Genomic DNA, 144,179 nt, shown 5'->3' with positions numbered 1-144,179 from the left:
TCTCTGCTTCAGCCATACTGAATTATATTTTGTAATAATAAGCATAAAGACAGTCTTACCAGCCAACATGTAAAAAAGCTTTTTCTTATTTTAGACAGATTTTGATCCATTGACTTAATGCCCTTTAAACACTGAAAATTTCATTGGTTAATAGCAATGGAAATCCCGTTCTGGATTCTTCTTTTGGCTTTCAAATTTTGCCAGCCTAACACTCCACTTCTTTGCTAAATGTACGCTTCACTCTTGACTCAGCCCATGCAGTTTCACAGTCAAGAGAAAACCAGCTTTTTATGAATCATACCTGGTGCATAACTTTAATTTAATCCATGCAGGTTTAGGAATTTTCTCTGCTAATCCTTGTGTGTTAAGCAGTAGGTGGTCGATGGGCTGTTAACACAAGGCGTAAGTGGTTGTGACAGGTCTTTTCACAAGAGAGAATCTCAGACTTTCCCTCTCCCCTTGTGCATCACTGTGCCTCATGAGCGAGGCTCTGGGTGGGAAGAGCAGATCTCCTCACACACTGGTGTCTTTAATCTCTCTTCAGCTGCCACATATAGGAAAAAAATGTAGTTGTAGCACCGGTGTATGGTACAAACATGTGAGATAAAGAAAAGGCAGTTCCAGCTGGCCAGAGTCACCCCAAGCTCTCAGGCGAAGGCTACTTTGTCTCTGACTCTTTGCAGTCTGCTTCTCCCTCCCTGCATGCCTTTAACCAAAGGAAAGATAGTGTTTCTGTGCCAGGCAGGCAATTAGGGCTTTCAGCCACATGGCTTTCTCCCAGCTACCGACCACATTACCTTCAAAACAGGAGAGTGTCAGAAAGTTTTGTCCCCAGTTTAGGTTCAGTCTTCCGTTTGCAACACAAGCCACACCAACCAGAGAGCGTGTCTCAGGTTAATGACAAATGCTCCACTTAGAGCAATTGCTCAATATATGCTCCCCAGGACTTTATCTGACAGCCTATATCAACAATATTAGAGTATTTATCTTAATTGCTGCCTACAAAGAATGGTTCCCCATTGGAAATAAAAAGCATTTCCCTCTTTCTTCAAAGGAATTTGTGAATTGGTCCTCTCTTACCTCCATTCCTTCTGTAATCAATGTCACTATCTGAAGCAGACAAATTATATTAGTTTCCTTAATTTTCTCAACTGATTGTCCCAAAAAGATGTTCTCAGTTGGTGATGTAAGAAAAACATGACTGTATCTAGAAGACACAAAATGACCAGACAGCAGATGGAAGGTACTGCTTTTCAAAGGGGCCTGTTCCTCAAAAGACATGTCAAGAGTTTCACACTTTAAACATCTCAGCAATGCAGTGACGTCTGGCCTATGTGGTTCCCATTACTTGACATACCACAGTATAAAATATAACAGCAATGATGAAGTAGAGTACTGAGTTGAAAAGAGAGCCCATGTGCTATAGGAAGTCTGGAGCATTTTGGCTGACTCAGCCAAAACTCCATTCTAGTATAAGGTTTTTAATCAGGGACCAGTTGTTACAAAAGCAAAATGTGCATGGAGTCAGATGGACACTTTCTACTAACTGCCCAAAACTTGTAAGCTTCAAGTGTTCTAATATATTGTAAGTTCTCATATGGAAGCCAGTAGCTGTAATGCTGTCCATCCATACAGATTTTTTAAGAAAAATGTGGAATTTACTAGCATTACTGGTATAAATGTTCTAATTTCTGACTACCTTATTTTTTTAAATATTACTGCAGTATAGAAAAAACCTTCTGAAATGAGATTTTCAAGCAAATTTATCAAGTGACTTGCAACAAATCTGAACACAGTTTTTGATATCTGTAGTAATTGAGCTCTTGTTTAACTGCTGAAAATATGCAGTACTGAAAGCCCTGGTGGGCTACTCCCCACAAAAGCAAGAGTCTTCTAAGACTATTTCACCCAAAGTCTTACTTGAGATAGGCAACAAAGATCCTTTTTTTGTGTTTTATTTTTTGTGTTGGTTTGTATTACAGCTGATGGTGGGGTTTGAGGCTGCGACCCAGGAAGAGATGACCGGTCCGGGGAGATGGTCCCGAAAGGAATCGCCTGAACGAGGTCCGGTATCTTCCCTCAGCTGCTGGCAGAGGGGCCCTTGCAGAGGCTGTCAGCTCTTTAGTGATTGTCAGCTCCTGATTTCAGCTCAGCTCTGCAGGGCTGCCTCTAGGCCAAACCAGACCAGAGAGAGAGACAAGAAGGCCCGTGTGGCTGGTGCCGCATGAAGGGAGCTTTACTGTGGGTCCCCTCCAGCGAAGGGAAGCCAGGGATGAGCTCTCTCTCCTGAGGGGATTGAGGGAGCTTGCCTTTATAGGGATACAGGGGATCAGCAAGGGGACCAATGGATTACAGAGGGTCTGGGACAGATCAATGGGTTACAGATCGATCTGCATAGGGTATCCCAAAGGATTGTGGGTCTACCTTTCCTAGCCATGATCCAAAAGTAGTTGCCTTTTCAGGGAGTCCTGCTGGGAGAGTGCTCAATCTCCTTATCTCAGCAGACATCCCTCCAGGGCAGTGGCTGGGCATACCGCACAGGTTTGGTTTGGGGCTTTTTTGTTGGATGGTTGTTGGTTGGTTGGTTGGCTGGGTTTTGGTTTTTTTCTTTCATTAGGAAATAAACTTTAAACACTGCACTGTCCCAGAGAGGACATCAGACTTTAAACTATTGAATTTATGATGTCAAATCTTCTGAAATAACAGTTGGATCTGAGTTGAGGCAATGATTGAGAGTGACAGTTTCTACATCCCATCACCAAATCCCTTCAGGTCAGGGATGGGAGCTTACATCCTGAACCATCTGCTGCCAGAAAAGCCTGCTCACTTACAGGCCCCACTCTTTCTCCTGTTCAAAAGGAAAGGGGACAACTGAAGATGGGTCTTAACAGCCAGCACTGGACTATTCTGGAAAAGCTACAAAACCTCATTTTCACATAGAAGGTGATGAGAGAGTAAAGCTGCCTCTCCAGCTGTAGCAGCAGGAACTGGGTGCCACAGTTGTGCCCAGGCTTGAGTTTTTACTGCATACTTGCAGAGGACAGTTCAGCTCTGGTGCACTGCCTGCTCTTCCAGAAGGGAAGACTGTAATCTTATTACCCTGTGGAGCCAGCTACTTTCTGGCAAGAGTCATTACAGTGTTAGCTGTGATTAGCAATCTCCTCCTCCCCTGAGCCTACATACTCTCCCTAAGGCAAAACAAAAACTTTCTCTCTCAGGGTTTCTTGTGTCATACAAAATAGAGCTGCAGATATCATCCTCAGTCATTTTGTACATTTGGGTAGTATTGTGTGTGGTGTGTTTGGGCTCTTTGCACAATGCAATTTCAAACTCAGAGACATCTGTTCCTCAAGTAATGGATCTAATTTAAAACCACAAGTTTCTCTTTTAATCTTTACAAGGACATATGAGTACATTCCTCCTCTAGAAAATAAAAGTAAATGGTTCTCTCTTTCCAGAGCACATTTGATTATTCATTTTACATGTTTGAAAAGGGTTCTGTGCATAGACCAAGATGTAATATTTGATTTCTAGGCCCCTGTCAGAAACAGTAGTCAATACTATTAGACATTTTCATTCAATAAAGGAGGCTAAAAAGGAGTAGCCCTAATGGACACCCTGTCACATCTTATCCATCTTAAAAAACATGTCTCTCGTAGTAAACAAATACAACAGGATGCCTCACTGCCTTCAGCTTTCCTTTCAGATGAGCAAACCAAAGTCATTCAGATTCTACAGACACTATTCACAGTACCTTAAAAGTGAAATCCCAGCCTCAGAACACCTGCCAAGTGAAGAGAACAAAATAATACGAGGGAAGACTGAGTAAAGGGATTCAAAAGCCTCAAATCCCTGAGAGAGCTATTATTAACTGACAGATTTAGATTTCATTTCTGCTAGAAAAAATTCAGACATTAGGGAAGCTTCAGCATTAGCTACAGAGCAGAAAATAAAATGTAGTGAATTTTACCATATATCCCATTTGAAACAAGACAGATATTTTAACCAAAAACTGGAAGCACAAACCAATTTGGTCAAGACAGATTATCTGAGAGTTTGCCAATTCATGTCTCGGAAGAAAATTAAAATTTTATCCTTTCCTAATAATAGCAATTTCTCAGGAAGAAGCTGGCTGACCAAGCAAGTCTCCTGAAATTAAATGGGTTGAACCATGAGAGGAAACAGACCATAATGTGGCGACAGGTTCTTCTGTAAATGACTGGAACAGTTTTTGAGGGAAATGTTTCAATGGAAATGGCAGAAAGTACGACATTAACTTTGGGGTTTTTTTCTGTTTCTTTTCACCCTATTTATTTAAATCTTTCCCCTCATAGAAAAGAAGCATGAATAAAAAAAAAAGAAAATAGCTTTAGAATTGCCAAAAATGTTTCAGCTCTAAATAACTAACAACGGTTTGATGGAGATAAAAAATCAGCATTTGAGAAAAATTGTGACCCCTCTGTACTTCTACCTACATGGAATCCAGCAATGGTAGTGCTTACAGTGACTGCTCATGTGAAAAGCACTTGTTTTTTCTTTCTCCCTAGTAAGCCATCCAAATGAAGTTAACAGGAATAACAGGAGAAGGGTGAAGATAGGAGAGTAGGTCCTTGGATACCAGGAGTAGGAAAGCTTTATCCTGCAGTCCCTCCTTCAGCCAGAACACTAGCAGAATCTCCCCTCTCTGTCTACCCTGATATTTTTTTACTTCATCTGTAGAAATCTCATTTTCCTACAGTTTTTTTTTTTTTCAGTTCTCCCAAATGAGGATGAAATCAGACAACTGTTAAAAGGTGATTTGAGAGAGACAGCAATTGCAGGAAACAGACATAGACATGGACAGCACAGCAAGTTGTCTTTAGGAAAACAGACTATGAAAAACTAGGTGAACAGAGAATGACAGTACATTTTCTGCAAACCAGAAGGCCGTGAAACACCAGTAACTACTTCCATGTGGAGCTTGAAAATAAAAAGGCAGAAGGAAAAGTTTGAAGGCTAATGAAACATTTTCTGAAATACTTACAAAGAATTTTATAAGAGTTCACATTGTTCTGACACTCCATCTTTCTGGCAGTAGTTTTAAATTGAATATGTGGGAAAAAAAGCAATATCCTTGTTTAAGAGCAACTATCCAACGGCCAGAAGCAAGGAGGAGACACATGTAAGGGAAGGAGTTACAAGGGCCATAGGTTTGTGTTCTCTTCCTGGCCTTGACATTGTCCTGTAGCAAGATCTTCAGCAAATGAGACTTTTTATGGCTCTGTGTCCCCTTAACTTTCTTGACCATTTTGACTGTGAAGTATCAATATCACAGTTACAGACATAAATCCTACTAGCTGTCTCTCATACTTCCTTCTGATTAGGCAAGGTTTTTAACAGAGTTACATTTTGGTAAATCTCAAAGTCCTCCTTAAATTTCCATGTTTTAGTGAAAAAAAAAAAAAAAAAGACTTCAAGACTGCAAATAGTTATTTTACATGAAAGTAAAAATGATGAATAATTCAAAAGCAGAATTCAAGCAATGGTCATATTCTGGATGCACTCAGTAACTGCTAGAAATAACAGTAATTAGCAAGAGGCTTTGAAAATGCCTGTAGGGTTTTCCTCCTTCAGTCCTATAAAGCTTACATTCATATTTTATTTTCTATTTTCTGCATTCTACTCCTTTGCTTTTCACAGGCATCATTGTATAACAAAGAAATAAAAGTTTTCTTATTTAGTATTTTTCCTGTTCAGTGAAAAAATAAGACAAAATAAGGAGAAGAAAGGGGGTTTTATTTACTTTGGGTTTAGGCCAGAACATGTTTTTCTGGCCTTTTGCTTGCAGGCTGCACCTTAAGGAAGTAACAGGATTGCCTTGTTCCTTTTTTTCAGGTTTTCATTGTAAGGTGTTCCTCAGGCTTTATCTGCTATGCTTTTTTCGTGTCTAGAAAATTTTCTTCCATTTTCTTCCCTTCCCTTCTCACAGAGAGAGGGAAAGATGCTGATTTATTCCAGAACAGTTATCAAAGAGGACTAAACTTACACATCAGTATGGTGAAGCTGAATAAAAAAAGCTACAGTGTACTTTAAAAGGGAGACATGAGCTGAAACGTAATGAGGGATACTTCATTGGTAATAAGAAACTCACTCTTGGGACCTCATGCATATAACAAAAGACCAGCCAAAGCACAGAGTGCCCTATAACAGGTGCATATACAGGACAGGACTACAGCAGGAAGTGTCTCTGATGTGTCACTTTAATCAGATCTGAATTAAGGAAATAAAGTGCTTAAACACCTGCACAAATGTTGCCAGCATGGTAGAATAAAGAGAGGAGGGAGTCTGCAAATAGAGGCTGTGGAAGGACCTGGTTGTGTAGAACAGCCAGGTCACAGGAATTCATGGCAGGATGCCAAGCTGAGGTAGAGACCCTTCCCTCCTAAGCTTTATACCAGTCATGTCACCAGTTGTCAATGAAGAAAAAAAGAAAGGGGCAGTTTTTAAACTAAAGGCCACTTCTGTGGCTAAGATGCTCTGTAACACTTTTCCTCTCCATTTCAGCTTTATTTGATAAATAAATGAATAATTGGATTGTGAAACATGACAGAAGAATATTAAAGGCTATTAGCACATGAAATGAGCTGTCTGCTGGTGCAGTTCTAACCCCATGTAGTGCAAATCTACGTAATTCAGAGGGTTCTGATGGATAATTAGTCCTTCGCGCTGCCGGAAGTCTCTGATGTGTGAAGCATTAGACAAACTTCCAATAAGCTTTCTTCTGTCACTTCCTTCCCAGTCACACCAATATGTTCCAGTTATACATGTATAACTGAATATGTTGCAAGGTTGAAAGCTGGTTCAAAGACAGACACAAGTAAGGCAGCAACCCAAACACCTTCCTGCACTGCTGGCTATTAGCCTTGCTCTGGCCTGAGCTCCGCTTTCCACACTCTGCTGGGAAAAGCTCTGGAGACCCACCGACAGATTGTGCTGCATCAGCTTATCCAGATCAAACACAGAAAAGCTGAAGTCCTCCCTTTGTCTTTGAGGGGTCTTTGCTGCCTGGCATAAGTCTAGCAAAGCTTTCCCTTTCACACAACCACTGCAGCTGAGGACAGTTTGGAGATGAAGCCAAGACTCACATAACAGTGAAACAGGAGAAGAAACAATGGTAGAGCTCTGTGCTTATCCTTTCACAGCTCTGGATGTGGGAAAATATGGGAGCCATGCCTGGACCCAAGGGTATCCAGACTCAAAATCTCCACTTGAATGTGGTTCCTGGTTAAAAGGTTTCTCTTTTCTTCCTTTCGTACTGAGGCCAAGGCAGGCAGGAAGCCAGCACTTTACACTTCTGTGTAACAACTATTTTAGTGCTTCATAAACTTCTATGCAGATAAAAAAAGGAAATGTAAATTTGTTCGTGAACAAAATGTCTTTTTGTTTCTTTTTCTGTAGAAATATCTTTTTTCCTAGCTTCTTTAGACTAGGGAATCACTCTTTGCCAAAGGACACACACTCTTCAACTCTAGTTCTTTCTGTAAGAATAATACTTATTCAGACTAAAAGAAAAGTTTCCATTTTCTGTACTACGGCAAAATCTGTATGATGAATGTTCCTGCTGGTAGATTCCATAGCTATGCCAGCTGAGGAGGCCACACTACAGCTCTTCACATTCTGCCAGCTCCTAACAATACTTTTGACCAAGCCCTTAATGCAATACATAGAGCTCTTGGGTCTCTGCAGAGCTGATAAGAAGACGCCCAGATGTACGTGCTGCTCCAAAACTCCCCCTTTGCCCTGCAGTTAAGTACATAACCTAGTACTCCTGAATCCCCTTGGAATCCATACTCACTTTATAGACAGTGCTGTTTTACCTTTTTCTGGGTGGTATTTTGCATTCTACTTAAGTCTGCAAGAATTCAGTGTGTAAAAGCACTAAAACACAAATTGCTTACAGGGAACACAAGGTGATAAATTCAAACAGGTACAGATTACATGAACCAAAAGCATCTTACAAAATTCTAATTGAGCAAGAAGGAGACTATGGCAAATTACAAATGTTGTAGAAAGGCAGTTTAGTCAGTGAAGTCAGCTAAAGAACCAGCAGTACAGCTGGTTTCACACTGACCTCCCTGGCTTCCATTTCTCATTCTTCCTCTTGATGTATGTGTGTGTATATACACATATATACACATGCACACATTAGCAAAGCAGCTGAGATTTTCCAGATTCAGTTGGGCAATGTTTATTTATTTTATCATTCTGATCTCTTGTACTGTGCAAATATTTGCTGTTGGAATATCTGGAAGAAAAATCCCCAACAAGACAGTAATGTGTCAGAGCCATACAGAACTTTGTAATCCCTAACATTGTTATACTTTGTATGGTATACCTAAGGAATCTCTCTCATCTTACACAAACTTTTTACTTACATGAGCCTGAAGAAAATGAGAAGAAATAAGAGCACAACTGAGGAAAGAGGAAGCTTCCAGCTGCCTTAGCAGCCCATTGGGAGATCCTAATTGCCCTAAGGGCCGTTTGTCCCCTCCTCTTGGCATTGGTATTCAAATGGCTGCATGGATCAGGTCTTGCATTCTGTAATTTGTAACATGGTATATTTAATAGCTACCCAGCATTGTACTGCTGCCTCACTGTACGATTTATGGAGTCTGCCACCATCTACAAGTTGATTATCCCTTTTTATTTGGATGCACTGGGCTTTTTTTTCATTAGAGATGATGCATTTTAAATTTGTGATAGTAGTAGGTAGCTATATATTTCTTTATTTCTTCTTGGAATATGGCTGCTTTGGGAGTTGTTTCTTTGCCTGAAGTTGCAAGATTTAGTATGATTCACGTTCGCAACATTTTGTTGGGGATATAAACTGTGAATCTTACCCTGTACATTACAGAAATACAGATTTGCTGAGCCACAGAATCATCAGCGTAAATCAAAAGTTGCATCGTTCCCCAATATATCATATTGCTTCAGTTCCTTTACTTTGGTTGAAAGTTATTCTTTAACTTTTAATTTATAAGGCTGGTACACAGTCACTTACTGGAGAACACCTTAAGGGATGGATTAGCTAAAAGCATCCAATACTCTTGTGCTCGTGCCAGTCATCTTGTTCTACATTCCCTGCAGCTCATTTTCAAGCATTAAGCTTGTACTGCAGGTTAATGCACACATTCACCCAGCTAAGTTCTAGCCATGTAGCTGCTGCAGACAGATTCAGCTGGAAAACTTGCCCAGGAAGTTAAATAAATATTCCGGCAGCGAGCCCACACCGAGCTCCAGTCTGCCACAGCTCTGTTGATAGCTGTATTTCATTTGTGAAGTTTAAAGCTGGATGCTTCTTCTGTGTGTGAGGTGCAGGGATGGCAGGGCTGATAATGTTCTCAGGAGACAGAAGGACAGGACAGGAAGGCAGGCAGAGTGTGTGTCACCCACACCAGCACTCCCAGTTTCAGGTAACCATGTGGGAGATATCTACTTCAGGAAGAGTCGCACAACATCTATTCCTTGCCTGTGGCACAGGTCACAGGACAGCACCACAGTAAGGATGTCTTCATCATAATGTGCCTCAGGAGGGGAACAGGAGGGTTCCAGAGATATCACACCTGGAGCTTAATAAATAATACCTGTAAATGACCTTAGTTAGTGATTGGGCAGAGAGGAAGGTGGAAACCTACCACAAAACTTACCAGCCTGATCTAGCCCCCCCCCATCCCTCTCCCCCCCCCACCCCGTGATTGGAGAAAATTAGTTGAGATAAAGAGTGGGTTCTTACCTACAAATGAGAGTACAGGTTACTGTGAAAGAAATCTGAGTTTCTTAGTTCCTGTGGCTAAAAGTGTTTGACAATTTTCTGGGAAATTGCATCCACAGCTCTCTGCCAAGATGATCTGGAATGGAGCAAAATCTTGATGAGACCCAGGACCCCCATTTATTTCAGTTTTGACTGCAGTTATATTTAGCATAGATATGCTATCTTAAAAATAATAATAAAAAACCTCTAAACTACTTGCCAAAGAAAGTTTGTGCCCATATATGTGATTCTGTGTCATAACTACTCAGGCTCTGCTCCGTGTCTTAATGACGCTCATGTGATATCAGTTATAAATGGGAACTGTGAGAGCAAGTGACACAGTGTATCTGAGAAGGAGTTATAAAAAAATATGCTAATTCTTGGAAGATTCTTGGAAGGAAATTTGAATATGTTGATGGAACTCTAGAGAAAGTAACATATTCCTCCACAAAGACCTCTCCGTTGCCAAGAACCTCTTTTTACCCACCTTAAAGGATTACTTTATATAAATGCAGAACTGGTGTGTGTTTTCACAAAAGGAAGAAAATTCTGTTTTAGCTGTGGTCACATGCTCTTGCGGATGCAGAATCTTTAATCAGCCATTATGTTATACAGCTTTTCAGATGTCTCTTTATCTTCCACATTCTGATCACTGAAACATGTTTAGAACAAGAACAGCTATATCTGTAAAGACTTGTGCCTTTTTGAAAAGTCATGGCTAATGATAGTTTTTTAAAATGAGCTTCTCAGTACTCTGTATCCTCTAGAGGGCTGGTGGGAGGAAGGGATTACATGCGTTCATGGCTGCTCCTGCTAGCTCCTCATTCTACTTCTGAAAGCTCTTTAATGGCTTTCTGAAACTAGCTGCTGTGAAAAAGAAAAAATAAATGGAGAGCTAAAGCTCTTTGTGCATTCATCAGTTGTATCTTAACCCATTTGCAAAAATAGTTCCTTTGGAATCTGCCTATGTAAACAGTCCCTGTGTTCCCTACCTTGATTGAAAATAGAGTAATGGCCAAAATATTTCAGTTCAAACGATTTTGCTCAGGAGATGCTAACTAGTCAGTCACACAGAATATTTTTCAAGAATTCTGATTTTACACAGGTTGGTTTGGGTTTGTATGAAAATGCCTTTTATTATTAATTTTAATGTCTTTCTAAGGCATTGCTCTAGTGTTTCATACTGCCTGCAGTGTGTGTTCAACTTCTTTCCTCCCCCATGAGCTATGACTCCTCACTATGTGTCTATGCAGCGACCAAGGCTCCCTATCAAGAGGAGACTGTGCTGTGTGACTGCAGATTTAATTTATACAACACCAGCTGTACAATAACCACACCACTCCATTTCAAGATGGAAATAGAGCTGTTTTCATTCACAATATTATATGGATTATTTCCTGTGGCTTTCATTAACACTCACAATGTAAATTGATGATTGTTCATATAACAGTTGAGATGCAGTGTTAAAATATTCAGTATGGATGCTGTGATATGTAACCATGTATTCATGTGATATGATTTTGGTTCTTTCATAAACAAGTACAAACACTAAAGACCAATGACGATGAACTGAAGCACAGGTCTAATTGATTCCATTGGTAAAACTATTGTAGCAGCTTATATCTTTCTTTTTTACAGCTTCCAAATGTGCAGAATCAATCCAGGGTCAGTACTGTTGCCCCTAGACACCTTGCATTATGCAACACTGAGGAAGTGAAATATGAAATCATGAAAAAAATCCAGGAATCGATAAAAAAACCCCAACAACAATCTTGCTAATTTCTTTAGTTGCTTTAGCAGCTAACATATTTCTGCCAGAAATTAAGCCTCCCTCGCTTTTTCCCTATGAAGACACTGATAATTGATGTCAGAGAAACACAGAGAACATTCGTTTCTATTACCTAAAATATTTGACCAGAAACACTTCATGCTCCTTTTAAACTCACTAAACATCAAGAAAAAAAAGTGATTTTTTTCCTTTATGCTAGTCAAATGAGGATGAAAAATAACAAACTTCAAGTACAGAATGGGGAATAACACTACCATATCAATTAAATGGACAGTGTAAGGAAAAATGTTAGTGAATTCACTATTTATTTTACAACATTTCGGGAATGGTGTATCTGGGAAAGCTTCTTATGTCTACAAAGGTTTTTCCAGAAGAGAACATTTATTATAGTTGTCTTGGCAACATGAGCTCTGTGAAAATATAAATCAGACCTTACAAAGGCTTTGTTTTCAAACTTTGAAATAAAACAGAAGAAAAATAAGGCAACTAGGGGAACAGAATTTTCTGATCTTAAATGCATGAAAGGACCAGATCCATTACATGTTAAAGTATTCCACTTTGCTTTGTGCTGATGAAACCTTGACTGAGGACAAGTCTTAAACAGGAGCCAGGAGCAATGCACAGAGAAAGCTGTAACAAGCTGCAGTGAGCACACATTAAAACAGCTAACAGGATAATAAGCTTAGAGGAAGAGGACCCTTAACAAGGTCAGAAGGAATTCAGAGTACAATGTAGGAGACTGAAGGAAGTCATGATTGTGATTCTTCAAAACCTAAATGTTGTTATAAAAAGAACAGTTACAAAACAGTTATAATAGTTATAAAAAGAACCGTTCCACATGGCCATCAGGATCCCAGTCTTGAGAAGCACTGCAGGGAAAGACTAAAAAAATTCAGCTGAAATGGGGTGAAATTTTATGCTGTTAATTAATGTCATTAAACATGGTAAGAAGTTACTAGAAAACCTCTTAATCATTAGTAATTTATAAGTAGAGACCAGACAAGAGATTTGGATTATTTGTCCTTCTGCAGTCATAAATTGCTTCAAAGGTTTACAGAGCTGTAAAACATTTTATCCCATCACATTTATTTTACTGGGAAACCAGCAATCCCTTCCTCTTCTCCGCCGGGTGAGCCTGGCATGAAGCAGGATATTTACAGTGCTGCCACCCGTGTAACAGAAAAACAGCTCCCCCTGAGCGGGCACACAGCCTGTCCTTGAGAAGTGCTGCTGCTGTCATTGCCTTCATATTCACATTTATTGAGAACCATGAACTCCAAACTGGGAATCAAAGTCTCATAGCCTTTCTTCTCCTGTTGTTTTAACTACAAGGCTCATCCAGCAGCAGTTGAAAGGGAGAGCAGAGATGTGTGTGACCCTGAGGTAGCTGAGCCTTTAGGAGCTGCCCCAACTCCCTACTCCCACTGGTAGTTTTTGTCCAGTACCACAAAGAAAATATATTATGACATTTCAAAGAGGTAGTTGAAACATTTCTAGCTACTCAGCATGTAAACCTAATTTCAACAGGAGACAGAAGGTACTAAATAGATGAAAGACAAATTCACTGACCAGTGATTTCAGCCTGGATACAAATTTCAAGAAAATTTTTACTGCATTTTCCCAAGACCCCAGCCCTGCCATGTCATACAAAGATATTATTTCTTGTTCAACTTTCTGGACAACAGCAGTAATATGCTTCTAGCTTGGCACCAGCCTAACAAGCAGAAAGACAGTTCCTTCTTCAGACAGCAATCACTAGTAAAATGATAAAGGAAACAATCAACTAAAGCTCACATGACACAAAAAAGAAATCAATTTGACGAGAAAAATGCCATTTTTGTGATCGTATTGGTGTTGTTCTGTTTAAAACTCAACTGTGATGTAAAAGGAACAAAAACGGGTAGTCAGTGGCTAAAGTTACTCTAACTCAGTGAGAATTTCAAAAATTTCAGTAGCATTTTTTTTCAGAACTTTTGTCCTTCCTTGATCTCATAAACTGGTCTCATTATAGCTAATGTTCTCAAAACACTGTCAAGGACCTTGATAGATGAAACTTAACACAGAAGCAGCTATGTCTCAACAGAGAAATCGTCCAATGTCCCATTAGGACATTTCTGGTCTGTCTCAAAGAAAGGTTCAAAACCTTCTGATCTTCAGAAGGTCTAAACTTATTTCTGGAGACATTAAAAAAAAAAGCCAAAAAAATCTGTGTCTCCCTGCACTTTCCTTTATTGATCCTTCTCCTTTACCAGCTGTTAACCTAAGATGTAATAAATCATCTCTATGCAGTAGGGCAGACATGCAATGCACACCTGTGATCTTGAAACTTGCTCTTGTCTTCATCTCAGATGTAGGGAGGGACAGCAACAGCAGCTACAGGAAATGTTTTGAGTTTTTGCTGGTGCTCCACACCACACAGTCCTGATGTGCAAAGAGAAAACCGCTCCTGAGCACAACCCACTTGGCAGAACAAAGTCAAAGTATAAAGATGCAAAGGACATAAGGGCACCTACTGAAGCTCTTTAAGGAAGGAGAGGGTTCTCCTGCTTGAAAGTATTATTTAGGAAGCTGGTACACTTTGATATCATCCACCAACGCAGGTCAGACTGTTGTCTACTCACTGCTTAAGAGTTTGCCTTGGCTAAACTTGTTAAATTTAATCTTTCTTGAGGAAGCTGCTGTCTTTCATTCTTCTGTGTTGCCCATTACTAAAGTATCTATGAAACTTAAAATTTGAGATGTACTTTTCTTAAATGCATCACAGCGAAACAAATATAAAGTTCAATTTCCCCCATTTTATTGATGGGCAACAGAGATGAGCTATTTAAGATTGTACCTAGGATCTCAGGAAAACTGTCAGAATGAAGAAAAGAGCTCCACTCTCCCAAATTTCCATCTGACATGTGAAAGCTCACTCCATTTAATGCTTTTTCTCTCTTTACTCTCTTTTTACTATGCCAATTAACAGTCTATGAGTGATTCTTGATAGAAACAGTAAAAGTTCAGGGAAAATAAAACATAAGATACATTTAGAGCTTCTTGATATACAATAACATAGCTCCTTATTTGTATGGGGATGGTTAGCAGTGCCAACAAAGTTTTGTTATGTTAAAACAAATCAGACTGTGTTTGAAACAGGTGTTTTTACCAGCTTCAGTACCTTATCCTGTGTGATGGCTGGATCATTCAAATATTCTCAAAAAAGCCGCAAAATTTGGTTTTCTTTCTCATTTCCAAGGTGAAGAATGTACACTTACATGGTAAAAGTAAGAAGGAAAATGTTTAAGTTGGGGAAGAAAAATGCTGAATTTTCACAATTGCCTGCAATAATGTGTTTTCAAAAGACTCTAGTCTAAAAGCTGCTCTTTCACTTGCCATCTTGTCCTCAGAGACAGGTTTTGCTCATGTCAAGGTTGAGTGATCTCAATATCCGAAATGGCAGCATGATGACAAGCACAGAAGAGAACGAGAAATAGAAGCACTCACTCTCTATTTCAATCTCTTTTCATTTGATGCTTGCTGATGATGCCACTGTAGGTGAAATCATTATATTTCTGGTGCAGAACCTCTAGCTGGAGATTCAGAGCTGGTAGTTTTAAGGAAAAAAGTAAGTGATGTTGTTCACTATCTTTTGTGATTGTCAAGAGATACTTCTGCTTCATTGATGGAATCCAGTGGAAGCTTGTTGGAGGAATTACCAGGCATGGGAAGATATGGTAACTATCAAAAGAATTTTAACTTTCTTTCTCCAAACTTTAGCTGTTAAAAAGGTAGGCAGAATGTGTATGCATTCTGGGAAATCAAAACAGCTGCAGGCATAGGAGACCAAATCCTATACTGGCATTTAGGTTGTGAGCTAAGCATCAGCCAGTAGGCAATTATCTAGCAAGAAAGAGGTAGAAGAAGAAAATAGCTACTGTAATAAGAAGGAAACACTCTCTTTGACTGGCTGGGGTCCCTCTCCAATTATTATCCCTTGGAAACTTTAACTATCATTATTAATCTTTTTTTCTCTCAAAATCCATTTAAACATCATGCTATAGTACAGGATATAGCAACTTGGGTGTCACAGTAAAAAATGTCATCGGAAGGGCTGTTTTCATAATGCTTCTTACTGTCAGAAGCAGAACAAATACTAAAGCAGTTACTATTTGGGGTTAGTGGAAGAACACTAGTTTTGTGATTGAAGTAGTGTTTTCTAAATTTTTTGTGCTTTTACCAAATGGCAACTATTCTTGAAGGCATTTGCAAAGCATAATGTGGTGTGACAGTTATAATCCTGGAATGAAAATGTAAAAGTAAGAGGTTACACTCTAAGTGATCTCTCTATTGTTTCTTTTCCTGATTTTTCTGTATAAAACTCTGCCCCCTTAGATCTTAGAAATTCTATAAACCTCACTTAGAGCATTTCCAGGTGTAGGCATATTAAGTGACTTTTTTTAATCCTTTACATCTGCTGATTGACCTTCTGTCCAAGTGACTGTTTTAAAAACATGGGCTATTTTAATCTAGAATTCAACATATTGTAGTGTGAAGTTCAGATTTTATTTATCCTGTTAACTCATGAAATGCTACACAACATTAAGTGCTCTGAAAAAAACCCTGTTCCTGTGTGTATGAAAATAGATTGTCAGAACTAGGGAACAGCTTTAGAATAAATAACTGCTTTTCTCAGGTCTTCATCTGTAAGTTAGGAATGACAGCATTCATTTTATCTCATAGTGACAGCAGTAATGAAAATTAATGCTAACACATAGTTGAGATATTTTAAAGATGAGCCCAGAGAAAAGATCATGAGGGCAGGGGATATGTTGCTATTTTGCCATCACAATGAAGTAACAGGAAAGGTGCAGTAAATCTTACAAGGAAAAATATATCCTAAATAATTTTTCATTATTGCTTGTCTGTTGGGAAAGGTCACCATGAAATAAGCAATTTCTATGATAAACTGATTTTGGACAGATCTGTTGGTTGATCTGCCTCAAGACAAATAATAAGACCCCAGGATGCAAGTTCTTCCTGGCTTCTCTTTGTTCTTAAAACCCACACCATTCGCAAACTTCTAGCCAGAAGGAAGTCACGCTGAAATGGTACTCAAAAGGGCCAAAGGAGGAGGGAACTCCTGTGTATTTGTGGAGAATACATAGAATTAGTAAAGCAAGAACACACCATGATGAATCTAACATGAAACCTTGTTTCCCTGTCTGTCAAGTATTTTGTTAGCATAGGTTATGCTGTTTACAGGTCTGCTACACATTTCTGCCAGAGGGGATTTTAAGAAGTGTTCTGTCTGAGCCACATCAAACTAAGTTCTACAAAACTATTAAAGGTATTATTTCTCAGTGTGGCTAGTTAACAAAGGATGGGAGGAATCTAACATTTTACCCTAAGTTATTTTGGTTGCAAAGACAGTAATGAAAAAAACCAATAGAAATTATATTTAATGGTAGAGTACCCCTCTCCTCCTTCCTCCCTCCTTCCCTCCAAACCCAATCAAAATTAGTCTTGCTCCATGTAGTTTATGGAGTTAGTGCTCATATGGTCACTAGTCCTGGCAAAGAGCTTCATAATTACTATGGAAAGTTTAAAAACCTTACCTACCATTGTTCTGGATCCTTCAGTAGTAGCATCTAATGCCACAACAAAATATCCTCTCTTGACTTAAAAAAAATGCAGGACCAAACCTTCTGGGAATAATGTTTTCCTGCTAATTATACTATGTATTACCTAGCATGAAATGAATTAGAGGGCTTGTTAATGGTCCCTAAACAATGGCATCTTTGAATGGGAAATGAACTCAAAATTAAAAGCAACATATTAAAATCCTAGCAGCATTCCAAAATTCTAATATATTTGTAATATACTGTAAACTATGGAACATTTATTCCTTATGTTTCTAAAGGATACTATATTCTGATACATTCTAAATAAAATGAAGATATAACTACAGCTCGTAATGAGAAGTGTTGCTTATCAGGTATGATTCTGTCTTCATAAAAAAACCATACACTACTATGCATAAAAATCTCTTGTTAAAATACTTTTTGAGTAAAAACGTACACAGAGAAAAATACCCATTAGCTTTTCTCATTATAGCTAATGGCAAAACCTCATTGATTACAACAGGAGTTCTTTTCAGAGAGCATTTCTGTTTACTTTCACTGCAGGCCAAATTATACCTCTGTAATCTCTGGAACCCTCAGTATTTTCCATTGCCACATCAACAGCTGCTAGCAAGAGCTCAGCCTTTTTTCAAGTGCCTGAGTCTGCTGCTGTCCCCAGCCAGCTTGCTCCACAGGGTCACATCTGAAATGCACACATTCTGCTGCTGGAATTGTCATTTCCCTCCCATCTAATCTCAGCAAGGATTTATACCAATCAAATGAAAGATGTGCAGAACATGATTATTTGAGTGTATATCTCTGCATACACTCATTTTTGGGATAGTAAATCAATTTAGTGAAGGTCAGTGACAAGCCTATTTTAGCTAAACAAGATTAATTACTGAAATGCTAAATAATAATATAGTCACCAGCTGAACCCAGACAATGTTTTAAAACATGATTTCTGTTAATTTGATTCAAATCTGTTTTGGTTAGGTATCATGTATGGAAGGGAAGTGGATGACTTTTCTACATGCATATAAAAAACATGTTGTTTGCCATTTGTCACATGTTTTTAGTAAAGAGGCTTAAATTATGGCTCATTATTTTTGATTTCTATGAGCATGAAGAATGGGATTTTGAGTTTGTTCACATGAAGATACTGAATTCCAAAACTTCCTACCTGTCAGCATCAGTTGCTTTCAAAAAGTGCAATTTCCCTCCTTTTCATGGTCACTCACTCAGGAAAAATACCCAAAATATTATAGTTCATGTAACCAAATGCAGCTATACACAAAATAGCATGAATTTTAAAAATTGTAGTAGATCCTGGAGTAAAAAAAGTTAAAATATTTTTAAAAACCTCTCCCTGTAAGGGGTTCCTGAAATGCAAAGCTTCTAAAAAAACATACAGTAAAGATTTACACAAGCTCACAGGGAAATTGCCATTTGGGATCTCATCCAAAGTCCCATTTGATGGCTACAGATGTAAACACACATCCTGTTTCAGATGGGGGTCTGGGACCAGGGAGATGCAAGGAACTATCTAAATGTATGGGAAGTTGTGAAGAAAAAAATGCCTATAATGTGAATTATTTTTCTGGTTCTGACAAACTCTTAGCCACGGATTTTTTCTCACTTAGCCCTGTCAGAGAAAGGCACTGATTATGGCAAATTCCTCCTGTCTTCATGCTAATTATTTTCCCCAGTTCTGTGCTAAAATTTCTGTACACTTTTCATTTGTTATCCTGAGTGAAATAGACAATATTTTGCCTTTTTTTTTTTCCGCTGGAAATTCAGCTTCTTCTATTCCTCTGAAGATGACAATAAGTTTGTTATTACAATGAAGTGATAAAACATACAGTTCTCCTTCAGCCCAGGCCATTTGCCGCTACGGGCATCATTTATAATGATGCCAACTGCAAAACAACAGCAAGATACATTTACTGTTATTATTTTTCAGTCTCTTTTAATAAGATATGTTTTCAATGAGCCAAGCCAGAACAAATATTATGGCCAAACTTCAGCTACCTTGGAAAGAATCTGTTATCATCAAAAAGACAGTCACAGCATTACCACTGAAGTCTGTAATGACAATGCACCTTGTACAAAGATTTATTTTTTTTAAGTTGTAACCAGATAAAGAGTTGAAGCTATTATCAAATTGACAAGGCTGCTGACATACAGCGTGCAGACAGTTATTTTGGTACGTTGATGGCTGTATTTCTCACACACAGTATTTAAACATGATAGCTGCTCTTTTGCTGCTCATGTGGGATTTTTATGGACATTATTAACTATGCAGAGCAACATATAAGCTTGTTGGATTCACTTTGCAAAGGGCTGGGCTCACAGTGCTTTGTTATCATTATGGGATATACTCTGTACAAATTCGTATTTACCTGCCTTGCTTTCTCCAGTCCATTAGGTGTTTCTGCAGGGCCCAGAAAACTGTGCTCAGTTACCTGCTGCCTCACTGAAACAAGAGCAAGAAGCCTTGGGGATACATGATAAAGGAAGGCCACTAGTGGAGTTTGCTGGGTCTGCAGGGACAGCAGCGATGTGAGCAGACACCACCATGTGCAGGTATGGAACACACAGGCAGAGCTGAACGGTTAGCTACGAATCACATCAGCTACACTCATATATACTGCTTTTCTTTTTTAAATTGCTTTTCATTTGCCATCCTACAACTCCCTGTAGTTGGCTTTTGAGCTGATCACCTTGGAAAACTTAGGTCAACCCACTTTTTCTCTCCTTTATAGATAACATAGGAATAGGCTGCTGGAAACCTCCTTCTTATTGAAAACTAAGCACTTAGTTTTCCCCCCTTTGTTTTCCGTTATTTGGTTCTTAATTCAGAACTGGACTATTCCTCTCATGCCAGGGTTACTAACCTGCCCATACAGACCTCATGAAGAACCTTCTTTGCTGCTTTCCTAAAACCCTAATAATTTTGCAGTCATACCTCGTGAAGCCTTCGACAGTGTTAACGAACGCAGAGGTGTGAGATTGTGCCATCCCTTTTACAAAGGTTCTCTCACCTCTTCTCCAGTATATTACAGCTACCTCTGTGTCTACTAATTGTATTCTTTGTTACAGTTCTTCTAATTTGTCTAGCATGCAAATCAGACTTACAGTCAACCTGCAGTCATCCCTGGACCCAAGGAGGAGACATCCCAGGCTCTGCCTCTGGTAACATCTTGAGGAACAAGTAACATGCCATGTTGCTACATGAACAATTTCTATTTAACATATTTTTGAACATGAAGGTAAATAATCTCAAATCCTGGCACTCTTTACTAAGAGACTGGAAGATTTCTGTAAATAACACCTCTTTTATGGCATCTTCCAATTAATGCATGGTTTAAAGAAAAAGTACAGCTGGAAGAATTTCTTTGATCACCTTTTCCCTGAATAGTGATGCAGCCAATATATTTAGCTTCTCAGCAATGGCTTTTATCTTCCCTGACTGCTCCTTTTATACCCTAGATCAACAGTCTGTTCCAAACAACTCTCTCAAAATCTTCGTAAGTTCTGATGAGATAAAATCAGATTTTGATACAAGTTTTCATATCTCTAATAGAATACTCCAGTTTTAGCTTTAACTAGCAATATTCATTGTTGCTTACATGGAAACACTCTCTACCTGGAAAGACTGGGTTTCGGGATTTTTAAAAATTTCTTTAATTACTTCCTTTACATGGCTATGCAATCATGCTGACCCTTGAAGGTCATTAAAATAAATAAAATTCTACTGCACTGGGTTAGTTTCAACACTTCTCCTTAAAAGAAATGCTCTTCTTTATCAAATACATATGCTAGATCTTGAATACTTGAAAATGGCAAGTCACAGCACAGTATGGAATGCCATATCCCACATTATGCTCATCATGCCATTTATGTAAATGTCATTATATGCAATGAAACAGCACATTGTTTTATTTTTAATACATAAACCATTTTTTTTTAATGTGGTACATGTTGACATCTCCTTTCTGATTTATTGGATAGCTTGCAAATGGAAGTGAGCACCAAATTCAATGAAACCATTTAATACTAGGAAGAAGAAAAACAGATAAGCATTCAGCATAATAATTAGAGGAGCAGCTATTTTTTGGATATGTCTCAGCCTGGAATAATTTTTCTAGGATATTCAAAACAGATGCTCTTTTAATTAGAAGCAGAAAATCCGAGTTTCAGCTAGCAACACCCGAGAGTATGTTTGAGTATATTGGATATAAAACACCAAGTTTACGTAAGTTCTACCACCTTCTGTTATGTAAATGTCTGCTTATGTATACATCTGCTCAGTGGCACCAGCTCAGTCAGGATGTGTGCCTCTCCCTGTGGCTGTGACATCTCCCCTGCACAGAAGACAGACTACAAGTCAATAAAATAGCGGGAGCTGCTCTTCTTGAACAGCAGTGGTCAAGACTTGTAGCTTTTCAAAGAGAGGATCCTGGGTTCTAGTGCCTGCGTTGTGTATATGCAATTTAGTTGGCTGTGCTGTCTGTGGCTATACATAGAACCAGATTTATTACTATGGGTATGTTGCCAAGAGGGCAGATCCAGCCTGATAGGAGAAAAAAATATTAATTCCATTGAGTTAAAAAAATATCTCCTGTAGCCTGCTTATCCTTGTCTCTATTTTATAGTCATGACAGCAGTAATAGATGTATGAGAAATACCTAAGCCAGAATAAACCTCAGTAGAAAACCCAAAATGAAGTGTGACCTCTCAAAAATTTTAATTCTATGACAGCAAAAATACAATAGCACCTTATTGCTAATGACAACTTCATAGACATAAAGAAACCAAACCCATATTATCACCACAGATCACTCCATGTCTAAATGCGGACAAGAAGAATGAGAAGGGAAAAGCAGAGCCTTGTTTACAATACTGTCTTCTTGATGTTCAGGCAGCCATTCCAAAAATAATAGCCAGCAAGTCACAACAAAAAGCCTTGCCTGGACCTTAGCTCCTTTTGGCTCTACATAAGGTAAAAGTTTAGTATAGCAGTTTTATTCCTTCACATTCAAGTGCAGGGTTGTCCATGACAACACAGTTACCACAATTCTTATCTTCCACACTGTTTTGACTGCCTGAAGTTTGCATTCCAAAGGCAGAAATATCCTAACATTTTAACTTTCTCCTGCTTCAAGTCTAGGTTGGAAGGTGAGACGTGAGTGTGCAAGAGGCACCCTGGTGGTCTAATTTGACACAATCAATCATGAGATTTACCTAAGCTCAGCCAAGGGCCAGTACCAAATATTCTGAGAGCCCTAGAATGAGGGATGTCTATCAAAGACTGCTTACTTCTGGTAAAAGGGACAGACAACTTCTTGAGCTCTTTTAGTTACTTTACTGAATGAAAAGAGGAAAAAGATCTAATGGAATAGGGCTTTAAGTGGCTCACTAGTGCTGATGAGACCTGCGGTAATTCGCTTCCTCAATACTTTCTCACTGGATTCGATAAAAAAGGTTGGGCATTTAGATGATCCTGCCATATTGAACACATGTACCATACCCAGACTAGCTTGCAGACCCTGGCCCTAAGCAGACCACAATACATCTGAACACAGACTGTAGCTGCTTGTTACTATAGAGAGGACAGTGTGGGAGGCAAGCTGTAGAGTTTTAAATAGGTTTTTAAGACGTAGAAAAAAAAAGCCTGAGTCAACTGCAGAGAATAGGGAGAGTGAAGGAAGGAAAACTGATATAGTGAGATGCATAAGCAGATTGGCAAGACTTGTGACAGTTGGTGCTTTCCTTAGAGCTTCAGCTTTTAGAATTAAGGGACTAAGGAGAGAGATTGATTTAATTTAGTATTAGAACAGTTTTAGCTCTTGACCAGGTCATTTTGACATCAAATTTGTAACAGCCTCTCTGAAATTAAACATTAGTGAAAACAGTGAATCCTTTAGAAAGGGGAAAAAACTTCAGAGATGCATCATTTATACAACTTATCTACTGAGAAGTATAATGTCCTTATCATAAATATGGTCTTGTTTTAAATGTCAATACTTTGACAGAATTGCATGGAAGTATCAAAGGAACCAGCAAAGTTCTGGAGCACAGAAGGCTAAATGAGAAAAAGATAAGGAAATATGGTGTTTTCCTTCCATTGTAGCTGCCTTGCTATGCAGTATTTAAAAGCTAGCTTCAAACTGCATAGTGCTGTCCAAAGCAAATCTTGAAATCATGGTAGTTGGGGCTGGATATTGAAAGGTGCACCATAGATATCTTCTTCCCAAAGAATGACTTGAACTTTTCTGTTATAAAAACCTTTTTCTTTTAGAATTCAGGGAAATAAATAGTGATTATATCCATGGCTGGCTGCTGATCACTAGGACAGCTCTAAGGCCTCTGAAGCACTATGCAAATACAAATTCTTTCATTCACACGCAGGAGCTGCAAAACCAGCCTTATAGCTACGTTACAGAAGAATAAATGGTGGTTTGGGAACACCATATGACAAGCTCAAGGTCACACAGTTAAGGAGGAGCAGATCTTGGAATGAACCAGAACAAGCCTATAATTCCTGGTCCCCCTTGGTTGGCATTCTTTCCTATTCCTATGCTCGAGTCTGATGACTCCACAGAACTGTAAATACCAGCCAGTCCTTCAGTACAGAAGGACAGGGTTTGCTTTAATGCTATTTTTAGTTAAGCAGATCCCACTTTTAAATCTGCAACGCCTTCATTTTCAATATCGTGATTATGTTTAATGTTCCATAGGAAGATGAGGGGATTAGTATGAATCAGAAAGCACAATGCAGCGTAGGCAGTACCATGCTGCCTTCTGAAACACCAGCACAGAGCAAGTAGGAGCTTTGGAGGGGGCGTTACAGGGGGAAAAGGCATTAGGCAGCTGGACGTGTCAGCTGGGTGCCTCATCAGGCAGCTGGTGCGAGTGGAAGGTCAAGAGCACATTTACTGTTTACTGAATTTGTAAATTACTAATTATTCAGCTCACTAAGCAAGGCAGGCTCATTGCCTGCGCGTGATATTCCCCCTCCTGTCAAGCCTAAGCACATATGGAAGAGAAGGAATTCTCAACTATATTTTGATAGATGGAAGTCATTAAAGTACCAAAATAAAGGACATAAAGAGCAATAATAGGTGGGTCACTAGTAAGTATAAGCACACTTCCACGTTGGTCAGAGAACAAGTATAGAAGTCCAGCTGAGCACCGAAAACAGCAGCTCTCTGTCTCTGCAGAGAGCTCAGGGGCTGCCTTGCTTACCAGGAGATGGTAGGATTTGGTGTCAGTGTCCATGGGAAGCAGCAGCCTAGGAGTAAAAGAGGGGTGTTCACACACGTTGCACTGTCAGAGACAGAGGCAGTAGCCAGACAGACACTGTCTCAGAGCCAGGGAGATTTCAGAGGTACTGGCCAGCAGAAGCTGTGGGAGCTACACCACAAGGAAGGAGACTGCCAAGAAAGGAAATAAGGAAATAGTCTGCAACATAAGGGTCAGAAAAAAAATTGCATGGTGGGCCTTGAACCAAGAAAACAGATTTGCTCTTTCTGTCCTGTCTGTCAGCAAGAGAGATGATTTTGGAAATAAGCTATTCAAGAATTTGTAAGAAAGAGACCTGAGATGGAATATACCATCATCACAACTTGCAAAATGAATGAACTCTGATGCCTTTTAGTCTGCCTACACTGGGGCAGTCAAGGATGACTGACATAAGGATGCTTGTGGTAGCTTCAGCTGAATAAACCTAAATGAAAGGAAAACATGGGGAAACTATATCCAGTTCTTAGGTTAGCCAAGTGGCCAAATAGGCACATCTTCCTCTCCAAAAGTGTATCCTTGCACAGGGAAGTATTTGCTACAAGAAGAATCAAAATGTGACACTTCTGGATTGAACAGGTCTAAAGGACACCCTCTCTACCCTGTCTTTGGTTGCTGCCATATCTTCCAAGACCCTTTATGAAAAGGGGAAAAAAGATTTACCCCCTCCTGTACTTGACTGCTCAGACAAGACTAGGAGTGAAGATTAACAAGTTACCAGATCTTCCCAGGGTAAAGACAAGAAAGGTCAGGAAAAGAGGAATTATAGGTAAAGTCAGTGTTTGGCATGGAGGGATGGAAATAAGGGTCAACTATAGCAGACAAATGAGACAGTGCATTTCTCAGAATATTGGAAAAACAGAAGTAAATACTCCAGGTGGGAGGATGGACTTGAAAACAAACAAAATTAAAAAGCCCTGAAATGCTTATGTCAGTGGAAGAAAACAAACCAGCAATGAAAATCAGGCATTAAATCCAACAGAGAGACTATGAATAAACCACACTGTTTCAGAAGTTCTACAGCAAGGCCCAAGCATGCCACTCAATCTATACATATCACTAGGAGCCAGGCTTTTTAGGCAGTGTTCAGGCACCGGAAGCAGGGGAAATGAGGTAATGCATTGGTGAGAGGGCAGTGAAGAGTATTCTGCTATATATGCCAAAAAGAGCTGAGTTTTGTGATGGCAACTTTCATTTCTCAATTCTGGCTCAGATAATTCTGCATCAGAAAAGGGATATTCATCTGGGTTGACTTGGAAATAACAACACTATGTGGTTTTCTCTTTTATTTCTTTCCTTATTTTTAGAGTAGGACTACTTTAATACAGACTCCCATGGAGACAGTTCAAGACTTTTTCATCACAGTTTAATTTCCAGACCCTGCATTATCCTAAAATGCATGAAATTGCATCTGAGATTCTGAAAGATCTGTTTCAAAAGAGGCACTATCACCTTCTCAAAGCACTTCATGGGGCTCAGTTCCCAGTGGACAGATGCGAACACCAAGGTGCTGCCAAAGCCTATCTCAAGTCTTGCAGCAAACAGAAAATGAACATACATGTACAATTTTAGAGTATATGTGATGTTACTCTAAGCCTTCTCAATATCATTTATTATACAGATGTGTATCTCAATTGTAGGTGCCGTTGCAAGTTATGATCTCATGTCCATACCATGGCACTGTGGTAGCTGACCTTGGTGAGGTTTGAACAGTCCTGGAGGGCTGGAGCTTTTAAGAAGACTTGAAAAATTCCCTGAGTCACGATGAGATGCTGGGCAGTACATATGCAGTTCTTGGAAAGCACTGTTCCTACAATGCACTCACGGGGTAGCTGTGCACAGGTCAGCAGGGCATGGACCCCATGTGGGAGCTGACTCTGAGGGGCTTGAAGAAAGAGGAGGGAAGGCAGTGGCTTACACTCTGTCTTACCAAAGTTTTATTTTAACTCCTACTTTAAAAGTTGTCAGGTTATAAAAGAAATAACACTCCCAAGAAATTACTAAAGAGAAGTACGGGACAAATTAAGCTGGCAGAACTACTGTGGAATAAGTATGATGCAAACAGCAGAGGCAGAAAGGCAGACAACTATTTCCTCTACACAAGTGTGGCTAGAAACTGCTTCTCCCTTGTTTTCATCTTCTCTCAACCACAAAAGGCCTAGGTAAAAGCTAGACAGAGATAAACATCACACCTAGCAGGCAGTGTTCATATACCCCTGGAGTTTGAGCAGTGTCTTGACTCCTTCATGCTTTTCACCTTTTTTTCTTTCTGAAATACATTTCAACTCATTTTGTCGTTTGAGCTTAAAAGAATAATCAAGAAGTGAAACTTTTAAGTGAAAAGCAGATTTAGAGATTCTCAGGCTGTTGAATACTGTGATTATGGATCTTCAGTTGTTGGAAGGAGCAGCAAAATGTGATGTACTAAATTGCAAAGACTTTAGCACATCTTTTCAGCAAACTATACATGTGTTACAGTTTTGATCTGCTTTCTACAGAGGACGACCAGTCACTTCCATCACAGACTGGAAGCTTATCTTGGGAAAGAATGGGAAACAGTGAGATTTGGAGTTTGCATGAACTGCTAGTGACCCCCTTTGCTGTTTTGTCAGAGGCTCTGCAGCACTGCCTCTGTGCCTCACCCATCCTCACACTAAGCTTTCAAAGGTCTGTTAGAAATCAACTGCAGAATAATTACTGCAGTGCTTGGCTCCAGATCTAACTTGGAAAGTGCTAAGTCATCAGCTCTACAAGATATAAATTATCGCTTCTGGTCAGTCACAATGAAAAATATGAAAGCCACAGGATCTTGAAAGAGCATCTAGACATATCTTAAGTCCAGTCCAAATAAAATAAAAACACATGATGGAAATGTGTAACGCTTTCTCCAGTGGTTTGTGGTGCCTTTAGCACAAAGGGGCAGATAAGGATGGCTTTGAGATTGAGCAGTGCTTGTGCCATCCTGGGTGTATTTATTTGTTATGATCTACACCTGGTCTGAAAAGCAGGAAAGACTTTTATAGTGGAACTTTTCCATAATCTTAAAATAAATCAGTTTTGAACACTTTCCTTTTCAGAGTTCCATTCTTTGTGCCTGACTGCAAGGTAAAAGTCACATCTAGACAGAAATACTGATTCAGGAGATAAACGCACTAGAAAAAATATTTTGTTTATGAATTGCTATCGAATATTTTCCTATTCTCACATTTACCATTATTCTCTAAGCAATTTCTGCAATAGGTTTTTGGGCTGAAGACTAAACAATTTAATTTTTTTTAAACCCTAGCCTTGCAAACCACTTGATAAATAGCTCATGAGAGCTGTTTCCATTACTTTGAGTGAAACCAGGCTCCTTTTGCAAATAGTTGTCTTAGAGGCCAACATTTGCCTTCTTTAAATACTTCTATTTGTCTAAGATTAGCTATTTCACAAACATTCTTTGACATGATTTCTTCAAACTTCTTTGCTAAAATACAGTTAAGATGAGAATACTGCACATAGATAAAACACTCAATTTTCTTAAAACAGAGACAAAATGTACTTTCAGTTACTTGTTGTACTATGATAAAAGGATATTAATCAAACAATTAAGAAACATTTACCCAGTTATTGTGCAGAAGGCAGAACTATTGCTTTGAAGCACCTCCTTCTTATCCAGAAAATGTTTCCACATGGAAAGGATGTACCAATTCTCCTATTTTATAGCCTAAGAGCAAGGCCTAGAGAGGCTAAACAGCCTTGTAGAGATTGCCCAGAGCCTTGGAGAAAAAGGAAAACATAAACAGGGGCTCCACTGGAATACCCTTTCTTTCCTGAAGAAAAAGGAAAACTAAATTACTGAGTGACCCTCTCCAAACAGCATCACTCAGTCACAGAGCACTGCTGCTTGTCAGATTCTTTTAGGAATATTCCAGGCACGAGTCTCTGTTTTAGTCTCTCTGACACTTCGTATAATTCCTGAATCCCAGTGGTACTGAGGTAGGATGTATTTTGGCACACCACAAAAAGTCCCAAGCTATTGTGAAAGATTTACTTAGATAACTTTCTGTAAAAAATGCAAGAGTCTTTACAAGTATCCCATTTACTTCTAACTTTGAAGTTAAAAAATCATAAATGCTTTAGCTAGCTAAATATTTATAATAGCTTGTCTTTATGCATGCAATGCATAATGCCTTCCAAGTACTTTAACAAGCTAGAAATAGAGAAACATCCAAAGCTGAAAGAGCCATATTTGGGGTGAAAAATAGAAGTTGTTTAAAAACATCACATTCAGTTAGAAGAGAAATGACACATTTTAATGTATGGGCTATTTTGAGTCAAGCAGGCGGTAAGGATTATAGTTAGAATTTGGCCAGAATATCAGACCAGGATATCATACTTGCAAAAGAGAGCAGCTGTCAGTAATAAAAGTAAATAAGCAACAGGAGCCCTCCAAAGAAAGAGACATCTGCACCCATGGCCAGCCTGGAGGCCGAGCTCAGGCATGACCTGTGTACAGCAATTTCACTGCTCCTTCCTGCAGTGCCCTAGGTTTCCTCATGAGGAAACATTCCCTGAAATAAACATCTACTGTCCAAAATCACCCACAAGATGTCCAAGGCATACAGTGTAGTTGTGCTCATTTGTCTTACGAAGTTCTTGGAACAAGGATGCTCTTCTTTCAGCACAGGTTTTCCCTCACGCAAGCAGCAATGCTCCCTTTTCTACCGCTTGGATTTCTTCCCTGAACACCACAGCCCTTTGATATCAGCCAGCACAACAGCAATGGCAACAGGTGAAAGCCTTGGGTTCTTTCCCAGTGCATGCCTACAACTGCTGCAGATATAAAACATCTTTGTGAGAAATTCGTGATGCTGGCAAGAACAGCCACAAGATGGGTATTCCAGTGATGCTACAAGATGTCAATATTGCCACTCAACAGCAGCTGGCAGCAAAGCTTGTCACTGCAGGCCTGACCTCAGCATTCACTGCTTTGGGTACCTGCAAATCCACTCCCATGTCACTAAATGGTATTTTCTTTACTGGGAAAGAATGAAGGGAGACACATTTGTTCTGCAATCAATACATTTATCTGTACAGCCAAAACTTCGGGTAGACAGGCATACAATTAATTGCCCAGAGTGCTTGAAAATTTGCACTAAATTAATTTTTATATATTCCATTAGCCAATTTTCTGTAGCTTATCTATTTATGTCTTAATTGTTACATGTGCCTGCAAAATGCAAAGCTTTATTCTCTATAAATCAGATACTGCATTGTGGCACTTGTGCCCTTTGGTTTTTTCTCTGCTTTTAAAGCCTGTTTACCAAATGCTGCGGTTTGTTTGCTGAAATTTCATGACAGACGCAGACTGGTAGTGCAATGAAAATGCATTTGCCCATTCCTGTGGACTCCCAAAGAACTCAAACCAGAAAGGCATAGGGGAAGGAGAGCAGGGAGAACCAGCACTTCCCTCATGTCACTTGGCTGTGGAGACTCAGCTGTAAAGCACCGAACATTCTGTGACCAACAAATAACACTGTCTCTTTTGTGCCCCAACTGCAGCTCCAGCAGCTCCAGACCCCTCCTTTCACCAAACAGACATGCTGTCTAAAAGCTGTTACTTCAATGTTTTCTTCCATGTATAGCAGTTCTGGAAATTTTCCTATCTGGGCTGCTCAGTGGTCACAGATGAGATCCTAACCTCTTTCTACAAGGTTTCATACAAATTTATTGATCAAAAGCTACAGCCTGAAGTCAACAAAACTGGCAAGGAAAGATAAGTGGTGTTATTCTTCACCTGAGTGAGACAGAATGTCACTTCTTTGGGGTGGGTCTCCTTAGTCTAGATGGCCTATGAAGAAAACACACTAAAGAAGATATATACACCTTGGGGCAAAGTTTCTGAATTTGAGGTAGATTTATTCCAGTTCAAGGATATTATGACTGTAATATTTTTTCCCTTTCTTTTCAGCTCTGAGATTTTAATGGAATATCTAGTATCAAACCAGACTGACTTGCCTAGGATAATAAAAGAATGGGAGACAAATTTTCTGAGCCCCCACTTAGTATGTCATCATACCTTCCTTCCTTCCTTATTTCTGCATCTTCCACCACCACAGTACATTGAACTCAACCTTGGCTTTGATTCCATATCCGTTACATATGGACAGAACAGCTCTGTATAGGAGTTGGTAAGCTGCTATCCTACCTTTTTCTAGTCAAGATACACATCAAGGGCTTTGAGAAGGATAGGAAAAGAGTAATTGAACTGTTTCAAAGCAATGTGGCTGACAGAAGACTGTCCCATAATACAAATATGATATATATGTACAGCTATAAGTGAGCATCTCTTTGGAAGTACATACCTGACAAATCCCTTGCAATCTTCATCTAAGCTAACATAACTTCAGATGCACATTTTCATCCAAGACTCAGTATACTCACTGACTCTCAGTTAAAATAGAAAGGCAGCTACTATGCCAAAGGGAGAGGCTGTGAACTGCTCTCGGCTGGGAGTCTCATTTATGCAGTTTACAGAAAGTCTCTGAAAAGCTGCAGAGTAACGTGAAACACAAATGGTAACAGGGTACAGTGAGGCTGTTCTCACAATTGCCTCATCAATAAACATCATAAAGGACTTGCGTCAAGAAATAGTACCCCATCTACACTATAAGCAAACCATAATAAATAATGAAAACATAAATAGGAGAGCAATAAGGAAGGCAGGCAGGGAGTACAAATGAGACCATTGAAACACAAATAAAGCAGCAAGGTTACTAGTGAAAACAGAGGATATTTTCTATATAGGAAATTGTGCTTATCTTTCTGCTACAATAGACATCAGTACTGGGGTGAAGAGTAAAATGCACAGATTCATTCTTTTATCAAGATGCTCGAGTACAAGTCCTTTGTGTTTGCAAAGAGTCACTTGGGAAAAAGTAATTTAAATTTATTTTTAAGTGAAGCACTTGCACATCTCACATTGCAATGTGAATCAGAATTCAAGGAGCTTTTACTTCTGCAGTGTAACTCACTTCAAAGAGCCTCTATTCTTGACTGAGTATATCCACACAGTCCATTTTGGTTTGTGCAATCAACGTTAAATTCACCTGACTAGATCAACAGTCTGAAGCACCTCCACCCAGACAGACCGTAAATAAGGAAAAGAGTTGCACCACAGACAAAGAAAAGAATAAGACGGGACTACAAAACTCATTTTGTCTCATGCTGCAGGCAAAGCTCACCTCTAAAAGTATCAGGTGAGTAAAAATGCAGTCCTTAATTCATCCAACAAATGCACAAACCACATTAGCACAGAAAATGAAAAAGCTAGCATTTATATGAAAAGGCTATTGAAAAACGAAGTTGAAGAATCTATTCTTGAGTTCTTAAAGGATAGGCATTTTCTTTCATTAGAAGCAAGCATCCACATAACAAATGCAACCTTGTAACTTTTAATAGCTGGAGCATAATCATAATCAGTTGTGATGGAAATTCCAGATTGCATGCTCTCATCTCTCGACCTTGGAGTCACCATGTTTCTCTCTATCTGTAATTAATACCTTTGTATTAGGGGGAAATGACTTTGTAGTGAAAGTCAACAAATACAGGCAGTCTAACGTCCTTCATATTGTCACAAGTGCCACAGGTCGAGTCTGTGCTGTAGCCCAGCAGCTGCACAGGCAGTGCTTGTCTTTCTGGACGGAAAGGACTGACCACAGAAGGTCAGGGAGGTGCACACCCCATTTGCAAGCACCGTGAGGAGGGCACTGGAGAGCTGACCTACACAGCTTCATGCAGCTCCTGGTCATGGACTCCCTTCTGTCAGCAAAGGAAGGGATGGGATGTTGATACACAGAACCTGCTGGAAATCAAGGCTGTAATTTAACTGCCTTTCAGATGTCCTGCACATAAAACTGGAGCTACCAAGCGGCTGCATAACAAGTACTGATCTTCAAGCACAGTGGTGGTAGAGCAGAACAAACTGCATTAACAAACTAAGCATTCACTCAGTCCAGACCTTTCTCCTTCAAAATGCTCCCTTTGTTCTACAAGTTTCACAAAAAGAAAAAGAAAAAATGTTTACATCTTGTTGGAGAGGGGGATTTATGTCCCTCTCTGCTCTTCTCCAGGTTAAAACTAACTGATGATTCCTCAAGCTTTGGCTGGAGGCCATGGCAACAGCAATTATGTGGGACTGCCCAGCTTTATACTTGAAGAAACTCAATTTTACCTAAAAAAAAAGTTCCACAAACCCAAAACACCCCCAGAAATCCAAAAAGAGAAAGAAGAATGAAGAAACCAATCCACACAAACCAAAGAGCACCAAATTTATCTTTCATCAGTCTCTCTGCATTAAAAAAAAAAAGAAAATTCATGTTTTTGTCCCCTACCCTCGCATTCCTCACAGGTCAGGACTGTTGGGCTGCAGAATAACAACAAAAGGCAGCAACAAGTTTTGCCTTTGAGCTGCAAAAGAAACGCTATTGCCTTCGGTGGCACTTGGGCAAGAGCTCAAACTCTGTTCTGAAAGACCAGAAGAAAGAGGAACAGAATGATGCGAGGAGTAAACTCAGAGAAATGCTGATAGAGAGATACTGAAATGTTATTTCCTGGAGTAATTATTTGCCTCAGTGAGTGCCCAGAAATCAGCCACACTTAAGGTAGTTTGACACTTCACACAGCCTTGTGTAGCACAGCTCTCCAGTTAAGCTACATACTTAGAGCTCTAACATGCCTCTCCTCTTTATGGCATCATTTAGAATATTTTATTAGCCATATTTTAAAAATCCCACATGATTTCTTCAAAACTAGTCTCTATTTGCCTTGCAACTTTGTATCTGTAAAATAGGATACAGCTTCCTAGCTGTATGGTATCTGTAAAGAAAAACATTAAGCTGCATAAAAAGGATTCTATAATCTTCTGGGATAAAACACAAGCTCCTTCAAGAACCAGACGCACTCAAAAAAAACCCCCCACCCCTGCCCCTGCAATCGCATCTGGAAATGTGGTGCTCTGCCTCTCACAGAGAACTTCACTGTTGAAGAACTTGTATTAATTATTTTCCTGTTTGAAGGAACAGCCAACCACTCACTGAACTCATTCCCTCTCTATAACACTAGATTTTGTACAAATACAAACAGGCAAGACACCTGTAAAACCCAGGTAATTTTACAGCACATCCATGGTATCAAAGCAAATGAATAAATAAAGTGTGGCTAACAGGGGCTTTGGGGCCTCCAGCAGGGTGAAGAGAGAAGCAAGAAACACAGCCAGTGTCTCAGTCTCTTCAAAAACAGCAACGCAAAATATACAGAGCAAGCACAGCAGGCGGAGCTGGAGCGCAGCCACACTCCTCCTCACGCCAGAGCCAGACTGCTCCTTGTGCCCTTTGATGGTAGAGGTTAGCACTGGCAACAGGCACACAGCGCTTCAAAACCTGCACACCGAGGTGTCTGTAACCTGAATAAAGAAACACCAGTGAAAGGTCACGGCCCAATGCATGGATCGCAAAAGGAAAGACATGTAGCAACTTCTCATGAGGCACTGCCACAATTTGCATACGCTGGGTACAAGACAGCAACACATGGCAGAGGAGCTTGTTGACAACTTAATGACTGTATTACTTACTCCAATGCATTAAGAAATGAAGATGCAACTCTGTAGTTTTATCAAGAGGAAGTTTTATAAGTCTTACTTCAGAAGCTGGTACCTAAAAATGTGCATCTTGTCTGGGAAAATGCTGTTATCACTGAATTCTGGACCTTTAAAATTTTAAGCTCAAAGTCCAAATAACTAGACACTGTTATTTCATATACTTGTGCCTTAGAGGGCTTCCTCCACAAATTTGTATGAATATCCCATAAAGGACTGCAGAGAGCTCAGAATATGTCATAAAAGGAAAATGCTACTCAAGCTGTACATGTTTCCATAATGAGAAAAGCACTGTATCTGTGAAGGCTTATACAACAGTGACTTCTGCTGTGAAAACCTTGTCAAACCAGCTTATCAATTATGAGGGTTAAAATTCCCTGGTATTGTTCCCATTACTCAAAATACTGAATACACTTTAAATAGAACGTAACAATATGCTTCTGACAGGGGCATTTGAAATGTGACAGGCCTCAGTTCCTGTTCTTGCTCCTATAGCAGGGAGTAAGGTGTCTATTTTACTGGGACAAGGATGGAGACATAAAAATCCAACCATTCACTAGTCCCAAAACAAAACCAAAACTTCTTCATTTTCATGAAATTGTGAACACTTAATTTTAGTCCCAGGTAGAGTCAAAAGAGTTTTCAGGACTTGCACCTGACATCTTGATCGGATGCCATTGAGTCTTACCTGAGTTAAAAGCAGAGGTAGTTTTAACAAACTTCTGTTGTGCCTGCATCCTAGGAACACTTTAGGGATTTTCCTTCCAAGGAAGAGTGCAACAATGTTTGACAGCCTTTGCCTCTAACAAAAAACCAGAATAAAATAAACTAGCAGGATTTGGAGGTTTGAGAAAATCTCTTGGTTCTTCTATTTTTTTAAAAATTGAGAGGTTTCAACAAAGAGCTTTACTTAGAATAAAAGAGCTCATGAATCCTCACAAATTTTAATACAGGCTTATCTTCTGGAAAAACAATTACTAATGAAAAAAAACCATCTGTTCCCTGTAAGTTAAAACTGGTTAAATATTGGAAAGTATTTATCTGACTAAACAAAAGAACTCTCTGCACCCCTCTATGTTTAAAGCCAAATATCCTTGCTTGTGTATTCACGAATAGGTGGAAAATAACTGTCTGCACAGGCTATACACATTAAGTTAGTCTGCATAAACTGTCACAAAGGCTTTCCATTTTAAGTCATACCTTTTATAAGAAGGACTTGACACTAAGCCAGTGAGCCTGATGCTCTCTCATGCTTTTTGCATACTTTAGAGACTAGATTATTATTGTCTGGTCTCAACTAAAGGTCCGTGGCCATACAAGGCTTAGTATGCCTTCATCAATTTAGAGTGATCGTTATAAAACAGCCCATAATGGGTGTCAGAATTTAACACACTAGAAATGTTGGATCTACAGATAAGCAATATGTAATACTTTTCAATCCCTTCAGAACCACCAATATTTGAAATCCCACTAATGTTGCATTATAGACTACCACACACATTATTTTAAGATTCAGTTACTTCGTTTTTCCATGCCTTGCATGGCAGCTGTTGATCTAGAGTCATCACTAGGGCTGCGAGTTCTCGCCATTGATTTTGCTGAAACTTTCTGTCTTGTGGAAGAAATTGACTTGAATACATATAATTTGATTTTCATTAACCTAAGCATGTTTGTCTGGTGTTTTTTGTTTTGGTTTGAGGGGGTTTTTATGTTTGTTTGTTACTAAAGTACTTCATGATTTACCAAAAAAAAAAAAACCAAGAGAATTTACTGCCAGGTTTCTGACCTTGATGAAGACAGTTTAAAACACTGCTCTTAATCTTGCAAGAAAAACAATCAGTGCTATATACAGCATAAACTGACTGTAAATGAGATGTTGTAACTATAGAAATAAATAGTGCCAGAGATGTTTGATGTGTGAGTTTGCATCAAGGGACAGGTTCTCAGATTTTAGAAGAAGAATTTGATAAAAGCAAGTCATCTTCCATGTATTGCTGAAGAAATATTTTTTTGTGCTTTTTAAAATCTATTGTAGTTTCTGTACCACTGTATTAGCACACTGTGAAAAGAAACATTTATTCTCTTTCACATAGCAGAAATAATTTTTTCTCTAATCATTACATTCTGTACTACACAAAGAAAAAATCCCCAAACACAACTTTGAATGATGAGCAACTATATAGTATAAGTCCTGTTTCCAGTACCTGGCTTGAGACATCTTTTAAAGGCTACTTTCATTTTCAGAAATTACTGATCATTTTTCATGAAAACACCAAGATGAAATAGAACAATAGCTTTCCTTTTGAGGAATGTCTCATTTCAATGTTTATTAAACGAACTATCCCATTCCAATGCTTTTATTTTCCAAATATAACTTTCAGGCTAGTAACACCCTTTTAAGGCAGGTATATTAAAAATGAAACACAAGGCTAAATAACTGAAAAACGGAGCATCAGGGGTTTGTGGTTTTTATGTGACCCATCAGCTTCACTCTAAACCATTTTGCCATTTTCTGTTTCACATTGACTAACAAACCATAATCGGTCAATTACTTATCTGTAGCACCACTGATTTTCAAGATACATTATTGGTGTGTGTGACATCTGCAGAATCAGATACAAAACAGAGATCAAAATGCTCCACTCACCAAACACAGGAATATATATATACAATAAAAGGGGATCATCCACATTGGATAGGTTAGCCGGCCTAACTTTTTTCCCCATTGAGAAACAGGACACTTCAGTTTGGAGTGATTATAGAACCATGAACTCACACCATCAATCTGGATGATGGGTTATGATGGAAAAAATCCTTTATTTAAACAAAAAACCACATCCTATAAGTAGCGGGGGGTAACAAAGTGATAAACCCCAAATCATTGAAATAGATGAGGCTTACATCTAATAAAACGAAAGCTGAAAGTGCTCTACATAATGAGGTACAGACCCTGAGGCAGAGAAGTTAAAATAGTATTTTCACAGGAACAATTATTAAGGTGCCACAGATGCTTTTGGACTGGACACCAGATTTTTAAAAATAAGTGAGTCAGATATTGAAAGTCTCATTATCAGAGCACTGAGAACAACAACAACAAAAAAACTTTCACTGTCTTAATTGTTTCAAGAAAGGATTTCTGTTCTGAGTAGCTCCTTCTACAACCAAAAGAACTGAAAAAAGATTTTAAGGGCCCTGCAACATTCAACAGTGGTTTGTTGCAGTTCTTGTTCTTTTCATTATATTGTGTATTATAGACTACCTGCAACTTGCAATGGCGGGCATAAATGGGTGTAAAATAAAAACTTGGCTTTAGGGCAAGAGTAGGGTGGAAAAGAAACAAGAAAAAAATAGCTACTTCTGGTGAATTCCAGCATTTCAAAACTCTTTATAAACTGACATCTTGTAACTCCAGTAATATCCTAAGTGATAGCGAAACAGGTTAAAATTAGAGTAACAATAGTTCATTTCTAGTGAAGGTCAGGCACCATTTGTGGATCTCAGCAATCTGCAACAAATCAGTTCGGCTATACCTCTGCATACCTTACCAGTGCTGGGTTATCACAGAATCTGAACAGTGCAGAGGAAAATCCAAAATAATCCAAAGACTGAAGCCTCTGTGAGCCAGCAGAGGTAATAAAATCTTAAGACAGGTTTGTGGACTTTCCCAAGTTGTCTTCTGTTGCTTACCAAGTATGTCCTGCTACAAATATACTGCTGACACTGCTGGAAACATAGCAAGGCATCACTTTCAGAAATTGCAGACGTGCAGACCTTGCTAAAACATTACCTGAAGCTGCTGGCTGCTGAATTCTGGAGTGGATCAGCCACTGCTGTTCATGAGATCATCAACAGTGAGGATAACAAGTGTTTAATCAAATCAGTGATTAATACACAACCACATAGTATGCTTTGTGAAACAAACGGACTTTACATAATGTCCCAAAATACTTTAGCATTAGATAACAGGGCAAGGAAGGGAGAGATTAGGTTGCATCAGCAATGGAAAAAATATCTTTGATGTGTAAGTGAAGCATGAAGCAAGGAATGGGGCAAACTGGAAAGGCTGCACTGGATGAGGGACACACCTTGAAAGAAGATTTATCTACTAGTGATAGCAAGACTACAAAGCAAATGGAAATTAAAGCCACATGTAACAGTAAAAGGAGGGGAAAGATTGTGATGTGTATCCATAATACAGCTCTCACAAACAAGAACCTCACTTCTCATCTGAGAAAAATTTCATGGAGCACTTGACAAAACTCTTATGCCTGTGTATGGTAACATAGCAGAAAATGGACAACTGAAAGGAAAAACACAGCAGCAATAGCTGATCAGAAATCCCATTTCACCTCTGGAAGGCACAGGACTGCCCTATGGAGCCAGGACTGGAAGCATCTCACTAGAGTTAACCCAGGCAAAGACTGAAGCATTATGAAGTATTCCATGCAGGAGCACAGCTGAGGACTGAGGCCAGGGCAGGCTCAACACTTCCTTGCTCCACAGTCAGGAATCAGCTCTGATCACATCCTGCCAGGACAGCAGAGCAGTGTCAGCATCAGACAGGAATTCAAGTGAACTCAGGAGAGTTCAAGTCTTGCAGCTCTGAGGAAACTCTGCCATGTAAAGACCAGGAGGGGGAGGTTATCCAATTGATTTTTACAACTTGACTTGAATTATTTTGCAGCTGTAAAATAGTCACTCTGGCACAAAATATGTGGTACCACCCTGACAAATGAGTTCTAAATAATTGAACTGAAAATCAGTCGGAGCAGGTCTCAACAGATCACATTATAATTGCAGCTATTATCCACACATTTTTTACTACAGCACAAGTCAGGGTATGAAAGTATGAGAATTCATCTGAATGCTAGAAATACATTTGCAGCCAGAAGCTCTGCAAGGCCACACAGTTCAGCCAACCCCAGGTAGAAGAGATACGCATTTGCCACCACAGGACCAACTGCGGCAATTGCTGAGGACGTGCAGTTTTTATCACCTTCCTGGAATTCAGCTCCATGTGTTGGGTTTCTTCAGCAATTGCACTTACTCATCTTTGCATCACAAACCTACTTGTTACTATAATGATACGAGCAATTGCTGGCACTCTCAAATCCTATTTTCACAGCAGAGAGCCATTTTCTCTCTCTTACCTTAGGTTCTTCTGGCTGACTTTGCTGGAATTATCCCCTCAAAATGTTATAGCTAACAGTTATTTCCACCACAGAACTATAAAACTTACAATCCCATTTAAATTCCTTGCATGTATTTACATGAAAAAAAAATGCATTTCCAGCCTTTGATTTCTTACACTAGCCAAAAAGACAAGCTTGAAACCTAATACCTTAAGTTTATCACAGTAGGCCACAAATTTCATCTCAACTTGGTTGAAAAAATCTGATGATTGAGCCAACTGCTAAACTCAAATGGTAAGCATTTGTGGACCAAACAGATTTGTCAAGAGAAGGAATAAAGATAATTTTAATTGATTGCTGTTATTGCTAACAAGGTAAGATTAATCTGCACCAAAATGCGGTGCAAAAGTTGTAAAAAAAAAAAAGGGTCACTTGCTCTGAAGATCGAAGTCACCATCTTCAGAAAGCTGATCATTGTCTGCCTTCAGAGAAAGGGCATAAGGAATATTACATAAGGAATGTCATTAACATTTGCACTGAGAAAAACTTTAAAAGAAAAAATGCCATTGCAAATGTGTGATTTTATCAAGAAACAGATTTTTTTTCAAGCTGTTGAAAAAATTTAAACGTTTTGACAGACTTGTTTCTAATTCTAGAGAAATATGAAGTATGTTTGTGAATTAAGTTAAGAGTAAACTGCTGTATGTCTTTTTAAGAAATTCTAATGTATCCTCAGGAAGACAGGAAGGACATGAAGTCATAAGCAAGCCAAACTGGATACTCTGGAAGTGGGGTTTGGTGGGAAGGAAGTTGTTTTCTTTTGTGCACTGGGCTTGGCGGGGGTGGGGGGTGTTGTTGTTTCAGGCTCGGGTTGTTTGTTTTTCTTAACTAGCAGCAGAAGCACTTCAGCTCTTCGACACTTCATAGCGTGAGCCACTGAAGGAAAAGGGTCATAAATGAAGAGACTGTATCTTTGAAAGCTTCCTCAGCCATTGGTGCAATTTTCTTCAATATGGTAGACACAGAAAATATCACAGTGAACACACACACTCAGCATACAATATACTGTTAATAAAATGTATCAACGACAGATAATTCACCATAATATGATGTGACTAGGCTATATAGTACAGAGATTTTTATGATTTGATTCTTGAAACAGTTATTATATCTCTGCCATTTCCCCTCCTACATTTTTAGAACAAAGACTCATATTTTAAAAACCTGTGTGTACATCTATGTTAAAAAAAATCACCTAGAAATTCACACTTCACACAGGAGGATAAAGCCTCTTCATCTTTAACAGGTCCATTTTGCAGAGGAAAATTAATTAAAATTGCTTAATTGAATAGAACTAAGGAAATCTGAAAAATTTTAATACACCTCACTGTTTTCCAAGTGAGTTAACTAATATGATTAAATAATATTAAAAAAATTAAAAAACCCAAAATATTTTCCACACTGGAAGTCTACAAGATAACTCCAGCACTGAAAATGTTTAAAATTTCTTTAGTCACAGTATGCTTCCACAGTTTATCCAGTTTACTTCAAGAAAAGGATCCATGTAGACAGACAACTTATGAAGTTGATTAAATATAAAGTTACAGTCCTCATCTAAAATTATAGAAAACACAAAAAATAACTATTCTTACAAAAGCCTGTAAGGAATTGTTTGTTAAAACAGAGTTGAACAAAACAGATTAAGCTGGTACTTTTACACTTAAGTAATAGGATCCCCTATTCCCCTGGTTTTTGGATTCATGCTCACATCATTTGTGTCATGTTAGCAAAAACATCTCTCAGTATTCAAACAGTGAAGGAAGACAAACTGAATAGCTAAAAAGTTTACTACCAAATGTTATCAAAAATGTACTTTTTCAGCTAAGAACAGCAAGACATTTTCTAAACAAAATGACACAGAGTTCATGTTGGAAAAAACCCAATCAAATGAGTAAGAACCTCTTACACTCATGGGCACAGCAGCCTACGAAAATTTACAGGAAGAGGCCAAGCACCTTTTTTCTGCTGTTCAGCTTCTATTGCAGTTCTGGAACCTTCACTAGTTGTTGCACAAGACCAAAGTCTGCTCTGTTGGGTACCCGTATTTTTCACAGTAATCTCTTTAGTTTCCAAGCCAGTGCATATTTTTCCAATGTCAGTCTATTTTAACAGAAACTGTCCATTGCTAAGTGTAGGCACAGAATTGTAGAAATTACATGGAGCCTTAAACGTAAGTCTAGAAAAGATTACAAGACTGTATTTTAACCACAAATACATCCATCAGAGGCAGACATAGGAGAGCTGTTCAAGACTGTTTAAGACAATGTTTGCATTCACTACAAAGGACTATGATACGGCCTCCAAATTTATTGGGCACTGAAAAAGAACCCTTGTCTGAGGTGAAGAGGTTGGCAGCTGTCACAGTGTAATTTTGGATGAGGCAAACACTTGCCCTGCAATTCAGGTCAATGTGAACAGAATGCAAAGGTTTGAAAGCAAGTAGACATTTGTCAACATATTAACAACAAATCATATATATGGGCTGCAGTATCTTCAGCCATTTTATGTCAGTTTAGCTGTGGAAAAATAAAGTTCAAAGATTTTGATTTCTAATTAACTCTACCTGCAGCCATACATGCTCAGTAGTGGCTTAAAAGCATAAGGGTGAAATTTTCAAGACTTTTTGTTTCTAACTTTACTATTTTGAAACTAGTTTTAAAATACCCACATAACTACTTTCTTTATTTAAACATCTGGACAAAATTACTCTTTCCAGAACAAGGCCTAATCTATCTCCAGCATGTAATATATAAAGCAAAATGGGGTATCAGGAAACTCCTGATCAGAGCTAAAGGCATCTCTTTCTAGTGTTCCATCATGACTTCAGTTCTACTTTGTTGTGATCAGAAGATATGCAATGTATGGCTGTTACTGACCTGCCAGAACCTGCCTATTCTCATTTTCTTCACCCTCTGTTAGATGACACTACCACGGTGTGGTTTTTCAAGAGCAGATAAGGTGCAAGTCCTGTCTTACAACTAAAGGCTATTACTAGTCATGCAGATTACAAGACTTGTCCATTCATCAACTGGGTTCATGCTGAAGCTGACTATTTGGCATCTGAGAATAAAGAAACTGATAAAACAGAAAAGTTAGTACATAATAATTACCTTCCCTAAGCTTTCAGATAACTCAATGAACAAAAGAGGCTGGACTGTCTGAAGTGTAAAAGCTGAGAGTATTCTACAATGTGCTTTTAAGCTAATATTCACATTCTTCCCCAGTGACTCTCCCTTGAAAATACCAGTGATATACTCATTCTTCAGTTAAGGCCTCCATGCAATCAACTGCATTTCCATTTGAACTCCTTAACACCAATGGGCCAGAACATTAAAAATGTTAACACAAAACAACACCTAACTTCTTGTGTCCTGCGAGTTTTGAACATCTCTGGTATTTATGCATTCAAGGATAGGCAAGAGCACAAAACAAACTCACTCTTCTCAAGGTGGATATCTGAAACTATCAGGTGGATATGCCAATTTTAGTCAGAAATTAAAACCTTATATGAGGACTCAACTAAACAGAGTCAAAAAGAACATGAGCTCTATGCACCCATTACACACAAATGAAGTTACAGAAATTGACCTTTATTTAGTAATCAGTTTCTTTAACTTTTTTTTTTGATACAAAGTGACATTTTCATTTAGTACAGAAAAATCCATGTCAGAACAGTACCTGTCTGTTTCAGTTGTACCACTGGAGTCTACTCTGATCTCAAACTTTAAAAAACAAACAAAACAGACAAAAAATTAAGATAAACAAAAAACTTCTGTCCCTCACCATGAGAAGTACTTGGACTACTAATTCATCCATACCATTTCATATTTATTAATTTATATATACAGTATTATAATAGTATGGTATAATACTATATAAAATACTATATATATTTTGGATGTTTTTATAGTTCAGAATACTCTATATAGTGTATAACTATATACATGCTATAAAAAGTATTTTGAACCATAAAATAGCAACTGTAGAACAGAATTTAAATTTAGATCTTTCTTGAAGAACTGTGCAAGAAGAATCCCTTTTTTTAATTATAAAAGCTGCAAACAGAAGCAAAATTACAGCCTGTAGTGTAAAACTAGAAACGCTACATAATGAAATGTTAGAAACAGTGACTGAGAAGCAGGTCTACTCAAATAATATTTTAAAAACAATTAAAATACAGTACCCAGGAAACATGGCACAAGAGACAGAAGAAACAGGTACAAAACCTGTGTTAGGAACACAGAGTCAGAAGTGCAAAAAACCAAAAAGGGAACCGATATAATAGAGTTTGGTACAACAGGTAAATAAGTATTGCAACCAAAACTAAACAATCACTTATTTTCTGACAGTGAAAACACTAACAATTAAGTACCTTTCTAAAGGCTTTTAATCAAAGCCCTAAAACTGTGTCTGCTCTTAAATAAAAACAGTCTATGTGAATGCTACACACTGAAGTACAAAGCTTAAGAATTACCCTGCAAAATTGCACCAACATAAGCTTTCCATATTTACAGTATCTAAAAGTGACAAAACACAGCATGCTAGGCCTAGTTTATGACTCTCCCCCACCAGTACTTAATCCAGGCCCAACAACCAAAAATTATTATTTGTCAACACATGTTGAACTTGGATTGCTCAGATACATCATGACGTTTAAATATTAGCTTCATGCATAAAACAAGAAACGATATCTTTGACAGACAAGCATTGACAGGATACAAACAGTGGTCTGCCCTGTGTAGGAGTGTACTTCCTTTTGAGCTTACTCCCAATGTGTACCAGTTCAATCTCACATTATTACCTGGGTGTCAAGTCAACAATGTGCTTAGAAATGGTCAAAACTGTAACTAAGAGTCACATTGTACATAAACTGTCCACTCATACTCAGAAATTTCACTCCATTTTGGAGAGTTATCTCATTAAGTGAAAGGACACAGAGTTAAAAAAAGAACAAAACAAAACAAAAAGACGTTCAAGTAAACAGCAAGAACCAAATACTTTGAAAAGGTTTTTGTAAACTTGTCATTCTACAGGGTTTTGCAGCATTGTTAAATTCATTACTCATGGACAAGTACATACAGGTCACAACCCTCGTGACAACCTGTCATGTGTACACGCACGACATAAGAGACAAGCTTGCTGAAGTGATCTACCCCTTCCCACATGCCTCATCAGGTCCTCAGGTGTTCAGTGTTATCATTCCCCTTCATGAAACAGAAATCACTTATGGATATCTTTATAAAGACAGAAATGAACTGAGTCCATTGGATAGAATGTTAATTGGTTATTTACATCTGGAAAGTAGTTTCACAGCAAAATAAATCTACAGTGGGCCAGCTGGGATCCACAGGACCTTGTTTTGTTCTTGGTCGACAGTTGTCATAATCTGAGTGCAAATGCTTGAAAGGGCTCCTCCCTGGACAGTGCCTGGAGAAGAAGAAACCACACACACAAATGAGACTGGAACAGTTATAATTAATTACCAAGAACAGTCTTCTGCATCTATCTGCAAAGTGTTTATCAACAGATCAGAATTAAGCAACTCAACTCAGTATCTGGCAGATGCATGGCTCTATTTAAAAAAAATAAACAGAGCAAAGAGGTCAAGCATTCAATACACAGTTTCTTCTGCTAGCTCCTAAAACAATCCAGGGAAGTCAAGGAACTGATGGCTATAATCAACTAAGACAACTGTTTTGTAAGAGGCCTCCATGTACTATTTTCAGAGGCATCAGGTGGCAAAGTTTAAGACTAAAGATGGTCAGAACCTGCTATAATAAACCTTCTCTGTTCAACATGTGCTGTTAAGAGTTTTATATTTACAGGGTAATATACATAGAGACTATAGCTGTAGCAACTAGACACTATTTACAAATATTAGAAGTAAATTATGAGCAGCTCACAGATCGCTGAGCTAAATTAAACAGCAGTGGTTGCTACTGCAATTCTTATCGCCAACTACATTCAAGGAACAACAGCACGCAGCTCCCTGAAAATCAATTCAAAAGATAAATGAACACCTTTTATTCTACCCTTGCTAAACATAAAAAGTAAAATGCCAACACTGACACATGGGAGGATTGTCTTTAATACTTAAAAACTGAGGAACTTCATGACTTGAGAAATACGTCAGCAAAGCCTCTGGCCACAGTTACTACTAATGCTGAAAAGGTATGGGAAGTCTTATACAGCTTAAGGCATAATTTTTCTTTTTCAAAAGAGAAAATACGATGTCACATAAACATAAAATATTTGGCTCTGCTATATATACTACAGTTAATGATGTCAGGTGACTTTGGATACAGAACACGGTAACTGAAAAGGTCTACGAAAGGTGACAAATGGCAGGGAAGAAGTGATTCAGATCACACTGTTCACAACTTCATAGAGGAAACAATGTCAACTTGAAAGCCATTGGTCAAAAAGTGAACTTCATGAGGTAGTTAAAGAGCTCTGGTCTGAGAGAGTGTGACCTATAGCTCCATGACTAACCTACCGTGTACAGCATGCCTATCTACAGGCTTATTTTATGTACAACACTATAACTTCAACAAGCCTGAATGTCAGTGCAACTTGAACACCAACCCTCTCTGACTACCAGCATCTGGAAGTGTTGATGACAGCTGGAGTCCACTGCACCTGGAACCAACAGAAGGAGGCCCTTCCCACGGGGCCTATGAGAAGATATACATAAGATGCTCTTGGACTGCTCTTGGAGTGCCACTTCCACTATCAGGGTGAAACTAAAATGTCACAAATGACGAAACAAGAAGCATGTGGTGATGCAATCTGGCCACGTGCATGTAAAGTTCTGTGAAAGTTTAGTATGTACTATGTAAAAACATTTGCATGGCTATTACATAACAGGTAAGTGATTTTGTTGAGAACATGTGGCTTCTCTCAGGATGCACTGAGCGAGCTCTAAATTAAACACACCCCTTTGTCTCTCTGCACTCAGTAAAATATTTCTGTAAGAATCCCATTTTTCCGGGGATGAAAAGTTAGATTTTGGCGAGTTTAGGCTGTTTGTTCTTTTTTTTAAGTTTTGTTGCCATGTACATCAAGATACATTCAAAAGACTGGGAATAAAATTCTAGGTATGTGGAACCACATGGAAATAAACTCTGAAATGAACAGTCTTCAGACACTGTTTTCTTTCTCTGATAAAAACACAATCCAAGACCGATTTCATAATTTTATGAAGTTAAAAAGGCTTCTAAAGGTGAATTTAATTATTCCAAATTACAATGCATGCTCAAGAAACCTTGGACAATCTTTTTTCCATTGTTGAAACATTTCAAGTATGTCTCACAAATCACAAAATCACACAGAATTACAGAAAGGTTGGGGTTGGAATGGACCTTTGGAAATCATCATTTGTTAATTTAAACTACAAGGGGTTTCTGTTGTTTTGTTTGATTTTTACAATTTAAAAAAAAAAACCCTCGTACTCTTTACAGGGTACAACACTGACAACACTGTCAAATTGTCAAATCTTGACCATAGTTTCTATACTACTGGCTAGTAAAAAAACCTTTTCAGAACCTCTTTAGATCATAAGATTCATAACATTCAGAACAAAAACCTGTGGAAGATTTCTATCCTGATATTTCCTCTCCTGGCAAAATAAAATAACAGAACATGAGTTTGTCAAAAGGGAAGGCAGAAGGAAAAAACCCAAGGTGCTCATTGAAAGGACATTGATCTTTTGAATTAAAGTGCAAATGGATTAAATTACCACTGTGTTCCTGCTGAAAGTTTGATTAAATACTAACCTGTAAAGTACTTGCTATACTCCTGTTCTATTTTTTGAGCTGTCTCAAATTGCTCTTTGGAATGTTTTTGTGTAACTTTGTCCCTCAGGAAGATTGGGTCTTTTTGCTCTCTGAAAAAAAAAACAAACAAAAGAGAAAAAAAAAGGAAACACCTTGTATAAGAGTAATTTTTTTAATGGACTTGAAAAGAGTCCCTCTAGTTGAGTGCATAATAAAGGCTAATGCACATGCAAGCAGACTCCTAGGCCCAGAGTGCCATCTACTGTGTTTCAGCAGTATCAGCAGAGTCATCAGGATCACTTCAGTGCCAACAAATTTATCTGCTGTCAGACCAAGACAGTATTTCTTTAAAGTTTCAGAGACTGGGACACAGTTGAGGAGGAAAGAATATAATTTTTTCCTGTTCATATGAATTGGATCATCAATTCATATACATGCCAGTACTCCCTACACAAAGCTGGGCTCAAGTACCGCTCTCTTCTAAGGGCTTGTGAAGGATCAAGCATCAAGCAAACACAGTAGTTCCATGTTATCATATATATGACACATTTTTGAGATGCCTCTTTTTCTATTATACAGCTCTTGAAAATACATGAAAAAAACAGAGAAATACAAATGCTAAAATAATTATTTAAAAACATAATTACTAAACTAACCTATCATTGCTGTGGAGCATTTCAGAGAATGCCAATAGAACCTGTACTGTATTAAAAAGGATGTTTGGAGAAACTTTTGGTGCTCACAACAAGCAGAGACAATGTGCCATTGCAACCTATACTGCCAGAAATCCTTGCTTGATTCATTTCATCTCTGTCACTTTCCCAAAAAAAGAAAAAGCTGTAATGGTCACCATTTCATTTCCAATGCAGGTCAAGACATGACATTTCCATTTATCATTCAAGTGCACAATCCTATAGTGGTAATGGAATACACCTTGCTCTATGTCCTGTTTCTACTTTGAAGTAGTGATACTTATCTTCTTTATTAAATAGGTAGTAATCAAATTTACTTACAGATCAAGAATATAAGAGATCTTCAACTTTAAATACGAAGAGAGCACAAGTGTAAGATCTCTTAGCAAAAGTGTTTCTTAATATTCATGTTGGAAGATTATGTTCCTTCTTGCCAAATCAATCTATCAAAATGTGTAAAGGCTTTCTCAAACACCAAGGGATGGACTGGGGTTTGCAACTCATGCATTCTGTTCCTGGCTATATTCAAGCAGGAATTTCACAATTACTGAAAGAACACAGCCTGAGAAGACCACAGTATATGCACTATGTGGCAAAAGGGGGCTTCCCTTGCTTTGTTTACTAGAGAATGAAGGTAGGAAAGCTGATGTTATGAATCAATTGGCACTGCATCCACACCCTTCCCCTTCTAAGACAATGAAGAACAGCTCTTTGTCATGGTCAACACTTAATCCTCAATGGATCTTACCCATATCTGTCTTAAAATTTGCTAGAAAGGCTAGCAGGAAAGATCCTTCTGGAGGACATTCAGTTTGGTCTCCATGGGTTTCTTTGAAAGATTCACTTAACTGTCATGCAACTGAAATGAAGTTAAGACCATATACCTCACAGTGGGTTTTATGAGGAATAATTTCCCCATTTTACAGAATCACAGAATGTTCTGAGTTGGAAAGGACCCAGAAGGATCATCAAGTCCAGCTCTTCAGTGAATGGCCCACACAGGGATCGAACCTTGGTGTCATTAGCACCAGGCACTGAGCCAGTCTCAGTGGCTGCTTTAAGAGATTTAAGATGACTTGGATGAAATAAACAGTAACAGTAAACCAGACTTATTTTAAGCTAGAATAAGCATCCCTGAACTATACCCCTCACAGACTTACTTGATTTGTTTAGCATTTTTGTAGCGAATAAAAATTACAATAGGGTAGATATGAACACTGTGGAGCCGTTCGATGGCATGAGGAGCGATGTCAAGCAGACAATGACAATCCTAAGATCAAATGTAAATGCAAAACACTCATTCAGTTAAAGAGCACAAGCACACATGCAAATCCCCCATTTCTTCCCTTACTTAAATCACAGCAACCCAAAAGAATTTTGCCATACATTTAGCATTTTGGGACTACTGAGCAATTTGTACCCAAAGGATTTATAACAAAAGACAAAAGATGAAAAATTGCAAGAAATTGCATTCATAGTATCAAAAGCATGCACTGACAGAAATAAAAGTACTTGAAGAACTAATGAAATGAAAACTCAGATTGAAATATATGTAATACATTTTTTCAAAATTTAAATATTCCTATTCATTTTCTCTTTCAGAAATCATAAGCAAACACAAGCATTAATAGGACTTTCCATGTGGTTTGATTGAAAACTGTAAGCAATGAACAGACTTTAAGTAACATCTGTCTCCAGGATTACGATGATATTTATATTCTATATGACTGCATTAAATGGAATAGGTAAAAAAATTAAATCCTTTTTTGGAGGGGGTAGAGGATGGAATTTAAGAAAATTATTTCTAACTTTATTTAATAACACTGTAGAAGAATTTCTAGTTTCTATGAAGTTGAGCTTCCTTTAAATAGTCACATGACAAAGTAAGGTAAGTTTTATTTTATTTAGCTGCCTGGGGAACAGTTCTCAGAACGTCTTAAAGGATGACACTGCTAACATAAATTCCCACCCCCCAACATAAGTATGTAAATTGTACAAAGAACTACAGCATTAAAATTGACTCACCTTTTCTGTTATCTCTTTTATTGAAGCTACAGTTGTCACATCAAAATGTCCACTCCTCCGTTTGTAATCAATAAACAGACAATCCTTCACACCTCGTTCAATGGCTTGCTGGGAAGCTTTCATAACCTCTGTTTCATAGAAGAGATCCCCTTTCATTACTATTCCTTAGGCACAGAACTAGGCTAAGAAGACAATGTCTGCAAGTTCAGACCCTTGGGGGCTTATCCATGCTTGTGTTATCATTTTGTTCATTTATACACATTACTATCATGTATTCTAAGCATGAATAAATTAGTTATATTTGCATACTTACCAAGAGGACATCTGCAAAATTTTCCAGGGGATTCTTTGACCAGCATGTCTTTCACAGCATCAAGTAAAGGTCCTAGAATAAGGACAGGCCTAGGGGAGGTACAGTCCACTTTCTGGACACGCTGATAAGCCAAACTTGCAGAATCTACACACACAGAAGACATTTATTTGTAAAAGTATACATTTCCTGGCATTCCTCAAACAAGCAGAAGCATCCTTCTAGGAATTATGAGAAGACCTCCTCTGCAAGGTCAAAGGACCTTGACAAATACAAAATACAGTCAGTCATTACTGCGATTTTTCCACTTGACAGATGAAAACAGACATTTTTCTTATTGAACCTAGTGTTCATTTAGAAAAATTGAACTCCTCACCTTCACCAATCATCCCTAAAAGTGTAAAAAAATACACAGTATTTGATATCTCTGGCTTGGTTTGTTGAGCTTTTACAAGCAAGTAAGTATTGTAACCAACATGACTTTTCTAAAGGAGTGAAGAAATAAAAGTGAAGTTTTTGAGTGGTGCACAGGATTTCTGTCTAGACTAAGCAACTAAGACAGAAATTAAATAGTTGAAGATCAAAACCATATATCAAAAAGAATCTCCCTCTCCAAATGAAATAAAAAAAGACTGGACATGGCACTTGGTGCCATAGTCTTGTTGAGGTGTTAGGGCATGGGTTGGACTCAACGATCTTGGAGGTCTCTTCCAACCTCGTTATTCTGTGTGATTCTGTGTGTGAAATAGCAATGCTAATAGGTCTAGGAAGAAATTACCAAAGTATTATTTTGAAACACACTGGCTTGTAATTTAATATAAAAAAAAAAAATTGTTATTCAAAGTAATGATCACCATTTGTATTCAGAGCAATTAGAAAGTAACATTATTTGTTGTGTTGTGCTGCACCTGATTAAAAATGAAAGAGGAATAAAGGCAAACCCCTCCCAAGTATAACAAAGGTACTTGCCATCCAAGAAAGGAATTGAGTCTGTACTGATTGTATCTAGAGCCAGTAAATCTTTTCCATCTTTGGAACCACTTCGCTTATGTTTATGCTTTCTTCTGAAGAATGACCTCCTTGCTGCTGCTGACAATGTCTTAGATGAACTGTTTTCATCTTTAGCCTCAGACATGCTGTGTCTCCTGTAGAATTCCTGATCCATCCTAGAATAAAACAGACAAAGTGGCTGGTATTTAAAGTTATCTTTTTAGAATTTTTTGACAGTATCACGGCTGGTGATGCTGTGCCTGATGCACCCCAGGACATTGTCATTTCTAGTTCATTATTTAGCAGCATTAAAACAAACTTGATAGAGCAATATACTTAATTCAATGTATATTAAAATATGCCATCCCTAAAATGACATATCTAAGAATTACTAACTCCCAGAAAGAACAGAAGCAAACAAGTCTTCTGTCTCACTAGTCAGACTTTTAAAGACAAATACTTTTTAAAGATGAATACTGCACCTGAGGTCACTTACATGTATTTACTTGGAATCTGTCCTCTTTCCAGCTTCTGAGCATTCTCGTCTAGCTGCCAAGCCATCCAACAACCAAAATTTCCCTGTGGTAGAGTGTCATCCACATATAAAATGTCATCTTTTTTAAAGCTTAAATCCTGTTCCATCTCTGCCAGACGGTCATAAAGTGCTCTGGAAAGGAAGACAAACAGGCTCTGCAAGTGGTCTATATCAACTCAAGGGAAGAACACTCCTTTCTTGAAAAAAGTTAACAGATTAGTGGCACACACTGAATTTCAAGAACACACAAGGAGTGAAAAGTGAAGACTTGCTATACTAGACTGTGTACTCGCTGTCAGAGAATAGCTGGATAAATTAATAAACTAAATTTTAAAAAACCTGGCGAAACTAACGTCCTCTCTCTCTCTTTCATGATGGTCAGCACATTATCCTAACAGCCTTATGCTGTCATTACCAGTCATGCTCAAATACCTGATGTAGAATCCATCTCCAGGAAGCTCTTTTATCTTATTAAACTCTTCTATTCTGTATTGAGTCTTTATTTTGATGTTTTCTCCAGGCTTCAACATTTCAAGATAGGCTTCCTCAGCTGTTTTATTTCGCATGTCAATGGACCCATACTGCAAAACATAAAAAGAAACCTTTAGATGTGAAATTGTATTTTAACAAGAAATAGAATTAGGTGAGCTTGTAAAACATGCAGAATGATTTTGTTTTTCTCAGTTGCAGGTTCTATATACGTAAGTCTTGTCACTTAACTCTAGTACCTTAAGATGTCTAGCAGGAGACTGAGACATTACAGTGGAAAACAAAAAACTCGAGTGCAAACAGCAGAGGTACTGTGAGAGAGCACTTCTTGAAAAAGTTTTCCAAGTGTAATCTGAGAATCATAAAATTCACACTGAAAAAAAATTAATATATTTAGGGATAGCAAGTAGTCTGAAGGTCAAACAGGATTACAAAGCAAAACCTAGATACTAGAAGTTCAATGGGAAAGTGTCAATGCTCACTTGTATCTGAAAAGCTCATACAGACGTGTTTATCACCTTAACAGCCTTCACAAGCAAGTAAATATTCTCATTTCAGATACAGAAAGCAGAGTCAAAGACACAATATACGGTATGGGGAATTATAAGAATAAATTGGGTTGTGAGCTATAAAACCTGCCTGCAGAGGCACATGGCAGCACAAAGGAGCACATGGTGGCACACAGAGGTTTGTCTCCACCAGGCCCTGGGGGGAGGAGGTGTCACATGGCAGAGCCCTACTGAGAGCAGCCTGCCAGGAGCTGGCAGATGGGTGAGCAGGGCGTGATCACCACATAGAAAGAAGTGTGCTGCTGATGTGGCAACATGGGATAGGTCACACCATATAAGGAAATACTGTGCCTTAGAAAGTGTATAAAACCAGCTCATTCCTTTGAATAAACGATTCAGATTCCCTGCTGGTCTGTGTCCGTGATTCTATCACCGACAAAATGGTTTTCCCTAAACTCTCTTTAAGATTTCATAGAGGTAAGATCAATACTGTTCTCTGTTTTACACTATCTTTCATATCCTTGCTTTTCTCCTACATACAGAATTCCAAGCTTCCCATTTAGATGAAGGGAGCAGGTGTTAATAATTACAGGTAGACATACGTGAATCCTTTCAAACTTTGGGGAATCTTGTGCTATCAACAGTGATAGTTCTCCAGGTTCACATCATCCAGCTCTTCATGTGCTGCAGCCAAAATGCAAGTTTTCTTTCTGACCAGTCCTACCTGGGTTTTGTGGCAGGAACTCAAAATTCATGGAATATTCCACACTGTGGGACAGCACAGCACAGCACTTGGTTCCTCCCTCTTTATACCATCCCAGCCATTCATCAGCACACTGCAGACATTTCTGAAGTGCTTACCTCAAGTATCATGTCACCCAAGACTAGTCCATCAGGTCCTTTTGCTGGGCTATCATCATCCACATCTGAGACAAATATTCCATACAGGTTTCCACCACATATTTGGATTCCAAGATCGACTTGGGATTTTTTAACAACAACAATTCTAGGTTCAGGGGTCCTTTTGTTTGTGTCCACAGGGCCCCTTTTGACAGAAAGAAATAACACGCATACTGTTAAAAACTTGCATTGCAGAAAATCAACTTGCCATCTGAAGAATATATATTTATATAAATATTATTCATAATAGGTCACCTTTCCAACTAAACCAATCTTGCAGAAAACTTTCTTCACTCCTTGCAGACCTCATGTTAAAGAAACAGTCTGAAAACATGTACATTTATATTCTGGGGTCCACTTAACTTGTCTGCTGACTTATTTCAACCAGACACAGCATTCACAGAAGTACACTTCACTTTTTAATACTCTTCATATCCACCCTGACCATTTACTTTCCTTTAAGACAAAAGTTTTACTCTCTACCTTAAGGAATTCCGGGGACTTGTAGTTGGAGTAGTTTGTTTGGATGGTGGTGTCATTGTTCCTTCATCCTGTTCGCTCACAGTGTCGATTACGGAATGATTGTCAGGCGTTGCAGCTCCGCTGCCTTGAGGGGTGGAATGATTACTCACAGGTTCTAAGCGAGAGCTATGACAGGGGAAAAAGCCAGAATAAAAGACTGGTGGGTTAATGCCAAATATCTTCCACTCAAAATTTTTAATTCGGCTGTAAGTCAATTTTAAAACACAAACCAAATAACTCAAATGAGCATGCCAAAAAACATACATTCACCATAAATCTAAGAGAAAGACAAAGCTCTCTTTTGAAGTGTGATCATGCATCAAAGTAGGATGGGTAATTTCACCAGGTCATATGCCTTCTCTAATTAATACTGGAAATTCCAATCATGGAAAAAAAAGTAAAAAACATTTGCAGTATTAAAATGTCGTAAGAAGTCATCCTGCATTTTAGTTTAGTATATTTAAGGATTATGCCTAAATAAAAGAGAATATATTTAGATGCATCATTTTTCTTTTGACAAACATGTATTCATACATTACTTTTGCAAGCAATTACACTTATCAGCACACATGTGCTCATGTTTGCAAATATATTAAGTGTACAGAAGTTAGTACTAGCTAAATAATTGTGTGGACAGAAGAGCTAGTTTTTCCCAAGTCTAGCCAGCCTTACCTTGACCGTGAGTGATTGCCAAGCTGATACATGTGTGGGTTATACTGAGCCAGAATGGTGATGGTGTCACACTGCTGCCCAATGATTAGCCGAGCCTGTTGCTCTGTAGCATTTCTCAAATTTATTCCATTAAACTATAGAAAAATTGCACAAACCAGAATGTCAAGTTTTCAAACTAGCAAAACTAGCAAACTCATTCTTTCAGTGTCCTAATTAGTTTAATGTCTAAATGCTCACTTAATCCCACTGGAGCAAATAGGAGAATGAAAATGTTGCTAGACAGTGATTCCTAGGGTTTATTCCTTGGAAGGAATCATCATAATTTTCAAGTATTTGGTAACCTGACAATGAGTTTAACAGTATTTTCACTGTTAAAAGACATATGTATTCTGAGCTGTGCTATGATTTGATATCACTGATTAAACACAAGTTGATTCAGATCACCAATCTGAGTAAATTCAGAATTTCAAGATAAATTCAGATCTATTCAGGTCTATTTTAGTATGAGAAACACTGTGCAACAGAAGGTGCTTTAACATGATGCTACATTTACAAAGCAGGTCTGCGCTTTACAAAATGCTATTCTGTGTGTTTATCTAACACAGTAGGCAGAAACATCATTGAGCCTGCATGAGTAATTTTTTAACCAGGTATCTTAGCTAAGGCTATGGCACAGCAACAACAGCATGAAGCTCAGTAAAAGTCAGCTGCTTGAAAATGTACCCACCTCATCAGGCAGAGTACGGTGTTGGGACTTCTTTGTTTTAAGTACTGAAACTAACTGACTTAAAACTGAATTCTATCTATATAAGACGGGAGGTAGGTATATCATCAAAAGACATTATTTTTATGATAAAGGCTGAAAAAAGCCACCATCACAATCATGGAATATTACAATAGAGAGTACTCTTTGCTATATCTCACAGTGCACAAGGTTTCCCAACACAGTCTTTTTGGGGAAGGCAGTTATGGCTGTAGTCATACAAACTGATTTATTAAACCTTAGAAATAGTAAGCAAACAATTACCTCCAGTAACTGATCACCATATTCAAGGCCAGCTTGATGGGCAATGCTCCCACCTGTTACTTTAGAGACAAATATTCCACCATTTTCTCCGCTCACAATGGAAATCCCGAGTGGCTCAGAACCCTTCTGCACTTTAACATGGCGTGGTTCTTCCATGTAGGGCCTTTTAGAGGAGATAGTTAAAACAGATTCAGAAAAAAATTGCACTTGAACCACCACAATATCAAAGTTACATGCAATATTTATGCCTGTCTGAACTGTAATAATAAAATAGTTTTAAACAGTTACTTAAAAATCCCACTAACTGTCAACTGTCTTAAATGCATTCCCTTAACACCATGCAATGTACAGGGCCAGAAGTAAATGTATAGCAGGTACACGACTGCTCTAAAAATGATGGTAAATACGAATTATAAATAGTATGGTCATGAAGTTGATAGGAAAGAAGCTTCCAGATGCATATTATATGAAAGGAATTGAACCATTGTATATAATATGTCATTGTCAAACCATATTCCAGAAGGGTATATTACAAATACAAATGTTGGGAGTCTTCATTGCCAGTGAAAATAAACTTAATGAATAATAAGGTGGTAAACCAAAGGACAACAAAGCACAAATATCGTATTTCATATTTGTATGCTGGGAGACATAAATTAGTAATGAAAATTAAGCAGTTGCAAACTCAAGCCATTAAGACAGCAGTTTGCATGGTAGCATTACAATTACCATGCAAATTCTCCTCAGGGCAATTATCCAAACGTAAAAAAAGCACAAAGTGCGCAATACTGCTCGAGAAGGACAACCTTAGATCAGGCCAACCTCAAACTCCTTAGTGATGAGAACCTAGGCCTAGGAGCCACAGGGATTCTCAGAAAAGACCTATTACGGAACAGATATCTGAAAGATGTAGAAGATTTGAGAAGACAAGAACACTTAGAACAAGACAAACAATAGTAAGACACCAGTAAGTATAACAAGAAAATGGCTTATACAAAAGAAAACCCTGATACATTCCCCTTTCCTCCCCCCGTATTTGGGATGTATCCACCTGTACAAATAGGGCTGGTCTGTTCATGATGTGTATAAACAAACAGTAGTCTTCTAAAAAGTCCTGGTTTCTACTATTATAAACTTAATAATGTCTACACAGCAAAAGGCATCACCAGGTGTTAACAGTTGAGCTCACTGTGAATGAAACTGCTTGGGCACCAGGTGTGGTGTATTTTTTATTTTAATACCACTATACTGCATTTGACATGCATTAATTTGAACGTTTCCTTTCCTAGCATTTCATTATGCCATAGAGATGTTCTCTAAATTGTGCCAACTGCTTAAACTACTTTATTGTGCTGTTCAGAGACAAGAAGAGTTAACTGGACTTCACTCACTACCACTGCAGTGAGTGAGGCTGAGGAAGGATATTTTTTGGAAAAGTAGGATTTGGAGCTGGGGACAGAGGGAAGGGGACATTGTTTCATAACTATGCATATTGCCAGACTTTGAAGGGATCCTTTTGGTAGCCTTCTACAGCAGAGGCGTAATAGTTTGCCAGCTTATTAATGCATATGAGATAAAAACTGTTGGCTGCTGGCATGAATGCAAGTCTGGAACACAGTTATCTTACACCACTGTTAGAGGTAATGCCCTCAGCAATTGCTTACCAATGTACTGAACTTAATACTGATGCTCACATTTTTTGCATGTAACGTAAATTAACTAAATTCTGGTAACTTGCAGAAAACTGATTTTTTTTTCACTCACTTATGAGCATGTAAGCAATGTTATATGGAGGTTCTTTATGTCACAAAATTTACCAAGGTATATTATCTCATTAAAAACTAAAACTGCATCTTTCTGAGCTTTGTTTATTGTACTTTTCTGCTTTTTCATCTACCACACCCATTTTCAGTTTGTTTTGTATTGGAATAAGAAAGAATCAAACCTATACAAATTACACAGGATCCTATCTGAGAATTCTAGTAAGTACAGAATGACAAATAACTATGCCTGTATAGCAAATCAGTAATAAAGTAAAAAAGAATGATAACATTAAAAAGATGTTTTACTTGATAAGCAGTGCTATCAAAATCAAGCTAAGCATTTTTCTATAATATTCAGACTGCCTGCCAGGATCCCTAGACATGGAATAGAGAAAAAGTCTTAACTGATAAGATCTTTTAATTTTCATTTAAATTAAAATCAACAGAACAAACAGAAACATGGATTTTTTTTCCCCTTCTATATTATTATTAATTTTATCTGGGGAAAAGCCAGTTTTGTATTTTGTGGGAAAGAGAAAGCTTATAAAACCCCCAAAATTTAAACATTTCTTAGGACAGATATAAGTAGCTACTTTCCTAAACTGAGAACTGTTTAATAGTTTGTTTTGTTTTAAAAACCCAACACCAAACCTTAGAATTATACTCTTCTTAGAAAGTGAATTCAGACTATACAGTAGCACAGCAAGAGTAATGGGGCTGGAACCTGGATGTACTTCAATAATCTGATCAACGTTAACAAAAATTGTTATTTCCCAGAGATCAGAACGTGTATCTTGTGCTCAAAGACAAAAATATAGGAGTGTCAAAACCCCAGCTTGTTCAGCTGAACACTCACATCATTAGTCATGTGAAAGAGAAAAGACATTCTGACTTGGAATTTGCAAGTGACAATCAGAGGAACATTTATACAAGAACACAAGCTGAGTACATGTAGTACAGAAGTCACACTGAAGTAAGAAAGAATGAAAATTCACAAAAACCTCTTTACATTTCCTTTCAAAATAACACTGTTCTTTGTACACAAAACATTCTAGAATTGCTACGATAACTTAGTCACAAAATCTTCAAAGAAAACAAAAGTTTCATATAGCATTTTATGAATACATTTTTATTACTACCAGAAAGGTTAGAATACAGAATATCCTTATGACTTTACCATTCACATTTCTTGTGGTCAGTGTTTTTACAGAAATCACGCATACAAAGGGGTGTTGAACTCCACATAAATGTAACCTATTTCAACACATGGGAGCTCCTTTACACTGCCAGAATGGCATTTAGCTGCCTTATTGGAAATAAAAGTCTGATTCAAATTTGTGTCTTACTGTTCTCTGCTTTGAATTTGTGTAAACTTTTTCATATATGCGCTCTAGCCAGATCATGATAAAATGAAAACAGATGTCCAAGACTGATACTATAAGCAACGTATCTTTGAAATATTCATTGTGAAATATAGTCATTAAACACAAAGCACATGTTTTTAAGAAAGCTATCACATTAGATTCAAATTCTGCAAGCAGCTACACATAAACTGAATGCTATTATAGCTGTGGTCCAGGTACAGGCAAAGGGATCAGTCAGAGCAGTAAAATTGCATCTGTACATATGGATATGTTCTCCCACAGTTATGCACTCAAATTTTCACGTTATCGGGTTATATGGAATCAAGGCACAGTGGTTAGAGCACAAATTCTGCAATGCTAAGGCACCTGATATTTAGCTATCAGACGTTACTAAGTCTTAATTTTGTTTAGATTTCCAGACTACAGAACAAGGCTACCATAAATAAGCATGTTGAGCTGAAAGGGTGTATTTCAATTTAGACTGCTCTTACTTGGTATGGCCATTACTCTAACATGGAAGAAACAAAACCTTTATGAAATCACTTATTCTTAAAATCCACAAAAGGATCGCTTACATACTTTCTAAAGAAAATAAAACCACGCAATAACAGGACCTGAGATGCACCTCTGTACCTATGTATTCATCATTTAAATTAAATGTTCACATTCCTTCAGCCTAATCAACACACACAATTTCCTCAGACACCTTTGTAGTAAAAACAAAAAACCTGGGGACCTTACCTATCTTTTCTACGTTCTCCAACAGATACAGGGCTAATGGAAATCCTTGGTAATGTAGAAAGGGAGTTCTGAGACTGGCTGCTGGTGAAGGAAGATGTTTCCAAGTTAAGAGGTGACTGGGGAGGAGTAATCAAGCTGGGACTGCTACATTCAGAGTGTGACAAGGAGCCTAGGAAAAGTCAACAGTTGAGTTTTAGTATCCTGCATCTGTTATAAGTTGGCAGATCTACCCAGACACAGTGAAAGACACCACACACATGTGAGACAAGAAAGAGGACTGTCTGTTCACTATCTGTTAGTCATGTAATGGGCTTAGGCAGACCAGGTAACTCATTTCAGACAGTGCAAACTTACTGTCCTTAATGTCTCTGTGTTAAATCCATCCTCTCTAAGTGTGCAAACAACTATCATCGTTTTCAACAGGAGACAACGTTACAGACAAGCTACACCATGAGCATGTCTGAAAAGCACGTTAAAGAAAACTAATAAAAGACAGGAAGGAAGTAAAATAAAAATCTAATACGTAGGTTTGTTTCCAAATAAAATATTTATGTGCAGCCCTTCCCTTTACATAGGAGTTATCTTATGCAACACCTGAAAAAGATAACAGAACTCAAGCATGAATCCTACACAGGGACAGGAAAGCTCTGAAATTTCAGACAAGCTTGACATGACTCAGTTTGCATCTTTACCCTGGTTGTCCGGTCTGTAAGTAATCTACCAAACAAGTGCCCTGACACAGTTTGCTCCCTTTGAAAAGCTAGAGAAAATAAACTCAAATTATTAATCACAAATGAAAGCTATTTTTAAGAATTGTACTTGCCCAGTTAGGAAAAGCACTGCATACAATACATTAAGGCTGCAGAACATTTGAGTGATGATGGCAGTGAAGAGTTGCTGATTGCTGACAGCAAACTCCTGATTCCACAGCACTCCAACTACTGCTTGTCTTTAAACATCTTCCACCAAGCAATTTTGAGCAAAGTACTGGAATATTTTCACTGCATTTCAAATAGTATAATTTACAATCAGTGATACAACGTAAGTAAATGATACACTTACAGACTGAAAAAAGAAATGCAAGTTATCTCACTGTTGAAATTTTCAGGGCATCATTCTAGAAGAAATGACAACTATCATACAGCAATGCTTATTCTTACTTTTGTCTGCACTTTTACTCAGTGTGCCATGTACTCAAGTCAACTATCAGAAAAAAACAACTTTCTAGTGGAAGTTTCTTTTCTTTTTTAACGTTTCCCTGGCAAAATACAGATTTTGTAATCTTAATAAAATTGTCCTACTTAGATCGTGGAGCAACCTGATTTAACAACTGCAAGGGCTTTGTATCAGTTATACTGAAAACAGTACGATTAAAATTACTTATGAAATAATTCACCTCTGTCAGAGCCCATCATGGACCTTGGATATCTTGGTGTTAAAGGGATCTTAATTCGTTCTGTTCTGTATTGCAAGTTACTTGAAGAACCTATTTTTAAAACAAGGAAACATTAAAATGACAGAAGTAAAAGCAGCTACATTAAACAAAAAGTACATTTAGATTGTACTTCTTCAATGAGGATTAAAATGGCCTCTAAATGATCAAGACAAGAGCTTTGATGATTACCCTCATAATTGTGAGTATCATAATTGTAGCAAATGATCTTGATTACACAGTCAGTATAAACAGAGCACAACGCAGCTACACAGTATATATGCACTGTTTATCCTTGTATGAAAAAATATTTTGAGTATTTTCCTATGAAGTTAAACTTTACTCTAAGTCCAAGCAAGAATCTAACATCTCTGTTCACTAAGAATCCATAGGACTTTGCAAAGGGCATTTAAAATATTCTTATTACATTCTGCTTGGATGAATACAACATCACTGATATACTGATTGCAAATAGTTATGCTCCTTTTTGCTGTGCTTATAAAGCTACCATGCTCTACTCAGTCTTTGACAGAACACAGGAGCACAGACACTTACAAAACCCCCAGTTACTACATAAATTAAAATTTTAATAAACCTAAAATGTTAAAATGTCACTTCTACAAAGCATGCATTTGCTTTGGTATCATTAGGCTAGGCATAAATAAAGTTTACATATCAATCAACTAACATAAGCATAATTTATTTTCCAAGAATACAGTTTACATTTGACCATTAGTCATCCTTGACTTTTTGTTCAGGGGGCTCTCTCCTTTTCTTTCTTCTCGCCAGCTCATGGAATGTCAACCTTTGGCCCTACCTCCCATCTCTCTAGGATACTTTCAAAGTGTAACAGACATGGAAAGGAGAATCCCTCACACACATAGACCATTTCAAAGAGACAGTGAAGAACAAACTAAACACAGCAACTTCCAGGGAACACCTTTAGTCATAAACCCAAAAGAAATGAAGCAAAGGAACACCAGAAGCTTTTAGGCTTTGCCAATGATGACAATGCCATAACAGGGGTACTCAAGGAGTTCCCCATTTATAATTTTCTCCAATATACACAAATCCCACAGGAAATAAATCAGAAAAGCTAGTTACCAAGTCTGGCACTAGATGGCAATGAATTTGAGCCATGAGATGCTCTTGTACGTGAATTTTCAGAGTAGTCATTGGAGTGTTTATGACTTAGGTCCAAACTCAGGCGACCTTGATGCTGGGAACTACATCAAAAGAAAAGCAGTATAGAGCAACAGTTAGAATTGGGCAAAGAACCTCAGCAAACAGAAACTGGCCAACAAAAAATTTTGGTTAGCCCCTGTGCTACTGAATAAAATGAATGCTTCTCTTCTTCCCACTTTCACACTGTCCCATAGTTTTATGAATTATTAGAAGCCAGAAGAAAAATAGCCTTGAAGTACTATAAAAGAGGAGAAAGCTTTGCTTGTTTGGGCAATGACAAGAAAAAATATTAGAAATTAGTTAATTAAAAAGTTAATTTCTTTGTCAGTATCAGTCAGTGGGACAGAGAGAAACCTAATCCATCAGTTACTGAAAGACACAAAAGCAACTGGCACATCATTTATATGCAGTAAGAATGCATTTAATAATGCAGTAATGGCTTTGAGAACCCTGGATCAAAATAACACTCAACAGCAGTGTGGTTTACTCTGCACTCTACCAAACTACCAGAAGCAATTTTATCCTAACGAAAACAAAATTTTAGGGAGATAAAAAATTCAAAACACCTGGGATGCAGATGCTGATGACATATTTGGCTGGCAACTGATGGGCAATTGCTGGTGTGAACTCTATGGCTCCAAGCAGTATAGATTGGATTTCTCATAACAGCAGTCACTGCAGGACATGGTGCTAAGCTTCTTGGTACCGTCCCTGCTTCAGATGATAAAAGCATATTCTTATCAACATTATTACCATATAAAGCACAGATTTTAAAATACACCTTAATATTTTATAATTATATATTACAACATTTATATATATGATAAATAAAAATATTGGCATACAAATACATTATTAAGCACCATACGACACCTTTTTGATAATACATGCATGTTTAAAATCTTGTCTATAATTCTGTAATGAGTCAGTAATAAAGCGGATTATATTACCCAAAATTAAGCCATTCACAGCATATGATTTTAGTATGTGCTAGTAAATCAAAAGATGCTCTGTTTTCAAGTACAGAAGATTTTTATTCAGGAATGAAAATTCTGCATTTAGTCATCCAACCAGTATGCATGTTTCTATTTGGCACTTGAACTGACTGTAGCTAAAATTATTCTGGTTCCTCTCTTTTGTTGCCTCAAAGAGGCCCACTTTTAACATGACTTTAAATTCTAGAATTTCAATATTTATTTCTGAAACTTACTACTCAAGCTGTTCTTTTAAGTACACTCATCCTTCAGTACTAAACTAGTCTAATTTTCTTTTAAATGAGTTGGTATCATAGAACACAACAGCAAAGACTTGTTCTCATTTCAAGACATAGACTCAAATTGTCTAATACTGTCTAGTAGGTTTGACTTGACTCAGTTATTGTGCAAAAGTATCATGTTAAGATAAAAGTTAACTACAAGGCTAGAAATAATACCTTTTATTACTTTTTCTACTATCATTGAGAAAGGGAGAAAGTGAGAGAAGAGTAAAAGAAATCAAAGAAGAGGAAAAGCTTCTTGGTGTGAGCTACTCTTGAGCATGTCTTTACATTCTGAAAACTGACTGGGACACCATTGTTTGAAGCTCTGCATTTTTCCAGATACACAGATTATTACCTTCATGTTCTCCAGTAAGAATAAAATCTTCCATAATTTCTAGACCTTACAGGAGTTTGGGGCTTTACAAGAAGAGAGGATAAATTCATAAAAATCAATATTATCTTGATTTGAAATTTAAGATTAATATACAACTGCTGAAAACTGAAATCTAAGACTAGACACTAAAGAATGAGCAAACTATCTGCCAACACATTTACCAAATGCTTCTTGACTATTTCAAATTAACTAGCATACAATATCCTAATTACCTTGTTAAGCACTCCATTTAGCCAGTGGAAAACCTGCTAACATGAACTTCAATACCAACAACTGTTCAGTCAACTGAGACAAAATGATGGTTTCTGTTCCACCTGATTATATTGATATATACTGAGCTTCTTGTGAGTCCCCTCTTCAGTATCTTAATATCTCAAACACACTCACTTTTAACCTTTTATTTAGATTAAGATCACAGTCAGTTTGGCCACTCAGTATCCGATATCCCAAATATTTACAACAGGTAGAACTTAATGTGTTTCACTTCCTGAATAACAGATCTTTTTCCTTATAAGTATTTCAGAAATAAAGTAGCTAAAGTCTGGGATACTCCATTTACTTTCAAAAATACTGGAAATCTTACTTGTCCCCCTAATGGACAGGCTACACCTTGTTCTGCACTAATGTATTGAGAAATTCTCTGCACAGAAACTGATGAAAACAAATCCTTCAGGCAGAAGTTGCCCAGCTTCCTTAGCGATTCTTAAGCAGGTTTCACTTCTTTACAGTCCAAAAGCTGAGCACACCATGTTCAGACCACAACAGACCATGGAAATATGTTTTCTGAGTCGTATTTCTTCTGTACTTAACTAAGTGCAGAAGTACTGACTAATCCCCAATACTGTCCAATGTGAACAAATGCCTTGGGGCATTCCTAGAAAGCAGTTAGGTTCTGTCACTCACCTCCTGACATGCTGCCAGGGTACAAGGCAGCAGGCACAAAGCCATCGCTGTGCCTAGCAGAACGTTTTGGGGAATATGGTGCCCATTCCTGTAGCTCTGGAGACAGATGCTCCTCACTAGCTGGAGCATATTTCTGCACCTACAAGAACACAGAAATTTGATTACAGGAAGTTGGAGATTTAAAAGAGTAAAATAGCCAAACTGTGGAACAATAAGCAATATCAAACTTTCAAGTATCCATTCCAGAATGTGGAAGCACCACAGTGCTTCTTACACCTTTGTCTTTCAATGATGTCCTTCTATCCATTTTTCCCTCATCCTACTTTGTTATTATTTTTTTCTTTTGCAATCTTCTTAGGCCAATATTTGCAATTTAACTGATATTTTTTGCTTCAATGAAACATCCAGGATTTAGTTACATTTCTCCGTTAAAATAACACCTTCACAGGATATTTCAGCCGCTATTGCTGCAAGTACTTGCTAGAGAAGATCTCACTAAAAAGCCAGAAAGCATTTTCCTCCAAGCCTGCATTTCCAGATACATGTGGAGTAACCTCTCTTCAACAAGCAATTCAGATTTTAGAACCTCACAACTTCTGTTCTGTATATAACAAGTAGACACTGGTGAGTTAAGAACACATGAGAACAGCTCAGATATTGACAGTGATCCAAGAGAGCTGCAAAGTGTAGGGCTCAGCACATGGTGTTCACACATCTGAAATGTACAACACAAAATATGAGACTGATGCATGTAAAAAGTGAAAAATAATTATTGAAAATGTTCTCACAGTTTTTATGATAGCAGTATTTTAATTACATGAAGAGTTATTCAGAGCTCAAAGTCTCCAAAAGGCAGAGGTGCCTTCTTAGAACCAGTACTTGGTCATTTTCATGTCTGCACTAGTAATTGTTCCACCTACTACTCAGGAATTAAAGCACACTTAACTTTATTGGCTTATCAAAGTACACAAAATTAACTGTGTATATACACATCTAAGTAAACTGACAACACCCAATATGGCTACAAATTAAACTACACTGTATTTTGATATTACAAATACTACTTCAGGAGTGAATGTGTGCAGACCGGGCACTACTGTCACAACAGCCTGATGTAGTTGCAATGGACAAGGGCAATTCCATCAGAAAAAAAATTTCAGAGTGAATGATGTCCACATTTTGAGGCACAGTATCACTTGTGCTCTCCAGCCAACACTTTTAGAGTTACAAAGCTCTGCCTATTTTCAGGCAGACAGGGGAAAGAGAAGAAAAATAAAAAAGAATCATAGAACCTAGTTTTAATTTAATCCTAGAAACAAAAATTAACTAATACATAAAGTAACCTTAAAGAAACAAAACAGAAAAAAAGTCACTGTAATCTATTATATAATTTTCCTCTCTACCTTGAACCAACGCGTACTTGACACCTGTAACACAGCTCAGGCAGTACATGGAAGCAACTGCAGTATGTCCCCACATACCCTTTTGGTATCCTCAACAGTGCACAAAACTTTCACAGTGCACAAAACCACCCACTCTGTTTCAGCTAACAAAGCTCCTGGGTGCAAGTCCTCAGCTACATTTGTCCTTGCCACAACTGGCAACTCTTCCCTCACTCATTTCTCACTATACAAATAATACTATAATTATAACCAGGGCAGTGTGTATGCTCATGACAACGCACTACAACGAAGAATGGGACTATCAGTGCTAATGGATCAACTTGATATTCTACATAAAGCAAACACCCCCTATTCAAATGTGCTCAATATCTTGATGTTTTGTTGTTACATATGTGCTAAAAACAGACATTAGCATATGCCCTCCACTTCTTGCAGTGCAGTTCTTGATGAGAACAGGTGACCTTTCTCTTAGCCATACTACTCTTCAGACCAAATCTGCTGATTACAGCTACAAAATTAAACCCTTATGCTTTTCTGTCATTTGTTGTGCTGATTTTGGCTCGGATAGAATTCCTTTTTTTAACAGTAGCTTGTATGGACTATGGTTTTTTTTTTAATGTGCTGGATGCAGTGCTGGTAATACAGGCATGTTTTTGTTTTTGCTGAGCAGTGCTTACACAGAGGCCTAAAGCTCCCCATAACTACTTTTCTTAAAAATGTTTGGGAATGCATAAGGAATGGAAGCAGACAAAACACAATGGAAGCAGACTAAAAAAAAAAGGCATAAAAACCTTCCAACTGTTCTCTTATACCAGTACTGTTGCAGGATATGGCTCTAACCCTGCACTACTTCCCATTCAGCTCTGCCATCTGTATTGCTTCTAAAATTCTGTGAACAAGGTGAGATTATCCAGGTATAAACAAGTAAGAGAAAAGAATATGAACTTCTAAGTCATTATGATGTAATTACATTTAAAAAAAAATAATGCTTCTGTAAACATCAGTTGGGAAAGAAAAAAAAATCTCTACGGGTCAGCTGAGCAAATCTGAGGCAGTGAACCTGAAATGACATTATTGATTATGTCACTTTATATAATGCACTCATCTAAATATGTCCTTCCCGGAGCACAAAAATTTTTTCTTCCATCTACTCTGTGTCAAGATATGACCCACCATCTTCTCAGCAGGGTTGTTTATTCTAACAAACTATATGCTGATTTTGAATTTTCATCATATTCTAATAAGCAGTTCACCTTTACAGTGTAATGGGCCTAACACCCAATGAATTTCAGATACGATGCACAAAACTATTTAGGCACATACAAAGACTTACAAAAAACCCAATATTATGGATGGTCCACCTTCTTCCATTAAATTGTACAGTGATCTGGACAACCGATCTGACTTACGCAAAACTTCAGAGACCCTATTTTCAGTTTTTCTAAAGCTGATACTTTGCATTTTTATTTATGCCTTTTCAGGTTGTCAAAAACATACAAGAGCCCAGATGTTCCAACAAGCAGCACTAAAACCCAAGATATGGCAGCTAAGCAGAACTCTATTTTTCTGTTTGGTGGTCACCACTGCCTCTTAAATACTGAAACTCCACAAATTTGGTTTTGTACTTCATGATACTGCCAAGTGCCAACTGAGCCTGAGTTCAGAGGACCTGGATTCTGAGGACAGGCTATGCTTCTCCTGCTTCGGTATGTAACTGGGCACCCAAAACCACACTGCTAATACACTTCAAAGTTTCTAGCTTTGTGTTTCAATATACCAATCTTCTACCTGAAGTGCAGGATTAGGAATGGGCACAGGGGTCATTTTATGCCTCAGAGCAGGAGCCGATTTTGGCCTTGGTCTTTTAATCTCTGGCTCTTCAACTCTTTGAAAGCCAATGTCATCTTCACAAGATTTCCTTGAAGATAGATGAGTGCAGTCAATTCCCTCCTCCCGATAATAATGCCCAGCATTCCTGCTGAGCCCTTTGAAACTAGCAGAGTCCTGTTTAAGTGCCAAGGAAACTGGAGCTTGGGCAGTGGCTGGGCTGGTGGGTGGTGATCCTGTTGTTACCGTAGACTCTGATGCAGAGCTTGCCTGCTGTTTATGTTTAAATTTGATAGAGTCACTTCTCTTAGGAGGAGTTGGAGGAGTTGAAGCCACTTCAGCTTTTGATGGCTGAGGTGAATGGCCTGTCACCTGATTAGGGGAAAGGTACTCCAGTTTGGGAGGAGTTGGTGGCCTTTTGAAAGTATCAGGGTCAAAAATAGATTTCCTTTGTTTTGGCTTTTTGTACACAGAGAACTTTTCTGTTTCTGTTGCTGAGATATTAACCATGACTTTTGGCCAGGTACCACCACTGTGCTTAGTTCCATGTCCTTTGTCAAATGCTGTCTCAACCATCATACAGTCAGTTCCTGTAGGTTCATAGGGCAGCCTCCTGTTGTCCAAGTCAACAGCTCCATAGCCTTGGTCCCCATATGTCTCTGGGCTGAAGGAGCTGAGACTGTGTTCTGAATTACTATGGCAACTGTGCACTGTGTTCCTACGAGAGTCTACTCGTAATGTGTTACTAGGGAAAGGTTTGTGATCGCAAAATGAAGTGCTGCCCTGATCACTCTGGTCCTTCTTGCCATCCATGATGTCTGGATTGAAAATGTCGGTCTGGGTTGAGCTGTTGAGTTTCAGATTTCTTTTATTTTGTGCTTGTATCTCTGATGCATGAACTCTACAGTTTGATATTTTTTCTGAATCCTTCAAATTTTCAAATATATTTTGACCACTCCAAGATGAACTCTGAGGAAAAACCTAAAACGAAAACCACATGTGATCACCTTATTGTGGCTGATTTCTGTTTAGTATGAATCATATCCTAGCCTCCTTGATTTATGTATACCTCAATATACACTTAGAAATATCATACAATTCAAAGCACAGAACATCAGATAAAATGAAGCTAAAAAAATTTTTGTAACATTTTCAGAATAATTCCCCAAGGGCAACTCCACATGATGGCAGAAGTACTCAACTGAAAGTGAAGGGACCTGCATTCTACTTCTGCCCCTGATAAGTGATGCCAATAAGATAACTTTCATTGCCTACTTCCCCTCAAACATTTCATTATCTTACTTTCTTAAAACCTCAAGGTATCTAGATCTGAAATTACGACTCTCAAAATCCATGTGACAGGCCCAGAATAATGGGATTCTAAACTCGAGAGCAAATCAGAATAGTACTTTATAGAAATAAGCCTGAAAAACAAAGCTTTGTACTTAATCTTCATGATAGCAAAAGTTCAGTTTTCTGCACAACACCCTCCTGACTAAAAGCTACCTTTCTTTAGACAGCAGGCAGTTTATCTTTCACGTACAAAAGTGCTGCAGCTCTGAAGCAAAACACAAGAAGCAGCAAGCAATTGTGGAACTCATTTCATGTGACCAGCTAACAAATGGGAAAGAAGACAGTAAGTTAGTCCCATTTCCTACTAGATGGCACAGGAGCCTTACCTTGGAAATAACTGTTGAGGGAGTGTACCACCAGTGAAATGTATCCAGATGGTTGTCTTTTTCCCATTTTGATATACTCTTTTTTTTTTTATATACTCTTCCCTGAACAACTAGAATAATTCTGTATAAGTTCAAGAGAATTCTGCAAATTTAGCTTCTGCTACTCACCTTCATGAGTGACAGAGTAAGGGAATCCCTACAGTTTCGTAGCAGAGCTTCACATTCAGTAAGCGATTTATTATCTAGTGCAATGCCATTGATCTATACACAAAAGAAACCACAACAGACGTCTGTAAATCAAAGGTAATAGGTGGGGAGGATTTAAGGTAGAGGATCTCTGAGACAGGGAAAACACTACTCTACAACGTATACATGACTGGAGTCTGGTTGATGTTTGTGCATTCCTCACGAGTGGAGAATAGAAAACTCCTAAGTAGAATCTGCTATTCCTGCAGGGACACAGTGTAAAACCCCTGCCCTCTGTGCAGCTGTACCGACAGCAACCACCTCCCCTTTCACAGTGCACAAACCACACCCATCCCCTGAGGCTACAAATGCACCCAGGGACACACTTCCTCCCCAGAACAGAGGACAGCTGTGGTACCAACATATACAAGACAAGAAACCTCTCATCCAATAAAGTGATGCCTTTTTGGAACTGACCTTTCCTAGTCAATAAAAGAATCACAGATATCATTATATACGTATATATAAGCCAAGTGTGAAGAAAAAGTTAATGCTTCTGACAAAAATTCTCATATGAACTCAGGAAATAAGCTGCACATTCTATTCATCACTCAGCATACAAAAAAATTAATATGGAGTAACTAATCTAAATTTACAAAAAGGACTTAGTATTGCAAAAGTAAAAAACTGATTGGAATGTTTGGCATCTTAAAGAGTAGCATCAATGATAACACTTCAAAATAAATAAAAATTTAAAAAGGCAAACGCATTCTTAAGACTTACAGCAATTATTCTGTCTCCCACAGTAAGGGAACCCTCTTTGGCAGCTGGGCTTCCAGGCACAACAGCAGCAACAAATACGCCATTTTCTAGACTGACCCCACTATCTGAAATACACAAAAAAGAATTTGATTCTGCAATTCAAATATATTGTTCAAATGGCATGTCTGACCTGCCTGCACAAGAAAGAAGTATGACTACCAATCCAAATGAATTTCAATTTCTGAAAACCTTTTCAAAGAAATAACAAGACAGGGAAAACAAGGATTTTGAGTATCCCAAAAAATTAATATAATCACACAAAGATGGGGTAACTGGGTTTAACAGACTTGTTTACACTCCCAGGAACATTCCAAACTGGCAGCTAACTAGAGACAAGTATTAAAAAAAAAAAAAAAAATCAACTCAAACCCACCCAAGGACAAAAAGAAAACCTGTACTTACAGAATGAAGCTATTATTAATAACAGCATTCTTGGTTTTTCAAAAAAAAAAAAAAAAAGAAAACCCCTATCTAGGAGGTCATAACAGTGTAAGTGTGATTTAAGCAAAGGCTCAGAGAACATGTACCTTTATGGCAAGCCTTATCTGGCTGAACAAACATGTGCCATTTATATCCATCCTTTACAGTCATTACCTTTATGTCCAGAAACATTGATGTGAAGAGGTGTTATCACTCGCCCACCTAAAGACTTCCTTCTTCGAACCACCATATTAATAACACCTCCTCCATTTAGAACAGCTTTTATAACTTGCTTTTTGTCCTTATTGGTAAGATCCACATCATTTATCTTCAGCAGCCAATCATTCACTCTGGTAGATATACAGAATTAGGCAGGTCAGTTATAAGCACACTTTGCTGGACACTGCACATGAATAACGTTCCATGAAAAGACATGCAACATAGCTGATCTCAATAAACTCATCCTCCATTACCTGGAGTTATCTATTCCTGAAAAAGCATTAAATAGCAGCTAAATGAAAACCAAGACTGCTAGCCTGCACTTCACTAGGAAAAGTATATCCTTAAATCACTACTGACTACTTCTTATTTAAAAGCAACTCTTTGTACGGAGAAGAGTCACTAAAAAGCTGCTATCAACACCAAGAATAGATGGTTCCAAATGCTCCTTGCTCTACTCTCCTTTTCTCTTGCCCTCCCTCAAAAACTTACCCTCACATCTTTCCCAACATTTAAATAAATAGATCTTTTTAAAAACAGATTTGAGGAGATAATAATGGAGTAAATGAGGCACAGTACAACAAGAGAACATTTCAAATCCTGTTGAGTTTTAAGTGCTGAGTCAACCAGTGTTTAATTTCTGTAATGCTTTTAGGCATTGGTCTTCTCAGTGTGATTTCCCAACCAACATTAATAATATACACATGACAAATGATAAAGAAAAAAGAACTTCAAAAAATGAAAACAATGAAGACATTTTCCAATATGCTCATATTTAGTCTATTATCACCAACAAAAGACAGGTATCTTCCAAAGTCAAACCTTACCTTAACCGACCATCTGCAATACTTCCTTTGTCTACTTTGGTAACGAAGATCCCACAGTCTCCAGGGAGGTATGGCTCGTTCACACCTTCTGCCACATCAAAACCAAGTGCTTTCAAGTCCATATCATCCTAGCAAATATTAATAACAAGTGATTCAACTGCACTGGCAAACAGTGTCTGTTAGCAAGAGGCATTATGGCATGTTTGCACTATGTACTTACATTTACAGGGCTCCTGCATCAGGCAAGTTTTTATTTTTTGTACGTAAATATATAAGCTCCCAATTCCATTAGTTATAGGTGTCCTCTGGCATTAACACTAACAAATGTGATGTACCAGCCAAACATTTCAAATAGAAGAACATACAAGAATTACATAGCAGCAAAATAAAAATTCTGGACTACAATGAAAAAAAGTGAAATTATAGGGAGAAAAATACTGCTAAGTTAATGAGAGGAAGTAGAGGTTATCTGGATTGCTAAACATAAGAACTTTACTTAATATGCCAAAATACAAAAGGGATTTAATTTCCTCTACAGACAAGCAAGAGATTAGCATCTCCTTTCATCCCAGATCTTCAAACTGAAAAGAAATGTTGCACTAAAATACATGTTCACCATTAATACTTCTAATACTTTAAATTTTCTAACCAGCATATCTGAGCAAAAGTAGGAGAATAGCTTAGTGTAAAACTATTTTATGCATAGATTTTAAGTGTCGTTGCCTGTAAGAGTAAAAGATTGGCCTCTAATATCATGGTTTCCTTCACATCTTAAGTTTTGGCTGCCTTAGCACTTCCATGTCTGCAGTGAATTGCAAACTTAAAGAACCCTATACTAGATGGACCTGGGTACCCTGCAACATTAGATGTAGGAACTATTTTTATTTATAATGCATATAAAGAAAATTATAAAGCTTGTATGTAACAGCTTGGTTTTATCAACTACTTTCATGTAGCTGTAACTGCACTTGCTGCCTCCATGTGCACCTCCATGTGCACCTACGTGGTTCTTTGCCAAACAATAAAGAACTGAAAAGACCAAAATCATATTTTTAATCTTATCTAGTATTAAAAGATTATAATTGGCTTCAGAGCTATCCAATACACAAGAAAATGCAGTGTATGATTTTACTTACTCTATCTTTTTCAAATTCTACCACTTCTGTTTCCCATTCCAGAGAATCTGTATCTATGGCTGAGTCATGAGAACTATGGGCCATCAATTGACGAAATCTGGCCTCCTTTTCCAATTGATTTTCCATCTTTTCCCTAGGCAAAGAAAATTATTACTTGCACACAGAGACAACCCCCTTTTAAATAAAGTGAAAAATAATGTTATGATTGTGATACATTTTGTATTTGGTTTTCTAAATCAAAAATCCAAGCTGTGTCAAAAATTTCCTTCAGCTTCTGTCTTTCCAGTATTCTTGGTCTGCTATCAAATTGACTTTCCATTTCTATATATTGTCTTAACATAGTCTTACATTTTTTGCAATATTTTTACATGACTAAGTGCACTATTAGGTTTCTCACATCTTCAAAAATGCATTTAATTTACCCTCAGATGAGCTCCATCAGTATGCAGGGCATGATAAACACCAATGGCAAAACCTCTCCCGTAAACCAGTAAGTAAACAGTTGAGAGGAACTAAACTGCAGTTAATATGACTTCAGTGAAAGGATCCCAGCATTAAGTGTATCTCCACAGCACAAAGCTTACACTATGCGTCTCATTAATAAGATAAAACTAATACTGTCCAGCATAATAATTTCCATGATAACTATACATAAAGGCAAGGCTTCCACACATGGTAACATGAATGCCTGCTGCCTACAGCTGTAACAACATATGGTTCACTTAAGAACACAGCTAACAAAAGAAAGTTTTTATCACAAACTTTCATGCAGTTTGATCATTTCTCTAACATACTTCAGTTCCTTCAGTTCACGAATGGCATCATTCTTCTGCTTTCTCATGTCATCCAGATTGCGAAGAGCTTCAGCCAAGTCACTCACAGCCCGGTCTCTCTCCCTCCTTAAGTTATCACACAAAGTTCTTCAAAAGAAAAAAGTTTCAATCTAGTTACTTATAATCCTATTAAAGTAAACTGGTTTTACCACATTGTATAGTTAATGTAAAATTTCAAAGAGCAGTTTCAAAACGTATCTATCTGCAAAATAAAAAAGGATAAGGAAGAAAAAAATAACATATGCTGGGACTTAATTCTTCATCCCTTTCAGAACCTTGTTTCTACTTATCTTCTTTAAACTAGCAGAAAAAACCCTTATTTAAGTATTTTCCCTTAGTTCCTTAGATATATTTAGTAGCAAATATGTTGGATACTTTTTGAGCATGTCCCCACAGGTAAAGAATTATCTGCAGGACTAGAGCTACAGCAGGATTAGTATAGCACGCCTAAAAGAATGCACGATTGGCTGCTCCTATGCAGCAGCACTGTTAGACTCAAGGGTATTTACTAGAGACATTTAGGTTATGAAAGCACAGAAAATGACAAAGATCCTGTAAGGTGCCCTCAATATTTTAAAAAAATCACCATGTGACAGCTAATGCACAGGAAGCACTAGCAAATCCTAGAACTGCATCAACTGCACACCAGGTGTTACAGAGATCACTCATGTATCACCTAGCAGTTCTTTACCGTATACTTTCCCGTTCTGCAACAATCTTATCCCGCTCTTGAAAGGCCCAATCCCTCCTACACTTGGCTACTTCTGCTTCCTGGACAGCTTCTTTTAGTTCTTGTGACATTGCCTCATATTGTTTCCGAAGCATTTCGATTTCTTTGTTTGCTCTTTCTATGTCTAGGGTAGCAGAATCCTGTATCTAGGAATTAAGAAACACAGAGAAGTATTTTAGGCACAATTTTTAGATACTTATGCACAAACAGCTTTTACTATATGTATGTTGCCTGATTCTTACATTTTCATGAAAATTGAAATTGAAAATTGAAATTGAAATGTAAATTCCTCCATTTTCATGAAAAATAGTCATTTATTTTAACAGCAACTCTGGGGGGAGTGGGAGGAAAGATAAAACCTGTTGTAATGCATTTCATCCAGTAGCATGCGGATTTGTACAACTACATAAATAAGGATCCTCACTTCAAAATAACATCAGTGAATGTTTCATTTTTCAGAGATGACATTCTATATTTCAATCTTGTTCTGCTCAGCAGACAGAAAAATATTACAAGTGTACTTGGAAATGAGACACACTACTGTATGCAGTTACAACACATTTCCTGCATTAACACCAGCTATTTACCCTGGGACAACAAATCCCAAGACTTGGGATTCAGGTCCCCTTGGAATAAAAGCAATGAAATTGAAGAGCAATGGAATTGAAAAAAAGTTTTTATTTAATGCTTCTTCTTTTAGATAAGAATTACTTTATTCTTAAGTTAACTTGTCCCTCAGATTCTCTGTTTTTAACAAGAAAGATGGTGACAACAGTAAGACAAATACAGAGAAAACTCTAAGCTTGCAGCACAATAACACAAGCCAACTACAACAGTACAGCCCACCACAAGCTGTGCGCTTGCAAACAACTGCATGTGGTTAATCTCAAGAACATAAATGAAACTAATGAATCTAGACTTACTGACTTACAATTTGGTTATTTTTTTCTATTTACATTCACAAACAGAAACTTAATATGAAGCACAACTGTATTTCTTCCAAACAAGGATTTCTGTCGGTGTGTCTGGAAGAACATACGTGCACGTGTATGTATTTTAGAGTGACTTGAGGAAAAGAGGGAAGACTCCCAATGTGCCCAGACCTTTAATCTCTTGCAAGTTACTGACCTAACTAAGCTAAAAAAGAAAAAAAGGCATCAGTGAAGACTTACCTGACGGGCTTGATAATACTCCCTTAGGAGATGGTCTCTCTGGATGATAGCTTCAGTTCTCTCTTTCCTGGCAACATCTCTTTCTTCTTTCACTGTCTCTATATCCTTGCAAGCTTGATCGAGCTCCTTCTGGGCCTCAGCTTTGTCCTTCACTTCATGACAGTATTTTTCCAGTAACTCATTCCTCTCACAAATCGCTCGATCTCTTTCCACTAGAGCAGAGTTTAGTTCCTAAAACAAGATCCGTTGTTTGCAGCAGGTTAGGTTCAGAAGGAAATAGTTCATCTTTCCAATTGGTTACATGTCATGACACCTTAAAAGCCTAGAGAGTTTACCACTAATGTTCTGAAAAATGGGAGCAGGTCACATTACATACAAGTAAGTACTAGCAAAGAATATTAAATGTGGTATTAAAAATATCACACCATCACATGAGCACAGTGCTTTGTCAAAAGTAAGCAAGATTCTGGGAGCGCTCATAGCTTTGAGGAACCTAAACGAGAAAGGGTTATTAACCAGACAGACTTGGTGTTTTAAAAAAAAAAAAGTTGTTAAATATGGAGAAGGGTAAGAATATATTACAAATATTTTTAAACAACTGCCTCAATTTCACAGGACTGAAATAATTTAGACAACCCAGCTACATAAGCACCTTACAGCTTCTCCATAAGTTTTAAAGGAACATAAGTTATATGCCATTAAACTACCAATGTGCTACGGAATGTTTGAAGATAAAACTACAATATTCTATAAAGCAGAATGACAGTACATCTTAACTGTGGAATTCAACTGCATTGTAATAAAAAAGATAAGGCAAATGTAGTTGTGTTCTAAAACAGAATCTGCCCTTCTAAAATTATTTAAATTAGGCTTCCCATTAAAAGAATGGGTCATTGAAATGATCCAATTTCATGCCACTAAATTTTCAGATGGCTCAGCTCTCTAGGAGCATTCAGTCAACGGCTACAAAGAAGTCCTCCTACACACAGGCACTCCTAGCTGGAAACTACTGATGTTTTGATCGCAAAAAACTCAGAGACAGCTGACATCTCAAAAGCAAAATGAAGAAAGGGTTCAAGTGCTTAGGGATAGAAAGACACCATGTCATAAACTGATTCTACCTCTACAGTTTGCAAAGAATAAAATTGAATATTTAAAACACAGATGATAATTGCATTTTGCTATACTAATAGAATCGTTTTTGAGATATGCATCTAATTAAGACTAGTCAGACTATTAACAATGACATTAAGAGAGCCATTTTTGCTGTACAATAGCAGACAAGCACTAGAATTTAATGATTCTGTCAGTGAATCTCAATTACCAGAACACCCAAGTGCTTTCAACACCAGTAAGACCTTCCTTGCTCAGTATCTCTGAAGAAAGAAAAATCCCTGAACTGTCTGTTGGTGCAGACAAGTTTTAGTACTGGAAACAGCCTTTTGCACAGTTTAACTATAGTTTGTATAAAACTTGCATTCAAATGTGTGTATAAAACTTACACAAAAATATTAAGCCTTTTCCCACAAGCAGCTGAGATGAAAAGTCACAAGGAAGGCAGAGGGGAAAGTTCTCAGTAAGACCTTCACTAAACAAGAATTTACAGGTTTTTTAAGTGATTGGAAAAAATACACACTATCACAGTTTAATTCAGCATGCTCAATATAAACCATCCGAATAAGAGCAGCCATTGCCTCCAGCGGTCAGTGGTAAAATTTCACCTCTGTCTTTTTCTTGTGACATTTGCACAAAATTACAACATGACAGCATAGGGAAATGTGCCATTTGGCACTGACTAGAACAGCTTCTGTTTGAAAACAGTAGAGCAGTTTGAGTTGAATGATTCTGAATTTGTGAATTATTTTTATGTTTTAAGGAAATTTTCACATCTGAATATAACATAAGGACAAAATATAACAGAACTGTTAAACAGAGGGGAAAACTGACTATCACTGAGATGAAACATAACATTCTAAGTACTTGCCATAGCAAAAGATTATGCCAAACAAAAAACCACCATTGGAGAAAGGAGAGGGGGAAATCTATAACATTCAATCCCTGGCTTTGAATGGCTGAGTTCATGAGAACTTAATCCAAAACTGTCCATTAGTGCAAAAATCATGAGATTTCTTCTATCATTTATTAATACCAGAAAATTAGTACATTTCAGATGTCTATTGAACCAATAAGTTTGGGCATGTGTGACTAATAAAAACTTACATGTCTAACTTGGAAATTAACTGTCTGACCTCATCAGTAGCTGCTCAGACACAATGCCTTAAAAAATCAACCTCTTCTCCATTTCAGTTGTTCTACAATTTTTCAGAGGCACCCAAGGCACACTAGCAAACACAAGCTTCAGGGAAGAAACTACATTTAGAATTACCTAAATGGGTTCAGTGTTGTTTCAAACAATCAATTAGCACTACAAAACAGAGCACTTAAAGGTACCATATATCACAAGAAAAGTGAAAAGCATTAAGTTGCCTTTTCAGAGAGCACCAGAACAACTATGCACGGAGAGGACAATCCCACTTACAGGGGACATATTTCAGGATACTATTTCAAGTGAACTGATACATTCATTGATACATTTTTTCAATGTTTCAAACATTTTCCTTGACAGAACTAGAAAATCCTTACGCATTGTACACAGCTGCAGCAAGCCAGCACTAGTGATGTACTAGAACATACCTCTTTACAAGAAGAGTGTTAGCTACAGGAAAGAAAAATGGGAACAAAAAGACAACTCGCAGTACAGTTATTTTACAACTTTCAGAACATTACAGAAGCTCACTGAAGGGCTAGCTCTGGAGGTGAAGAAAAATGCAATGGATCCGCCTTGCCAGCACCACACTCACCAGTCCTAGGCTCCTGCTGATTCTTGTTCAAACACCCCCTTTAAGTAAATACCCATGTATTTAAAATTTTAATTCCCTGCCCCTTAAGGCACTTTGGCAAATTACTCATAGTGCTACAATGACAGAACAAATTGAAGCAGAATGACTAATTGCGGCTATTTCCATGAGTAACCTACCCTGATGCCTACCCTACCACTGAAATCGACAGACATTTTGATTGGCTTAAATGTTTCGATGAAAGTAGAAGAGGTATAAAACGTATTAAAACTTCAGTCACTGTAGAGCTGAATTACTGAGCTGACAAATATGCAGAGCTGAAAAATATGGCTTCTTAAAATCAGAATTTAGTCATGTTTAGAAGCTCTGATGTCACATGTCACAATCCACATTATTCCTCAAAAAATGGTGTTATTTGTTTAAAAGAAAGCTCCACACCTTAATTTTTTGTAAGAATATGTTGTTGAGATGTAATGCTGTGAAAAGAGTAAAATGAGATTTATACGCAATGGAATACATTTGCTTGTATCTATTTCATGCTAAATTAAGTATTTGTAAACCAAATAGTCAAGTGAATGCATGTCAGCGGAAATGAAACTGAGCAGCAAATTGTGTTCTGGAAATCATAACAGCTTCATTCTGACATGGCTGTGATATAAGCATTTCAAGAACATATTGCTGAAAAATAGGAAGTTCTGGTTTCATACACCTTAAGGCATGCCTGAATTCTAAATAAAAAAATCTTTAAAATATCCTCTTTAACTTATGAGCAGTAGAAGGGCAAATGAGTAAGAACATGCATGTCAGCACAGGCTTTGCATAAGTATTTGAGATGACTTGATCATGTACCGTTTTAAGCCACAGCAGATAGTATCCAGTGGTTCCTGTAGAGGTTAAAAGTTTAAAATAATGAGTATTTAGAGCTATATTATTATAGAGAGCATTACTTAAGAAGGTAAAAACAACTAACGCAGTAAAGGAAAGGATTTATAATATGCAGAACAGAATTAAGTCAAGTGAATAGCAAATTTCAGCTGGCAGGTACTCTGTTCAAACATGGAAGCTTGATAAATTGATAGTAAAAAGGACTGCTATAGGAAAACATCAGGAAACAACTTCCTCTTTGCAGTGGATTCCTATTTTCCATTCATCAGTCATACATTCCTGATTCCAGCATCAACAGCATATACTCATTTCCCTTCCCCATTAAAACAATAGGTTAGTACCTGTCTTAAAGCTTCCATCTCTTCACTGGCCACTCGTTTCTCAGAAGAGGTGTTCTTCAGCTTGGACTCTGCAAGCTCTAGTTCTGTCTGAAGCTTATCTACCTCTTTGATTACTTGATCTCTCTCACTCATTATTAGGCGGTACTCATTGAAAACAGAATCCCTTTCTTCCTTGTATTTTTCTGCATCCTTGGCTGCTTTCAGCTGCATTGTTTTGAACCTTGTCACCTCTGACTGTAATCGCTCCATCTCTCTCTGCAACTCTTTGTTTTGTGCTGTGGTGTTGCTTAGTTCCTGCTGTACTGATTCAAACCTAAAAACAAGTGGAAACACCAGTAAGACAGTTGTTACTCACTTTCATACCTTAAGGATTTGGCTGGGTAACCAAATGTATCCACTGGTAAAACAACCAGAGATTTCTTACAAAGTGTATTCTCTGTGCTGCAAAAAATAACCACTGCTTTAGGAACATTAGTGAACCTAAGGAATATTAGAGAACCTCTTTAAGGACTGAACCATAATTATGAGGAACCATTTACGAACGTGGAAAAACCCATTTTTTGGCTTTGGTCTGTAGGAGTTGTGTATCACCCCTCATAGTCAATGAAAACATTCTTAACATACCCAAGGATGCTCTCTGCAGCAGTCCTTGTGTATGCTGATGCCCTTCCTACCCCATATGGTTGACTGTGTAGGCTTGGTATCAAGGAGCAGAGAGGAGGGATAAGTGTGGTATAACAGCATCTGTGTCCTCCTTTTTTAACACGTGCACTGCTCGTAGCAGCACCTTCTCAGTGAAGCAAGACTCCCAAACCCCTGCAGCCAGAGAACTCTGCTGCCAGCCCTAAACCCTCACAGTCCCCCTCCCCAGTCTGCAAATCTAATACCATGAAAAGTTAACTTAGGCTTGAGATTATCTTCATCTGCAAAACACCTTTAGAGATTATATTCCCTTAGTGATTTGCTTTTATATTTAAATAAGGAGATATATATATATATAGATATATAGATATATATATATAGGCTCACCATGCATTAAAGAGTTTGTATGGAAGAAAGTCAGAGCTTAAACAAAATTCTGGTTATATTTGACTCCTCTATCTACAACTAAAAATAAACATAGGTTGAAAAGCAGAGTATCCATTTCTCATACGAGCTAAACAATGGTTAAAATTCCTCACACAATTCCAAAACCGTAACTGGGAAATTCTTTTCTTAAGAAAATGCACCATTTCTCCAAATTAACACCCCCATCATGCATTCTAGAACCTTTCAGAAATTTTTATGTAAATACACATGCTTACTCATCACACCAAAATTACATACACTAGAGAAAAATTTTAGAAAAAAGATTAGAAAGGTATTTGTGATTCTCCCACAATGAAAATAAGATGCTACATTGGAATTGATACCTCAAAGGCATCAAAACTTGTTTATACCTCCTAAGAGAGGATGAATATTGTTGCTGGAAATGAATTGCTGTGTCCCTTTGCTTCATTAGCATGTCGATCTGTTTCTGAAGACGTCTGTTCTCCTCCTCAGCCTGCTCCAGGCGGCTCAGATCCGTGTTGTGACTCGCAATCTTCTCATTGTACCGTTTCCTCAGAGCATCATAGTCCTTCTTCACACCCTCCAGCTTGTCCATTGCTGTATCGTAAAGTTTGTTTAATATCTCTGATGATCCATTTTGCTTCATAACCTTAAAAAAATGCCAGAAACTCTATCAATAACCTTTACCGTGAATCAGTTCAAGAAATTTGATCTAAAATATATACATAAGAAACAAAATTAGAACAAAAATATATTAACCAATTTTAGCAATCATTCTTTTTAATGACTAAGGAAAGACTGAATCTAAGATTCAGTCTAAAAGACTAAGTGCCATTGTTACTCTAAGCATTATTACATCTACTTTTTGTCTGCTTTATCACAAGTGCACCAGCGTATGAAAATCTCTCTCTAATGGCAATTGTTATGAACACCTATTAAAACCATGCTGTTTTTGAAGTACTTGTAGTTTTAAAAAGAGGTAATCACTATTTGATGACCAAGATGACAGTGGTAATTTAGGAGATGTCCACGAGGTGGCATTCCTGATAGGTTGCCTGTATCCTCTAAGAATGAATTAAATAATTAAAAACTTAATGAGAACAAAATCTAGCCAAAATATGTTGTACACTCAGGCATATTATTTTAATATTCATACAGTATTTCATCTGAGACCTTCCCACAGAGGTTTGTGTTTCAAAAACCATACATAAAATATTAACAGGAAAAGAAATATCCATTTAAACATGAATAAAGCCTGACCTGAATCTTAGTTTTAAATTAATTTACATCAATGTAGGAACCTTGCTGTAAATCGTAACACTGACGATACATGACCAGCAACAACCTAAGAAAGCCCTAATGAGTGTCAGCAAACCTAGTTCTTGTTCATTCTCAAAAGGCAAAAAATATGCCTGAAATAAAGCCTAAAGCCTTCCCCCCCCCGCCCTCCCCCCCTTTCTTTTTTTCATTCTATGCTCCTTTTTTCTGGTTTTGTCTTTTAAATTGAAATCTGGACCTGATGGAGCAGTGGGAAGAAACAGGAATGCTCTACATAGAGAGGTGCCAGGAATTATATAATACTAACATTAGCCGACAAAGGTATGCTCCTAACTATCTGAAAATAAAAAGTATAAAGAAATAGAAGGAAAAAAGACAGAAAACACGAGCTCTATAAAAATTTGAAACCCAACACACAGCAGCTATCCTGCACAAATTGACTCCTCATCTTCTTTTGTGTTTTATATTCAGAGCAAGGACCAGTTCCTGAACATGGAGAAACCTGGATGCCTGCAGACCAGAAGGGAAGGGGAGAGCAAGAGGCTGCCCACTCTTCATTGCCCAGAGGTAGAGGCCAACAACTGTCATTGTTAACAAACCACTTTACTACACAGGCAAGATAACAGAGACTAAAGTTCTTCAGTCTGACATTGGTCTCCTTTAACTAACCAAGATATATAAAAGTGGCCCTGGAACGAGACTGCACTTGGGCTATTTCCACTCACATCCCAATCCTCAACAGATTCAGCAGCATAACCCACACAGAGCTGGACACATAATTAGCCAGCATGCTTCAGTGAACCATTTCAGATAAGCTAAACACGTGGTAAAATGCAGGCATACACAAAATTTAAATACATAGATTTAAACCCACTCCAGAAAGCCATATTCCAAAAGACTACTTCCCAAAGGAGTTTAAGAACAGGTTTGAGAACAAATTATTTAAGAATCCAAACAGAAACAAACCACTTCTCACTGTCTAAAGCATATATGGAATGTCCTGATGTTGAAAACACACTAAATAATTATCAAAAAGAAGGACTAATATAGAAGAAATTGGATGAATTCAGCATAAACTTCCTAAGAGATTTGACAGAGGAAGATGGACCCACCAGTGCAATAAACGTCTCCTGTTTAAAATCCTAGTCTGAAAGAAAGTAAATAGTCCCAGCTGGCCCAAGAAACACAGTCGTGGCAACATGAAACTCCGTACGTGAGCTGCAGAAACTTAAGCTGGTCAGCTGCTACACAGCAAATCCATGACAATCCCACACAACGAGTAATTTGATCAAAAGCTTTTGCTCTCTGAGGCCACCAAGATATATTTTGTTATGGCCTGACAACAGAACACGTCAGAGGGATCAACACAGAGTTAGACTAATTCATATGAGAAACTACAGGGACAAGATAAGACTACTGGCACCCCTTCAAGATACCATGATTCACTCTGACAGGCTGAGAAATGGAGTTACACAGTTTTCCCACTAGGTTTCATACATAGTTTTCTTTAAAGGTTTAATCGTGATGTTGACATGAGATTGGATTTCTTAAAATCAATCCCGACAAGGCTACATCAGCCTCCTTCTGTGCTTCCAAATAATTTCAAACTTCAGCAAAATAGAATAGCCTTCTCTCAGAGGTTCTGCATCCCTGCTTTGCAGACTGGGAAACTGAGGCACAGATGAATTAAGCTATTTGCCCAGGTTGACACAGCAAACCATTTCTGCTATCTTCTGAACAAAGCCACTGAACAGTTTCACAGCAGAATTTGCAAGATAGCTTTAGAGAGAAATGGACAAAAAAGGAAGAACAAATCTTGACTCATCTTTGCACTACCTTCAAGCACCTCCTAAAGTACCATTCAGCACATCCAGCTTGCTTTGACCTTTGCCCCTCCTACCCTAGCAAATAATTATTTTGGCTTGCATAGATTTTGCTTCTGAAGCCTAATGTTTGACTTGCAAGTTTGCCCTGTGAATCAGTCTACACACAGTGAACCGAGATACTCTGTTTAACCATTGCACATGTTACCGTAACAATTCTAACTAAATGAACAGACTTTTTGGTAGGTGAACAGTGGACCTGATACAACCAGTTGCCCCTTAGTATTACTCTTTTTTAAATTTTCAGAATATTTCAACAACACTGGCCTGGAAACAGCCTGTGATATAAAGTTCTGAAATGTCCAACTGTTCCAGTCCTGAAAATGTTGTCTCTTTTTGTTTCAAGTTCAAACACATTAATCAACCTTTTGTGATTCTTTCCAAAAAACAAATAAACATAGCATGCAAGTTTAAAGTAAGCCCTGTCCCATAAAGTACCCTAAGAAAACAGTCATCTTTTTAATCACTTTGTAACTTTAATTTTTGACGCCTCTCTACCCACTTTAAAAAATATCATGCATACACAATCTTCATGTACACCTTTTCATCTCTGCACTTAAAACACTCCTTATTCTTTTTTTTCCAGCTAGACAAAGAAAATCAATTAGTAATCAAGATGTCATTGTCTCCCCTAATACTGTACAAGACCAGGAGGCTGTTTCAGAACCAGTAAGACACTAAAGGCAGCAGCAGCGCTGCACACTCAGATTTCTTTATGAGAGGAAGAATTCATGATCTCTTGCAGCACAGACACTCCAGGCTGTAGCTCACCTGCTGTTGCTGGCTGCGCAGGTCTGTTATCTCCTTCTGGTCCTCATCATGAAGTCTCTTCATCTCCTCACATGACTGCTGCAGGTGATTGTGTTCCCGCACCAACTGCGTGTTTTTCCTCTTCAGGGTATCCATGTCCTCCTTCAGCTGGGACTGGTCGCTCAGCAGCCGACTGTGCAACGTGCTGTCACGGCACACAAAAAAATACTCTTAGAGGCCAACTTGCAAGGACAAAGTCCTGGAGTAACTAATTTCAAATATGAGTTTCCTACCAAGGAAGCAGGTCAAACTGACTCAATTCTGTATACTTGTGTACTCCGAGCACCAGGAAAAAAACAAAACCAGAAACAAACAGGGACATAAGTATGAAATCAGATGAAAGTACACAGCAGTCTTAAACCTCATCAGAAGGGATGATGGATTTATGCCACCTGTCAATGCCACTTCATAGCCATTAAAAGCAGGCAAACACAAATAGCATAATATGATGATTCTTGAGATAACAGGAATTGTCCCACCAATCATTTCCACTTTCTCTCAAGCTTCTCAGCTGAGCACCAGCTAAACAAAACACAGATGAAAACAACAAAAATCTCCTTGTGTGCTACTGTTTTAAAAACAAATGAAAGCCCCAAACTATCAGAAAAACTGCACAGCCAACAAAAACACACTACATATGTTTCAACTACACTCAAGATAAAAAGTTCCTCCTCACTTCATTATGCCAGCCATAATTATTGAAAGAAATACACTCTCACTTGAACAACTGAAAGCTGCATGAGGAGGCTATCATTCAGATTAAAATTCAAGGTACAAGTCTAAAATTAGACTAAACCAATGCTGAAAAAGAGCAGGTAAGTCAACTGAATGTATTTTACCACTGCAGATCAAAAAAGTGGCTTTTGGATACTGACAAGTATTTCTGTGGTTGAAACAGAATTATTCTAACTGAACTCTCACACTTGCTGGTAAATGTTTAAACAGGTATTTATATATAAAAAATTTGCATTCTAATATACACTTTATTTCTTCCATATGAAGTGAAATACCAACATTTCCTCCACAGAATGACCAAAGCATTAAAAAAAGTTACCTTAAAATTAGAACACCTGTTTAAAAAAAAGCCTTTTCAAAAATTATATTCCCATAATTAAGCACACATAATCTTTACATGTAGGCTATTAATCTGCTGTCATTCAGATTTCAGTGACAATGATAAACTATTTAAAATGTCAACTTTTTTTTTTTTTAAAGAGCACGGGGTTTTAACAACTACTGCTGAAGAAAATAACTTTTGAATTTAACCTGTGTTAAAACTTCCACAAATTGTCACGAGAGCTATCACAATCTATTAAAACAGAGTAAGAAATTCCATTCTCTTGGATTATATTCTGCTCTCTAGCCTGACAGTAGAACTATTAGATAGCAACTTCAAATCAGTAATCAGGCTCTGTTTTTTGATCCCATGAAGACATTGGGGATTTCTATCTCAAATTCCTAAAGGTAAAACAAGCAGTCCATACTTGATCATTTCAAATGGGCCAGAAATGTTTTATCTGATGTAAGCATCGATCTTGCAATTTAAGTAGAAAAACAGCATTACAAACTACCTGATTACCATGTTCTAATACTTTTTGATCTAGCACAGAGTGGTAAACACTTACCTTGTACAGCTTTACTAATACTTACTGATAAAAATCTGCCTCTTTTGCTGCTTCTTCACATCTTTTCAGTGTCTTGGTGTGTTGGTTCTGCAGAGACTGTAGGTCTGACATGGCCTTCATACACTGAATCTTCAGCCTTTCATAATCATGATTTGGTTTCGGACTAGGCCTAGCATGGAAAAATAATATGGGGTAAAACAATGGCTACTAAAGTGGATGAAAAGCCTGGGAAATTACTATCCAACAAAAAAACACTATCACACAACTGATGATATTTAGGTTATAATATGCTTTATTCTAAATACTGACCAGTTCCCATTAAGATGCAACTGCTAATAAAAAACCACTGACCTGAACTTGTGTTAGTTTTATATTGAGATGTAGTATCTCATAATGGGATGATTTTGTCTAACTGTAACTAACATGGCCAAATACGGTACTGAGCCTGCATATCCCTCTATTCTGAGCAGCAATACTACCACAGAACAGAACCTCAGTTGATATAAGAACAAGTCCATCACAGGACACTCGACTTTCCTGTGCCACCACATCAAACTCTCAGTGACAAAGCACAGACCTGCAGTGAGGGTAGGGCTGGAAGAGGCTGCCAAAGTCAGCTGGGTGTGCATGGAGACCTGGGTTTAACAAAGCTTCTAGAGGCAGCAGCTGAAGGACCCTGTCTATAACTCCCTAGGAAAAGCAGTTAGGCTTGAGAGAAAGACTTCCATTGGGATATCAAACACACACACTGTGCTGGCAGAACTTGACCTGTTCAACCAAGTCATTCTGCTGAATTACACACCTGATTGTGTGCTACCATATTCTTTAAAGCTACTATAAATGAATGAGAAAACATGCCAGAATCTACCTCACATTTCCATAAGATAATTAGTTGAACAGAATTTGGGTTATTAAAAATCTCCAGCACAATATAATCTCCATCAAGCATTTTTCAGTAAACTGAATGAAATAAAAGCCAGTCAGTCAAAAGAAAAATTTTGACTCAAATTTCTTTTGGATGCCTGGGAGAGAAATTTTCTAAAATAATCTACGTTGTCATGAAATTGACTGGCATAAATTATGTCTAGAATGCATGGTACTTGTACACGATACCTTTAGCTGTAGATTAGAATTAATTACACTTGTATATCATGCTAGAAACTAAATTAGCAGGATTCTGTCTTCTTACTTTGTAGCACCAAGCATCTAAAAGAGACTCTAAATTGAACTGTTCCTCCTCTGTACAGTCACAGGATTTTTGCACCATTGAATTTTCCAGTTTCAAAATGAAGCATCTGACAGCTGTCCTGTGTATCATCTCCAGGGCCTCTTATAACCCCTCAGGCAATGAAAAAAATAACATGCAAACCACCAAAACAGAAAATGAATGCCTCCAAAAGAAAACAACTGCTTTCTAATTTAACTCTGCTTCTTCTCATATCAGATTTGCTCCATTGCTGCACAGATCACTCTTCCTCCCTCAAACCTCAAACTCCCCCAAATGGCTTCTCTGTAAGCACAGCCTGAAAAGCAATCAGAATTTTCTTTGCTTCATACAAAAAAAAGCAATATGGATTCTGGAACTGAAAAGCAGCTGGCAATTGAATCAAAATGAAAATGGTGTTGCACTACTGCAGTGGTTAGAGTTGTTTAAAAAAAAAAAAAAAGAAATGCCAGACACATCTGGTTCACAGATTTTCAGGGGGTGTGTGTATGATATAAGGTACTTTTTGGCAACTCAGTTGCATATGTTTTGCTGAGTAGTGAGGCCTTCAATCATAATTCCTCCTTTTCTCCTTTCTCTAGAGAAGTGCTTCTGGGGAAAAACAAAACAAAAGCCCCTTCCTTGTTCAATAAACTTCGCCAACAACTAAAAGCCAAAATCATGTAAAGTAACCAAATGTTCAAGTCATGACTACAGGGGTGCCTTTTAGGGTATTTTTAAATTCATTCTTGAGGGATACCAAAAGTAGAATGTTACTCACACAGTATTATGGATATCACTGCAACTAGTGAAGGGTTATTCTTTTAAAATACAGACATAGTTAGCGTAAGTTAAACTCGATTTGTAATGTTCACACCCTTGACAGAATCACTAAAACCTCAAGTTATTGATTTAAATTAAACCTTAGGGTAAAATTATTGAAAGTGGATACCATCTGTCCACCACAGTCTTCAAATGACAGCATTAACTGGAGCACAGTTTAACTCTCAGCTGTAACATTAAGCTTACTGAGACCTATTAACAGATGTTCCTATTAAGCTATTAGGCCAGTCTGAAAGCTACGGTGAAACTTGTTCTACAAGTCTAACATCCATCACATGTATTTCATATATTGCTGAAATAACACTGACATTCTAAAAAAAATCCAAAAAACAAACAAACCAAAACCCAAACCAACCAATTAAAAAACCCAAGAAACCACCTATAAACATATGGAAACCATGTAGGTAACTACACAAGTTAGCCAACCTACACAATGAGGAAGGACCAACAATGCCACCAATAACATTATGCATTCTACCTCATCTTCATGAAATAAAAACCACATGGCTATCCAAGGCCATATGTTCCACACTGCTGTTCCAAGGCTTTATGTCTCAGCAAGAAAAATAGGAGTAAGAGAAGAAGGATTATTGGTCAGAAGCCAAAAGTCAAAACTGTTGCAACACAACAGTCCATTCAACCACATGTAGTGGCTGACTCTTATTTAAGCAGACCACCACAGTTTTATGCTAAAATGCCCCAGAAAATACTGAAAATTACAGTTTCAATAAAGGAGAAGTATCAGTTACTACTTTGGAAGCTCTTGTTCAAACATTAACAAAATTTAAAATGCTAGTATCAAAGGCCCAACTGTTTTTTTGATATTTATGTAAGAACTTCAAAAATCCTTTGTGCTATAGTGGAATTACCCAGGCCATAAATCAAGGCCGCAGTGAGACTGACATTTATATGTATCTTATGCTCATGTAAAAGCTAATGCCAACCACAGGCCCAATTTTGTGGGCAATGCCTACCTAACAACTTCCAAGTGTTATCATTTATTATTGTAATTCCAACAACAATTATAGATAACACATAAAACAGTCTCTTCTCAAAGACACTTTTCAGGCGTTTTATTTGTGTTGTGGTTCTATTCTACTATGACAATTATGTAAGTAATAATAGCAGGCTTAAGTCTATAAAGTGCAACTTGAGCATGCTAAATTATTTGGTCAAATCTTTGCATAATCACCAGCACACATGCATTCATACAGTCACTGTCAATCCACGAGCATAGCATGAGCAATCCTACTCCTGTCCAGCAGGATGGCACATGTTGATCTGATTCAGCACATCACAATCCACTGCTGTGGCTCCTCTTCCACTGCTCTAGACTCAGCCAACATTTGCTTTGGAAAACGGCGCCCAGTTTTTCAACCTACTCAGCCAGCACAGCCCAGACTACAAATGTGCTGTGAGCTGTTGTGAAGCATCCAAGGTGACGTCTCAAGGTCTGCCTCTGCACCACCTGTGTTTGGTACAGCCATAGTTACAGCAGCATACACAGCCAGGAAAATAAAGCCAGGGTAATAAAAGTCACCATCCACATAACCATCTCTCAGCTTTCACACTTCAGCATCAACAGTTTACCATGCCTGGACTTCGACTCTGGGTAGGATGAAGATGAGTTTTATAAGAGGAAAGAATTCAAAAAGTAAAACAAGTACCAGTAAGATTTCAAAAACCATAAATGTGTGTACAGATGGGAGGAGTAGTTGCTTTTACACAGAAGGAAAATAATATCAATTAATAATCTTCATTCATTTCCCACTCTTCAAATATCTGATTGTTTGGAAACCAGCATTCTCCATCTAACATGTACTGTCCAGGGACTGCACAAATACAAGCTTTATTTTGATGGGTTGTTCTTGAAGCTGTAAACATTAATGTTTTATACAACATACAAATCCTACACTGAAAGCAAAGGATTGATTTGACAAAGAGAAAACTGGGGCAGTCTAGAGGACAGCTCATCAGAACTTTATTAATAGCATCCTGGATTATGCAGAAGATTATTGTGAGCTATAAAATCCTCTATGCCTAAGCTCCAGTAACTTCAAAGAAGAAATCCTTCTATACAACTAAGTAACTGGAAGCTATGCAAAAGACGTTGACATTTGACATCTCTTCCTTTCCCATCCCCACAACACTTTAAGACTGTTATTTAGAACATGATTCTCTTAAAGCAGCCCTCACAACTCATGGAAGGAGGAAGGGAGCATTAAGATGAGATGCTACTGAGGTAATAAAACGTCAAGATTCTCTCAATGCTAGTTCACTGGTTCAAATCTTAACTTTCTCATACAGACAAAAAGTTTAATTAAAACAAACAGAAACAACAACACATTAAAGTTCAGAAAAGGTACACATGAAGGCAACACCTCCCAGAAAATCTGTTCTTTGCTCTTGTTTCAGATTCAGTGACAGATTTTTTTCCAAGGTTTGTGCAGGCAAAAAGTGCTCAGTGTACTCAGACACATTTAAACATTAGCACATCTTTAACCCTTCAAAATAAACTAATTCTATTGCCTACCCAATAAAACCCTTATTTTACAATTAACTCATACTCTGAGTACTCTCTTCCTTGTAACATGTCAGCCCCCAAAATAGAATGAGCTAGGTAAGTCTGCTGGCCGTTGAATGACTTAAAAAGCGTGTTCAGTGGAGGAGAATTCCTTATTCTCAACATATTTCTGCTACAAGTTCCCCAATGTATGTATACCAGGAAGCAGATCTTCTAAAAAACACTCCACTCAGCCGAAATCCAAACCTCTCCCTCCTTGCAGAAGCATAGGAATAGCTGAGATTTTTTTCCTCTCCTCATTTCTGTTCTCCAGCCAAGTATTCAGAGCTATTTCCCTTTCTTCTCTCTTGTTTTCAAAACACCAAATGCTTCATCCACTGTCTTCTTTCTTTTCCTACAACAAAGCCCATGAAGCCTAAACAACTACTTTGCTTTATTTTCTCAGCATAGAGATGAAACCTTCTCCCCTCCGTCCCACAGAAAAACTGCTGGACAAAGTAGGAATAGGCTTTCAACAGGAAGCTCTGAAACATGGATGTGGCCACATCACCAGGACGCAAGTGGGTTATGAGCAACATATAGACACTGTAAGCTCCTTAATGCTTTCCAGGCAAGCAGGTGTCAAGACACTTGAAAACACTACTAAAGACTAAATGAAAATGCTGTATTTCCTTTCTGCTTACCTGCAGTCATCGAAGGTTGACCCAGGAGATGAAAGTGCAAGTTGCTTGCGCAGCTCATCCCTCTCGCGAGTCACCTGACGGAGCTGATATAAAATAGTCTCCAGCTTCTCACTCATTTGTCTCGTGTCTATCACAGGTGGTGGAGATGATGCTTTACCAGTCGTACCTGATGAAGAGATAAATACTTGGCAGTGAGCTAATGCCTCAAAAGAACAATACAACTCCACTAAAGAAGATAGCACTAATTTTAAAACCCCTATATTTTTGTTTGCAAAATCCTGTTCAAAAATGAAGCAATTCATGTAAGTTTTCATCAGTGAGTTGAAAGAAGAATGACTCCAGTCAGATCTCATGCTAGCAGAAAGGCCCTCTGTTGCAAATTCAGTTTGCATGGGTTCCTTGCTTACTCAGGAACTTACAAGTAGTTTAAAAGGCAAGTTTGCAGTAACAATTGCAAAGACCTCAGAAACTACCATACTGACAGAAGTCATAGGTTAAAAAGTTACTTAAAATAAAGAACAATGTCCACGCTTACACCAGCCCCCCCCCCCCAAAAAAAAAAGAAGAGTAAAATTCACCCACATCAACTTATTCCAGTGATAGCAAGAAACTGCTACAGCACAGGGGCTCTTTTCCTTTATCTAGCAGCACAGAAATACCATTCTGCTACAGGCTACAGACAACATTTACTTTTAATACAATTCTATGCTTTCACATGTTACAATTTTTCAGTCTAGTATGTGAAATTAAACACTTCACTTAGTAACAAATGATGAAAACTGGGCTTCATTTTTAACAACACTGGCTAACACAAAGCACATTACAATCACTGCAACTGGACTACACATCAAATTTCCTCTAAGGGGCAGTCATACATTAAAGGGTTTTGTGGGACTTCTTAATTCTCAGCTTTCCTAATGTTAGAGCTGAACTATGATGACTACTGTCCTCAGACAATTTTAAGAGCACAACAATGTCTCCTTCGCAAGAGAAGAGAGTCTGGTGTATCACTTCCTAACAACTGCTGACAACTAATTCAGCTCTAATTTTAGTTTTGCTCATTTAAAATTAAGTTGTAAATGTAGTTTTGCTCATGTGTCTCTCAGACACATGAGAGCAGACTCAAAGACACAAGTCACAGATGTGAAAGGTAAAGGCTTAAAAATACACAGCTCATTATTTTCTACCCGAAAGAGAAATTTTAGAAATAGTTTGCAAAATTATACAACTGAAACAAGTTGCTGACATATGTGTTAACTTGTTAGGATGTACCTTTATTAGGCCTTTTTTTACTTAATGAAACAACAAAGAATAGAGAAACAATGCTCTCTGCTCATTGTTTTTTCAAAGAAAGAAATTCAAAATTATTTCACTGGATCAAATGCTAATGAATTGCAAGGACTGGCTTTTTATCTCTAAACCCAGTTCACAAAGGTATTGCAGAATGTAAAACTCCCTCCAGCTTTTCAGCAAAAGTACCCCTGCTTTGAAGTTCCCACACCAAAATAACTGCAGTGTCAGGGCTATCATAGGTACAGCATCTACAACAATAGGATCCCTGCTCTTATACCTTCCAGCTGTTACTGTAATTCTTCAATGAGAATTTATGAGCACAGACTCTTCTTTTAATCTAACTATTTCCTAATAATGTATGCAAATGCTCTAACAGCAAACTGAAGAAATAAAAAATTGCAGGAAGGACCTGCATTCTGTAGAAAGACAGACTCACATCACTCTGAAGAATTCTCAATGGGGGGATGCTTTTCCTACTGCTTTGTTTCACTCCTGCATCCAGACAAAGCACCTTCATCCATAAGGACTAAGGATTTCACACTTCCAAAATGGAGTTATCCTTTCTTTTAGATGAGAAATATACTACATATTTTTATGGCACGTTTATACAGAAACCAGTAATAATACACATGATACAGGGATACAGAGAATAAATGAAGACAATAAATAGACACAAAAAGTCAGAATATGTATTCATTTGAAAGAGTTTGGACACATCAATGAAAAATGAATTCCATAAACAAGCTAAAAGGTAAAGGCAGACAAATCAGTCTGGTACTGACAAGCTGGATGGGCTTTGGTAACTTCAGTGGCAACCTGCACATCATCTCACTTGAGCTGACACATCAGAGGATGTGTAACATGGAAAAAATCCCCTTCTCATCCTTACAGAGAGGTTCAAAAGCTGATGTCATCCTGGGGCTGCTTACAAGCAAGACAGACGAACAGGATGCAAGAGGTCAAGAGGAAGGAGAAGATGAATCAGGAGGGCTGCTGTGCTCTACAGGGAGGAAAGGGCACTGGATGAACAATGTCCATCACTACTACCAGTGCTAACCCCAGCAGCAGTCCCACGGACAATGTCTGCTATGCAAGACCTAGACAAGCATCCAAGGCTGCCCTGGGAATCTTTCAACACAGTAAAAGCAGGCCAGAGATCTACCTCTGCTCCTCAACCTCCTTCCTCCCCCAACAGCTTTGACAGCATCCGAGTGACAATCTTCTTCAGGCAAGAACATTTGTGCACAGACCCAAAACTGTGCCAAGAAAGAAAAGTCTGCTTTAAATAAAGACAGGCTAATCAGCCTTAGGAAAGAAGCTTTTTTCACAATTGTGAAGCCATTTGTCTTAGTACCAAAAGGGATTATTTTTCATTAACTTGTCAATTTTTACAAGCACATCAACAGATAGTTTCCTCTCTAACGCAATGATATTTTTGACACATAATATCAGCCACAAGATGTACACCTGTTAAGTGCTGTAAAAACACAGATCAGTGTAATCCAGTTCTTCCTGCTCCTATCCTTAAAAGAAGACTCAAAATTTACCTCTGCTTGATTTACTAACAAGCTTCCATTCTCAATAGTTGTACAAAAGGTCTTCTAAAGCTTAAACCAGATTTCTGAATGTTTAGAAAACAAGCACACACATTCAGTAAAATCCTATTTCATCAGAAAAATTCCACAGTCTTGGTTTCTTTTAAAGGAGCTTTTATTGCTGAATGCTAAAATCCTTTTATTGCATCTGACATCTTGATGCAGCAGAAGGAAAGTGACCTGTGCTTCCAGCTTTGTATTCTTTTTCCATCTCACTGCATATTTTACACAAAAGTACTTCCTTTTTGTACTTCAACCAGTCAAACTGATCTTAAAATGCACAAGCCTGAAGGCTAAATCTCCATTATCCAAATTATGCCACCTATCAGTAACTCACCTTCTTTCTCAGACAACCTAGATTTCTGAAAAGGCATTTACTGCGTGTCCTGCCAAGTGTAACTCATTCACCTCTTTGGTAAGCCCCACAACTCATTTCTGATGCAAGTTGCACTAGAGAACTCAAGTGCCTGGAAGTCACTCCCAGGCCAGTCTCCAGGTGAGCAGCATGGCACCGCGTCCGGGAGCAGCCAACAGCAGGGGTGTGTTGTGTGGAGAGAACGCACTTTGCCCGTAATGCAGTACAGTCATTAAGTCCTGAGCATGCACTGACTTATCCAAAGTGAGATTCTGCAGGATTTCCATCACAGGTTGTATAAAACAAAAGCCTTAAAAACAGAAGCTGGAGTAATCATATCTTCCCTATTATATCCCAAATGCTGGACTTCAAAGAAACCACAAAGACCCATGGATGTAGCACATCCTGATTATAATTCTTGATGATTACTCTATTCAACAATGACTAAAGAGATAATATGTCCCCAGAGAAACTGAAGAAGTTAACTTCATATGTGGAGAAGGGGTAGCATATTTTTTAAAGAATAACAGAACATTTTAACAGAAAGAGGGCTGAAAAACTTATTAACCTGTCCAAAATGTACCATTATGCCAAATGAACATAATGTTGAGATAAGAAAATGGGTACCAATGCATAGACAGCTAATTTTAAGAAATATCATTAACATATTTTGAGTTATAATAAACTCCTTGGTCTTTGAGAAATACACTTGTTTGACAGATTCAACTAATTCAGAAGGCAATCTGTCACAAGCTAACAGAATGTCTAAATTTTACAAAGATTTTTCTCAAACTCATAAATTTCAAGCTCCTTCCTGCTTGAAAACAAACTCAGACTTCTCATGGTACAGTCAAGTCTTTTCCATTGTTTTCTTTCATAAAAAAGAAAATCAACAGAGATATTCAGGATATTATTTCTTCATGGCCTTGTAAATCATGACAGAAAATGTTAAAAAATACTTCCAAGAGGTATTGCAAAGCATGATCAACAGGGTTTCTCCCCAAGCTAGGGAAGGTGTCGAGAGTAAAGACTTATGCCTGCTGTAGGAAAATGCATTCTAAAATATTTACTTTCTTTCAAAAATTTATGAGGACTAGAAGAGGGTTACATTCTAAATTACATTCTAGTTATTATTTAGATTCATTTCTTGAGATGTATCTTTTGAAGTGATTTCGAAACAGCAGAGAGCACAGAACAGAATTGCATGGAGGCGAAATGAAACATTGGAAAAAACAAGCAGCAGCACACTGAGGAAAGAAAAATGAAAGGTAGAATAATGAACTGTAGAAACAGTTTCATCTGACAGACAGAAAACCTAATAGATTATGAAAGCAGTGACAATCATGTAACATGCAAGGACAAAAGAATGGGTAGCATTTCAGTATATTGTTTTAATTCAGAATATAACAACACAAAAGCCAACAGCATCTAAAATAAACTTTCAACTTCAGTAAGTTTAAGACTACAGAAAGAAATGAACAGTGGTTCTGGAAAGGTCAACATGAAAGAAAATCTACAACCTAATACTGAAAAATAGCAGAGGAGATGGGGGCAGCATCTCCTTGCAGAATTTTGCTGAGCTGAAATACAAGTGAGAGTAAAATCTGTTACCATGACCAAGGTCTATGCAGCTGAAGCTTCTGGGTTTGAATTTACAGTAGCTCCCTGGCTCAAACCCTACCTTTGTCAGGCTTACAACAGTGTACTGAAAGCATAACCCACATTTAAGTGTCCACCCTGAACCCAAGGGAGACAGTGACTATGGTCACCCGCTGCACACCAACTGAGGGGATGAGACTCCTCCAGCATTCCACCCTTCACATCTTCTCCTGTAAGAGTTGTGAGCACTGACTCACCACATCAACTTCACAGCTCCAAAAGAAAACCACCTTCACCAAAAGGATTTCCTAAGTACACAGACTGATAAAGGGTCTCAGGGAGCAGTGAAAGACACTGGGATCCAGAGGTGCTGTCTGGAGTGCAGGAGATGGGTATTCACATACACTATTTCCATTCAAACCATTGCAGACCAACCAAATCTTCAGAAATTCCTACATGGAGCTGCCAAATGTTAAGAAGATACTATAACAAGCAAAATACCATGGAGTGGTCAGCTCTTCATTAGTGGTTCTTTCACCACAAAACCCCCACTGTCCCTTCTCCAAGACTGCATCAGGATAAATGAGCAAAGGTGACTTCTTTATTGTTATGTTCCTTTTTTTTGAAACAGGGCATGACGTCCATGGAGTAAACTCAAGTACCTTTGAAGAGAAAGAAGTTGTGAGAACCCTGTGCATGACTAATGTCAAACCATAGCTGCCTGAAAATGGACATCAAAGAAGACAGCAATAACACACTGAAGCAATTCAGAATGCTTATTACTTAAGAGGAGATGTTTATTAACAAGCACACTGAAAATCACTTAGAGATTAAGGATCAATCCTAGAGATAGTTACATGATTCAAAGAGTAAAATCAGAGTGTGAAGTTTACTTTAAGTGTGTGGAAGAGTGCTTATTTCCAAAAGTTTCCAGCAAACTAAATAGGTAGCTTATTACATATGAAATAAAACTATATGAAGAGTTTTAATTCAATCATTGAGACCAAATTTTAAGGGAAAACGACTTCTGAATAGAAAGACTGATTGGTGAAGAGGTGGAACATCGAAGGCAATTCCTGCAGTGCAGATAAGGATTCCAATGTGATGTACTGGTAGTGTTCCTAGTACCTTTTCTTATTCATTCATGGCCTTTCAGCAAGTGTAATATTGTCACTTGTTCCTTGGTGTTAACTGTTGAGGTGTCTTTAGCAAATATAAGCTTTGTGTAAACCAGGCAAGAAATACAATGAGAGATTACTATAGGCTGTGGGGGGAAATAAATAACTGTTTCAGACAAGGACAGAGTGTTTATCAAAAGCCACATGTGCAACTGAACAGTTCCTGTGAATAGTGAAAACAATTACTTTGTTACATACAGCTGCAGAAAGTATGAAGCAATAAACTGAAATCACAACAACATGAAAGGACACTTGTCAAAATGGCCAATATGAAAATGAGGAGTGAAAGTCTAACATTGTTGGGAAGGAATCTGATGGGAAAGGGGGAATGTTTGCTTTGGAGTAACTAAGGCTCTCAGATTAACCAACTTAAAATGCAATTAGCAAAAAACTATCTCTAAATAGCCTGTCAGGCTGATAAGCTAAAAAAGTGTTAAGTAAGGAAATACTGGCAGTTGAAGTCAAAGTTGGACAACTTGGTGGAGACAGATATATGACCACCTGACAGCTGCAAGGAAAGGCATAAAACTGTAGAGCCAGCGGTGGTGTTCATTACAGACTGCTATGTCCATGGCATGGGGGTCCAAACTAGATGATCTTTAATGTCCCTTCCAACCCAAACCATTCTGTGATTCTATGTAAGCTCCCACAACAAAATGTAGCACAGTGATACAAACAGAGAAGAGTAAGAAAAAACACTTTTGATGAAAAAGTGACACTATTTGCAAAGCACTGAACAGCTGGAAAAATAATAGTCTGTTAAAAGAGAAAGGTGATAATATGCAATGTGGAAGGAAGAGGCTACAAGATTAGCAGCTGTAATCAAAACAGTGCAAAGAGGTCTGGCTGTGGAAAGAAGAAATTTATACATGTGAAAAGATGGAAGGTCTTTTCCATTACAAAATTCATCTAATTAGGAACTCAGTGGACCTCAAATAGAATGGAAGAGTATGCAATGCCTTTCTGTTAAAAACTCATAAAAACTATTACGGAGAATCTTCTCAGAGCCACAGCCTGTTGCCTGCATGCAAGCTGCTGCATTCCATTAAAAAACATTTCCTAAAAACAACCAAACCAAACCAAACCCCGAACATCTGTGCATTGAGGAGGGGAGGAAAAAACATTTTTAAAGCTCTACAGGAAAACTCTCAAGCTTCATTATGGTACTAGGATAAGTAAAAAAATGGCTTGATTCTAGCAACCATAGTCCTGTCATGGCATTAAATGTCATATTATTAAGTGTGCTATACAAACAGACACATTTTTTAAAATAATTTTTAAAAAAGGGGTCTTGATTCTGTGTTCTATTGCTCTCCATTATCATGACTGGTCAAGTGGGAGACTAGCCAGGGACTGTCACATATAGCTGTGTTATTGGTTTCTATCCAATTCCTAAGTGACACTGTTGTTCTGTGCTTGGCACAACAGGCACTAAATCTCCATAAACAATTATTCTGATATCAGAGACACAGGACTGTAGTTCGTTCAGAGAGTTTGCTGGGTGCAGGGAGTGGGCAGATGAAGGGTGCTTTTATTTACACACAAAAATCTTTGTCATTGGCCAAGATCAGAAAGAAAAGAAATACAGAGGGAGACAATTTAATGAGGATTTGTTCCTTTGAGGTGACAAAGCTGGGGCTGAAAGACAGTGGTGGTATTACACCATTACAGCTGTTTATATTGTACCTCTTTTGGAAATAAGTTGTGAATATTTGCTCTCTATACCATCAAAACTACCTGTTTTACATGCACGGCATGAACTTCATTAAGACAACAGAATGAAAAGGAAGCAAGCAAAAGAGAAAAAAAGAAAATATTGCCATCTAAATTAATTTTGGATAATGAGGAAAATATACAAGAAAAACCTGCTGTCACTCTGCACTCTGTCACATTTTTATTTACATACAGATACAAATGGAAAAAAGGGCAGAGTTTCTTCTCCAAGGCTGCTAACCTGCCGTTACACAGGGGGGAAAACTGGGTTCCACTCAACTGTGTATGCTATCACATGCACATGAGGATGGAAGTTCATTCTTCTTGCATCCCTCATGCCCTGCAAGCCCCATTTAGACAGGGAAAGAGAAAAAAGCTTGGATGACAGCACAGTACTTGGAATAGACTCGCCCTAAGCTCATCTCTGAGTCACATTATGCAAATTGCATCATTCCTTGCTCTGCTCTTATATTGACATTATCGAAGACTGAGACAATCCCAGAATAACCATTTGTAACCCATACAGAAGCTGCTGGGTAAGTGTTCATTCATCTGTGCTGCTGCTCTCCATGCTTGTTGCACTCTTGGCTTTCAATGAGAGAATCAGAACTGCAAATACACCCAAGACTTGCGTACACCATGGATTTATACAGTGATTAAATGATGTTGTCTCATCTTTCTCTCTTCCTTTCAAAACCCTAACACCATGCTTTATTCATTGGACTGAGACTGAGCCTGTGTTTTCTCAGAACTATCTTTTAACAACAATCTTAGTTCTATTTAAGATTAATTCTTAGATCAGAGTCTTTTTCTAGAAAATAAGCCCATTGTTATATACCTTAACTTCATAAATTAATTCAAACCCAGGACAGCTGTAAAATGTATAGCAGCATCTCCATTTCAGAACTTCCTGACTTACTTGGAAGTGTTTCAGAAAAAGATCATTTAATTAAAAATGCTGGCAGCAGAAACCATCTCTAACAATAGCTAGCGTAATTAAGGTTTGGGAAGAAAAGATGAAGCACATGGACATAGGAGTCACTAGTTGCATTTAGGAACTATGGAGTCTAAAGACTACATATGAAAGATTGTATTGTCTCTCCAAATTAGATGATGCTAAGATTAACGATCTCAAGATTTATCTGGGTGTAATTAGTGGCCCCAAAACCTTTTGCATTTCCCCTGAAAAATCAAATGTGCCAATCTGTTTCTGAGCTGCTCAACAAACAGAATCAAGGTATTAATTGTAAACCAGCATTTTGAACACAGGTATAATAAAATAGATCCCTTATCTTTCCTGTGAGGAAGGTTTATGTGAGTGGGGAACTGAAAATACTCCTTTATATACGTGTGTGCACATATAACTATCAATGTAGAAATGAACATATTCAGAAGCTTACATTGTCTCCAAACCATGACCTACTTGCCCTTTTTTACTGAAGCATTCATTTCATAGGTTAAACTTACCATTTCACCACACAGAATTACCCTTGCAAAAATTATTTCATTGAGATGAGACAGAGTGGGGGGGAAGATGCATGTGAAGTTCCTCAAATGCTACAGCACCTCAGTATTTACTGGGATTCCATTCACACAAGTCATATGAAGCTTTAGGGGAGCTGGCATGCAGGCAGTTTTAGCTATGATGGTTTGTCATTCAGTAAATCAGTCAGTATTAAAATAATCTTTAAAGTGACTTGCAAAGATGTCTATTAGAATATGTCAGTTATTAAGCAATTTTTCTACTGATTTTGGATCACAAAAGATACTGTTTCTTGCAGAACAAGATGTTAGGGTAAGAAAACGGTTGGAGCAAAAATCATACTCAATAACAAGTCTATAATCACGCCATAAAATAAACATGCCAGCTTCAAACAAAGAATTCCCCTGGCTATTAATCTATTAAATATTAAATACCAAGCTCATATGAACCATTTGAATAAAACAAAATTACAGAGAATAGTAGATCACAATTTATGTTTTAATGGCAGAGCACTTAATTTCCAGGTTATAAAATAACTTTGATCACTGCATACTCCAAAGATATAAATCAGTTCTGAGGACAGCCTTTTATGTCAAGTGCACAGATCCAAATTAAAAATGAACTTCATGATCTTAAAATACAAACAAAACATAGTTTGTGGAAAGAAACATAAAAAAAAGTTAAGCAAAATTAAGATTTAAGCGTGCCACTCCTTTTTAAAATGAGGAACATGGAACTAGACTGGACCACCTACATTTCTCCGACCTCAGTCATCACTTCCTCCAATTAACCCACAAACTTACTGGATTTCATTTTAGAATAACTACCTTCTTTAGAATGCACCTTTCTGAGTCTGGTTGTCCTAAAAATTTAGGATCTTTTTTCTTTCTACTTCCAGTCCCAGTTTATTTGTAGCAAATTAAATCTATCCTTCCTTCAGGGGATAGCATACAAGTGTGGTCTTGATCAAAATCAAACTAACATGTCACAGCTTCCAGTATTTTCAGTAAATAGTTCATTCAGGCCTAAAATCTTGTTCCTGCTTGCTGGAGTTAAAAGTTCAACTCAATGACTGCAACAGATGTCTACCCACATCCTTAAAAAGACAACTGACTTGCCTGGTGCTGTCAGGGAAGTCTGCAGGTGCCTGACAAAATACTGGAACTTTAAATATGCAAGAGCCTGCATTCCCTATCCAGGGCAAATGACTTTTACATGGATTTCACAATAGAAGGTATTGGTATAAGTAAAGACAAGGAAAACTGGCAGCTAATAGAGCTGCTGCAAGATCATCTTGCAGACAAAATACCTCTAATAATATTTCTTATACCTCCAGGATTTTTTTCTGAGTATTTTGTCTTTCCCTATGACTTTCAAAACAGAGAAAATGAAGCAATTAATTGAACACAGGGAAAAAATGCTAAAGCTTGCAGCAACTGTCAAAAGTTTAGAAGGCTATGGCCTTGGCTAACATTCTTTACAACTTCCATGACGCTTTTGACTCTGACCACAATTTTCACATCTACATAAATACATACATACACATATACACCTGCTTATTTCTTACGTTCATACGCACAGACTTGTGTAAACACAACGTTGCCATGCTTGTATCATTTTACTAAGTAACTCAAAGCATAGTTACATCATTTCACACACCCAAATGTAACAGACTTTACTGGCTACAACTGCAGCCAGCCACGAAAAAGGCTTAGCTTGCACTGCACAAAAGTACACTTGTTTCTCTTAAAGATAGATGGTTACATCTTACAGTTCAACCTCCTTGGTTTTATGACCAGGATCCCTTTACCCTTCGCAGAGGCAATCATAAAAACTTGTTCTCCCAGTTTCCAAAAAACACACTCATCAAGTTCTTATATTAATACTTCACTCACCAATGCTGCTCAGAGAACTGCTGCTTTCAGAGTCAGAAGGCATTATGGACAGCACACTGTAAGTAGACCCTAGAATTGGGAAAATAAAGACAGTATTATTTTTCCTCCCCCCTTTCCTCTCTCCAAACAAAGTTATGATTCATTTCCTTGATACTGGAGATGCCAAATAAATTTACTAAAATTACTAAAATTATTCCAATTACTAAATTAGAGAGAACACACATCACTGAAACATAAAAATCTAACAGGCAAAGTATAATTTGCAAATGAGCATTGCACAGTGCACTGGGTAGAAAATCATTTTGGATGACATGGTAAAAATGAGTTCAGCAAAATATTACATACATTGGTTTTTTCAGACAGACTGAAAATACAGAGTTTCATGTCTATAATAGGAAGAGGAAGAGTGATACTTGTGACAATAGTGACAATCTCAGTTTCTTATGTCTTTACATGTACCAACTCATAATTCGTTGTGTAACTGATTTGTATTCTTATCCTCAAACTTCATTCAGACTTAAAAATTTCATTTAATTTGTAAATAAAATTAGCTTACATCCATTTGCAACTTCAGTATCTGGTCTTAAAAGCAAGCATCTACAAAGCAACAAGTTTTCTCATCTATTAATAGATCAATAGAGAGTGAAGCCTTTCATTTTAGCTATTTTAGAAGTATGCCAGATTTTATTTACCAGAAGAACTAGAAGAACAGGTCCTATTTCAAAACATTAACTAAACAGCTCCACCATCCCTCAGAGTCAGGATAAACACACCATAGTAAAGACAGGGAATGACTATGTACAAAAGCCATTAGAAATCAGGTCTATTTTCAGCACTCACCAGGATGCAAGACCTGCACTCACAACAGCCAAGCTCTAAGACAGTTTCAATACTTTCAGGAGCTCAATTTCCTATAGTCCCTCCTTCTTATATTTCAATATTTCCTTCTTCCAGTTTCTTTGAAATCAATAAATAAAAGCTGAGAAGCAGCATGAGTAACTGCATGGAATAGACTGAAGGAAGGATAGGCTAGAAAATAAAGAAATTGGTTTTTGTTCATCTCCTTTGCTTCTTACTAGAGAAAAGCATAACATCTGTAACCACTATGGTGCTAGATGAATGAAAGGCAAGATGGGATAAAGTAATTCTAGTAATTCTAGTAACACAGGCAATAACAGAAAAATCAATCAAAAAAAAGAAAAAGACAGACTTGAAAAGAAACAAAAATAATTGCATATTGAAGCAGACTGTTTAATCTGACAAATCTCTACGAAAAATGATTTTAAATATACTGGTTACAAATAATTCTATTTGTTGGGGATGTAAGTTGTTTATTTTGTTCAGATTTTCAAACAAAACATACAACGAGCATGTCACTGACACACTGCCTGGCTTCAGAAAAAAATCTGCTGCACATTTTTGTTTCCATTTCAAATATTTTCAAATAATAATTTAATCTGTATTCCTATTTAATTAAAGCTTGTTGAAAGCAAAATAATTTCTGCATTAGTTATAGTCAACCTCCTTGCATATTCTAAACTCATATGACTTGCAGTATTTCTCACAGTCTGGACTTTCCTTATGATTCTAATCAGCCTAAGTTGAAAAAAACAAATCAATATATTAAACAGAGTAAGACATCTTTATGACAGACAGTGTGTACTGAGATTGTATCAAAACTGCGTGGGACTCATGCACAACAAAATCTTGTGCCACAAAGTGACACTTAATTATGCTCAGCAATTTAAGGCAAAATTGCCCAGTTCCTCTAAAAGATTACATAGGATTTCCACACCTGAAGAAACTTGTAGTGATTGTTAGCTGCTTTTGCTTTTAAGACTGAAGAAAGAAAAGACTCAAAATCTCATAACCATAACTGATCTTAATTTTATTTATCTTCAAGACACACTGATCCTCTCTGTCTTCTTGTCCTGAATTACAAGCCAGAGACAGATCTTAAAATGAGTTAAATTCTTCTCTCTGGAACGGGCAGAAAGGTTTTGTGAAACTGACTTAATCAATGGAGAAATATGACTCTCCAAAGCAATGTTCCTAAAACATTAGCTCATATTTGTGAATGCAAGATCTGGTATGCATGGCATGTTATCAAGAAAACCTACAATTGTGAAGAGGGGAAGAATCATTTGACCCTTTCATAATTCCTCACTTAGAACAACAACAACGTAGTAACACTTGTCTGGTTTTGGTTTGTTTTTAAACTACACAGGGTACAAGTTCATTATCTGTAACAAGTGCCAGCTTTGTCATCAGAAGCAGTATTAGTACACATCAGAAACAACAACCAGAGGTCTCTACACAGCTGTCACAATATTAGAATTCATCTTTAGGTATTGTGCTGACACACAGCCTTGAATTAAATCCAGGCTAAAGTGGCATTGTGCTTGGCATATTCTGCTTGACCAAACTAGCAATACATCATTGGTACCTGCAAATGCTCCAAGAAATGTTTGCCCACTCTATAGGATGCCTCTTCACATAAATGAGAAAACTCAAAATCATCCCAATGGCAATCCATATACAGTTAAAAAAATAAAAAGAAGAAAAAGGCACAGGGTAGTTTCTACAGCCAAAGGCACTAGAACACCCTGTTTATTTCTGAGCTACATAGCCATGGTATTCCAATAAATTTGTTGCAAAATCACCCTCCCCCAAAAGAATTTTCCACTTGATTTCCTACTCTTAACATTTTCTAACTGTCCATCTTGTCAAATTGCACAAAATAATCAGATCAGAACACTAAACAAAACAAGAAGCCATAAATACTTTCTTAGATAAATGTTCAAAGTGCTTCACATCTAGGAGTTCGCATGCCCTTCATCACGCTTTTACAAATAGTTGACTTTAATATTTTTCTGCTAGTATTCACCTTACATACTGAAATCTCCCAGTGGTAAAACTTGCTACATTTTATTTTAATTCACCAATTTATAACAATTGCTGACATATTCCTAAAGTTCAGAATTACAACTTGCAATGACAGGATTCTGAGAAACACAGTAGAACCTATACATACTTAAAAATAATAATAAAAAAACCCCAAACCAACAACTACATCAACAAAAAACCCAAATTAACCATAAAAAATCCCAAAATCACAAGTAAACAAAAAAACAAGCATGTCTTTTACAGATACACATTCATACAGAGAGGGAAAATATATAACCATCCTGTCTTTACATGGCAGACTTGCTTTCTTTTTTACTCATCCAGACATAAGCTTTGGATCAGTTCCTGGCTGTATTAAACAGCTTTGACAGAGCACAAGGATTTAGAAACTGCTACAGTATATGCTTGAGAACCTTAAGAATCTCATTTCCTTCTATTTTCAACAACTAGATCAAGTAAGATTTCTTTAAGTTATTACTGTCTTTATTAATCACATTACAGGAAGGCCACTTAAGAACTCGCAAATTCAGGAAAAGAACTTGTCGCTTAAGTGTGGAAGCCACCTCCAGGGACAACAGAGAACTGTGTTCCAGTTTGCCTTCATCTTTCACACAACAGCAACAGCCACAGCCACACAGAAAGAGTGACACGCATTTTTCCTTGCTAAGAAAGACAATGATGGAAGAAAGAGGAAAAAAAATCAGAAAGAAAAAATACAGAGAAGAGTTACACATCCTAAGAAGACAGCAACTGTCTAAATCACCAATATCCTCATCAGCAATACCAAATCAAGATTAATGGAATTAAACTAGTCACACAAAATTAAAACAGAACATTTCTCCCTTCTGTCTTTCTAACTTTTGAATTGTGAAACACCATGTAACACTGGACATCACCTGTTCTTCAAGGAGAAACTAAAAAAAGCCAAGTCAGCTAATCTCCAAATAAAGCCTCCAAAACAAGCTTGCACTTCTGTAAGAAAGCAGTACAAAGGATCAAGTATGATATCTTCTAGGACATTATTGAACAACTTGTGAGTAAAAATACAGTGTTCACATTAAGAGAGATAAGCTGTCAATTGTCAGTACTACACAGAAACTTCACATCCTCCTCCATACAAATACATGCAGGCTCTGCTCATAACTCTAAAGCACAGTGTATCCAAGGGGACTGGAGTGGCAAAACAAGATACAGGTATTCACCTTTACAAAATTCACTGTACATATGCTTTTAATCCTCTAACTCCTCCCTCCCCCTCCCCCATCTATAATCTGACTCAAAGAAGGCTATTTTATCTTCCAAACGTCATTATATGATCTGAACTGTATAGGAGTAGTTCCTCAGATAAACAGCCTCAGCACAGGCACAAAGAGACAGGTATACTGAACCTGCTTCAGCGTGTGAAGAACAAGGGGTTTATTCAAGGAGCATGAGGTGTTTTATCCCACAAGATGGAGAGTGCTCTGATCTTGGCTGCACAGCTCTTGGTAGGTCACCCATCTTTAAGGACTGCATTTAGATCTGCAGTATGGCAGACTCCTAAATTAAGTATGTTTTCTAACTAGGAACACTTAGCTTACTGTAGAACCCAGACTGAAAGAAGCCTTTACCTGTGCAAATTTCTTTTGCCACTTGTCTGTGTTTAAGGATCATGTTAAAAAACCCCCCAGCTGCAAATTTCCATTGTTAATTAAACTCTGCTCTTCCTCCCACCTCCCTTAGCAGCACAGTGACTGCCAGCTGATTCAACTGACTGTCAGCAAATGATTTTTCTGATGGAAATCCAAAGCACTGGATGAGAGGGCAGCACGACAAACATTGCTTTATCCACATCTCCATGCACCAAACCAAACTGACTTTGGCAGGGCTCCTGCTTGCTAGGGGGGAGCATTTGTTTGATTACAACTGGAAATGGCCCTGAATTCAATGTTCCCTTTGCCTTTACAACAAAGCTGCCCAAGGACCTCAAGGCCACATGGATCTGCCATGCTCTGTCTCTAAAGCTATTCTTTCCTGGGCAGCCTGTACAGCCAGGTTTGTCACAAACCACAAGACATGGTCATTGCTTGCAAGCTGTTTGACATTCAGACACTAAATTCTGATCTCATACAAAACCTTCAACTGAGTATTTGCTTCCATCCATGTCAAACTTATTCCAGATGTTTCACAGTCGTTTACCTTTAAGGATATGAGCAACTCCAAGAACAAAGGTACAAACTTAGCAGTAAAGGTCAAACATCTTGCCAAAAGTTTGCTCTTTCTTCCCTGTCTTCTTTTAAACACGGTTTTGTAACTTGCTATTATAAAGATTATTATAAAGATATTATAAAGATTCTGTATATCTCTTTTTGGGACACCATGAAAACTAAATGAACATGAAATGGCGTTTTAAATAATCAAGCAGACAAAAAAATCACATTTTTTTTATTTCCCAAATAGCTCAGTCTATAACAGTTTCACAGAAATGGTGAGGGTCAAAGAGTTTATTTTCCTTTTCAATAGAAAAAGCTTTTCATAACAAACTATGAATGAAATATTTGGATATTAACATTAAAAGTGCAGTTTGGGAAAATATAGATGCTTTATTGCTTAAGTCAATCTTGAATTCTAAGTGATTAAAAACACACTCTCGTTAAGGACAGAACACACATGAAAAAGGACTGGGGCACCTTCCTCTGAAACATTTAGTAAGAATGAACCTAAAGTCAGATTTAAGTTCTAATTATGATCTAATATGACAATTTCTGTTAAGATTTAGATTCAAAAAAATTAAGTAACCTGCCAGAGGCCAGAGACATCAGTAAAGAAGATCTGAATTCAGTTCCTAGTTGTCAGTCAGTACAGCATCTGATCTTCAGCTGTTAAAAACAACATCAGACAAATACCCAGAAAATTCCTATTTTCTTAGCAACATCTGAGCAAGAGAAAAACTTATTTTTATAGGCTCACACGAACAAAGGCAGAGAAAAGAATAACTAATTATGGATTCTTCAAACCCAGCATTTAGTACAGATGGGAAAAATTTGCATTTAAAATAAAATCTTGGTAAAAATGCAGTGCAGGTAGGTGAAACAAATTGTCCCACATTTCAGCTCATGTGGATTACATAGGTTACACAGGTTATTATCAACGCAGCAGTGCTGTCTTCTCTTCTAAAACATCATGTGGCATTACAGCTGACTAGCTTATCAAACAACTATAGATATTTTTATGAATTATTTTTAACACAGATGCTTTAACAATTCCCATTAATGCATTGCAGGGAACCCATTTCACTTCACTGGTAAAAAGCCAAAATACCCCTTTTTTTCTTCCTTCTAGCTATCAGGAATATTATAGTTGCTTCCTTGACAAAGCCAAAAAATAAAGAAAAAAATTATAAAACATAATAATAGTTCCCTTTTTGCACAAGCTTCCAACAGTCTCAAACCCTATTTCTCTTTAAGTTATCTCCTTAATCTAGATTATTCATTAAATTATATGTATTTCATCAAATAATTGTACAGTCAGGTAATATGAATGGCAAAATAAAATTTAAGAAGTAGCATTATTAACTCTACGAGTAAGTGCTATATTTAAACTTTAATTTTTGGAAATGAATCAATTATGTTATGAATAATTATGTTTGTAAATAGGTTATGCCATTAAAAAAAAAAAAAAAAAAACCAAAATGAAAAACTGACTGGGACAGTCATTCAAAAGACTCAAAACCTACCAGATAACAAGGGAAGCAAGCATTAAATCCTCAAGATCAGCCTCTTATCCCATCCAGTCCTTTCATTAATTTACTGTATCTTGCAACTGGGTATTTCCTCTGCAAAAGCAGCTGGGGGCACACCTGGAACTGCAGGTGACAAGAGCGTCCATCACATGCCTAACCTGAGCATTTTGCTAACAATTCAGATTTGTCCATGATAAATAAGCATTGTGGTTCAAACTGGATTTTTTAGGACAAGTCATCAAGAACAAACAGGTACCTACACCTATCCATGAATGTTGTTGTGCTGGGGTGACTTCAAACCGGCACAGGAGTCTAAATTTAAGAACTGATCTACTTCAATGATAATGGTACAGTTAAAGTCACAAAGCTTTTCTGCTCTGCAGAGACTCTGAAAGAAGGACAAAGGGATTCAACATAATTCTAGCTCACTCCTGTGCAGCGTGAGAATTAGACACACAAGGAGGAAGGCACCTAAATGCAAACATAACCACAATCACACCAAAGCCTTGTGCTTTTTACGGATCATGGAAAGAGAAGGGCCAGTCCTTTGTGATTCCAAGCAGAGGAGTAATGTATCAAAGTCCAAAGGCTTTTTTATTCTCTCCTAATACTATCTACTTTTTCTAAACTCACCTGAGTACAATTTAATCTTATAAAGCTATCTTCTCTGAATATCCTCTTTTCTACAAGCCTAGGAAATTGACATGGGCCAAACTTCTTTTTCTAACAAGAAACAGAACAAAGTAGTTGGAACACTTTTCTCAGAAAGCAGTCCATTACTATTGAAGCGCCAAATCAGCAATTGATTGAAGAAGTTACTTACACAATACCTCCTCATATGAGCCTGTTGGTTCTAACCTAGAATGCCCATTTTGCTACAACTTGCAAATCAGCTCACATCTACTGCTCTCAGGACTGCAAGAGAAGTATCAACACAAGGTCTATGTAGGAGTCACTATTGAACGTGCCTCCTTTGAAATTAGTCATGTTGGGAGATATGACTTTTCCAAATCATGAATCTCTTGAAAAAGCGGTTCATGTTACTTGGTATGAAACCGAGCATAATGCTCAAGAAACTTCCTTGCAACCTTGAAAGGAGAGACATACTCCCCAACTAAGCCCTAAAAAAATGAACTCTCCTTATATTGCTCTTCATAGCAGGCTTCGATATTCAACCCTCACTCAGAAAAAAACATTGGGAAAGAAATGTCCCAAGATGGCTTCATTAAGCTATGTTACAGAAGGGATTTAAACTCAACTTTGTTGTGTTGTTACAATGGAAAAAACTATACACACTTTCATACAGAAAAGCATCCAAGCTTTTTCTGTTTCTGTTTACAGCAATTGTTACTTAAAATGCTAAGAGAAAAGATAAAGCTAAGCTAGAAAATTTAATTTAAATCTTCCTGGCCAGTTAATTTCCTTCCCCAGCATTCTACTTCATTCAAGATAGCAAAAGTAAAGAAGAACAAAAAATACAGGTTTTTCCCTCCTAGTGCTGTAGATCAGGAAATCCTACTGCCAGCAGTAATTCCATATTAAATACACATATATTTATTCTGTAGGCAGAGAGTGCAAGACTCTGCTCAGTAAGAGACGTAAGTCCCTGCTACCTATAGACTTCAGGCCCAAGTCCTTTTCAGGACATCCGCAGTTACAGGAAGGTCATCAGAACTGTGTGAGTGCTACTTGCACATACCAAGTACCACAGACAAAGGAAATGTCGAATCCGTGCCAAAGTGACGGAGACCCCTCTCTAAACCCAGACAGACTGGAGCAATCATTCTGTGTGCATCTCTACAGGATCTTTCCAGAAATGTATCAGTTTCAAGGTAATAGCATAACCAGACAACTCCAAGCACTGCTATGACCTCAGAAGATGGGGCAGAGAAAGTAACAATATCAGTTAAGAATATATTTGATCCATAGACTGTATTTTTCCAGAAGACAAACACACAGATATAAAAAAGAAACTGCACCTACGCTCTCATTCAAACAACACAATTAAGTATGTCCTTAAGTACTCAGCTGTACTGAGTGATTATTACAGGAGTCCATTACCTATGAACTATTTACAAAAATAGTTTGGTGCAGAAATCCCCAGGTGCGAACTTCATGCCTCTTCTGGTGACAGCTGCGCCGCCCACAAGAACTTTTCATCCCTCATCGGAGATAACCTTCGGCTGTGACGAGGCAGTAACAACCTGATAACCTCCTTCACTGGCACAGGCACCAACAGGTTGTGTGTGAGCAGACCTCTCCCCGACACACACAGGGAAATACACAAAAAACACTGCTTAAGCTTCCTAAAGGTAAAAGTAACACATGTAACTAAATCAAACAAAAACCCATCTTCCCCCAAGTACCAGAGTGCTCATGCAAATACTCTCTCTACCTGGGAGCTAAGAATGCTGGGAAAAAAAGGAACTCATCTGGAAGCCATTATGGCACGAATTCCTGCTTTTTGCCTCTTCTCTGCAGGACATGAGTGCTGCGACTTTTCCTTCTCTCTCGGTCACGGCAGGACAAGGAGGAGACAGTGTTCTCAGCCTCTGCTGCGGCTCAACAGAGCGGGGAGGCAACCACGCGGTGCTTTGCAATGCTGAAGGAGTTTCTTTGCTTAAACATAGATATTCCTACTGGCTTCCTCTTCTGGCTTCTAAATGACAAGGCCCTGTTTGGAGACTAAATCAATTTGAGTATCTAGAGAGGATTCTTCCTACATAGCAAGTGTATCAACATGCTAGACGGGACTTTTAGCTTTTTTGCAATTATTTTGGGAGAAAGCAACTGTAACTGCTGCGAGTCTAACAAGTCACCTAGTGGCTAATGACTTGCTTAGGGCCTTTTAAACCAACAGGTCTGGGTTACCAAGCAAGCAGTTGCAGTAAGCTTACAAGGTACAGATGGGAACTTGAGGTCCTAGCGACAGGCAGACAGATTTTACTAAGCAGAGGACTTTTAGAACCCAAGTTTTCACCCTAAGAGCAACTGTAAGGGTAGAGGGGGGGGAAGGGGGGCAATGCCTGCAAGACAGATAGCTAAATGCTCTATCAATTGATGGAAAATTGACAGATGGCTCTATCAATTCTGGGAAAAGCTCTAAAGCTTACTGCACTGACAGTGTACTGACAAAAGCCTGAAATCACACTCTGACAGGAAGCAGTAGCATTAGCATTACATGACAGCACACACTGAGCTTAATGGAATGCAGCTGACTTCCTCGGAGTCTGTGGAAGAGACACAGGCCAAAAATTCAGCAAATGCACTTGATGTCCAGCATGCTACTCCAAACACAAATATAATGCCCCAGTCCACTAAGGCAGTGACAGGAGAGAAGAAGAAAGAAAGAAAACAGGACTACACCACAGAAGAAGCAGAACATGGCATCTTGGACAGCAGAACTAAGAGCTGTTGAGCAGAGAAAGAGTGGCCTCCCACCCAAGAGAGGTGACTAAGACAGTAAGTCAAGACTTGTTCTGACTGGGAAGTAACCTGCCTGTCAGAGAGGTCTGGTTTCTCCTTAACCATCTGTTACAATCTGGTTTAAACCCAGAAAAGCAAAGCAAACTAAGTCTCTGAGCATAAACCAAAAAGAACTTAGAAGGTTCAAAATATCCCCAGAAATGAGATTAAAACCAAACGAGGTTAGATGTTGTTGCCAAAAAATTGATGTATTTTATTTAATAGTATAAGAGGCAAAGAGAAGGGAAGAGAAAAGAAAGAAAGAAAAATAAGTGTGCGTGGGGGGTGGCGGAACAGGGAGAGGTGACAGGGGTTAGGTGGAAGCAGATCACCCATCTGAGGGTCCCAACGATGTCTCGTTGCTCCCCTCCATCTGTTCTGCTGGTGGTGAGGGTCCCCTGTCGCCGCCGTGGCCAGGCCACTACATGCTGCCACACCACACACCAAAGAGTGCAGAATCCCGTGGATTAATGTACACTTCGGGCCAGGTGGGAATGCCCACGTGCCTCTCTTGCAGGGGCTGGCTTGACACTGTCCCTTGCAGCACTGAGGGTCTGTTGCACCATCTCAGGGGCTCTGGTGCAGGGTCTGGGGACCCCTTTGGGGGGGCCCCTGTGATGGGCCATGTCACCCCCTTCTGCTGTGGATAAGCTTCTGCCCCTGCAGTGAGGACTCCTCAGCTGGGCTCCTCTGCACAGTGGAGGATGGGCAGTCACTGCCCCTCTGACCAGGGGCTTTTCCCAGATACCCAAACCTCTCCTCCCTCCACCCCTTGGTGCAAGGGTCTGTTCGAGGGTCTGTTTGAGCCTGGCAGCTGATAGCCCTGGGGCTGTGGCCTCCACCCTGGAGGTGTTAAGCCTGTGCCCAGTGAATGTCCCCAACTCTGAGTTGTTACTTTATCTTATCTTCATCAGCGAGCGGTGTAAGGCCTCAGTCAGGGCCCCATTCAGGGTGTGGTAGTCTTCTCTTCAGCTTTTGTAGTACAGTTTTAAAAGTCCTTTAAGAAAATGCTTAAGTCATAAAATATAATATTTCAGTCTCTGACACCATCTCTCATCTATATTTTGGAGCAGAGGAGCAAATGAAGATGCTGCCTCCCCACCAGCACCACTTGTGAGTCACGAAGATTCAGTGGGGACAGTTTTAACATTCATATTCACCTACTGATGGCAGCACAAAGGTGCCCTAAATAAACATGCCAGGTGGTCAGGCATAGCAGACTGCAAGACTTTGCAACCTCTTCATTTAACCATATAAACATCCACATTTCAATGATTCCAAATCAACAACAGAAGAGGCAGTAAATATTGTGCCTCCAAAGGTAGCCTTGAACAGGCTTTGCTGTGCAGGCTTCATGGCAGGCTTTGACTCCTCCTCTCTTCCTTAAGCCTTCAGAATACTGGCCTTCTTTACATCTTTTTCCTTGATCATGTTCTGTAGATATTGGGGATTTTCCTGAAGGAGATGGTATCAATAAAACCATCAGGATCAAGTGTTCCATTTCGATTTCCATTTCAACAATAGCTATGAGAATAGCGAGGTCAAGGGTGTGCAGAGGACACAAAAAACACGAGGAGAATGGGTTTAAAAAAAAAAAGGTAAACATTCATTGCATCCATTGTTTTCCTCACATACACATGGTTTTCAGCATGAAACACTGACATACAGTTATGACTAAACAATCAAAACCATGCAACTGATATAAACTAAGAAAAGGTTTCCCCCTAAACAAAACCCACCAAAAACCTGAAGTGAGATGAATTACAATGCTACAGCACCTATTACCACCAAATATTTGAAAGACATTACAACGAAGACCGAATTCTACTACTCCGTAACATGAAAAACTGTTTAGGAAATGATAATGAAGACACGGGTTGAGAAGGATCACTGTTTACCACAGGACTAAAATCTCCCCTGACATGAATTACAGCCATCTTTGATACTGCAACTCTTCTCTACGGGACAGTTTCACCACTTTTTTCTTTATTCTCACATAGTACTGCATCATCTGGTGTTGTTACAGGTATTCTTATTCTCCATTGCCATTAGATAAGTCAAGAATATTCCAGATATTTAAGTTACAAAAAACTAGGTTCAATCACAGTTTTTCCACGTCCACTTATTGTTACGTTGCACGATTTTAATGTTAAGAATACAGTGTAGAAAAAATAAAAAGGAAACGTAATTGTGTAAACAGAAGTATGTAAAAGCAAACAGATGACTGGAGTTCAGATCAACAGTTCCATCTTTTCTAATAGTGCTATAAACCACAAATCCCTCATGGGAAATACTACATCTTCTCTCTGCTTGGATAATATCTTCCAAAAATCGACATTTTGAGTACATTAGAAGATATGTTAAAAACTACCGTGAATATTAGTTTGGATCCATTAGAAAGTAGTTCACATTTCAAAATCCACAATGCAACATATCCCAAAAGGGTTTTAATTTGTACAAAAGCATATAACCGTCTCTTTTCTTTCACAAATAACATCACAGGAAAACTTCAAAGAAAATTTAAATTCCTCAACTGTAAAGAGGGTTGATAGCATGTAGCTCTTTAAATCGTTGCTTTCCCTTCCTGTGCTACCCTTTTTCCTGATGGGAAAACAAATCTTGCAACTTTGCACTTAAAGGGCTAAATTTGCTTTTTAATTAGAGATGCTTGTGCTGATTCTGTTTTACTTAAAATGCAGAGATCCTTCCAGAAACACTTAATAAATCAGTACTTTAGAAAAAAATTAAATGCACAGAATTAAGATAATTGAAATAAATGAGGGAAAAGAAATCCAAGCTACTGCAAAGATCCTTAAAGTAAAAAAAAACCAAAAAAAAACCCAAAAAAACTCCCCCAAACACTCAACAACTTGTTTCCAGACAGAGGAAACATTTATGACTTCACAGACTTTCACAGAGGTCCAGACTTTTTTGATCAAGAGCAAAGTCAGATTACCTACCTGCTACTATCTTCAGTATGACAATGGGATGAACCAGAAAGATTTAATCCCATGAGCACTCTTATTTTTTGGCATGCTCTCTGTATGTATCCAGTTATGTATCCTGACAGGTGAGAGTTTGAGGTTGGTCATATTTATTTATCTTTCAGCTTCATAAAGCATGCTCTTCTCCATTCTCTAGACAGATTATCAGCGGGAAGGGTCTCAATGGACAAATGCACATTAACACTTGCGAAAACAAACAAACAAAACCCCACACAAACCCTCTTCGCCTACCCAGAGTTCCTGTCTCAGTCCCCTGCACTATTAACAAGTCCAAGCATCAGAGTCCTATGATACAATAAGCAATACAACAAAGTTGTTACCTTCAGGCAGGCTAATAGGAAAAAAAACTAAAGCTGGTGACTTGCCACCAGCTCCACATACATAAAACGCAGGAGCTGATCAGTATTTGCAACTATCCAAGAGAAACTGAGCAGAAGCACCCTCCCAGGCATACAAGAAAAGCTTTACAATTCAAAACCAAGCTCAGTTTGCATACAAGAACATCTGGAACCCGTTCATTCTACATCAAGAAGTTTCCCCATCAAAAAGCACAACTTTGAGTGCTTTTTGGTGATGCCATCAGATAGCAATTATGACACGTAAAGAGAAGCCATCAGGAAAGTTTTGAAAAATTAAACCAAGCATCTGAGCTACCATGACCCTTTGAAGAGATGAGAAACACCCCTTTACTAAAAACCTGTATTAGGGAAATATGTTGTTTTAAACAAGTCAGAACAAGCCCTACCTGGTTATAGAATTTACCTCCCTCATGCTGCTTTTAGGCTGAACTCCTGTAATTATTCCTAGAAGTGCAAATACTAACCACTACTATTACTCACTTGGTATTTGGGCACAGTAGATCAGCATTATCATCTGGTTTTCAAGGCAGGATGATTCTAGTCACAAAGTGTTCTTAAAATGTCACCTCCCTGGTTCCTCAGCTCGAGCAAAAAGGACAAGCATTTGCACAGGTTAAATGATCACTCACTGATTCATGCCTGCACGGCAAGTAGTGCACTCTGGCCAGAATTCATCACAAACAGAGTGTTGGTAGATTGGCAACTGGGATGCTTTGTCACACACAGAAACACAACTGCACATTTATCACCTACACGAATTAAGAGCGGACGAAAATAAAAACAATATCCAGCATAACCAGCACATAAGTAGCAGTGATAATGGACAGCTAAAGGGAACATAAGACTCAAAATGATTCAAAGAAATTGCAAAGATAAACATTCAAACTGGAAGACTATACACAAAACAACCAGGCCATTATGTTTTACTGGCACATCTAGTGAGGCACTGGAATTTGCTTTGCGTTTTCAAAAGTGGATCTTCCAAAACATTCCCTTTCTCTTGAATGGGGAAAAAACCAACTACTAGAACTAGTAGAAACAGGATAAGGAAATCCACACTGGCACCAGCAAAGTTATTCTTGGTTCACTGAGACAATGGAAAGCAACAACCACACTCCATGCTCCCCCTACTAGTAGAAATCAGAGCCCTAAGGAACCTGCTGGCCCCTGTACTATTCTCATCCCTCTGAAGATGTATCCTGTCTCCTCCTTACATCTCACTGCAGAAACAGATCTGCTACTAGCTCTTCATCATCATCTTTCACAGCTTTCTGAGACACTGTTTATCTTCTTACTGAAACCAACCTCCATAATTTTCCTACTTTTAAATTTTTGTTTGTCTTAGCAAGAAAAAGGCAAGAATTTTCATTACTCTGTGTGTGTGGGGGAGTTCTTATGATTAGTATTTTTGGAGAAGAGAAAGAAAAGCTGTATTCTGAAAGCAAACAGACCAACTTTTATAGGACCAGAAACACCCTGCCATGGCCTTGGCTCCAAATACACATACAATAATCTTTAAAAATACCCATCATCTCATCAGTATTCCTGTTTCCTTCCCAGAAATCTAGTACCCGATTTTCAAAACTAGAAATCATGCCTATATATCTTTTACTTTTCAAGAAATGAGGTAAGGTAAACACTTGCACACTTTTGGCTTTGGTTTGTTTTTTTTGTTTTTTTTTTTTTTAAATAGAATACTGTTATCTGAAGGATGCATGTTCATTAAGTGGAAAAATTTAAGTCTTAACTGGCAACAAGAGGCAGCACAAAGTTTGATTGCATATTTAATTCAATTTACCAAGGTGGCATTTCTGTGTTATGAGTTAAACAAACAGATGTCACTTGGAACAAATGACAACGGTTTTCTGTTGCAAGTCTTGGCACAGAACAATAAGGTGGCTTGATTAATTTCTTTAAAAATAAATTTTAAAAATAATTGTCACTGTTGATACACAGAAGCAAGATTATGTTTACCTTCTCAAAACTATGAAGTGTTAAAAAAAATTCCAACCTCTATACTTGAGGTCAAGATCAACATTATCTTACGCCAGGTGCTGTAGCCTACATTTATAAGAGCATGAATATGGATCTAGTGATGACTGAAAGCATTATTATTGGTTTTAAAATTTCAGATTAAAATTTGTTAAAACACACATGTCCATAGACTATACATATATTGTTCTTCCCACAAACAACGACAATAAAGAAGAAAGATAACAGATGGGTTTTGACAGCCAGAAGTTTAAGCCAGCGATATTCAACACGAAAAGAATAGAAATCAACCTCAACAACTGTTAAATTACTGGGTCTTTTTCGCTAAATTAATGGGAAGCAGAAAGCTTTCTGAGAAACAGAATCACTCATACTAGCTCAGTCTGTTTTCCAGTGGCTATCCATAAAAACCTGCATTTTAGAGAGTGACACAGGCATATACAAAGAGGATAAAAAAGAATGGGGAATAGGCTATTTGCAATACTACATGCTAATTAACAGCAGGAATAGGTCTGGAGAAAACGCTGTGGTGTGAAAGGAAATGTTCACCTGTTGAGGAGTAACAGCAACATTAACACATTCTTTAGTGTTTTGCTCCCTATGCTGAACTTCCAGGGCACTTGAAGGAACCTCCTGCATCCCTGTGACTAGAAGGTCAAAGCACAGATAGCATGAAGTGAAAATAATGCAAAGAACAAGGGCAGAAGGGATAAGTAGGGAAGTTTTCTTGACTGCTTTCTGAACGGTGTCAGGGCACAAGAGCTCTCCTGCCACTGTGACCACTGATCTCACTGTGACAGCTCAGCCTGAAACACAGCTCCCAACTTCACACACCCATAACAAGAAGCAGGTATAGCATAAGAAAAATCCAGAAACCAAATCAGAGTCATGAAGGCATGATAAATCTTTAAATGGTTCAGACCTTTTCCATGTAGTTTGGTATTAAGCTAAATTATGTTAAAACCTAGACAGTAAAACACCAATTTGAAATCAAAAAATTGTTAGCACATCAACTTTTTTCTACTACAAAACTTTCAGCAAACTCAAAGCAAAAAAATATCCTGGATGGAGTTTCAATGTAGCATGGACATGCTCTCCATGGGTCTAGTCAAGCAACATTAAAGCTCTAAAAGTGTGTTTTAAGAGGAGTAAGATTCATGACCCAGAAGCCCTAAAGAACAAACCACAACTTTTGTTTTAAAAAGTCCTGTTGCCTCTGCGTTTACAAGAATGGCAGAAAATCTGTCAGCACGGCTTCTACACACAAAGAAAACTGGAATGATAAAACCCACTCTTCTTACCAAGACAGAAGCTCCAGTACGGCAGTATTGTGGTTGTTAGAAAGGCAGGCCTATAAAATTCTGCTTATTGTCTGAATAGGAGCACTACAGAGGAATGTTGTAAAAATTTTCTAAGGAGATTTAAGAGTGCTTTTAAATTGCTGGACAAAGGGACGAAATTGAGAACCTGAAGAAAGCTGATCTACAACTGGAGCCAATTTCATTTGTCTCGATATTCCTGTGTCTACTCAGACAACAAATGCTGTAATGTGAAACATAGCAAAAGCAGTATTTACTTCCCACATAAGTTGTATGTCTCACATAAATTTCTATGTCAGTGAAGCAAACAGTAAAGGCATATTATCCCTGTCCCTGTGTTTTCCTGCAGACTGAAAAAGCTGCTGACTGTTCAAATCTTAGTCTTCACACCAAGGTGACAGAGATCCCCATTCTGTTTATTTTTCATCAAAACAGACAGAAGAGCTCTTTATAACTTGCAGGAGGCATAGCCTCCTCAAAAAGTGAGCCTCAGCACAGCACCAGCAGAAGACAACTGCTGTGTACCATCTAATGTTTATTTTCATCCTTGGTGACTTTTTTTTGGTGTGGAATAAGAAGCTAATATGCCGGATGCTATTCATGTTTCCAAAACTTTGAACCCGGTTAATTTATTGCAATTTGCTCATTTTGAAATCTGTTCTCACTACTGAAATACTACACTGATTATTGCACCAGTTAAAGAACTGAAAACTGGTATTATTTCAGCTTCATACATCCAGTAAAAGCATGATCTCCTTCATCTGAATGTCTCACAGTGGTGTACATTACAGATGTGTCTAGGAACCTGTGTGTGTGTATATATAGGTACAAAAAACTCTGGAAAATGTTTTCAACATCAACTACAGATCTCACTTTCCTCATTAAAAGTATTTTTTTAAAGTAAGTTTGATTATGAATAACAGCTTCATAAAAAAATAACAGCTCTGCACTGCAGCCCCACTTCTGCCTTCAATACACCAGGTCTTCTAGAAGAGCCTGGCAAGCTTCAGAATTGAGGTTTCAGCCATGTCCCATTTGACACACACTGTGCAGAACCAACATTGTGCCAATAAATTAACTTCCATAGCAAAAGCTATGCCACTCACTTCATCCAAAAGACAGGCTGTAGTGTGTTCAAAACACAGCAACTTCCACCTGATTCTGCAGGTGCAAGCTCAAGACTTCCTTACATGCACTGCCAAAACTCTCCCATGAGATTTCCAGGAAAAGTTCCACGAGATTTTAAAACAAAGAATAAAATAATCGAGGGTATGGGAATGATGATACAGAAATAAAAACACCATGTCTGAGGATAGTGACTCGCCAGACCTCTGTTTACATACAAGTCACTTGCAGAAAGCCCTGATGTCAAAGCCAGGTTTGCAATGCTTTCATTCTTCAGCCTCTGCTACTAATAAGACTATCTTCTATACATGATTATAAATGGAGGAAGGTATAAATTGACACATCACACTTGCACACGCAGGACTTCAACATCCCACTTAGAAGGACCTTTCCTTTCTACCACATTCTATATGACACATATGCAGACCAATGACATGCTTGAAATTTTTTTGACATGCCATTTTAGCTATTGGCAACCTGTTACCAGAAATCACTTAGCAGTTTGTCTCTAGAAAAGCTGACTGCCTAGGAACCAACAGAAGACCTGAGAAGCTATCCAACTGGTACAGGTTCTATACACGACTAAAAAGGTAATGTGGTTCAAGGAGAAATTACTTCACAGCACGTATGTGGCTGTAGAACATATACCCTGGGCTGGGGATGGGATGAACACAGACACAAATACTTGTTTTGGAAGGAAAAAAAGAATTCTCTTCCCCCATGTTTTGCTTTTAATCAGTCTCCACACAAACACTGGAAGCCAGGTTGTTGGGACTTCAGTTAAGAGCTTCCCATGCTGCTGAACACTGAAAGAGGGAAGTAGGTTATGACACTACCACAATCAAACCACAAGAAAACTATGATTTTGGCCTCAGAATGTTTCACTTCTTCATGCTGCACAACTCTTAGCATGAACCTTATAAAATAATGGCTGGATTGAACATTTGACTTTGATTTGCTAGTCAAAATGTTTTTCCTTCTTTAAAGGAGTTTTGGCAATTTATTTCAATTTGTTTCTGCTTGTAAACAGCAATTTGCTGTATTTTACAGCCAACTTACTGCAAAGAATGGCTGAGATAAATCTATCCACTGTTCATCTAACCACAGATCAATGCTATCAAAAATTGAATCCCTCAGAAAAGGTGAAGAGTAACATAAAGGAATTACAAAAGGAAAAAAGAAGCACTCCTCAAAATTTTTCACAACCTTTAACCATTTCCTTTCCAAAACCAAGCAGAAAGCCAAAGGAATACCAACAAAGAGCCCATAAAGATACTCAACACCAATGTAACCATTCAGCTTTCCAATACCTTTCAGTGAAGCTTTACAGTAATGCATTTCTGCTTCTGCTCTCTTCCAACTCATCTTCCTTCTCAACTCCAAAGATTACAGGTTGATTGTACAGACAGTATCTCATATATGCTGCTCCCAAATCCTCCCAACCCAGCTAAGCTTTGTCATTATCATGATGTTATTGTCTTCCTCATCAAGTCCGTGTTCCACAAACAGGTTTCTGATTAAAGACAGACACGTTTGCTTAATAACCATAGTCATTATCACCTGGTTTCAGATGCTGCCTGCATAACACTTCATTTTCCTTATTTCTACCATGTTATACCTATAATTCTATTTGTTGCCCTCTTCAGTATTGCTTTTGGGATGAATGAGGTCAGCAAGCAAGTACTCACAAACGAAGTAAGCTTTAAGCTTAAGTTAATGCAAGCTTGAAAACAAAAAGTCAGAATAAGAAACTATCAGAGAAAGCACACAGGAAATGTTATTACAAGCAACCATATTACTTTTGCCCATATTACTGTGTATGTACCAACATATATTCTATGACTATGATCAGACAATTGAGCTCAGTCCCTGTGATTTAAAAATATAAGCTAATATAATGCTGTGGTGTGGGGGGCTAAAGAAATTACAGTTCTGTATGCTCAACAACCAAGTATTACTGGAACGCTACTAGTCAAGCTGCAGAAGGAACTTACACTAATAAGTGGCAAGAAGTTATAAAATCAGCACTAACAATCCTAAGAGCAGTGTCTGAATAAATGAAACACAAATTCATGTCTTGCATGCCAATCAGTTTAGATACAGGTTCAAAATACTTCATGTGCTTCCTGGCATGGCAATATTCTTCTAAAGCAATATCTCTGTAACCACACAGATTTTCGGTTTTCCAAATAGTTGGAATCATAAGGCAGTGTGCATATATCAACATTTTTCTGTTTAAAATTTTATTCTCAATAACAGAACATTTATCAACAGAGGTCTGGAGAGCACATTCCAGTGTTAGTTTTAACTATGAGTAGAAGCTTTTGTCCAAGGGTGACTGAAGAGAAGCAGTAAAAAAACCCCCAAAACAACACAAAAAAAAACCCAAAAACAAACAAACAAAATCCCCACAAAACCCCCGAAGAAAGAAACAAACTACAAAAACCCCACCCCAACTAACTAACCAAGCAAACCCGAACTAGTTTCTAGTAAGCTTTACAAGAAACATCACTGGTACAAACTAAAACATAAGCAGATTTCCTGCAATAACACAGGCTGAAAAGCCTGTCTGCTAACTCACCCAAAAACTATTGCCATATTTCAGGCACTACAAACTGTGCACAGAGCACGGCGCAGACACCTTCCCAGCCAAAACCAAAGAGAACCCCCTGCAAATGTGGCCTGGAGTTAGTGCTAGCAGTGGAGAGGTAACCCGGAGCGCCGGCTCTAGCGCCGCGCGGGGCAGCCGGCGGCTCCGGCGGTCCTTAAGCAGCGCGACAGCCCGGGCACAACAAAGGGCTGCTGTTCTGCGGCAGCAGCAGGCGGCAGCTGAACCAGTTGGCCCAGTACCCTACCGTGTCTGTGGGACATCAAAGGCTGGCTGTGACCTAAGCAGACAATTAGGATGCGTGGGTGTAGAGTTACAGAGTTCCAAGAGGTCACTCACGGATGAATTTTAGCACTGCAGTACAACCCCTTTATAAAGCAGTATTACTGGCTTTGCGCAACCAGCCTTCGTGCTGATCCCAGATCTAGGGAAGTGACTGCAACGCTACTTTACTTTTTTCTGTATAAAGTTTACTGCAAAATTAAAGCGCAATTCCTGAGATGAGCTAAGTAGTTTAAACATATATACAACAAATTTAGTTTGCAAAGGATAGATACTGTGTTATCTTCTCTTACAGAACCATGTAACCAAGTTAACCAAGACACTGATGAGGAAAGGAGGGAACAGCTGTAGAGTAATTAGCAAGGACAACAATCACACCCTATTGCCAGACACTCAAGCTGTAGCAATAAGGTACAATACTCCAGCACTAAGTAAGGCTTGTAAGTTCTATACATATGGTGTAAACATAAATTCAAGAGATACCTCCTTACAAAGAAGCCCAGTTGTTCTTTGCCCTCCGTTGAAGACACCACCAGCATCAACACCATCTATCCCATCACACAGCACTGCCCTTCTCACCACCTCAATCCCAAGGTGCTGTCACAGGACTATTTCCTCTCTTACTTCTGCTGCTCCCCAAGACACAACTCTCCTCATTTTACCACCAGTTCCAAATGTGCATGCCAAACTAATAAAGACAGATCTGAAGCAGAAAAAACTGGGCCAAGATCACAACACCTCTATACCATACCAGTCATTTAATCACATAAAGACAAGAAGTTCTTAGATGATGCAGTAATTAAAATATCAGAACAGATTTATTTCTTCTTCACTCTTAGTATGGCTCCAGCAGTAAGGCTAAAGAACACTTGCTAATCAAATTAGCTCGAGTCAGGTACTCTGAACAGTTACACATCCTTGTGGCAGACCTTCATGCAATCCTGTACTTGGGGATTCACAGTGACTACAACTGGTATACAAATCTGCATATTTTTGAATTTTCAAAATACATTATGTCTGGAGTAAAAAATAACTTAATTTTCCTGATTTTTAAAGGATCTTAAAAACTATTATCCCATGATTCAGGTGCTTAATAGAAGTTTCAAATAAAAACACTGAAATCCTGAGGTTTGAAAAATATCTTCATGCCTTTGCTTCAGTCCAGCACCTTATTTCACATTTAAGATGATTCCCCTGTAGGATATTCAACAGCAGCAAGGAAGCACCAAGAGAGGGCATTTAACTTCCAAATGCTGCCGAACTGGAATGCAACTGACACTATGAGAAAGCAAATTTTGTTTGCCAATTATCGTATCAGGAACTCAGGCACTGGTTTAACAACATTAGGGTCACACTTAATCATCCCAACTCATGTAAGCAGCAATATCTGAATACAACCCAAGAGACAAAGTGTTCTCTTGCTAAAGACGAGCATATGCTTACGCACCTTGTTAAATTGAACTGAATCTTTCAAGTGATGCTGTTTGAGGAAGCTCTTTAGAATTTCCTTTTTTTTTTTCTTCCCCCTCTTTTTTTCTAAGACCTAAGAGGTTATCTTATTGAAACTCACTTCATCTGAAGAAAAATCTCTTGGGATCAAACTACTGTTTTTACAGGTTTAAAAAAACAAAGCAAACAAACAAACAAATCCAACACCAAAGTTACACTGTAGCACTTGACATGAAATTAATCAAAATGAAACATTTTCCTGCTTCTTCTCTTCTTACACAACTCATTGGAACAGACAAAATTTCTCTACCAGTTTTCACCAAAATGCATCCTGAGAGTTCCCAGAACGTCATAATTCTTAACTCTTGAACATTTAATTAAATACTCCCAAACCACAACTTTTAGGAACAGATCTATTTCAGTCAGGACATCACCAGAACATAGGAGTTAAATGTAACAACCTTACCATGGATAGTTCAAACTCCATATGGTAGTTCAAGAACTGAACTACATATTTCTGAAAAACATTCTATTTTACAGAATAAAATTTGATTAATTACACTAATTAGAATATTACAGACCCCACTCAAAGGGATTTAGTACATTCATGTCAGAGCTATGTTCAAAAGCAGAAAATCTCAAAACAGAGAACTGCACTATTTTTCATAGCATTCAATAACCTTTGAAATGTTACTGTGATCACAAAAGTAATTTCTACTGCTTTTTCCTTCTAATTAAAAAGCCAAAGAGCAATAAGCAAGATGACAGAAGCCAAGAGTAAGATGAAGAGAGAAACAAACCAGATGGGAATATATTTATATATACTTAAGTTATTCACAAATTATGAAAAAAGAAATATCAAAATCTTTTCATTTGCCCTATAATCAGTGTTCTTTTCTAAAAGAGTTTTCAGATATTTTTATGTAAAGAGGATTGTGAATTCTAATTAAGATATAGCTGTAAGCCAGGATCCTCCATCATACAATTAACCTTAAATCCAGCCTCTAGCCGAGCGGGGTGCAGATGGAGATAGACAGATGTAATTATAAAGTCCATCAGCAGTAAGCCACTGGGAGAGGTTGCAGGCTTTCCTGTATTTCTACTTTGTACAGGGCGGTAGGCTATTTTTGTCAAAATATACCAGGAAGACACAGCTACTGTGATATAGTCACAGTACTTTTATATTAGCTTGAGTTTGCATCGTATACTATAAAGCACTAATTTTGAAAAAAATTACAACTGCATTCTTATTTCTGCAGGCTGCACTGTCTCACAGAGTGCTGGAGTAGGTATGGCATTCCCAGCTTCATTTCTGTCCTTTAGGATCAACTCCTCCCTTCTCTGCTTCAGACCTCACCTCTCCAACTGTAAAACTTTATTCTACCACCATTCTGAACACGTAAAGTGAGATTAACTGTAGAAAAAACATCATTTTGAACCTAAATTCTCAAAAAAAGAAAAAAAAAAAAAAGTTGTGCCGTGGCACATCGTTACTGGTTTTGTAATACATGTTCTGCTCTGCCATGGTGTTTGCATGCACATCTTAGCTTCCTCCAAATGATGGAAATCCTCTCAAGTCTTCAACTCATCAATGTCACTAAAAATCATGCATTCATGGAAATTCACAACTTTTGTCAATTTTGAGATAAGAGACAATAATATTGTGACCTTATTGTGATCCATCTAAGAATCAACCTTTCACGTGAATTTGGTAATCCTACATCTAAACATGCTATAGCAACTAGAACTCAACTATACTTCTATAATTTCTTACAGTAAGGGTATTGAAGAGAAATATCCAATAGCAAGGCATAACACATGCAGTTCGGCATTTTCTACTAACCAGAAACCTATGAACAGTTTCTGCTTAGTGTCTGAAAACAGTACTAAGATTGCACATTTCAAATGTTTTTATGTTCCTATTTAAGATCTGCAAATAGCACTTAAGCATAGCAAAAAAAGAATATTTTATCTTCATATAATGCAGTCAATTCACATTCCACCATCATACATGAGCCATTTGCTTATCTGAAAGCAGCAGCAAAGATTAAATTTGCATTAACCATTTTACCACAGTTATCCCACCCAAGCTGGGGAAATCAGCTACACCTCCCATGCACTGCAAAGGGCATTCTTCACGAGTTTTACACAGGAGTTGAAAAAGGAATCACAAAGTAGATGGATGTAATGGTAAAACATTCAGACCCAGACTCTTAACTCTAGGGTCATGAACTGACAAATTTAAGAACACAAGGGTATTCATGCACATTTTTAATTATGGATCACTGCATATCTGACCACACCGGAGACCTGGACAACAAACATCCTGGCCTTGATGTTCAAAATGATATGCCAAAACCAGATGTACTTTACTGAAGTGGGAGCTGTAACAACACTGCTAAGTAAAAAGCTTTTTTAAACATTTATTATGTGTGGCAGGGAATTCTTTGTGCAAACTCTGACTTTTAGCGAGGACAATCTCAGCCATCTTAAGTGACTTTGTATAAAAGCAACCAGGAAAAGCTCACAGTCACCCTGGCAGAGGGAGTTCAACAAGTTCGTTCTTACTTCTCTCAGCCACCCTCTCCACATCTCAGCCCTAAATCTCTAGAAAGCTCCTCATCACTCCACCCATGCCACAAAGCCGAGAGACCCTGAGCCCAGGCTGGCTGATGTGGTCTCCTCTGACCCCGAGCTCACAGAACACCTGATTTGCAAGGCAAGTTGAAAACACTTAAATCCCACCCCATCCGGAGCCCATGAAAAGTCACTTAGGTCTGCCAGCAAACCCAGGGCTTAAGCAAGCACATAGAATTGCCCATTATATATTTTTTCCCCCTTAGAAAACTCCACCTGATTTTCATCACGAAAGCAGTCCCTGCAATCAGTTGCCTCATACTTCAGTAACAATGCATTATTCACATCCTGCTCTGAATACACATCCTTTCTCTCTTCTCCATGGTAGAAGTCCCCAAGTGCTTTAGAGGTGATCATTCCACTAACAACATTCTCACACTTACCTCCATGATGTTTAAGCCTTACTTTTGCACTAGGAAACTAGCACAGAGCAATTACCACCAGTAATGCTGGATGTTCAGCTTAGACATCCACAAAATGGGTGAAATAAAATCATCAGAAGGCAGCTGGCAAAGAAAGCTTCTCTCTGAAGTGACATTTCTAAAGAGCATTATTTGAAGCTGAAATTGGTTTTTATACAAAGATGAAATGAGCATTTTCAGCTTAAGCATTAGCAGGTTCACTCTTAAGGAAGCTCTTAATGACCTAGAGCTGTTTGGAAGACTCAGAATGGCACCTTTTCCCCATGATGCCACTTCCAGACAAAACTGCAGATAAACACTATACCTTGTAGTGTGTACAGAATGAAATTTTCTAAGACTCCACATTACTTTATTTAAATCCTAATCTTGATCTGAAAAAAAATTACAGGGAGAATTATATATATTTCAATGTTTTCATTATGATAATTAGTCTATGCTGAATGAAAACTAGTCTTCGGGTAATTCCTGTTTAGGAAGAAGTCTGTAAATTTCTCGAGGCTGATATAAAATTAAGACAAAAAAGCGCCACAAAGCATTTTCTTTGAAGTATTTTAAAAAGAAGGAAAAAATTCAGCAAGATCTGTTACAGGAATAAACATTTTGGTAAACCCAAATTTTACATTCAGAATGCTGCAGATATACATATTTAAGATGCGCTTATTAAAACACCCACACAATATCAAAAAACTGTTGGAGCAGAAAGACTAACTTCCATAATTCACTTCTGTCCAGCCTAACAACAGAACTCAAGAAAAATTTCATTTCTTCAAGGAGTTTCAAAAAACCTTTCAGGAAATGCCTAGCCACTGGTGTACCCTGCAATCCAATCATGAGATACAGACGATTCATTTCCCCTTCCCAATATGTCACAGCATTTACTACCTTAATTTATAAATGTTCAGAACAACTTCGTTAACCAAAATAAGCTTACAACACGAACATCAGAATTTTATGTTTTCTGTAATTTCTTCAAATCAAAACTTAGGTAATTTACAGAAAATTATAACTTTCGAATCTCACTGAAAAAGCTGTGCTTAGCGTAAGGATCTCTCTTAAGGTAATACAGTTATTTGTCCTGTTAAGCTCTTTCTTATATGTTTATCTTCCACAAAGCATACAGATAACATAGATGTAACAGGTCCCCTACCAAAACCATCATGAATAGACACCGAGTACTCAGTGAGAAAGCCGAGAAGCCTGTCTTCACAATACACATGTGAACTGAAAAGCATGAGGACAGCAGAAAATGGAGAACAGAGATTAGCCAGCCAAATGAGACTCCACTCCATAAGCTAACAGTGTTCTGTTGAAATTAAGAAAATGAAGTACACTTTTAGTTATTTTCTGAAACAGATCACATAACATGCAGATACTATCTACATTAGACACTACTGAGAATTAAATCAAAGGCCAAGGCTTCATGATCTAATCCGTAAGATCAGAAATCCTACAGCCTCAGTGATCCAAATTCACCTCCTCTAACTGTTGTAAGACCAGGGAATTATTCTAAACATTTATTATCTCTCAAAAGCCACAATGTCAAATAAAATGGTTTTAGCTATTACTGTGCATTTGCATCTCACACGGTAACAAAAATCTGTGCAACTTCAACAAAGCTTTAATTTTGGGGTGCACTGTAGGAACAAGCCAAAATATTTTGATAAGAGAAAACTGGTCTTTAAAAGTCTTTTCTACTTTCAATATATAATTTTTTAAAATTATTTCTCATTACAAAAGAAGCAAGTATTAAAAATTTCCATGCACAAATGTACACATACAATGCATTTGATGAGATGAATTCACAGAATTTTTTTATGTGGATTTCCTCCATAAGCTACTACAACCTTAGATAGGATCTGGCTCATGTGCCCATGAGAAAGCCAAACAGATACAGGGCAAAACCAATAAACTCCACACTGTATTGTTGCAATGCAGACTACTTGAAGAAGAATAAAAACTTTCCAGAGATGCTGAGAAACATGCAGTGCAGCACCCTGAAACTCCTTACAAGAGAGCACAGTGCAGCAAAGCGCTCATCACTGTAACCAGGCAATAGCTACACTGCAATCCTTCCAGTTGCACCAGTCTGCCTTCACCTTCTGCTTATCACTGGTACGGAAAAATCATGGGCCCCAAAAGACAAGCTCAGTATCAATACCATACTAACAACCCGGCATTTTGCAGCACGTTAAGAAACTTGCTATAGTTGGCTCTAAATTTAAATTGAGATTTGACATTCTAGACAATATAATGAGATACTCCCTGACAAATGAAATTTTATGCAAGTCATGTATGCACAGCATATCACTGAAGATCAACTCAGCCAGAGATAGAAAAACAGCTCAGCATTTACACATTGTGTTTTCTTCCAGTCCAGCACACACTACACACAGGTTTCAGGCAGTGTTGTACAGAACAGGACTGCCACCAGCCTTGACAGACAAGTTTTTCTTGTATGTTTTTACTGATTTTCATACTAATACCAATACTCCTGACATCCTACCACGTCCTAAAATCCCGAGACAGAAAGTATCTCTGACCTTCATATCTGAAACTACTTCTCAGTGTTATCAAGGAACTTTCTGTTCAGCCAAAACACTGCTCTGACACTTGCAGCAAGGCAGCCCTCAAAATACTCCCGATTACCTCAAAGGTGCCAGGAAAATAGGAAAGGTTCATGAACCAGGATAACAAATTAATATATCTGAAATATAGCATACCTTAAAGTGCTGGCCTACCAGCAATTTAGAAAAGTATCTCACTATATATCTCTCAAAGTTGATGTCTGCAGTCTATATCTAAATCAGCCCTGGGGTTACTCAATAGGGAGGGAGGCAGGGTTAACCCATTAAGGCAAACTAAACAGACCTTTAACCAAAAGTAGTCAATGCATCTTACAGAAAGTGTCCTTTCCTAATATGCCCTAAAGGTAACTAGAAGCCTCAAAACCTTAAACTTCTCCAGCAAAAAAAGGAAAGACTGCTTGTGCACTGTCAGAGCAGCAAAGGAAAGCTGTGGCAGCATATCTAAATAGAGAGGTGAAAATAGGCAGCGTGAGCATCCTAAGGTTCATTGCCACAGAAAGCAGAAAAGGGACTGAACAAGTAGGTTAGATTTTTAATACACCCTCCTATTAAAAGAGGGGAAAAAATACCACTACCTCAAGGTGAAAATAATATAATTGAAAGTGAATGCCCTCTTGAGAATACCTCTTTTTTGATCTTGAGAGGGTTTAGTACCACTTTTTGTGATTTTATTATTCTAAAATTCAGGTACGCCTACAGAGTTTGTTCAGAGTCTAACCCTGCACCAGAAGTACATATGATAGAGCAACTGATGGCAATAACAAATCAGTTGATCAATTACAGAGGAAAGCCTGTTAATACTTTTTGTTTGTTGGGGTTTTTTGTTTGTTTTGTTTTTCTTGAAGACCTTAGCATTTTATATTATTTTTAACCGCACCTACTTAAGTCAAACTGAAAGAGCAAAAACATGCCCTACATTCAATTAAACCTTAAGCAAGCTCTCAAATAACATCGCTCTCTCTCACAAAAGTGTTCAGAAAGGAAAAACCAGACTGCAAATTCATGACTACTTTAAATATTGAGAAGTGAAATTAATAACTGAGTTTTCTTGTTGTGCTGATGTATTTAGCTTCAAATAAAACCTTTAGATAACCTGATTTCACCACCATTAAACACGCACTTGCTCACCACCTGAAAAACACATCATCATATGACCTAAATGCGAATTAACCTTCTTAAAAATCACTGCAAGTGTTCATGAAATTATGCATGAAGCGTTTAAGAGAACTTTAAAATTGAATAACAAGACTTCCTGAAAGAAGTCATTAAAACAACATCTGTCAATCATCTGTCAACTTCTAGTTGAAGAACTCCCAACAACTCAATCAACCCCTCCTTCTGCAAGAGGATCGTAACTGTGGATGGCAAACTCAGATTATATAAGTGCTCCAAAAAGAGCAAGATCACACAGTTACCCAAGTCTCAAAATTCACCCTACAATGATTCTTCCACAAAAGCATGCAACAGAAGAAAGCTATCCACAAGAAAACCAAATATAAACAAGAAACAGAAACAATAAAGAAGATAAATATAGTTCTATGCTTATTAAAAAACCCCATGAACGTCTACGTAACAATTTAGGCAGCAGTGCTTGGCAATTTTGATGAGGATATTTTCTACACCAGCTTTATTTCCCCAACCCAAAAGTTCTGATTCTTCTACAGAAAGCCATATTTATACTTGTTGGCTGGCCTGTCTCAGAAAAAGAGAATATACTTGAAAAGGGATTTTGGTGCACCAATATCTAAAGAAAATAGTTCACTTCTGCCAGGTGTGTTCATAATTCCGACTACATTTTACATGCATCCTCAAGGAAAATACCTTTCTTTCTATACCACTGCTATCTTTTCCCACACAAACTCCATTTTGAGCACTACTGAGCAGCAAACAAGCATCAGCCTCACTTTCTGAGGTACAAGAGGTACTTTGCTGATGACACTGTTCAACCCAGAGAGCTTAGTATGCAACCCCTGGATTCTGCCAACATTTGCACATGCCCAACCTAAACGGGGATTACTCACATGCTGGAAGGTAAGTACATGAATAATAAACATGTTCGTGAATCAGCAATTATGTGCAGGTAGAATAAAAGCCAAAGCAAAAGGAGATGAGGCACAAGAGGCAACAAAGTTGTCACAAGGCATTAATAATATTAAGTGTGAATGCTCCCAACTGGATTTTTAGGAAAGCTAATTCAGAAGTAAGTTTACAGAACATTGGCTTTGAGGGTTTAGAGGTGGGGAAGAAGAGTTTTTTGGTTTATCATCCAATACATAATAAATTTTCAACTATATAAAAAGTCTGCAAAAACCAACCCCCCAACTCTCCAGCTGAAATACTTAATGGTTTTACATTCTCGCTTTCTGTCTCCAGCTGCAGGTCAGTTGCATGTCTGGAAATCTTAATCACAGTGATACAACCTACTTAAAACTCAAAAAAAAAAAAAATATTATTTTCTAAAATACAAAGAGCAGCTGTCCAGAACAAACATATTAACACTGTGAACAAGCAAACTGCTGAGCACCTCAACCCATGAACTGTGAAATTAGAGGCTTTGGAAGCTGTGAGGAAGAAGAGGTGGTGTTATATATATAAAATAGGCTGCCCTTAAATTCTTCTGACACCAGTTTGGGTAAGAAGGGCCTTCCAGTTGTAGTACGTTACTCTGGACTGCTCTGCAAGAAAAATATCCTTCAATGTTCACCCCAAGTGGCCAACTGCTTCTGTCAGCTTCAAGGGCCATCAATTCTCACTATCACCAGCTTCTGAAGCCTGGAAAGGGTGCCCTGTGAACATCAGACTCTCTTGCACAACAGCTGACAACAGGAGTTCCCAGAGCTAACCTTATTTGTATATATATATACATATATGTATATATATATATATAACCTTATTTGTATTTGTATAGCTGCAACAGGAGTGGATGCTGGTATTACCCCATCATCATCAACACAGCTGCTAGTGCACCACAACCTGTGACAAACATATGAATATACCTACTACACATCACACATTGTGCACTGGCTGTTTTGAATTGGTTTCTAAGTAATAACACTATGGTTCTCCTTCAATATTTTAGTAATTCTGTCTTCCACTGACAAGAATTAATATACCAGGGTATCACTGAGAGCTCCAAAAAATGGCCCTTTTGGAAGAGCCAGGCTCCAAAATTCAAAACTGGTCTCTTGAAAGGACAGCATCCTTCTTGTATGCTTCTATAAAGCTTCTATTTTCTAATAAAGCATTTTTGGCCTCAAGCCAAAGTTCAGCCACTGCGACCCTACCAGCTCCTACACCAGAATGATTCAGTTCTAAATTGCCACCGTTCACAAAAAAGCAGCCAATGACTTGCATCTTGAAGGTCACAAATAATGTTTTACCATGGACTACTCAATATAATTCAGTAGCCTAGATGTCTCAACTTCATTACTACAGCTCTTTTCACAAGAAGTTATATGCACTAACATATTTTTCTGTCTCCATCAATACTATGAACAGTTTACATAAAGAAATGTTTTAACATTCCTATATGTACAGCATTTTAAGATTCTTCTTATGAAAAGAACCCACAACAGGTCCACACTAATACCCAAAACGTGCTGGTGACTTATAATGCTTTAATCCCAGCCAAAACAAGGACAGCACTGAACAGCTCTGAAAGGTGAAACCTCTGTCCTCAGGATTTTACAGCATAAGGAATTGTTACAAGCAATTTATCAAGACTTACTGACATCTTTCTAATGACTGGAGTTTTGAAAAAGAATGTTAATGCTAGAGAATAATAATTAAGATAACAATTAACAGGAGCAAGGAAAACTAAAAAACAAAAATAAGAAATGAAGGTTAAAAAACCCCAGAAAGTGGCAAAAGCAAGCAGAAAATGGGGGGGAAAAAACCCCAAATACCAAAAAACTTAGTTCAAATTACTGGATTTGCTGAGAGAACTGGAAAGCCCAAAGTCACTATCCATGTGGTGACTTGGTTTTCACTAGCTAGACAAGGGGCCCAAAAAAATCAGACAAACCAGGACTGGTTACAGCTGCAAGAGAACAGTGAGACTGAGAACAGTAGTTAAAACAAGTTAAAGATCTGAAACCTCTGAGACAGGCAAGCTTTAAGCTTTAACAAGTAAGTAAGGAGCAAGTGACAGAAAGCTGTTTGCTTTCCTTAGTGATCATGTCTAATTTTGTAAGACACCAAGTCCTGCGTGTGTCCAAAGCAACTTGATAGTTGGATGCACCAATGCCACACAAATAGTTATTATTCCCTTTACTCTGATGAAAACAATGTCCCCGGGAGTTTACTGTGGTCAGCTTTCCTTCCACCCCCTCCCTGAGCACAGCAAAACAGTAATTGAGAACTACCACCCTTGGGATTTATGAACTACTAAAACATGCATTTCCTTCTTTGGAATTGAGAGCCTACTTCCATGAACTTACCACTATTAGACATTTCATTGGGAATACCCATCCGGACACTTGCCAGAATCTTGCTGCATTTTTTCTGCCTGGCAATTCCATGAGATACCAAGAATCTGAGATCATCAGAAGACACAGGTACTGCTAAACTACTGCTGGGTATTTTATTGAGTTTAATTACTGCTCAGCACTGCTGAAGAGCTGCACTTATCCAAAGTTGACTTCTGAACACGGCCTGCTTTTTCATCAGCACGATTTAGGAAATCCTGCAACAAGGCTTGCGTAGCTACCCTGGGAACTAATAACAGGTCTGGAAAAACCCAGACATACTGCTCTACTTCTCCCACTCTTCAATTTCCAGTGACAGAAGGGAGTGTAAATTGTACTTAATTGCAAAATTGTCAGTTCAGTCCTTGAGTCAGTAAATCATGCTTTTACAATTTCTCCTCATTCTCCCCTCTCTCCTTTCCCAGGAAATGCACAGTTACAGCACTAATTATCATCTCCAAGTATTTGTACTGTCTTCTCCCTTTTCCTCACCCCAGAGCCTCCTGAGCTGCCCTTTCTTCTGCCTTGCTCCTACAAGAGAGCACATCCCACCTCCCCACGTAACAACCTTCCTCCAGACAACTTCTGAGCTCCTCACAAGCACAAATTTTCATTCCTGCTCCTTTCACCAGTCATCAGCCAACACTTTGTGGGGATCAGGCAAGAATTTGTGAGGGATGGGAAAGAAGAGACAAAATGTGGAGGTTCCAGCAGTCATGCTTCCCAGCTCTTCAAGGTCAACCCTGGAATTACTGCATTTCCTGTGGATCTCCCGTAATGCTGCCAGAGAAGTGGGTCCCAGCTGTCCAACTCCTAAACTCATACTTACAGAGCTCGCCTTTTGTGTTTCATCTTAAATATGCTGAAAGATTTTGAAATATTTAAAAGTATACTTTGTGACTTCAAATCCCATATTGTCTGTTTTATATAGAAAACAGAGAGAGGAAGTTGAGATAATCCCTCTAAAAAGAGGAGAAAGCTGGAACTCTTTTCCTACTCTTAAACATGCCCACATTTACTTTTTGACTGAAAATTAACACTTGATGTCTGACCAAACACGGTTAGAAAAATAGTCTTAATAAATAACAGAAGAAAAATTTTCCAAGTCAATCTACAACCATCTTCTTTCCTTCCTGCCCCTTTAAAGATCTTTTTAAATATGCAATCAATTTTGAGTTCTAAAACCTAAATTCCCATCTTGAAACTGTTAAAGAAAGCACCTCTAAAGCCTAACACATGCTCACTGACTGCAGCTGGAGAGGTACAGAAGACCAATTGCTAATACAAAAGGAAACTGTGAACCTAAAATTTTATTAACTGTGCAAGCTGTAATGAAGCTCTTGTGTTCAGCAATCTACTCAGTTTCAAGACAAAGCGCACTTCTGTAGCCCCACAAGTTTATCTTGAAAACAAATTCCAAGCTCAACAACCAAACCTGCCTTTTTCCCACCTTTTCAGTATCACAAAAATGTAAATACAAAGCTCTTCGTTATCTGAAGCAATCAGAAGACTACACAGTTTCCTCAGATTTCCATTCTCACCTTTTAATTACATTTAAAGAAAATACATCTTAATAGCATTTGTCACAATGAACTATCTTCCATTACATTATTGTTATGGACACTTTTTATGACACAAAATTCACATTAAAGCAATAGTAAGAATGAAACATTTTCTGGTTATCAAGGTATCTAACAGACAACTGAATGCTCAGAAATGCCTTATTTTCACATTAGAAAGGATATGTAATTCCATCAGGATAAGGATTTCTCAGAAGCATGATGGAGGTATTTGCCAAATCAAATATTCAGTGGTAATCTATCAGTTCACTCCCAAGTAAATAAACAAAAATACTTAGCACACTGCTTATAGAATTCATCCATGTGCAAAATACTAGGAGATTTTAAACCAGCCAAGCAACCACTCTCACATGGGCAGAGCCAATTTTCTCACAAAGGTTTACAAAGAAGTGCAATGCAGTAATCAAAGGTTTTACTCAAGGAAGAACTAAAGTCTCCAAACACAATTAAATGAAACAGAAAATCCCACTTGGTTTAGCTTCTGCTTTACAGAAGGTAATTTCCTGTTTGATTTTGCACTCAGTTTTAACCAACACTGTTGGGCATACTATGCTTTGTTTCTAATTTGAGAAAACATTTTAACATTTGTTAAAAAACATAGATTTCAGTGGACAAACTACACAGTTTTAGATTTAAAATCAGCAATTAGAAGCCCCTATAAAAGACAAACATATTTAAATGGTGACTGAACAAGGGGAAACTCTATAAAGATAAAAAAGCTCTTTGTAGGGACAGAGTGAGAAAGTCTTTCAGCAGCCTCCAGGACCCCACTTATTTCTCTTGAGCAGTCTGACCAGCTGTTTACTTCCCTCTGTGTGGCACAGATAAATACTTATAAAAGTGTCAGCTCTACATTGTCCAGCCAGTCACAAGAACTGCTGGTATAAATAACAACCTGAGCTTCCATCAGAGTTCACACATCGCCTTTAAAGTACAAAAGGAGGCAATATTTAAACTGAGAAGGAAGGAAACACAAAGCAATGGTACATGTTGCACATTATAGTGTCACGCATTAAAATGGATGAAGAAGCATTCTACTGTAGTGAGTGGTCTGTATGCTGATTTCTGAAACTTTGAACAAAACTATGCTGCTAAATTACCTTCTCACTTCCCTCACAACAGCAGCACACTGGAAAAAAAGAAATTAGCAAACATCACTACAAGACATTTTGATTATAAATAATTTTCATCTCCAATAAGCATTTAGGGGATGTGCGTTTTATTAGCCTCCCCTTCCAAAGAATACTAAAAATGATAGTTTACCACTGTAAGCTATCATTTTTAGAAATGCTAATGGGCAATATAAAAAACTTATTCAACTCTATAGGGTCACTCAAAGGGGTATTTAAGATATATAATTTTGCTTTTAAGAAGAAAGGCATTTTACATAACATGGACTATTTCACTCCGGTATTTTAAATACAGAATCCAACACTTCTCACTGTCCCACTTACTACTACACCCAAAAAACAAAAAGTGACTTGACACATCCACCTACAATATCTCCAGTGAAAAGGACTAAAACTCCCAAATGGCCCAAGAAGAGCAGAGGGGTGGTCAAACTTCCTACAGGGAGATATTAGAATAAAACTGATTAGAATAAAATAGCTGAATACATGTTCAAACAAGAACCTTTCTTCCACAGTTACCCTCAAACATTAACTCTTTGTATACCACATAGAGGACAAACTCACACAAAGACCAGGAATTACCAGAGGCTTTCAGTGGGCACACAAGCAGTCTCATGACTAATTACCATAACACCTCCTTAGGGGAGTAATGCTGGAATATATATACAACAGTATTTGAAGGCTCAGGTACATTACCTTTCTATGGTTTATTCTTAAATAAGCTCACTATCAGCAATCTCCTGTGAACTAATTTTTAAACATGTTTATCACAAGGAAAACAAATCCATAACTCTCAAAGCTAGCTCTTTATTACCACTGATAAATGAAAGCAATAACAGTTTAAAACACATCACATAAGAGAAACATCCTTCCCCACACAGACGTTAATTTAACTCAGATTAGCCTCCTGAACACAGTCAGTCAAAGAGGATATAGGTCACTTTGCCAATCAAACTACTTTTCCCTTGAGAACTCAGTGTTGTGAGACATTCTTCAATTCCAACCTGCATTTTAAAAATGAAGACTATTACTAAGTCCAACATCTACTTCATTTTTTTCTACCATTTGTGTTTTACACCTTTGATTTTAAGGCTGGGGAGTGCTAGTAGCCCAGTACCATTAATCCATCTTCACAACAAGGCAAGAATGGGCATTGCTCTAACCATACAAAGCCATCATGGGTCCCATTCTGGAAGGCAGTGAGTGCCCTCATCTCCCATTGATGTCAGACCACATAATGTTTCAAGTATTGAGGTCTATTGTTCAGTCCATTTTTCCCCCATCTTGTGAGGTCCTGCCATATATTCATTAGAAAAGGCCATACACTACACTACACTGAAATAAAACAAAACCTATGACCCCCAAGCATTTGTGTTTACTGAACTCCTACCATCCACAGCATAATTCAAATAAGGGCAGAGTACACAGCGCAACCACACACGCAAGGACTATTTTTCTGACAGAAGTAGCTCTTAAATGGCTTTATTTTCTTAAAGAAATGGTATCATTTATAAGAGTCAAGAAGCCCTCCCAATGCATTTCCTGATGTAAATAGGTAGTGACACTGTAAACCTCGAATCCAATAACAACACCAAAGAGAGACTCTGCATTTCTGAATCAGCCAACTTGCTCACACTAGATAAGAATACCTACACATCACTATAATACAGAATTACCATTTACTCCAATTTTTCATTTAGAAACAAAGCTGCACTTGCAAAGCCTTATATACTGTCACCTATCATTATTTTAAAGTTTTGGTTTGTGCACATAAAAGTAGGCTGTGACTTGTTTTGGAAGGAGGAGACTAGGGAAAGACCTGTGGATCAAAGCCCAACTTACTTAAGGACGTGTTTTACACTCAAATTCTTCTCGTCTGGATTTGCAGTTAAACTAATGGTTTCCCTGTTCTAACCACCAAGAAGAGTTACAACAATATAACCTCAAACAAACAGATGGTTGTCCAGAGAAAAAGTTACAGTATTTACTCAAAGGCACATCTGCTGGAGTCCTGCCAGCCAGCCAACTCCGGCAGAGTGGCTGCAGGGGGGAGTTTCAGTTTTGCCCGGTCAAGAGGCGGCTGTGTAACACCACCGGCGTTGGTGCTCAAGGGAGAAAAGCCCCTTCGCGTTCGGTTTTCCCGAGCCCTCAGTCGACACCCGGCTACGGGGGACGGGAGCAGCCGCAAGAACCAGGCTGGGCTGGCCTCTCCAAAGGGAGGGCGCAGCATCCGCGGCACCTCTCGGGGACCAGTACCAGCGCTCCCGCCAGGAAAGAAAGCGAAAGGGTCGGAAACACAAAATAAGCATCGAGACCCCAAGCGCAAACACGGGACTTCTATTCTCCACCGGAAAAGGAGGACCCCCGCCCGCTCCCTTCCCACCTTCGGGCGGGGGGCCCCGAGGGGCCCGCGCTGCCCTCCTCCTGCTCCCGCCCCGCGCCCCGGGCCCCACTCACCGGCCGTCTCGGCCGCGGCCGGCGCCCCCGCCACGCCGTTCAGGTAGAGGATGGAGAGCAGGTGGGGCTGCGTCTTCTCCAGGGCCACCCGCAGGTCCTGGAAGTGGTCCCGTTCCTTGCCCAGCAGCAGAGCGATGAGCAGCTCGGCCTTCCCGCCGCCCGCCGCCTCCAGGTCGCGCAGGTCGCGGGGGCCGAGGGCGCCGGCGGCCTCCAGCAGCTCCACCACCTTGTCCACCTCAGTCATGGCCTGTGCCAGGCTCTGCCGGCACTGAGCGAGCAGCTCCTTGTGCTTCGGCTCCATGGCTGCTGCAGGGCCGCCGCCGGCCAAACTTCGCCCGCCCCCAGCCCCGCCGCTCCGCCACCGCCGCCCCCGGGGAGGCGCGGGCCGAGGCGGGGCGGGTGCCGCCGGCCACCCTCCTCCGGCACCCGGCGCCCCCGCAACGGCCCCCGGCGAAACTTCGTCCGGAGAGGAGGAGCGGAGCTGGGACAGGACCTGGGCCGAGGGCGGCTTTGCCTTCGCCTCTTCCTCCTCCTCCTCCAGCAGGCGGGGGGCGAGCCGCCGTCAGGGGCTGCTGCTCCTCTTCCTTCTCCGTCTGGCGCCCCGCTCGCCTCCTTTCCGCCCCCCCGGGCGGCGAAACAACTTCTCCTCCTCCCGCCTGCCCGCGGGAGGGGACCGCCGGGAGCAGGAGCTGCGGGGAGCGCCGCCGCTTCCCGGCACCCCGCACCCCCGCGGGGCAGTCAGGATAACTTCTCTCCGCCGCTCGCCGCAGCCACACGGCCGGGAGGGGGTGCGGGGAGACGGGCTCAGCTCCAGGCGCCTCCTTTCATCGGCGGGCGCACGCAGCCATATTGGCTACACAAAGCTGCCGCCTGCGCCGAGACGGGGCTGCGGCAGCGCATCGCCCGCCCCGCTCCGCGCCGCGCCGCCCGCCCGACGCAGCGGCCGTCGCTCCCCTGGCCCGGTCTGGCCCGGCCCGGCCGCCGCCCGCCCCCCGGCCGTCAGTCAGGGGCGCCCGTCGGCCCCCGTGTGGCGCGAAGCAGGGCGGGCCCGGGGAAGGACCCGCGGCGCGGCCTGCGGGAGGTTCAGCCGCTCCTCCCGCCGGGGCTCCGCCGGGACAGGACGGGGTGCCCAGCCCGGGTGTCTGGGCGGCGAGACAAAGGCGGCGCTGCCGCGCCGGGGCCGGGCGGGCTGTTCCGCTGCCCTCTCCCGGAGGCGGGAGCGGCCGCCTGTTGAGGCTGCCGGCCGTGCAGCGGCGGAGCCGGAGTCTGCACCGGGCGGCAGCTTCTGGCATCAAGGTTTATTTCTTCCCAAGCCTGGAGAAGCTAAACATCAAAATAATAGCAGACTGGATAGGGGCTTTGTCCATTAGAATTTGCAAAGCCAAAAGTTTCTAGACAAGAGATCTAAACACTAGTAATAGTTGCTGGCTCGTCTTCCCTGTAAATTTCATCAGCGTTTCATGAATGACCAGAGACCAGGTAATTTACAAATAGAGAACAGATGTGACCGTACTCAGGCGTAGCAGGAGGATGCAATTGTTTAGCAAAGAAATAGGAGAGTAACAACTTTTCTGTCTGAAATTAAATGGGCTGCCAACATCACTTGCACCAAATATTACCGTAATTTGCAAACAGCGAGGCAAACAGACTGCAAAATGACCACAAGCAGTTATCATCAAAAATCCACATTTCATACGTTTCAATTACACTGAAAGGGCTTTACTGGTAGTGGTGTTAACCCCATGACATCAAGAAAGAACCGCAATTATCTGACAGTCTCCGGTCCAACCAACCACGTGTCTTATTTAGTATCCAGAGACCTGGACTCAGTGAGGTACAAGGGGATACCTTTGTTCCCTACAATTTCCTGTTAACACACCGATTGGGAGAATTCAGGTGCTGAACTGATCTCAAGCCACTTTATGTAGCTCAGTAGATGATGATTTCTCTCATGTGAAAACGCCTTGGGTTATGTGCATAATTGTGCTGTGGATTCTACTTCTGGTGAAGGCAGATAGAGAATAAGAGGTCTTAGGGATTTTTCTTAAGTCATTATTTACAACAATACTTGAAACTATGGGGTAATTTTGAAACAAGTATTTTCATGTTTGGTCAATTCATTGTTATTTAATGCTCTTGTAGACTAATTTCTTCTAATTTTGCATCCATGGTTTTCTAACAACTTTCTTTGCTATACAAAATACACAGAGATTACCTTTGTTGTCTAATGACTACTGTTACAAATTCCTGCAAACGATGTTAGTTCTAGTCTATTTGAATTTACCAGAAAATCTGCCTGTATCTCTCCAGTAAGTTGGGCAGTTTACCCAGTAAAGTAATTGTACATTCCCTAAGTAGTAGTTAACACCAGTGTGCATTAATTGTTGGCTTCACAGCAGCGGTAAGAAGTGAAAGCTGCCTGCTGTCACCCACTCACGCAGACCTCCCCCAGCCAGTGCCAAGACAGGTCCCTTTGTGCCTGCCACAGGACATCGTGCAATGGAAAGCTTTTGGAAGGCACATGCACAGGAAGACTGAACAAAGATTGCACAAATTATTCAAATACGTCCTTTTTTTAAGACTTTCTAATCTCAACTAATCTCCTTTAACAACATTATTTTATTGTGTATGTGCTTAAATAGTTTCCTGTAAAGGAAAGGAAACATGCCATCAAATTTCATTACGAGGCATTATGTTAAGAGCCATACTTCAGGTCGATGCAGCAGTTCTCTGCTACTTGAAGTAATAAAGACAATCTTGGTTTCTGTTCTCTGCCTGATTGGGCACTGAAGTGCACCTTTCACCAGGGGTTGCAGTAACACAGGAATGGCATCGCTCAAGCAGGGCATAACGTGGCTATCTTGAGTCTCATTTCAAAATCTAGAGGGAACTGTACCTTGGCAAGCGTTTGCTCTGGATACTTCTTACTCCTGCCTTTCCCAGAAGTTTGTCTTAGTCCTTTGCCTTCTCTTCAAACTAAAACATTCATCTTCTCATGGTGCATTGCCTGCCCCACCTTTTGCCTGCAGATCCACATTGCTTGTTGCCCTTCTCAGGTAGTGCCAAGGTAGCAGGTAAATCCCTGATGTACCAGGTTTCATTCTTTCTGGCAATGCAGTTTCTACCTTTTTATCATATCTGAGTCTCCAACACTAATTTTTCTTGCAAATGGCATGTCTTGGCTCTCAGAAAAATTCAGATAAATTTCTCCTTGCTCAGATGTCTCTTCCATGGGTCCAGCTGTCAGACACTTGCCTAAGAGAGGGACCTTGCTGTTACGTTGGTTACTTTAACTCAGTGTAGACCTTCTCCAGCAAGTGCAAGGGAAAGTCTTCATAAGACTTAGTTATACTTTGAAGACTCAAATTATGAAATTGATGCAAATTTATTATGCCAGAAGCTTATACAGTGACCCAAATTCAGATCACTACAGTACCCCAGAATGTTGATATTTCCTGATAAGACACCCTTTAGACACATCTAGGCTTTAAAGCAGGCTTCTTATACTCATTTTAATGG

General features: G+C 38.5%; 1 protein-coding gene across 4 annotated transcripts; it reads right to left on the bottom strand.

The window, feature by feature from the left end:
- Positions 1-43,840: 43,840 nt before the first annotated feature.
- On the bottom strand, positions 43,841-140,961 carry DLG5 (discs large MAGUK scaffold protein 5; the record flags this gene model as incomplete). Of its 4 annotated transcripts, none has more annotated exons than XM_082286601.1 (33): positions 43,841-44,743; positions 47,092-47,201; positions 48,944-49,053; positions 49,809-49,936; positions 50,122-50,265; positions 51,088-51,284; positions 51,605-51,775; positions 52,076-52,224; positions 53,503-53,686; positions 54,025-54,189; positions 54,736-54,869; positions 55,763-55,925; positions 59,631-59,799; positions 61,027-61,116; positions 62,167-62,288; positions 62,814-62,961; positions 64,803-64,941; positions 67,994-69,013; positions 69,880-69,972; positions 70,681-70,784; positions 71,314-71,489; positions 72,186-72,313; positions 73,322-73,454; positions 74,116-74,241; positions 74,846-75,030; positions 76,057-76,287; positions 80,141-80,453; positions 81,580-81,839; positions 85,123-85,306; positions 86,812-86,955; positions 92,041-92,206; positions 103,152-103,220; positions 140,661-140,961. In XM_082286601.1, the coding sequence occupies 33 exons, from the start codon at positions 140,959-140,961 to the stop codon at positions 44,640-44,642; spliced, it is 6,060 nt and encodes a 2,019-aa protein (XP_082142727.1). In that variant the 3' UTR covers positions 43,841-44,639. The 4 variants fall into 4 exon arrangements, with proteins under 4 accessions (XP_082142727.1, XP_082142728.1, XP_082142730.1 ...); XM_082286602.1 differs by having other exon boundaries at positions 74,846-75,024; XM_082286604.1 differs by lacking the exon at positions 67,994-69,013.
- Positions 140,962-144,179: the final 3,218 nt, after the last annotated feature.

This window comes from Coloeus monedula (genome assembly GCF_965178545.1).
Source record: "Coloeus monedula genome assembly, chromosome: 8".
NCBI classification, from domain to species: domain Eukaryota; kingdom Metazoa; phylum Chordata; class Aves; order Passeriformes; family Corvidae; genus Coloeus; species Coloeus monedula.
The sequence above is the reverse complement of the archived record's forward strand: the minus strand, read 5'-3'. Positions and strand labels throughout refer to the sequence as shown.